General features: G+C 47.0%; 1 protein-coding gene across 1 annotated transcript; it reads left to right on the forward strand.

Annotated features, from left to right (window-relative positions):
- The first annotated feature begins 30,882 nt into the window (after positions 1–30,882).
- NGFR (nerve growth factor receptor) lies at positions 30,883–99,335 on the forward strand. Its single transcript, XM_081838047.1, has 7 exons — positions 30,883–31,102; positions 53,264–53,402; positions 73,703–74,062; positions 77,348–77,425; positions 85,441–85,657; positions 90,042–90,202; positions 93,544–99,335. Exons 1-7 carry the CDS (start codon positions 31,043–31,045, stop codon positions 93,843–93,845), a joined length of 1,317 nt encoding a protein of 438 aa, XP_081694173.1. The 5' UTR covers positions 30,883–31,042; the 3' UTR covers positions 93,846–99,335.
- Positions 99,336–144,179: the final 44,844 nt, after the last annotated feature.

A 144,179-nucleotide genomic window follows, 5' to 3' on the forward strand; every position in this document is an offset into this window, starting at 1 on the left:
GCAAAGGGAGGATAGAACTTTTTTTATGTACGCTACAACAGCAGCAAGAATACTCATCGCAAGGTATTGGAAGACACAAGAATTACCCACCCGAGAAGAATGGCAGACGAAAGTGATGGACTATATGGAATTGGCTGAGATGACTGGCAGAATCCGGGACCAAGGGGAAGAGTCGGTGGAAGAAGATTGGAAAAAATTTAAAGTATATCTTCAAAAATATTGTAAAATTAAAGAATGTTAGAAAGATGTTGGAAAAAGAAAGTTAGGTGGTTTTGGTAGAAATGATATAATGGATTAAGTAAAAATGAGTTGATGAAATTGACGAAAGAGAGGACGTTAAAATTTAACATATTAAATTAAATTATTTAAATGAAAATTAGGTTGGAAGGATGTGCTGAAACAATGATTTGAACTAGAATACAAAATTGGGAGGTGTGAGGAGGTCAAGGAAAGAAGTAAAGGAAAAAAGTTATATAAAGGTTTAATATTGTTTTTTTTTCTTTCTTGTTTCTCTCTTTTTTTTAAGAGAATGTATTTTTATTTTTTCTTCTTTATCTGTTGTTGTTGTTGTATTTTTTTCTTTGTATTTGGTATTGTTCTTGTTTTCTTTTTGTAACTTTTAAAATTTGGAATAAATATTATTTAAAAAAAATTAAACATCAAATGTTTAAAAATTCCCTAAACAGGGCTGCCTTCAGATGTCTTCTAAAAGTCAGATAGTTGTTTATGTTCTTGACATCTGATGGGAGGATGTTCCATAGGGTGGGCGCCACCACTGAGAAGGCCCTCTGCTTGGTTCCCTGTAACCTCACTTCTCGCAGTGAGGGAACAGCCAGAAGGCCCTCGGAGCTGGACCTCAGTATCTGGGCTGAACAATGGGGGTGGAGACGCTCCTTCAGGTATACAGGGCTGAGGACGTTTAGGGCTTGAAAGGTCAGCACCAACACTTTGAATTGTGCTTGAAAACGTACTGGGAGCCAATGTAGGTCTAAAGGATGGTTCGTTCTCCCTAACTGCTTTTCCTCTGCAGTGTGCAGCTGCCTTGGAGCGTTTGTGTGGTGACCCTAGATTCTAACTGTTTTGCCCGTGTGGTCACCATCAGCCTGATGAAGACCGACTTCCTGTCTCAGGACGTCGCCATCAGCAATGGTGACCACATGCTCAAGGTGATAAGCAATTTTGTCTACCTGGTCTTCACCAAAACCAGCATCCTCTCCATTGATGCTGAGCTGGAGAAGCATATTGGTAAGGCAGCTACGGCAATGGCTCACCTCTCCAAAATGTTATGGGAGAAGGTGATTGTAATGGTTCTAAGGGGGTTGCTCATGCGTAAGTTGCTGCCACTCCTGGCTAGGTTGCCTGGTTGAACCCTTTCTCTCTGGACAGCCTTGCACTCGTGGCTGTCTCAGTCGCTGGCAGAATCCGTCAGTGGGTGTTTCTTAAACTTCTTCCAGCAAAGAAGTTCTTTGACGCCAAGTCTCCTCCTACTCTCCCTGCGCGGAAGTCTTCTGCGCAGGGAGGGTGTGGGCAGCGGAGTACCCGTGCTCTCCCCACTGGTCTCCGGTGAAGAGTCCTGGAGCCTTCTCTCCGATTCCCCCATCGGCCCCCCTTCACCCCTGGTGTTACGCTGATTTCCTTACCCAGCAGATGGGCTGCCTCTCTCCCTGCTGGGACCCTCTCTGGCATCGCTCTGGAGCCTTCCCTCCGCCTCTGGCTCCGATGGCAGTTCTCTGACAGTGATGGTAACAACCGATCCCAAGACGAAGGTCTACAAGGCTTGCACGTTGAGCACACTGCTTGATGGGAGTGAGTCGTGGGCAACTTACACCCGCCAGGAGCGATGCCTCAATGCTTTCCATATGCGCTGTGCCAGGAAGGTTTCGGGCATCACATGGCAGGACAGAATCCCCAGCAAAGGTGTGCTCTTCCAAGGCCACATTCTCAGCATATTTGCACTTCTGTCTCAGCAGTGTCTACACTTGCTTCGTCATGTCCATGGAATGGAAGCTGGCAAGATCCTCAAGAAAAGGATGCGCTTTATGGGGAACTGGCTTCAGGCAGCAGGCATGTTGGCAGACCAACTCTGCCTTATAAAGATGTCTGCAAACATGACATGAAGGCTAACAACATTAACCCTGCCATATCGGAATCCCTTGCAGACGACTGCAGTGCCTAGAGACAGATAGACAGGTTATGTATCCACAGCAATGACCAGAGGAGAAGTGATCGCTGAGAAGAGAGCAGAGAGGAGAAAAACCACAGCGCATCTGTAATAGCAAAACCAGACATCTTCACCCACCCCAGCTGCAACAAAACATGTCTCTCCCATATCGGTCTCTACTTTGGCTCCCAGTACGTTTTCAAGCACAATTCAAAGTGTTGGTGCTGACCTTTAAAGCCCTAAATGGCCTTGGTCCTGTATACCTGAAGGAGCGTCTCCACCCCTGTTGTTCTGCCTGGACACTGAGGTCCAGCTCCGAGGGCCTTCTGGCCGTTCCCTCCCTGCGAGAAGTGAGGTTGCCGGGAATCAGTCAGAGGGCCTTCTTGGTTTTGGCACCCGCCCTGTGGAATGCCCTCCCATCAGGTGTCAAGGAAATAAACAAGTATCTTACTTTCAGAAGACATCTGAAGGCAGCCCTGTTTAGGGAATTTTTTTATGTTTGATGCTTTATCGCTTTATGATGATGATGATGTTGGGAGCCACTCATAGTGGCTGGGGAAACCCAACCAGATGGACGGGGTATAAATAATAAATGTTGTTGTTGTTGCTACAGTAGTGGTACCTCTGGTTACGAACTTAATTCATTCCGGAGGTCCGTTCTTAAGCTGAAACCGTTCTTAGCCTGAGGCGCACTTTTGCTAATGGGGCCTCCCACTGCACGCACGCCTCTGGTGCACGATTTCTGTTCACATCCTGGGGCAAAGTTTGCAACCAGGAGCAGCTACTTCCGGGTTAGTGGAGTTCATAACCCGAAGCGTCCGTGACCAGAGGTACCACTGTATTACAGCCACAGCAGCTGCTGTAGCTCTTCAAAGGCTTGACTTGACCCTCAATGGCACAATCTTCCATTGTCTCTCCAGACAGACGGATGCCAAGTTTCTCAGTTCCCATGGGGTAACCCTAGATTGTAACAGGTCTTGCTATACATGCAACTTTAAAGTAACCCAAAGGAGCTCAATTGCCAGAGGAAGGTTTGTTTTGCGGAGCTGAGAATCAAGCAGAAAGTGGGGTGAGATTTAAAGGAACAGGACACCGCAACCTAGGCCCCACACAAACTGAGACTGTGACCTAAAACAAGTGGAGCTCAAACATTCCCATCCTGAAAGACCATTTGAAAATTTCTGGGAGTCTCTTGGCAGACCACTTTAATAAACTTCTCCTTGTCCTACAAATCAAAACACATGCATAACTCATGTTTTAATAACATTTCCCCATCATCATCAAAACCCGTGCCATGTTATGTAAATCATAGCTTAGGTCCTGGTCAGCCTGCTAGATGATTTGGTCCTGTTCAAAATGTCCTCCAACTCCAGGATGAATAAAGTCAAGTGCAAATATTCTCAACTGCTCTGCTATCTCTCCACCGAGTTTGTGGGCTGTGAATTATGGAAATCTGTCCTTAATTTCACAAGTAGATACCTATCTGTTTTATATCGCAACCGAGCGCTGAACTTCCTGCTCTGTGTTCCTCCCCTCTCTTCCCCATCTTCTCATATCCCATATTTTTCTTCTGCACTGCTCCAAAAGACTATGAGTAATTCTGGTCTTCCGCCGAGGCCTTATTTATGCATTGTTATTTATAACTTTCCACTAATGGGTGGCCAGCTTTGACAGGGAAGTAATTACCTCTTGCTTTTTAGTAAAATCAATGGAAAGTTTAGCTAGGTGCAAATGAGTGCAGAGTATTTAACTTGATCTACTGCTGGAAGGTGAAGCATGGTACTTGCTCACAATGCCATACCTTTGGGATGAAGAGATAACGAAATTCCAAGGAACTCCTGGGGCAGGGATGTGTTTTCGTGTGTGTGTGTGAGAGAGCCAACCTGCAGTTAACTCATTTCACAAAGGGGTGCGTCTCCCTGCTAATCCTCAGATGCGTATCTGAGTGTGTGCAGCTTAGATATGCTATCTAAGCTGCTTATCTTCAGTTGGTGGCTTGGAAACCGATACTGGGATAAGACCCAAGCTAATGTGGGTCACGCCAGGCGTGCCACCACTTCTTTCTCCCATGTGTGCGGGTGTTATAAGAATCCCAACGTGTCATAAATAAAATGAATTTTCATAAGTGCAGAAGGTAAACACACACAGACTCGCTAAACCACCGAGCCTCTTGGGCTTGCTGATCAGAAGGTCACTGGTTAAAATCCCCAGTGAGCTCCCGTTGCTCTGTCCCAGCTCCTGCCAACCTATTAGTTCGAAAGCACGCCAGTGCAAGTAGATAAATAGGTACCGCTGTGATGGGAAGGTAAACGGCGTTTCTGTGGGCTCTGGTTTCTGTCACGGTGTCCCCCTTGTGCCAGAAGCTGTTTAGTCATGCTGGCCACATGACCCGGAAAGGTGTCTCTGGACAAACACTGGCACCCTCGGCCTGAAAGCGAGATGAGCGCCACACCCCATACTCGCCTTTGACTGGACTTAATCGTACGGGGGTTCTTTACCTTTTACCTATTTTCCAGGGACAGTCCCGTATTTACAGAAGTGGTCCCGGTTTCTGATTGGATCCTGGAATGTCCTACTTTTCCTTAGGACATCCCTATTTTCATCGGAGAAATGTTGGCGGGTATGGAATTATCTGACCCCTGAGCCATCTGAAGGCAGCCCCCTATAGTGGAGTTTTTGTGGGGTTTTTTTAAAGTTTCATGTTTTATTATGTTTTTATATATGTTAGAAACTGCCCAGAGTGGCTGGGGCAACCCAGTCAGGTGGGTGGGGTATAAATAATAAATAATTGTTATGATGGAATAGGACGCCCCTATTTTTATCAGAGAAATGTTGGTGGGTATGCACACATGCATAAGTATATAAACCACATGACTAAAATAGTACAGGAGGGCAATCTTGAAGCCATCTTGAAGGAGGCCTGCATTTCACCTTGCGTATTGGTTCAGGAAGTGGAAATTGGGTTCGTTCTCCTGAAAATGAAAGCTGAACAAACTTCTCTCTCACCCTTAGGGAAAACTAAGGTTTCAACCAAGACAGAGTTTGTCAGTTTAGCCCCAGAAGCTGTGTCCAATGCTGTAAGAAGGAAGCAGAACAGCTGATTTGCATTCGGAAGAACCCAAGTCTAACCCCAGCCAGCTCTTGCTGAAATGATCAACCGGCAGATTATGGAGGGAAACTATTTGTCTGAGGCCTGCGAAAATATGTATATGAGGAGAAATGTGTGTGTGTGTGAAAATGAATATGAATTTTCATGCCAATGTCAACAGCAAGCTGTCACCGATGACATGATGTGGAAAAGGGCAAATGAAGTTAAGAATGGAAAAATGGAAAACTGAAACTGACAAATTGGTCTCTCCTTAGTTTACTTCTAAATAAAGTCTGTGCTTGCAGGAGAAAATGGTACGGTTATAAGTGTTTTGCTTTCGCTCCCCTCCAAGGTCCTCTCTTGCCTTCCACCTCTCCCCTAACAGGTGAGACATCAATTTGGCCGCCGCCCTTATGGGAGCATCTTGAACCCACGCATTGGCCTGTATCCTTGAGGGTCTGATGCTTTCCAGGTCAGCTGCTTGCTGGAACCTGGTCCAAAATGGATCAAACTGAATTCTTCACTCTTGGCAAAGAAATAATTGGATATCACATACATATGAACCCCGCTAATAATTCTTCTGGGATATCTTAAAAGAACTTGTGACATCAGGAGATCGAAATTCAGCTGGGGCTTTGTTAACCGCTGCCAAACCACTGATCTCAGCCAAATGGCGTCCTCTGATAGTTCCAAGAGAATTAGAATGGTGTAGTAAAATTTGGTGTCTTGCCATGACGGATGGAAGTAAATGGAAATGGTAGGCGTAAGGAAAGGTAGAGAAAGAAATTTACAATTTGAGAGCCCAAGGTTCCCTATTATTAAGTGCAACAACATCAGCTAGAATTATACTTAACGGCTTTTTCACTGCTGTGATAATGAATCATGTATATAATATATACAACCTCTAATATAAACTTTTGGAAAACGTATACAGTCGTACCTTGGTTCTCAAACTTAATCTGTCCTGGAAGTCCGGTAGACTTCCAAAAACGTTCAAAAACCAAGGCACGGCTTCCGATTGGCTGCAGGAGCTTCCTGCACTCAATCGGAAGCTGCGTCGGACGTTCGGGTTCCAAAGAACGTTTGCAAACCAGAACACTCACTTCCGGGTTTGCGGCATTCAGGAGCCAAAACGTTCGAGTCACAAGGTGTTCAAGAACACAAGGTACGACTGTATTTCTACTGCGTGACATTAAAAAGTTACAATTTTAATGTATGATGATTTAGAAGTAAAAGATAAATTTGGAGAAGATGAAGAACACAATATGTCACTTGTGATGATTTCCGGGATAGCTTGGTTGGTAGAGCACAAGACTCTTAATCTCAAGGTCATGGGTTTGAGCCCCATGATGGGCAAAAAAATTAATCTGCATTTCAGGGGGTTGGATTAGATGACCCTTATGGTACCTACATACTCTATTATTCTATTATCTTTGTCGGTTTGCATGTTAACACAAAAAATGGAATTCTTCCCTGTCACCCACAGGAAACAAGCAGCTTATTTGAGATGACGGATGCTTCTCCTTCAGGAAGAGCCTGGAAGGTTCAGGCGACAGCCCATCTGTCTGTTCTAACACATATCTGAACTGTCCATGTTAGGAGACCATCTGCCTCCTGGAAGTAAGATATCAAATAGTCTCACAGCATGACAGAAGGACTTAAATCTCCTGAAGAAGAGAGATATGCAGGGGATGAAGTCTGCTGGAAAAGCAATATTTCTGTCCCAGAAACCCTCCCCGCCCGTGCAGATGTATGCAAGATGGGAAACAGTTGGGGTTACTCAACGGTGAAGGGCAAGACATGCACTCAAGTGCTCATTGTCATTTATAGCAGGGGTCACCAACCTTTCAGGGCTCGTAGACACATTTGACGGTTTCAAGAAGTGCTGTGGGCGCCAGTCAAGAAATGGATGACATGGGGGGGGCTTGGCGTGACTCAGAATGACTCTCTGACCGGGGACAATATGACTTCTATCTTCTCTTTAGTGCGTAGGACAAATACATTTCAAATGAGGGCGATTGAACTATGCTTAGTTTAAGGCAGCGGTTCTCAACCTGTGGGTCCCCAGACGTTGTTCAACTACAACTCCCATCACCCCTAGCTAGCAAGGCCAGAGCTCAGGGATGATGGGAGTTGTAGTCCAACAACATCTGGGGACCCACAGGTTGAGAACTGCTGGTTTAAGGGATAATGCAACATTTCCAGGGCTGAGCATCCACCCTAGGTGTTTACTCTTGGCTCACCAACTTTTTATGGGGCATCTTGAAGATGTTGTCACCAGATTGTGGTCTTCCTGCCTTTGTCCTGTGGTACTTCTGTCTCTTTGGCTCTTCCGGAAGGGGCCTAATATCGCCAACGGGTCCTTCGGGTGTCACAAATGGGTGACGAGAAAGACGTCGTTTGTTTTAAAAAATCTGAACACCTGGTAAGCAGAGGATTCCATCCTGTGTGGCGCTGCTTCAGGGGGAGAGGTGTTGGGTAGGAATAAGAGGCTGAGTGGGAAGGAGAGATTGGGCAGGAAAACCCACACCCCACGCCCAAAGGGATTCACCTTCCCCCAGGAAGAGGTAGCTGGCTAGGTAGGTCCTTCCTGCTCACCTAGCCCTTTATGCAGGTTCTCCTTCTTCCTGTTGGACACCTGCCTCTCTTTTCTGTCTGCTGCCTGACAGCATCTGCTTTATCTCTCTGTATGCTGAGAGGAAATTTAGCACCTCCATCCCAACCAGATTTATCGCTGTTGGGGCCCCTCCTGCAAAGACTTACAAAGAGAGGGGAGCACTGCTGCTTCCGCCTCGCACACAGCTACAACACTTATACAAATTTTATGGGTGCTGCTGCTTTCTGATATTATTTTGAATTGTTTCTAATATATATTGTGTGTGTGTGTGTGTGTGTGTGTTATGTGCTATCTGGGCAATTATTTTGAGGGAAAGTAGCATACAAATAAAGGGATGGTGATGGTATGCAAATGAGTGGCCTTTGCGGCAGACAAGCCCATCACATTTAGGAATTTGACGGTGGTGTTTTTTGTTTTAAATTAGATTGTACTGAGAGCTGGACCACAAAGAAGGCTGATCGCCGAAGAATTGATGCTTTTGAATTCTGGTGCTGGAGGAGACTCTTGAGAGTGCAAGAAGATCAAACCTATCCATTCTGAAGGAAATCAGCCCTGAGTGCTCACTGGAAGGACAGATCCTGAAGCTGAGGCTCCAATACTTTGGCCACCTCATGAGAAGAGAAGACTCCCTGGAAAAGACTCTGATGTTGGGAAAGATGGAGGGCACAAGGAGAAGGGGACGACAGAGGACGAGGTGGTTGGACAGTGTTCTTGAAGCTACTAACATGAGTTTGACCAAACTGCGGGAGGCAGTGAAAGACAGGAGTGCCTGGCATGCTCTGGTCCATGGGGTCACGAAGAGTCAGACACGACAAAATGACTAAACAACAACAACAAATGCCTTTTTGCCTATACAGTGGTACCTTGGGTTACCAACGCTTCGGGCTACAAACACTTCAGGTTACGAACTCCGCTAACCTGGAAGTAGTTGCTCTGGGTTGCAAACTTTGCCCCAGGATGTGAATGGAAATCGCGCGGTGGTGGCGGCGTGGCGGCAGCGGGAGGCCCCATTAGCGTAAGCACGCCTCAGGTTAAGAATGGTTTTGGGTTAAGAACGGACCTCCAGACTGAATTAAGTTCGCAACCCAAGGTACCACTGTATAGGCCAAATGCTATGTAGGCCAAAAAAGCATTTGAGTACAATCTAATATCCGCATGGTTTGAGCACCATGTTGGGCAAAAGATTCCTGCATTGCAGGGGGTTGAACTAGATGACCACTGGGCTACCTTCCAACTCTACAATTCTACAAATGAATGAATCTTTATTTCATAGAATCATAGAATCATAGAGTTGGAAGAGACCACAAGGGCATTTGCGTCAGCCATAGCAATAAAACAGCAATACGATATACAAAGAACAGAAATAAAAAGTCAATTATATAAAATACATTTTAGGGTTTTGAATCAATAGTCAAATAGTGGATCTTATTCTGATTTATATAATTAGAAAAATTCTGATTTTATTTATTTTTAAAAATAAAAACAAACATACACCCTCAAATTCCTATATTCTTAAAATATTTGTGCGAAAGCACTTAATTTTTTCAAAAAAGTCACAATATTAATTTTTGCATGGATATACGGCTGAAATTGTGTGCTAAGATGTCACACACCTAAACCAAGTATACCATTCCCCGCAAATGTTACACTCCCAGAACTGTGGCAGCTCAGTTTCAAATCCGCATGTAGCACCCTTGGTGAGCAACTTTCAGGAGGAATTTCATTGCTGGTTCTGTTTCCTGAGCCCCTCAGGCAACGGATTCCTGTGGATTTGTCTGCCTATTAGTGTGTGGTCAAACTAAGGTTCCTTACCTGGCACAAAACCACAGCTTTTGAAACGAGCTCCAGATGGATCCAGCAGCACTCGCATTGGTTCAATCTGTCTCTGGAATATGGCAGAGCCCATCAGGAATGTGAGCAAATGCTAGTACAATTTTAAGCTTTTGCTCACTGTGTGTTGTATCCAGTATATGTCACATTCAGTGTAGAACCATTGAAATTAACAAGCGTGACTAACTTAGTTCCATTAATTTCAGTTATATATCATTGGCTGGAGAATTCACAGTGCAATCCAACTTCAAGTTCCACCAGGATGCAAGAATTCGGATTCGGTGGCTCTTGGGTCTGCCTAGGCTTGCATAAGTTCCTCACCTGTGCTCAGCCCGGGTTTACTCACAGAACTTTTGTTGTTGTTGTTGTTTAGTCGTTTAGTTGTTTAGTCGTGTCCGACTCTTTGTGACCCCATGGACCAGAGCACGCCAGGCACTCCTGTCTTCCACTGCCTCCTGCAGTTTGGTCAAACTCATGCTGGTAGCTTCCAGAACACTGCCCAACCATCTTGTCTTCTGTCGTCCCCTTCTCCTTGTGCCCTCCATCTTTCCCAACATCAGAGTCTTTTCCAGGGAGTCTACTCTTCTCGTGAGGTGGCCAAAGTCTTGGAGCCTCAGCTTCAGGATCTGTCCTTCCAGTGAGCACTCAGGGCTGATTTCCCTCAGAATGGAGAGGTTTGATCTTCTTGCAGTCCATGGGACTCTCAAGTGTCTCCTCCAGCACCATAATTCAAAAGCATCAATTCTTCGGCGATCAGCCTTCTTTATGGTCCAGCTGTCACTTCCATACATCACTACTGGGAAAACCATAGCTTTAAAATGTTGTTGGTGATGATGTTTAAAATGACATTTGTAAAAAAACCCAGAAGCATTTTTGTTTGGGATTGTAGGACAAGACCTGCCAAGAAAAACAAAGAATTTTTAAATGTATGCTACAACAGCGGCAAGAGTCTTGATAGCACAAGGATGGAAGAATGAGGAAATCACAACGAAAGAACAGTGGCAAGAAAAATTGATGAGCTTTGCAGAGTTGGCTAAATTGACATACAAATTGCATGATAAGGACAACTGTGACTTTAAGGAAGAATGGGAACTTTTTACAAATTATCTAAAAAAACAACAAAATGAACTGGACCCCTTGGCAGGTTTTGAATAAACATTCACAAATTTATTGGTTGATTATATGATAGATAGGGGCGTGAGTGGCGCTGTGGGTTAAACCACAGAGCCTAGGACTTGCCGATCAGAAGGTCGGCGGTTCAAATCCCCGTGATGGGGTGAGCTCCCGTTGCTCAGTAGCTGCTCCTGTCAACCTAGCAGTTTGAAAGCACGTCAAAGTGCAAGTAGATAAATAGGCACCGCTCCAGCAGGAAGGTAAACGGCGTTTCCGTGCGCTCCTCTGGTTCACCAGAAGCGGCTTAGTCATACTGGCCACATGACCCGGAAGCCGTACGCCGGCTCCCTCGGCCAATAAGGCGAGATGAGTGCTGCAACCCCAGAGTCATCCGTCACTGGACCTAATGGTCAGGGGTCCCTTTATATGATACATAAGGCAAGGATATGTATAATTTTATAACATGCAGAGAATAATATGTGCAGAGAAATCAGAGAGAGGAGCTGATGGAAGTCCTTGTGGGGGAGAGGGATTGAAGGGGGATGGGGGAAAAGGGGGGGGGGATAACATATGTTGTTATATGGTCTGATAATTTGTTATGTTTAAATTGCTTAATAAAAATATCTTAGAAAAGATCTTAAGATAGTATAACTTATGCCAGAGTCAGCGGCGGAGCAAGCTGATCGGGAGCCTGAGGTGGCGCACGTGTCCTGCACCCAGGGGTGGGGGTCAGCTGCCTGCAGGGTGGGGCCAGCCAGGGCAGGATGCTCAGTGGGGCCTCCAAGGAGTCTGCCTGCCTCCTCCCACCCTACAGCGTTTGGGGCAACGTGGAGCCTGCAGGAGTCCAAGCCACCACGTCACTCCCAGGAGAGACGCGTAGCTCGGGTGCACTGCAGGCCCCACAGTGATTGCTGCCCAGCATTTTGTCACCCCCAGCAGTGGTGACACCCGCGGCAGCCCGCCCCCACCTTGCACCCCTTCCTTTGCCCCTGGCCAGAGTAAGTTTCCAAATAAGGGGGTCCTGGGGTCCTTCTCGGTAGTGGCACCCGCCCTGTGGAACGCCCTTCCACCAGATGTCAAAGAGAACAACAACTACCAGACTTTTAGAAGACATCTGAAGGCAGCCCTGTTTAGGGATGCTTTTAATGTTTGTTGGATTACTGTATTTTAATATTTTGTTGGAAGCCACCAAGAATGGCTGGGGGAGCCCAGCCAGATGGGCAGGGTATAAATTATTATTATTATTATTATTATTATTATTATTATTATTATTATTACTAGGGGTGTAGCATGCTTTTGAATTATGGTGCTGGAGGAGACTCTTGAGAGTCCCATGGACTGCAAGAAGATCAAACCTATCCATTCTGAAGGAAATCAGCCCTGAGTGCTCACTGGAAGGACAGATCCTGAAGTTGAGGCTCCAATACTTTGGTCACCTCATGAGAAGAGAAGACTCCCTGGAAAAGACCCTGATGCTGGGAAAGAAGGAGAAGGGGACGACAGAGGACGAGATGGTTGGATAGTGTTCTCGAAGTTACCAGCATGAGTTTGACTAAACTGTGGGAGGCAGTGGAAGACAGGAGTGCCTGGCGTGCTCTGGTCCATGGGGTCATGAAGAGTCGGACACGACTAAACGACTAAACAACAACAAAGGGGTGTGGCATGGTGTGGCCAAGATGGGGCCAGGAGAGACTGACACATGTCACAAACCCTTGCAGCTCAGTCACGTGACTTAGCTACCCAGCAGAACTCAGACAGCAAATAAGCTTGTGTAGGTCAGATTCCTCCCAAACAAGAGTTTGGAATAGGGGTGATTTATGCCAGCTTGAATTTATAGCGACGTAACTCATGCCGGCTTCCTATAGTCAGGATTGTTCTGTGATTTGCAAAATTCAGAGGAGTGCAAAGTTCAAAGGATTGGCTGTGTTCTGGTTTTGGAAATTGCAAATTAAGTAGGTTTAAATGCAAAGTGAATTGGATTGCCCCCCGCCATCCCTTGCTATGGAACTAAACATGCTCATCCGAGAGGGTTGTGTAAAGTTCCTACAGGGAGCAGCAGTTTTCATTTACCTTTTGCTGGCTCCCAGCCCACCCTGCAGATGCATCCCATCTGATTGGGTGTCTTGTGTTCCTGCTTTTGTGTTGCCAGTAGTTTAGTTCGTGTGCACAAGCCATACATACACACACACACGCACATGCACACACACTGGGCAGGTGGTCATGCAACACCATTGGCAAAGCACAGCTTGTACCCTTTGGGAACATCTGCCTCCTTAAAAGCCACAGAGGGAGCACCGCTATGCGCAGTAGAAAAGTGAGAAGGACCTCAGGAGCCAAGCTGGAAAAGAGGCTCCTGCTTTTGATCGGGTCAGAAAGAGAAATTCCACGGCAAAGCGGGAATCAGTCACAGCATTCCTGAGGCAGCGGGTGATCGTCCTCCGAGTCTGGAGCTTTTAACCAACTTGGTGCTACTGGAGGAGGGGCTGGGGGAAGCAGAGCCCATCCCCGGACTCGGAATCTCATTGGGAACGAAGGCTTCTCCAGGCTGGTTTTCCATGCCCAACAATAAGTACATTCTATTTTATTTGGCAACTCCTTTGAACTTTTCCCCTCGACTGTCCTTCAGCTCCGAGAGCAGCCCAGCTGGCTTTCAGCTATAACACACTACAGCAATTAAGCCCAAAAGCAATAAAAAGACAATATCTCCCCAATTTACAAAGCAAAACAATATATAAAAGAAACCACAATCTTTCCCAGGGCAGGCTCGCTCCTCAAAACTATGCAACCAAGTTGAAAGACGCCAGTGAGAGTTGAAAGCCGGGCAGAACAGATGTTTCTCCCAGAGAGGCCCAAACTTTGACGGTAAATGCAGATGCTGGGGAGCGCATCATTCCCGGTGGGACCTTTTTTAAAGTGGAAAAGCTGCTTCCAGAGGAGGCCCAATCCAGACAAGAGAAGCAGCAGGAAGGGGGCTTAACCCTTTCGCTGCTTGCCACCTCCCAGCTTCCAATGGCTCCTAAGCACCATCGCTCCACAGGGTATGAGATGCAGGAAAGCACGTATGCATAATCACATGTGTGTGTGGGGGGGGGGAGCTGCTAAGGGGTGATTTAGAGCCAGGAGGGAAGGGGAAGGAAGGTTCGGCATTCCTGTTAAGGGGAACTTTGAGGGAGAAGAAGAGAAGAGTTTGGATTTGATATCCCGCTTTATCACTACCCTAAGGAGTCTCAAAGCGGCTAACATTCTCCTTTCCCTTCCTCCCCCACAACAAACACTCTGTGAGGTGAGTGGGGCTGAGAGACTTCAGAGAAGTGTGACTAGCCCAAGATCACCCAGCAGCTGCATGTGGAGGAGCGGAGACTCGAACTCGGTTCACCAGATTACGAGTCCACCGCTCTTAACCACTACACCACACTGGCTCTCACACTGGCAGGAGAAAGGTACAGTCGTACTTGGATCCTGAATGCCTTGCGAGTCGAATGTTTTGGCTCCCGAATGCCACAAACCCAGAAGTGAGTGTTCCGGTCCTTTGGAACCCGAACATCCGACGTGACTTCCGCAGTTTCAGAAGCTGTGCCTTGGTTTCTGAACGTTTCAGAAGTCGAACGGCAGCCCTACGTATAACGCATTGCAGTAATCTAGCCTTGGCAACTCCACTTGCTGAGTGACAACTGCTGGAAGCAATGACTCTCGCTGTGTTCACGTGCAGTTTGGAGAATGAATGACATCATGCTTTGAGGTATGCAGACAAGACTGTATTTTAGCTAGAATGGCAAATATATCTCGCCACCGTGGGCAAGATGGTGAACAGATGAGCTGTGCGCCTGTTTGATCTGCTGTCCAGGTGCTGACTGTTGATGGGCATCCAAGATCCCTTCACTTCCTTCTCATGGTTCTTCATCTTCAAACCAGCCTTGGACTGGACAGCTCTCCCAAGAGAGGATTCGTGTCTATGTAAAGATTATGTGGCCACCCTAATTCAGGTGTGCATTAAAAATGTGACCCATGTGATGTGTGCGTGGATATTGCCTACTGAAAGTGAAATAGAGGACCGCCCTCTGTAAAGTAGGACACCTGCCCACTTTAGAAAAGAGAGCAGATGCTGGAAACTCCTGACTCCACACCAGAAGATATCCAAGTTCAGCGCCACCTAGTGGCTTAACTATATAGTAGCACTGTCCACCCAACATCACACTGCCATTTCCCCAAGTAACTCAAAGCCTTGAAGCTGCTATTTGGCGCAGGGATGTCAATGTACAGTTATCATAACTGAATGCTTTCTCCTATGGGGTAAATACAAGGTTTTGGGGGAGGCCTTAATGAAGAAACTAGCATAATACCCTAGGTTAGGGAGGCCGGCTGCCTGGAGGACTGTCTTGTGATGACCTGCAAGAACCCAAGCAAGGAAGCTTAGTGACTGAGCATGGGTTCGAGCCAAATCTTAAGCCTGACACTCTAACCACTCCACCACACTGCCTAGCATTGGTCTGCACCTCTGCGGCTACTACCAGTCCTGTTTCTACATGCAAAGCATTTCGTGACAACTCCAGACCTTTCATCCAGGATGTGTTCCTTCCCTGTTTTGTTGTTGTTGTTTTTACAAAAAACAAGCAACGTGGGAACAGTTTTAAATTATTGAACTCCGAAGGGACTTCATTCCATACTAAGCTATGCATAAACATGTAGTTTAAACCTTGCGGGGTGTGTGATCTGTGTTTGCATGTTTGTGTGTGACAGAGAGTGAGAGAAAGAGTAAGAGAGAGAGAGAGAGAGAGAGAGAGAGAGAGAGAGAGAGAGAGAGAGAGAGAGAGAGATGGAGAGAAAGGATTAAGGTGCTTCATAGTCTCTTTGCTCTCAATCGACCCTGCAAGCTGCTTTTTGAAAAATAATAACGGATCTGGGGCTCTAATATGTGCTTTTGTGCATAGCGTGCATTTAGCCCCTAAATCTCCCAGGGGTCAAAACAGACATCCACAGAGGTTTGCTGCACATTCCAGGAAATACAGACGTGCGGCGGGAAAGGGAGGGGGCAGAGGGAGAGGTCTGAGATCAGTTTAGCTTCGCCCCGTTCCCTTTGTTCAGGCACTTCCTTGGCCCAGCTGGGTCCCCTGAGCACCTCAGTTTGGTGGAACCCCACGTCCTGTAAGCTGCAGAACGCCAGAATCTAAGGCATGTCTCTGCTAACTGGAGGCCGGTCTCTGAGCTCCCCCTACCCTTCTCTTTCACACCTAAGAAGGGGCTTGATCTAAGCCAGCCAACTCAATTTCCAAAGAGGCATCACCATGTGGGAAGCACATGTATGTGTAGCTTAGGAGTGGCTACAAGACTTGTGTTTTAGGTGAGTTTTTCATTCTTTCCAGGACCATAACTAGGACCTTGACGTTGATGTGCAGGTGGGAAGATGAAGTGATACCTGCTTTCAGAAATCTCAGGACTAGGAGATGCCCCAAGGTCTTCCGCTGATCCTGGTCTGTGCCATGTGTTAAAGGTGAACTGAATTTGGTCAGTTGGAAGTCCAATCCCCCAGTCCCAGATCTGTGGGAGCCACTTGTGATTATTCTATGTGTAGTGAGGGCAGTTGTGCCAATGCTAGGGGGTCTTCGGCCCCCTCAGTATTTGTTGGAAGGGGGCAGGCGTAGCCCTAGGTATAAACAGAGTTTAGATCAGCAAGTTATAGAACAAACTCATTCATTTAAATACAGTGGTACCTCGGGTTACAAACGCTTCAGGTTACAAACGCTTCAGGTTACAGACTCCGCTAACCCGGAAGTAGTACCTCAGGTTAAGAACTTTACTTCAGGATGAGAACAGAAATCACATGGTGGCGGCACGGCGGCAGCGGGAGGCCCCATTAGCTAAAGTGGTACCTCAGGTTAAGAACAGTTTCAGGTTAAGAACGGACCTCCAGAATGAATTAAGTTCTTAACCAGAGGTACCACTGTATTGGGGTGTTATTTTCAGTGAATCTCTTTCGTGGAAATGGCATACTGAGGCAGTGAAATCTAAGGCACAGAAAACTATTGGGGCATTGATGAAGTTTTATTCTAATAAGGAAAGGCAGCTGATCAAACCCACTGTATTTTCTTTAGAAAATAGAGAATTTTAGAGCTGGTTTAGAGCTAAAGGCATGCTTGTTTCCCCAAGAAATGCTTTTATTGAGCTGCAATTTCAAGTGATGCCAACTGCAATCCAGGACAGCTGCTATAACAAGGTGGCTGATGAAGGCAGATTCTGTGTTTGTGGCCAATATCAGGTGGAAGACATTATTTCCTATCTATTAATCCGCCCTTTATATAGCGATCCAAGAGAGAGATTTCTGGAACCCTTGTTGACATATGGAAGCAGGAATGCCTTGTGAGAAACAGTACAATTTCTTTTGAGTGACACTAATGACTTTGTGACACCTAAAGTGGCTCTCTTTGCGCTGTCCGCAAAAAGAAAGAAAGAGTTTGATAATATTGTGGTGAATTGTTTTGGAGACTCTGAGACTTCAATCTGATGTCGAGTTAACTGATGGTACTTCTAGTTTTTCTTCTGTTATGTTATCGCTATGGTTACAGACCACCCCAAACCCCATGAGTGTTGCGAGATACCAGGGGCTGATGCTGGAAGCAGGCTTGGGTGCTCAGGTACTCTCGCCCCTAGCCTTTGACTTCTTTGCAATTAACTTTATGCAGCCGGAATAATCGGCACCATCGTTGTAGTCTATCAAAGGTTTTTTTAATTTGTTAATATTATAACCAGTTAACTGAGTCAAGCGCTGCAGCCCGAATTGGAAGCCCTCCTAACACTGCGAAGGGGGAAATTGTGGAATCGCCACAAAGCTCTGCGGAATGAGAGGTAGGCAACAACCTTGGTCTCTCGCACCACCATTAAAGGCCCTTTGTCGTTGCTAATCAGAGCGGACAGATCTATGAAAAATATATAATAATGACAGCAGAACAACTGCCCGGTCAGACCAATAACCTCACAAGCCTCAGTGGGTCGATCGTTCCTGCTTTTCAGAGAAAACCCCGTATGAAGCAATCGATAGGACAAAAGCCCTTATTCCAGAGAAAGATGTCAACTCTGGCGAGAAGGCAGGCAAAAGCTGCCACTTCACAACTGCTGTGCAGCAGTGAGAAAAAGAGATACATACAGTGGTACCTCAGGTTACATATGCTTCAGGTTACATACGCTTCAGGTTACAGACTCCGCAAACCCAGAAATAGTGCTTCAGGTTAAGAACTTTGCTTCAGGATGAGAACAGAAATCGTGCTCTGGCGGCGTGGCGGCAGCGGGAGGTCCCACTAGCTAAAGTGGTGCTTCAGGTTAAGAACAGTTTCAGGTTAAGTACGGACCTCCGGAACGAATTAAGTACTTAACCTGAGGTACCACTGTATTGCACATGGATCGTCACCCCGTCTGTGCCCTCTCTGTTTTTTTCTCTTCCTCCTTTTCTTTTCTCCTCAGAAAACGCTGAGAGGCTATATACCATTTGCTGGCAGCAAGGCCCAGACGGTAAGGAGGGTTATAAAAAAGTGTTTTTTTACAATCGGCATCTGAAAAAACACACCAACGCTTCATGCCGCTGCAGTTGGTTTGGGCCACCTCATTACTCGGAAGATATTGGCTAGCTGGAGAGAGTTGAGAGGAAAGATAATCAAAGAAAGGTTGAGGAGGGCACAGGGAGGAGGGCCTGATTTTGTGAAGGCATTGGGGGGAAATAAAAAGGACAAAGAACAGAGCTTCTGGGAAGGAGAAGAAGAGTTCAGCCACATATTGTGAACCGCTCAAGCGGAGATTAGAGGGTTGTTTATCTACACCATTGTCTGGTTTTCGAGTCAACCCTTGGCTCTCCTGTTGCCACCTGACTTTCCACTAACTGATCCCTAGTATTGCTGTCAGGTAATGGAATCACATGCCCCGCATTACAGAGGCGAGTCTTCTATTTGAAGGTGTCCTCTGTTTGAAGGTCTGTGTGGTCTGAGTCTGGTTTAAAGATAGAGGAAGGGCCGGCCCTAACGTTTGGCAGAGTGAGACAGCTGCCTCAGGTGGCAGATGCTTGGGTGTGGTAGTGAAGTGTTGGAAGACAGAGCTGTGTATGCCATGGGGTCTGCTCTGCATCTCCTAGCTAGTGTGCTGCTGTTGAGTGTAATGGAGGATAGTGTCCCATTGCCAGTGTTGATGGATGTGAATTTGGGTTAAGTATTGAAGTTCCATCACTTCTAAGTCCAGATCTGAATATTCTGACAGCCATTCCCAAATCCACTAAACTTCTTCTTACATTACAGGCTTACAGGAGCCAGCACAACATTTTATTGCCTTTATGCAATTGAATTAGATTTTAACCAGGTGCCTTATAGTGCTTTTTAAATAATTTGCATCACTGTTATCTCCTGTTGCTGGTTTTATTTGGTTTGATGCTGTTTTGGTCTGTTTTTAGACTCCATATTTCTAATTTTACTTCTTCCTTGTCATTTTACTTTTTTTTTTTTACAGTATTCATAGCATTAAAGTATGCATATTCAAGAAGATTTCTGTGGAAAGATTCTGTGACCCGTTTAGTAGCTTTTATTATGATATTAAATGGCACAATGTTTCGAAATAAATAAATAAATAATGGTAGTATATAATGAAAATGTAAGGATGCCATCAAGCTGCAGTTCACATGGCTGCCAACAGGTGGCCACACAAACTGCAGGGTGGTGACAGAACAGCAGGCAATCGAGCAGGTAGTGAATGAGCAGGCAGAATGAGCAGTGTGATTTACAAATAAAAGAATGTGATTTGGACTGGAGGAAAACTTGATTTAGCTTGCATTTAAAGACACACCTGCCTAATCTGCACTTTCCTAAACAACATGTGAACCGAAACACAACCACACTTTTATGAATTTCTCAGCACAGTTCTCCAGCCAATGCAACGTGTACAAAAATGCATACACTAGGGTAAAATGCATAAATTGGTAAAACTGTTGGGATGAGGTTATATGCTAGGAGAGAATAATAACAAACTAGAGCACTTAAGCAGGCACTGAAAAGAGCAAAGGCACCTGCCTGATACCAATAGGCAGTGAGTTCTGAAGAGCACAGGACTCTTAATCTCAGGGTCGTGGGTTCGAGCCCCACATTGGGCTAAAGATTCCTGCATGGGACTTCCGGGTTAGCGCCATCGGCAATGGCGGAATTCCTCTGATCCAGAGGAATCCGCTCTGCGAAAATTGGGTCTTGCCGCCGCGGCGAAGGCAGAGACCCCTTTAAAATCCCAGGCGGAGGAAGCCTGGGAACGTGGGATTCAGCTGACACCAGGAGCGCCCCCCCTACATGCAAGGAAACCCCTCTTTGGGGGATCCGAAGCGACGTGGGGGTGAGTGGCGCGGTGTCTTGAATCGACCGCTATTTTTTCGGAGTGAAGCCGCACAGCCGTTGCCGGAGAGCGCTGACTTTTTCCTGTGGACAATTGGACTCTAAAACAAGTACCCGTGAGTAGAACGGAAAATTGGGCTAAGAAACATTTTAATTTGGCACTCAAGCAGGAAGGCTCTAAACAGGAAGTCCGCCTTCCGTTTTTGTAAATAATCCAAAGCAAGAATTGTGCAAGCTAAAGTCTGAAAAGCTGTTCATAAGGATCTAAAATTCCTCCTGTTTTAACCATCCAAACCCCTCTTTGAAGCAGGAGTAAAGAGGGGAAATTTGACTGTTTATACCTGCAGGAGAGAGAGTAAAGAAAGATAAATCTCCACCGTCTCAAACCTGGGAACAGGGTGTCAGAGACAGAGACTTTTGGTGAAGTTCATTGACCGTGAAAGAAACATCTTTTGACAGATAGCTAAAGAAGAGATACGAATTATCTTCAATGTTGCCCTTTGCATTTAAAAGGAATTAAAAATTCAAAAAGTGAAAGTAACTTTCTTTTGTTGGATTTGCTTTTAAGATGGATACAAATAGAAACTGCCTCCTCTAGAGGGAGTTTGTTAAATTGTTGCTGGAGTCAATCTGGGGTTTTTCCAGCTGTGGTGATTAGGATCCTGGGAACAGACTGTGACCTTGAATAAAAATGTGTCTGGAAGAAACTTTGGTGCTTGCTCTTTGCAAGACGAGCACCCTGTTAGAACAGTTGCATGAGAAGATGGATTTGATGACTGTTGCAGTTAAAAATTTTGGACAAACAGTGAATATTTATACAGGAATTACTCAGGAGCCAACTCAAGAACCTGATTTGATGGAGCACGTGCAAATGCAGAAGACAGGGGAGGAAATTCTTGTTGAACTTCAAGCAATACAAATGGAGAAGCCTGAGGCCCCACAGGAGCATAAGTCGTTGTTGTTGAAGGTTGAACCTGGAGTGGGCCAGGGGAGATCTGGAATTGTGGGGGCCCTTAAGTTTGGAGGGTCCTTGAAGCATGTCTTTAAATACCCTCTGGACTACGCTGTTGACTGTGGGGAATGGAACTATGAGGAATGGGCTGATCTCTTGAGGAAAGATGGAGACATTTTCGAGTTGGAACATCCCCGAGATCTACTCTTCAATGAGAAAGGAAAGAAACTAAGAAAGAGATCAACAAAAGAGAAAGTAAAGTGCAAGTATAAACAAGAAGAAGATCTGCAGAAGGGACATGGAAGAGACTTAAGAGCCTAGGACATAAGATTACCAGGTTGATGGACCAGAAGAAAAGGACAATAAGGACTGATATAACCCGAGACCAGGAAAAAGAGATGCTGGATGAAGATCGGAAGAAAATTTTTAAAGTTTTATTTTGGAAATTACTGTAAAATTAATGAATATTAGGAAAAACGTTGGAAGGAAACTATTTGGCTTGAGAAGAAATAATATGGAGTTATGTACAAATAAGTCTTAAGTCTTAAGTTTTAAGGTATTTTATGGTAAGATAAGGTTAAAATAAATTAAGGCAAATTGAATGACAGAATATAGTAGTGAAAGATGGAAGGATTTGTTGACTTAATTGACAGGTTAGGTTTTTTAAGATAAATTATTTAATTGAAAATTGAGTGTTATTAGGTGAAAATGCAAAGTTATAATATATTTAGATGAATTATCAAGATAAAAGAAAAAATGGAAAGGATTTGCTGAAATTACTAATTGAACTAGAATACAAAAAAGGGAGGTGTGAGAAGGTCAGGGAAACAAGTAAAGGAAAGTTAAGATATGGAAAGGATGACGTGTTTTTTAAAAAATTGTTTTTATATTATTTTTACTTCTTTTTGTGTGTATTCTGTATTTTTTGTTCCTTTTTTCTTTTTCTTTTTTTATATTTTTGTAACCTCTTCGAAACATCAATAAATATTATTTTTTTAAAAAAATAATGATTCCTGCATGACAGGGGGTTGGACTAGATCAGTGTTTCCCAACCTTGTGCCTCCAGCTGTTTTTGGACTACAATTCCCATCATCCCTTGCCACTGGTCTTGCTAGTCAGGGATGATGGGAGTTGTAGTTCAAAAACAGCTGGAGGCACAAGGTTGGGAAACACTGGACTAGATGACCCTGGTGGTCCCTTCCAACTCTACAATTCTATGGTCTACGTGTAGGTGCTGTCACACTAAAGGTTTGATTTCATACCACTGTGGAACAGGTAGAGGCATCTCCCTGTACTTACGTGGCTGTTATATTTCCGGGTACCATGTGCATTCATGAAATCGCATATAGTGGGGGACACGATCTAAAAAAACCTTTAAACCTCTGGATGCCCTTTTCAAAACCCTTTAAAAAATGAGTAGCACTTACCAGACTGGCAAGAATGATGGCAATGGTGGCTCTCAGTCTTCCTCATTGCAGGAGACAGATGTGGAAGCAATGACGGGGGGTAGAGGGGTAGGCTATAACCCAGGGCTGGATTTACGTATAAGCTAAACAAGCTATAGCTTAGGGCCCCACTCTCTTGGGGGGCCCCAAAAAAAATTAAAGGGAAGAAAAACCTGAATGTATATTTTCAAAATATAAGATAAAAACAAATAAAATAAAACCTACATACAGCGACAGTGTTGTGTAGGCTCCTGTGATGTAAATCATGGGCCCCGCCTGCTAGCCAGCTCCCTAAAATATCACTGGTTTGCTCCTTTCTATATATAGGGTGCCTACATTCTCCATGGACTGGTTACATGGCAACATGTAGCATGCAGCTGCAGACTGCAGTGCAGCACGGTTGAATGTAGGCCAAGCTGTTGTGCCTGTTATCTACTATTAAAGAGTGCTTGTAGACTGATGATCAGGCAGCATAGCCTAAGGGTATGAGTCTTATGCCTACTGATCGATTTCATACATTCAACACAAACAAAAAACAGTAACAATTTGTTGTGGACAAAGGGCAGCCGGACATATGTTGTTGTTGCTTAGTCGTTTAGTCGTGTCCGACTCTTTGTGACCCCATGGACCAGAGCATGCCAGGCACTCCTGTCCTCCACTGCCTCCCGCAGTTTGGTCAAACTCATGTTGGTAGCTTCGAGAACACTATCCAACCATCTCGTCCTCTGTCTTCTTGTGCCCTCCATCTTTCCCAACATCAGGGTCTTTCCCAGGGAGTCTTCTCTTCTCATGAGGTGGTCAAAGTATTGGAGCCTCAGCTTCAGGATCTGTCCTTCCAATGAGCACTCAGGGCTGATTTCCTTAAGAATGGATAGGTTTGATCTTCTTGCAGTCCATGGGACTCTCAAGAGTCTCCTCCAGCACCATAATTCAAAAGCATCAATTCTTTGACAATCAGCCTTCTTTATGGTCCAGCTCTCACTTCCATACATCACTACTGGGAAAACCATAGCTTTAACTATACTGACCTTTGTTGGCAAGGTGATGTCTCTGCTTTTTAAGATGCTGTCTAGGTTTGTCATTGCTTTTCTCCCAAGAAGCAGGCATCTTTTAATTTCGTGGCTGCTGTCACCTTCTGCAGTGATCATGGAGCCCAAGAAAATAAAATCTCTCACTGCCTCCATTTCTTCCCCTTCTATTTGCCAGGAGGTGATGGGACCAGTGGCCATGATCTTAGTTTTTTTGATGTTGAGCTTCAGACCATATTTTGCACTCTCCTCTTTCACCCTCATTAAAAGGTTCTTTAATTCCTCCTCACTTTTCTGCCATCAAGGTTGTATCATCTGCATATCTGAGGTTGTTGATATTTCTTCCGGCAATCTTAATTCCGGCTATCATATAAAGGGCCCCATTACCTTCAGCAGCCTAAGGCCTCATCAAACCTAAATCCAGCCCTGCGTGTAACCCCCAAGTGCCTGGCTGTGCATCCGAGGTAGATCGGTACTCCCAAGTGCTTAGCTGTGGGTCAGATCCACTCGCTGCTGATGGTGCTATATTGATGGAGGTGCTGATGGTGTCTTGCAGAGAGACATAGTGATGGGCAGCTGGCCATTTTTGCCTCCCCCCCTGACTTTTTTGCGCCTTTTTGCTGTTTAAATCAATTACCGGTAATTTATTTTGCAGTTTAAATCAATTTATTTATTTCCTGGCACCTTGTATTAGTCACCCACGAATTATAACTATGGGGTTGGCAACATTAAGTGCTCACCAGGCCCAGCTATTTGTCCTGGTCTCATATGAGCCAGTGAGAAGGGCTAGAGGGGCCCCTTACATGCAAGATCTTGTAAAAAAAAAGGGGGGGGTCAGCCCGGACCCGGACCAAAGGCCTGGCAGAACAGCTCCATCTTGCAGGCCCTGCGGAAATATGTCAAACCCTGCAGAGCCCTGGTCTTTTGCGACAGAGCATTCCACCAGGTCGAGCGTTCCACAAATTGCTCAATAGTTAACATAATTACATAACATAACATAATTAGAAGTACATCACTTCTAAACTGCCTACTGAAGTATTTCATAAAAAGGTTAAGTATCAGACCTGTGGAATATCTTTAAATGATTTTAAATATTTTTGTATTGAAATTTTGTGGGGAGAACGTTTTTCTCCATTGTTTCCATGGGTTACAATCTTAAAAAACAAAACAAAATAGGATGTATCTGGGGTAAGGTGACCCCACGCGTAAATGTAGACCTGAAATTCCTGACGATACAGTTTAGGTTGGAACTCCAGCCTTGTATCTCTCTCTACAACATTATTCAAACTGTGAGAGGTGCATCCCTGAAGAAGCCATTTTCGGTGGATGTTGTGGAACCTGTCAATTTTTAAAAACGGCTCTCTCATTTCCTCTCTGCCGAAGCCCAGTTTTGAGGGAGTGTTTTCCAAGAAAGCAGAGCGCCTTCTGAGTTAGCGTTCAAACTGGCATTCATTATTAAAGCCGCAAGAAAAGCCATAAAATGCTCTGATGAGCAACCGGAGAGGTTGTTCAAGCCGAGTCATGCTCCAATGTGCTGCTGCTGCTACTACACCCAGGATCCCTCCTCCCCAGAAATGCTTTGTTGAGAGAGATGGAAGGGTTACGGCGGTCTGAAATGTCTGTCTTTAAACAAGTGGGTAATTTAGCCATTCAAGGCTGAGTGATTGGAGCTCAGAAGGCCAAGCCTTTCATGAATGAAAGAGACAAGGCAGAACAGACAAGATCCAGTTCGAGCCTGCGCACAGAAGAGGGGCGATTTTTGTCGAGTCAGACAATTAGATCCTTGTTTCTGTTATTATTGATCTTACAATGGACTCAGAAAGGAGTTGTCTGAGATTGAGAAAGGGAAAACATATTTCAAGATGGGTTTTTTCCCTTAAAAAAACCAACAACCAGGGTTGATCTTGCCATGAACCATCATGAAGCGGTTGCTTCAGGCAACATACTGCAGAAGGAGACCCCTTATTTTGCATTTATGTTCAGGGCGCATCGCTTAAATAAAGGAGCGCCGCTTCTGAGCACGGTGAGGTTGCAGTTCAACGTTTTCTGATCAAATGCAAAACGACAACAACATAAAAACCCCTCTGTTTTCCTGCACGTTTCTTAGATATATTTCACCAGCGTTTATAGCATCTTTCCTGCATGTTGTGGAACATGCTGGAGGCAGAAATCCGAAATGACATTCCCCTTCCACTAATTGACTGGGGTGGGGCACAAAGCATCTCGTTGAAGCGGGTTTAAAGTGCCATTTGAGATGAAAAGGAACTGCGCAGAGCTTGGGCAGGAGAAACGGTGCCTTATGGCTTACAATTCAGGGTTTCCCAAACTTGGGTCAGCAGCTGGGTGGTTTTTTTTTGGGGGGGGGGACGACTACAAATCCCATCATCCCCAGCTAGCAGGACCAGTGGTCAGGGATGATGGGAACTGTAGTCCAAAAACTGCTGGAGACCCAAGTCTGTGAAACCCTGTGCCAAGGACTGGGTAGAGGAGGAATGTTGGAGACCACCTCCCCAGCCTGACCCTTCTGGAGAAGAAGGAGACAGTTCAGAATTACAACAGGGGTTTGAGGGAGATCATAGTTCAGAGGCAGATGAGGGGGAAAGCTGGGAAATGATAGGAGAGGAGGAGGAGGAAGAAGAAGAAGAAGACAACCAGGGGAGAGACAGCTGACAGACTCAGTGTCTTTAGAAAGCATTTCAGACACCCCGAACCCGGTGGACATTGAAAGTAGGAGAGCAGAGAGCTCAGAGGCAGAAGGCACAGCTCAGCCACCGTAGGGATGACGTGTAAAAGGAGAGACGGAGGGGGTGGGGTTTCACTCAGAGCAGCACCATTACTCCAAGAAGCTGCATTACTAAGCCTCTCTCTGTGAATATTGAATAAACAACATTGGTGGTGAGAACTTTCCTTGTCTTATTGTTTCGTGGCAACCTACCGTAGGGGGTTGGATCCTCTGACGCCTGACACCTTGGAGCCTTTGATGATCTGATTGTCTGTCTTCAGTTGCAAAAGGCTTAATGGAACCCCAAATTTGCCACCTGAAGTGGCCACTTTTTTATAATACTTTTTATTGATTTTAACATATAAATTATAATATGTACCACAAAACTTCATCACTTATACAATCTTTTTGGACTTCCATCAGCACCTCTGATGATCCACCGTTTTAACCACTTCTTATGCATTTTTTAAATTTATATTACCTTTAAATTTCTTAACTAATCATCCTCCCCCTTATCCATTTTTTGCAATAATTCCAATAATACTCCTCACAAAACTTCTTGCAAACCTACAAACGTCGTCTGATCTTGACAAATACTTTTCAAATAATCTGTAAAATTATTCCAGTCTTCTGTGAATCTCTGGTCCCGCCGATTTCGATTCCTTCCTGTTAGTTTATCCAGTTCTGCATAGTCCATTAGTTTCGTCCTCCATTCTTCTTTCGGCGGTAATTCTTCATGCTTCCATTTTTGGGCCAATAATATTCTTGCTGCCGTTGTTGCATATAAAAAGAGCTTACATTCCTTTCTATTTATATCACTCCCTACAATGCCCAGTAAAATCTGAAGCGACCCCTTCATGCCATCTCCTGGGAGGGCTGGCTCCGTTATGAGATGCTCCAGGACTAGGGCATGGTTGAAACCGAAAACAATCGCTCATGTGAGCACAGGCAGAATGACCTCCGAGGTCATGCTTCCAACGCTCTGATTTATTGCCTGCTTGGCGAGTGCAATGCTCACCTGGTCAGTTTCTCACCCTGCCTTCCCTCCCGTTCTTCTTTTCTTTAAAACAGGGTTGAGGAACTTTTCATATTGGCTTCTGAGCAACCTTTCGTGGTGGGTGGGGCCAGAGGCAGAAGCGGGCAGGGGACAATATAGGACAGATCCCTATATTAATAAAAAACAGACATTGATTGGGTCTAATGGGCATCCACCCAAGAGTGCATGGAAAGTTGCCAATGCAACACCAATTTTTAAAAAAGGGATCCAGGTGCAACCCTGGAAACCAACCTCTCTCCCAGGAGAACTGGGGGAAAGTATTGTTAAAATAACCAAGCAGAGCCAGGCAGCATGGCTTCTGCAAAGGCAGGCCCTGTCTCACAAACTGATTACTGTATATACTTGAGTATAAGCCAACTTTTTCAGCACATTTTTTATGTGGAAAAAGCCCCCCCCCGGCTTATACTTGAATGAGACGGGTGGCGGCGGCGGAGGGACAAGCGGCCCGAAAGGAGCCCTTTCTTGCCGCTGGTCCATCCGCCGCCACCCGCCTCTCGCAAGGGCAGGCACGGGAGCTGTGGTTGGGAGAGACACTGCGCGTTTAGGATGTTTGTTCTTCCTCCACCGCTGCCACCACCACCAGGTTTCTGGTGTGGTGAACCGGCTTATACTCGAGTCAATAAGTTTTCCCAGTTTTTGTGCTAAAATTAGGTGCCTCAGCTTATATCCGGGTTGGCTTATACTCGAGTATATACGGTAGTTATTTGAGAATGTCAACAAGCATGTAGCTAGAGATGATCCAGTTGACATAGTATACTTGGACTTTGACAAGGTAAATAAGCTTAGCAGTCATAGAAGAAGAGGAGAGATCCTACCATGGATCAAGAGTTGATTGAGTAGCAGAAAGCAGCAATAAAAAGGCATTTCTCCAAATGGAAAGATGTAGAAAATGAGTCCCTCAAGAACTGATATTGGGACCTGCACTATTTAACTAGACCGTAAACGATATAGATGCAAAGGGGATTGGTGGCCAAGTTTGCTGGTGATACTAAATGATTTGGGGTTGATAAAGCAAACAGAGAAGATGAAGAACTCTAAAAAACCCTCACCAAACAAAGTGAACGGGTGGTCACATGGAAAAAGCAATTGAATGTAAGCAAGTAGGAAGTGGTGTATGCTAGCACAAATAATAATAATATTATTTTCACATATATGCTTGGGGTGAACTGGTGGTGGCATACCATGAGATCTCGAGGTCAGAGTGGGCAGTGCAATGAAGATGTCAACCCAGTGTGTGGCTGGTGTGAAAAGGGCAAATTCCATGCTAGGGATTATAAGGGAAGGAACTGAAAATACAACTGCAGATCTCGTGATGCTGTTGTACAAATCTATGTTGTGACTGCATTTGGAATACTGTGTACACTTCTGGCGGGCTCACCTCAAAAAGGATATTGCAGAGCTGGAAAAGGTTCAGGGACCCCTGACCATTAGGTCCAGCCGCGGACGACTCTGGGGTTGCGGCGCTCATCTCGCTTTATTGGCCGAGGGAGCCGGCGTACAGCTTCCAGGTCAGGTGGCCAGCATGACTAAGCCACTTCTGGCAAACCAGAGCAGTGAATGGAAACGGCATTTACCTTCCCGCCGGAGCAGTGCCTATTTATCTACTTGCACTTTGACGTGCTTTCGAACTGCTAGGTTGGCAGGAGCAGGGACTGAGCAACGGGAGCTCACCCCATCACGGGGATTCAAACCGCCGACCTTCTGATCAGCAAGCCCTAGGCTCTGTGGTTTAGACCACAGTGCCACCCATGGCAGTAAATAAGAAGAGATCAAACGAAAGGAACATCTTACCAGTTAGATTCTTTAATAATTACAGTGAGAGACGAAAGAACCCGTCTACCTAGAATGGCGGTGCTCCCAATTAAGGGTCACACCCCTCCGTCCCTGTTAATCTATGTCACTCCCACGTCTTGTAATGTGAGCTTGTACCCTCTACGCTTTCTGTTCTGAGACTTTCTGAGCTCTTCTCGACTTGCGGAGGGTGCTGGAGGAATGCTGTCCAAGGACTGTGAAACTGTAAGCCCTCTCTCTTCCACTGTGTCTTCTCCTAGCTGTTCCCCATCCAGTATTTCCCAGCTTCTGCCTTCTGAACTATGTCCCTCTGCAAACCACTGTTCCAAATCTATACTGTCCTCCTGAGAAGATTCAGGGAAGGGGGAAGGGGGAAGGGGGAAGGGGGAAGGGGGGGGGAGGTTCTCACCATTCCTCCTCAGTCTGGTCCCTGACAGGAGGGGAGAGTGCTCTGGTGCTCAGGTCCTGCTTGCAGGTTCCCACAGGCATTTGGCTGGCCACTGTGAGAACAGGAAGCTCAACTAGGTACACCACTGACCAGATCCAGCAGGCTCTTCTTGTACACAATAAGCCCGTTTCATGCACACTCACGCGCCCCACACTCTATCCTCCATCCAGCAAAGCAGGGGATGCTGGGGCAGAGTTCAAAGACACATCCCCAAAACACTCAAGGAGGGTGCGAAGCAGAACTAGCGAGGGGTGTGACCTGGGGAGAGGGGAAGTTGCTAAGGAGTGATTTCTGATTGAGAAGAATCTAAGGGCCAGATAATAATAATATTTTAAATAATTTTATTATTTATACTCTGCCAATCTGGCAGGGTTGCCCCAGCCACTCGGGGGTCGATTGTGGGGGTTTGCAACACATATAAAAACATAACAAAACATCAAACATTGAAAACTTCCTGATACAGGGCCATCTTCAGATGTCTTTGGAAAGTCAGATAGTTGTTTATTTCATTGACATCAGATGGGAGGGCGTTCCACAGGGTGGGTGCCACCACCGAGAAGGCCCTCTGCCTGGTTCCCTGTAACTTCACTTCTCGCACAGAGGGAACCGCCAGAAGGCCCTCGGAGCTGGGTATCAGGTTCTGGGTTGAACGATGGGGGTGGAGACGTATATTTAGGGCTTTAAAGGTCAGCACCAACACTTTGAATTGTGCTTGGAAACGTACTGGGAGCCAATGTAGGTCTTTCAGGACTGGTGTTATATGGTCTTGGCGGCTGCTCCCAGTCACCAGTCTGGCAGCTGCATTCTGGATTAGTTGTAGTTTTTGAATCACCTTCAAAGGTAGAGCGTATTGCAGTAGCGCGGGGGGGGGCACATTCACCCCCCAAGTCCCCCTTCTCCACTGTACCAGGTGGCTGCCAATGCAACCCTCTGACTTCTACTCTTCCAAAGGAACTTTGGGGAAGCTGCCAGGGCGTGCCCGATGCGAATCTCTCCCCACTTTCGGAAGAAATCAAAGCCAGCTCTATAAAATGAAGGAATGGAATCAGGAATGCAATGAAACCGATTCATGTTCTCCCCTGTCAGTTCAGCTCTTGCTGGGAGCCTGAAAGCGGGCGGCGCCCTGGTGCCACCGTTGTGCGTGCGCCTCCCCCCCCCAAAAAAAAAGCCACCCAGCCAGTGGGCTGAGCGCGCCGCTCTTTTTAATAGTAATGAGGGGAAAGCGGGGCGGAGCTTCCCAGTTACAGAAAGCAGGTGCTGCCCGGGCTGCAGCTCAGTCGCTCGCTTCCTCCAGGGGCCGCCGCCGCGGTAACTGCATCGCGCTCCCCCTCTCGACCTGAGACGCGCGCGCGCCATCCGCCCGAGGAGTACCGGGAAGGGGATGTGGAATAAGCCTCCCGCCTGGCCCCCGCTGCGCTCTGCTTTCCTCCAGCTCTGACGGTCATGGAGAAGAAGGCGAAGAGGCTGGCGCTCCTGCTGGGATCGCTGCTGCTTCTTTCCGGGGTGAGTGGGTTCGCCCTGTGGATCAACCCAGGGGTGGGGTGGGGTGGGGTGGGGTGGGGTGTGGAAGAGGCTCAGCGACTCATTCCCATCTTTAGAGGGCAGGGATGGGGAGAAGATCGCAAGTGACAGTGCGCACGGATCGTGGCGAGGGTTGAGACGGGGGCGTCGATCGGATCTGCCACCCATGGGTGCTGTGTGTGTGTGTGTGTGTCCAGTCTGGGGTGCAGAGATGGGATGGGGCGGGTGGTAGCGGTTCTCCTTCGGGTCCGCTGGACACCAGGGAGCTCTGTCTCCGGCATAGGAGCCAACTCCTTAGGACCAAGGTCCCTTCGCCCCCCCCCCGACAGTTGATGGATATTGCCATTCAAATAGTGTGTGTGCACTGTCATGTGATCAATTATTTACACCCCCCCCCATGTTTAATTAAAGTTGGCACCCCTAGCCACTGGAGTTTAAGTTTATCTTTTTTTGGGGGGTGGACCTGCTGGGAGGCGCCCCCCCCATCGGTTCGGTCCCTAGGGAGGGTTGGTGGGGGGTTGCTAATCAGCTGGGAAGGAACTTTTGCGCGCGCCCAAACCGATGGCGGGCTGCTGTCCTCTGCCCACTTCCTCGCGAGTAATGCTGCGATCCCGGGTGTCTGGCGCCCACGGAGTTCCAGAGGAGGCGCGGCGAGGATCGCGCTGTGAAGTCAGGGAGAGTTGCTTTCTCTGCGTAGACGCGTGCAAAGGATCCGGGTGGATACGCAGGGCAGGGCAGCGCCGGGCTCCCTGACCCCACCCTAACCACACCCCACGTCGGTTTGTTGGAAACCCCCCCAAGCAGAGATTTGCCTGCTGGAGGAGAACATTTGGGGCGACTATGAGAGTCGCGGGAGTGGGGGCAGAAGAAGAGGATTTAAAAAGTCCTATTTTGACGTTTCAAAAGGGGGACGGCGGCGGCGAGGATGCGATCTATCAATTGCAGTGTCCGGAATGATAGATCTTGTTTTCTATTCTCTGCGGAACGTGTGGAATGGTTTTGTGCGCGCAGGGGGCGCGGCAGGGAAACGAAAAAGAGCGGCGCCGAGGATGTGCTGAGGGAAAAGAGAGAGAGAGAGAGAGAGAGAGAGAGAGAGAGAGAGAGAGAGATTGAGGCACGGTTCCGCCTTTTATGAGACGTCTAAGGATCTCTGACTAGATTCCAGTTGGGGTGATAAAACGAGGAAGCACGTCTGCGTGCTCGAAAGTGCTTCCAAGAAATCATAGCGACAAATGTAAGCATCTCGCTGCGCTTTCTCTGCCTCGGGAGACCCTTCTGTAACCTCAAACCTCGGTGATGGTGTGCGATCAAAGATGGGCATCCTTTGTCCGGAAGCACAAAGGTGCCCTGAACCAAAACTGCAAGGGGGATAACAAATCCTTACCCACCCACCCTCCAAAGAGCTGCCAGGGTCATTTCAGTCTCGCAACAACCTTATCAGGTAGGGAAGGCTGAGAGATAAAGCCTTGCGCAAGGATATTCGCCTCTCGTAACACATTAATAATAACCGTAGCCCTGAGGTTGCTTTTACATTGGGACCACCGCCGTCCTGTTTCCCTGAATCGCTCTCCTTCAGTTTGGGGTGTAGTTCTGCACAGGCTGGGTGTCTGTCTATCTGCCAAGCACGATGCCGATCCCTACATTGGGTTGGGCTCGATGACCTCTGAGGTCCCCAACCCATCTCTAAAATACAGTGGTACCTCGGGTTAAGTACTAACTCGTTCCGGAGATCTGTTCTTAACCTGAAGCACCACTTTAGCTAATGGGGACTCCCGCTGCTGCCACGCCGCCGGAGCACGATTTCTCTTCTCATGCTGAAGCAAAGTTCTTAACCCGAGGTACTATTTCTGGGTTAGCAGAGTCTGTAACCTGAAGCGTATGTAACCTGAAGCGTATGTAACCCGAGGTACCACTGTACTATGATCCTCTCACTCACCCTCCAGCTGCTGTTTGCCCCGCGAGGCTCAACACCGTGGGAAATGCAGGATACCTGCTATTCTTTACTCCACGGGGGAAATGACACCTTCCACTCCCAAGCCCATCCACCAACCTTCCCGGTTATTACTTTAAAAAAAAAAACAAAAAAAAAAAAAACCAACTATAGGAAGAGTGATCCTATTCCCGGATCTCCCGTGTCGCACCAGTGTTAGCCTGTAGGCAAGGAAGCTAAGTTACCGAGGTCCCCTCAAAGCCAAATCACATACATTGATTAGAAAACGCACCGGCTTTTAAGCTTCGAGTGGTCATTTCTGCCTGCAGCCCTTCGGTTAGTGTGGATGAAAAACGGCAGGGAGCTGGCGTGAGAGAGAGGAGGGAGAAAGATCACAGAAGGAAGAGGGGCGGTTTTTAAAATTAATATAATTTTGCAGAGGGGAGATTTAGGATGGGTAGCCAGACGGAGGGAGAGGCTCGCTGGTTTAGAGAGTTTGGTTGCAATAGGGACTTAGGGAGCTGCCTGCCTTATCCCCAGTCAGACCCATAGCTTAGTACTGTCGACACTGGCTGGCAGCAGCTCCCCAGGGTTTCTGACAGGGGACATTCCCACCCATATCTGGAGGTGCCAGGGATCCAATCTTCTACTTCCAAGCTTAAAAGCCGGTGCGTTTTCTAATCAATGTATGTGATTTGGCTTTGAGGGGACCTCGGTAACTTAGCTTCCTTGCCTACAGGCTAACACTGGTGCGACACGGGAGATCCGGGAATAGGATCACTCTTCCTATAGTTGGGTCTTTGGTTGTTTTTTTTAAAGTAATAACAGGGAAGGTTGGTGGATGGGCTTGGGAGCTGAAGTTCTACCCCTGAGCTCCAAGCCTCTCAAATCGTATACAGTGGTACCTCGGGTTAAGTACTTAATTCGTTCCGGAGGTCCGTTCTTAACCTGAAACGGTTCTTAACCTGAAGCACCACTTTAGCTAATGGGGCCTCCTGCTGCCGCTGCGCTGCCGGAGCCCGATTTCTGTTCTTATCCTGAAGCAAAGTTCTTAACCTGAAGCACTATTTCTGGGTTAGTGGAGTGTGTAACCTGAAGCGTATGTAACCCGAGGTACCACTGTAGTGTTTAACTTGCAAAATGGGGCGGAGGGAGGCTCAACAGTCGTGGCTTTTGGATCTCAAGGTCCGTGTTTTCCACAAACCTCAAATCCGTGCCCGTAACTCTTTGAGTATGCAAGGTGGAGATCAGGTTCTTCAGTGAAGAAGGAGCCCTGCATACGCTCAGAGGCAAATCGTTGCTTTATTCCCTTGCTCATTTCTGGACAGGAAACAGTTAATAATAATAATGTCTAGGGTTGAATCGCATTAGCCCTTAGCAGAAAAGGAGACAGTGGACGGCTAGTGCAGTAAAAGGCTAATATCTTAGGGGGCGTGGGGTTGGCATGTTGAATTTTGGGGGTGATGGACATTTAAGGTTGGTGGCTGACTGACTGGGAGAGGCAGATGGCAGGACTGTAAGACATAAATTAGGAGGTTCGGCACCACGGCAGAGGCTGAAACAGGGTCCATGGGGGCACCCTAGTATAGCATTTTTCTTGACACTGCACCCACTGGCTTAACTTGAAACAGGAACCAGCTCTGCAACCCATTTTTAATCAGTGCTCCCCCACTTCTTTTGCCCTGGAATAGAAATCCATGTGGGGGACGCAGGTGGCGCTGTGGGTAAAAGCCTCAGTGCCTAGGGCTTGCCGATCGAAAGGTCGGCGGTTCGAATCCCTGCGGCGGGGTGCGCTCCCGTCGTTCGGTCCCAGCGCCTGCCAACCTAGCAGTTCGAAAGCACCCCTGGGTGCAAGTAGATAAATAGGGACCGCTTACTAGCGGGAACGTAAATGGCGTTTCCGTGTGCGGCTCTGGCTCTGGCTCTGGCCAGAGCAGCGATGTCACGCTGGCCACGTGACCCGGAAGTGTCTCCGGACAGCGCTGGCCCCCGGCCTCTTGAGTGAGATGGGCGCACCAACCCCAGAGTCTGGCAAGACTGGCCCGTACGGGCAGGGGTACCTTTACCTTTACCTTAGAAATCCATGTGACCAGCCCCCTGACCTTTGCAGTTTGAGTATAAAACACAAACATATATACAGATGTTTGGAATCCCCAAACTAAACTGAAACGCCAGCAAGGAATATCACCAAAGTAAATCAAAACACCAGCAGTTGCCATTTTTGCACAAAACACAAATGCAAGAAATTATGCCAAAGCAGGTGAAATTAGCAAAATGAATGAGACTTTAAGAATGATGCAGTTGGGGAGATAACACACCCCAGAGTGCCTCTGAGCATGTGAAAAGAAACTGGAGCTTTATACATGCCACTACTTAATCCAAGCATAGGCAAACTCGGCCCTCCAGATGTTTTGGGACTACAACTCCCATCATCCCTAGCTATCAGGACCAGTGGTCAGGGATGATGGGAGTTGTAGTCCCAAAACATCTGGAGGGCTGAGTTTGCCTATGCCTGACTTCATCTCATCCTGACCTAAACAGGAAGAACTTCCGAGGAACATGATTAGAAGGTAGGATGGAAGGAATAAGACACTGCTGAGATGTCAGTGCACAGGCACTGCACAGCGAAAAAGGAAAAAGAAGTAGATTTCTGCCCCAAAGAACTTACAGACCTGTGGAAGGAGATCAGAGGGCGGGGAGGCATGGAAGAGCCAGGAGTAGAATCAGAGAATTGTAGGCTTGGAAGGGACCAATATGCAGCTGCCCCATACGGGGATCGGACCTGCAACTTTAGCAGGCTTGTCTAGGAAGGACCATAGATGCAGAAATGCAGTCGACACACACTTTTGAGCCTTGGGGGTACAGATCTGGTGCATGGGCATTGTGGGAAAGGAGTTTGGGTTTATTATCCCTGGAGGAGGGAACTGAAGGAGGAGAGGGAGAGGGAGGTGGCGCTCTGAAGGTATCATGGGTGAGGTCCCAGGCATGACAGCTACAAAGGCAGAGAGTGTGCGAGTTTCCTGTTTTGCTTCAACCCTGGAATCTCTGGGATGCTTGAAAAAAACGAGTTAAGCATTGTCTACACAGCTTCTCCTCGTCTTTCCCCCAGGCAGTCTCTGGCTGTGGACAGCTGAGTACAATCCGTTTCTTTCAGTGCTGGGTCTCCGAGATGCCGTCCCGTTCCCCTGGAAGGAGGAATAGGCAGGGGGAAGTGCACTGTGTGCGTTTAGAGACACACCTTCTGCAGCTCAAAAGGTTGCAAAAGCCAGGGAGAACGATCCCAGCACTTAAAATAAATGCAATTAAACAAGAAAGGAAGTTGCACAACATGTTTGTTCGCAAGTAAGCTTTGCTTAATTTAGGAGGCGGAGGAAGGGGTGTCGGTGAAGCCTAACATGCCTAGTTTCCAGATCCGCCCTCATGCCAGAGGGGGCTAGGGATGATATGTGCCGAAGAAGGAGAAGAAGAAGGAGGAGGAAGAAGAAGAAGAAGGGAAAAACAGAGGGAAAATGAAAGGATGGCTGTTAGTGGATCATGTGTTTAGTTTAAGGTCCCCCCCCCCAAATGATGGGCAGACTTTTGAGCTACACAGAATGCTTCCCCCCCCCCCCCAAGGCTGCTCATGAAAAAGAAAAGAAGAGTCCTGCAGAGGATGATGTGTTATGAGGTCCTCAAGACTACCCTGTTTCACTGAGAATCTATACTGGGGTGTTTGCACAAGGCTTATGCAGGGATTAGGGATGGCAAGACCTCACCATTTCTTCTCTCTCGGTTTCTTACTTTCCCAATCTCCTAAATTCACTCCTCTGCATTTTGCAGTGATTTGTGACTATTTATTATTATTATTAAAGAAATCCTGATGAAAAAACACCAGCGTTTTATTGTGAATCACTCCTAATAAACACATTTTTAAAAAGCAGGTTTGATGAATATACACATTTTTGCATGCAATTCCTCCTAATAAATGCAATTTCTTTGTATGTCGTTTTCACTATGTCTCCATCCGTATGCACACTTCTACGTCATATATGCATTTTGGGAAAGACTGTTTGGTTGCAGAACTGCACTGCAAAATTCAGATGTGTGCGGATTTTGAAGGATGGCGCTGCCCCCATTCTCGTATTGTTTCAAAAACTTCAGATTTGATGGATCAACTTTAAAGGTGTGCTGCATGGACTTTCTCCTCCCTCCCTCATGGAGGTTAGTCTATGTCTGGTCTTACTGAGCATCCATCCTGATCTGCTTGCAGAGTAAACCTTCCTCTGCATCTTTTGTCCCACCCCCACCCCCACTCTTCCCAGAGCCTTCTGGCTTCCACAAAAAGCCCATTTTTCTTTTTTAAAAAATGGGTTCGTTGTGCTAGGGAGGCAGACGGCTTTTGTCCACTCCATGCAAACCTAAATACCCTGGTGTGCATGGTGGGTTTGCATCGTAGCAGTCTGGAGGTGCCCTGTGACAACTTAGCAAGGATCGTGGGAGGAGAGGGGAAGGGGAAAGGAATTGCACACTAATGACAACCTCTCCCACACACTAATTTGGCAGCTAGGGATGTCCCTGACTCTATGGGAGGGGCCACAGTCCAGTGGCAGGCCACATGCAGTTTCCCATAGACAGTCCCAAGGCTGAGTCCCAGCCTAGGAATCTCCAGTGGAAAAGGGTCATCTAGCAGCTCATGGGAAAGACCCTGGAGTGAGACCCTGGAGAGCAGATGAGGAGGAGAAATAGAAATCATAGAATCACAAAATTGTAGACCTGAGGGTAATCAACTGCTTGCAAGGCAGGAATATGCAGCTGTCCCATCCGGGGATCGAACCTGCAACCTTGGCGTTATCAGCACCACGCTCTAACCGACTGAAATAGACTGAGCCTGCTTCAAGGCACAGGTCCTGTTTGCAACGTTCACCAAATTAAAGGCAAGGCAACTCAAACGACCCTACTTTTTCTAAGAAAGGAACAAGGATTTGGGGGGTGGGGAAGTACTTCAGACCAGGTTCCATGGAGCAGGCATGGAGAGGAGAAGAAGAGGAGGAGGAGGAGCATGGATGTTATTATTATTAATAATAATAGCGTCGTCCGTTAAGAGTTTGGGTGTAATCTTCGACACCTCCCTTTCTATGGAGACGCAGGTTGCAGCCATAACAAAGGCGGCATTTTTTCATCTTCGCCATGCTAAGCAGTTGGCTCCTTACCTCTCTCGCCCTGACCTAGCCACTGTGATCCACGCGACAGTCACTTCCAGGCTTGATTATTGTAACTCACTCTATGTGGGGCTGCCCTTGAGACTGACCCAGAAACTCCAGTGGGTGCAGAATGTTGTGGCGAGACTCCTTACGGGGTCCTCGCTGCAGGATCACATTCCCAGCTGCACTGGCTCCCAGTGGAGTACAGGATCAGGTTTAAGGTGCTGGTTTTAACCTTAAAAGCCCTATACAGCCTAGGACCCTCGTGCCTACAGGACCGCCTCTCCTGGTATGTCCCACGGAGGATCTTACGGTCTTTAAATAAAAGCATCTTGGAGATCCCGGGCTGCAGGGAGGTTAGGCTGGCCTTGACCAGAGCCAGGGCTTTTTCAGCCATGGCCCCGATCTGGTGGAACGCTCTGCCACAAGAGACTAGGGCCCTGCGAGACTTGACATCTTTCCGCAGGGCCTGCAAGACGAAGCTGTTCCACCAGGCCAAGGCACAGTCTGACCCCCTCTCTCCTTCTGTAATCTTCATAGAACTCTAGCCCAATGGTTGCCATTAATTTGATTCTGAATTGATTTTAGAATGGATTTTAATTAATTGACTGTGATTTTATGTACACTGTGCTATTTTTACTTGTTGTTAGCCACTCTGAGCCCAGCTTTGGCTGGGGAGCGCGGGATATGAGTTATTATTATTGTTGTTGTTTTTGTTGTTATTATTATTTTGCTGAACATGGGCACAAGCTGCCTCTGCCCGTGTACCAGTGTTTGTGTGAAAGAGGGTACACTTGTTTATTTGTACAGCTTAGCTATTGTGTACACAGGTAAGCAGGGTGCCCATTTGCTGGGCGTTACATGCAACTAATTTTGCGAGCGTGCAGATCAACCCAGGTATACAGGTGTACAGGGATTGTACACTTGCTGAATCTAATGTGTGAACACCCATATTGTTGGTGTTTTAAGAAATGTTGAATGAGAGGTGTGCTCCAGCACCAGATTGGGGGGGGTGTAAGTTGGGGGGGGAGGGCGGAGAGTATTTATGGTGCAGTGGGCAAGATTGTTATCCAACCTTATCGGTGCGGGCCAACTTTGACTGGTGCATGGTTCTGCCCACCTGTCCATCATCCAATGTCATTATGATGCTGGATGATTGAAAGGCAGGTCATCCCGCCCACCTGTCAAAGTCCCTCTCATTGCCAGCTGTGTGGTAGTCTTGTAATCTGGTGAACTGGGTTTGCGTCTCCGCTCCTCCACATGCAGCTGCTGGGTGACCTTGGGCTAGTCACATTTCTTTGAAGTCTCTCAGCCTCACTCATCTCACAGAGTGTTTGTTGTGGAGGAGGAAGGGAAAGGAGAATGTTAGCTGCTTTGAGACTCCTTGGGGTAGTGATAAAGCGGGATATTAAATCCAAACTCCTCCTCCTTCTCTTCTTCTTCTTCCTCTTCTTCTTCTTCTTCTGACTGGGAGCAGCTGTCAAGATCATGTAACACCAGTCCTGAAAGACCTACATTGGCTCCGAGTAAGTTTCCGAGCACAATTCAAAGTGTTAGTCTGACCTTTAAAGCCCTAAATGGCCTCAGCCCAGTGTACCTGAAGTAGCGTCTCCACCCCGTCATTCAGCCCGGACAGTTCCCTCACTGTGAGAAATGAGGCTACAGGGAACAAGGCAGAGGGCCTTCTCGTTAGTGGTGCCCGCCCTGTGGAACGCGCTCCTGTCTGATGTCAAGGAAATAAACAACTATCTGACTTTCAGAAGACATCTGTTTAGGGAAGTTCTCAATGTCTGATGTTTTATTGCTTTTTATTATTATTATTATCGTTAATTCTGTTGGGAGCCACCCAGAGTGGCTGGGGAAACCCAGCCAAATGGGTGGGGTATAAACAATAAATTGTTGTTGTTGCTTTCTATGAAATTTGATCCCTGAGCAGAAGGCTCCTCAGCCTTGAACTAAAAGGTGCAAATCATAAACATCTGTATTCCGAAATAAATTCCACTGAAATCAACGGGACTAACTTCTGAACAAGCATAATAATAATTAATAATAATAATAATAATTTATTATTCATACCCCACCCATCCGGCTGGGTTTCCCCAGCCACTCTGTGGGGCTTGCAAAACATATAAAAACATGATAAAAGATCAAATATTAAAAGCTTCCTGATACAGGGCTGCCTTCAGATGTCTTTGGAAAGTCAGTTGTTTATTTCCTTGACATCTGATGGGAGGGCGATCCACAGGGCGGGTGCCACCACCAAGAAGGCCTTCTGCCTGGTTCCCTGTAGCTTCACTTCTCGCAGTGAGGGAACTGCCAGAAGGCCCTTGGAGCTGGACCTCAGTGTCCGGGCTGAATGATGGGAGTGGAGATGCTCCTTCAGGTATACTGGGCTGAGGCCGTTTAGGGCTTTAAAGGTCAGCACCAACACTTTGAATTGTGCTCAGAAACATACTGGGAGCCAATGTAGGTCTTTCAGGACCAGTTTATGGTATCAGCAATTTATGCACTGCCTTTTTAAAAAGGAAAAGCAGTTTAAAAACTCTATCCACTGTACGACAGTGTCCCCGATATGCAAGGTGAGTCTGCCTATCTGCTTGCTAGGCTGTGCTCCATCTTCCCTCAGTTTTGGACCACGGAGGACGAGCTTTGTTTGACAACACCGAGGCCGCAACAGACACAGCTCCTGGCGCCCCCTGACACCTCTAGTTTAATTTATGGCACCTCCAAGGCTAATTGATGTATTGTGGCCAGAGCTGTCACAGGCAAAAGCTTCCCTTCATCTGAAGCGCAGGGCTGAGAGGGTGCTGGATGTATAATTCACAGGGCCTGCGGTGCAAGGGAGACGAAGTGATTAGCGGGATGAGACCCAGTGGAGAAAGAGAAGTGCGACTCATTAGCCAGAGTGCTAAAAGCCACAGAAGTATAACTTAAGTATTCTCCTGAGCACGCAAGGACACAGATTTGCATGAAATTAGCATTTTCATTTTATTTCATTAATACCGCATCTTTCCTCAAGTGAGCTCAAGGCAGCATGCATGGCTATCCCCCTTTCTCGTTTTGTGTGTGTTTTAATATTTTGTTGGAAGCTGCCCAGTCAGATGGGCAACATATCCTCTTCATCATCATTGCCCCCTACTAATTTGATCCTCAGAACAACCCTGTGAGGTAGATCAGGCTGAGAGACAGCAACTGGCCCAAGGTCATCCACCCACAAAGTGAGCTGTGTGGTCGAGTGGGGATTTGAACCCTGGTCTACCAGGTCCTTGTCCAACTCTTTAACCGAGGGGTAGGCAACCTAAGGCCCAGGGGCCAGATCCGGCCCAATTGCCTTTTCAATCTGGCCTGTGGATGGTCCGGGAATCAGTGTGTTTTTTCATGAGTATAGGTAAAGGTAAAGGGACCCCTGACCATTAGGTCCAGTCGTGGCCGACTCTGGGGTTGCGGCGCTCATCTTGCTTTATTGGCCGAGGGAGCCGGCGTACAGCTTCCGGGTCATGTGGCCAGCATGACTAAGCCGCTTCTGGCGAACCAGAGCAGCGCACGGAAACACCGTTTACCTTTCCGCCGGAGTGGGACCTGTTTATCTACTTGCACTTTGACGTGCTTTCGAACTGCTAGGTTGGCAGGAGCAGGGACCGAGCAACGGGAGCTCACTAAGGTCGCGGGGATTCGAACCTCAGGCAAGTCCTAGGCTTTAACCCACAGCGCCACCTGCGTCCCCCATGAGTATAATGTGTCCTTTTATTTAAAATGCATCTCTGGGTTATTTGTGGGGCAAAGGAATTTGTTCATTCCCCCCTCCCAATATAGTCCGGCCCACCACATGGTCTGAGGGATGGTGGACCGGCCCCCTGCTGAACAAGGTTGCTGACCCCTGCTCCAACCTCTACACTTCACCAGCTATGCACAGATGGATATTTGGAGCATGGTGCTGATAACGCCAAGGTTGCAGGTTCGATCCCCGCATGGCACAGCTGCATATTCCTGCATTGAAGGGGGTTGGACTAGATGATCCTTGGGTCCCTTCCAATCCTATGATTCTCTGATACAGTGTCTCTAGTATTACCGTCATTTAAATAAATGCATCTCAACATAGTGAAGAAAGCCTGAGACCGGGTGACCTGTCTGCTTGCCTGCTCAGTCTGCTTCAAGACCCCTGTTGTTCTTGACTTTTCTTTTCTTTTTATAAATTTTCAAAATAACCTTTATTATACAGTAGTACCTCAGGTTAAGAACTTAATTTGTTCTGGAGGTCCGTTCTTAACCTGAAACTGTTCTTAACCTGAGGTAATACTTTAGCTAATGGGGCCTCCCGCTGCCGCCGCACAATTTCTGTTCTCATCCTGAAGCAAAGTTCTTAACCCAAGGTATTATTTCTGGGTTAGAGGAGTCTGTAACCTGAAGCGTCTGTAACCCGAGGTACCACTGCACATCAATTAACATTACTTTACATAAAACTTAGACAGTACATACAATACAAACAATACTCATTCCATCAATTACAACTTAAACACATCTTAGACACTAACTTCTTATTCTTCTCATTGTACTGTTTTGTTTTCCTGTACACAGTTCATTATTACTTTTTCGTTTCCCCATTTCTTATCAATAATCTTCTATTGTACACTGTCTTTATGTTTCAAGATTCATTCTAGATCTGCAAGGAGTTACCGTTATCACAATAGTTTTAAAACAAAACAAATTCAACATATACATCTGAAGAAGTGTGCATGCACACGAAAGCTCATACCAAGAACTGACTTAGTTGGTCTTTAAGGTGCTACTGGAAGGAATTTGTTTTCTTTTGACTATGGCAGACCAACACGGCTACCTATCTGTAAATAGTTTTAAAGATATTCTTTAAACATTATCCACTCTTAATTAAATTTCTGTATCGACTTTCCTCTTAATCTCCCTGTCATCTTTGAGAGTGGTAAATATTCTATCATTTTTGCTTGCCAGTCAGTTTTTGTGGGGAAGTTATCACTTTTCCAATTCTTTGCTATCAAAATCCTAGCTGCTATGGTTGTGTACATGAATAGAGGTCTATGGACATTATTCTTAATAGGAAGGCCTCGGGTTTTTGGATGAATGAGAATTTGAATATCTTTTTAAGTTCTTTATATATGGTGTCCCAAAATTCTCTTATTCTCTTACAATCCCCACCACATGTGCATAAATGTACCTACCCCATTTTTACACCTCCAACAAACCTCTGAACTGTTTTTATACATTTTTGCCAATTTGGCTGGGCTTTGGTACCACCTTGTATAGCATCCTCATTACATTGTCTCTGAGATTGTAACAAGCAGTGAATCTAATATCCTCCTTCCACAGCCTTTCCCGCTCATTCATGTATATTCATGTATTCATGTCCAATATCTTGGGCCTACCTTTGTTCTTGACCTTTCAACTGGACTCTTGCAAAGGGAGGAGTGCCCTTTGTAAACACATGGCCACAACACAGAAATGTAGTAGCAGATTTTCCCAAATAGGACAAACACCCTAAATCTTTATCCTGAGCCCGAGAAATGCAGTCAAACTGGGGAATGTGCTCCAGCTCTGTAGGTGTTCTTTTCCAACCGTCCTTGTGAATTTTTGTTGCTCAAGTAGAACGACCCTAAGGTCAGAAATCGCACGTCCAGGAAAAAACAAAACCTAAGTTATGAACACTTGCCCACCCCCTGATTTAGAGATCTTGAAAGGGAGCAGGAAATCAGAGTTGGTTGTCATATCTGACTGAAGTGGCAGGGGAAAGAAAATAAAGAGATGACTCAATTGACAAGGAGTTAGTTATGGCCTCAGAAACACCCTCAACTTCCTATGTAGGGGGGAAAAATCAAAGCCCTTCTCCCCGCCAGCCACCCCACATTGCAGCTCCTACTGGTACTTATTGTTTAGAGAAAACGTTGAATAATTTGCCATACAAATTATTTACTCCCGCTGCTGCCCAGCAATGGAGGCTGCTACATCTGCCCATTTTACAGATGGGAAAAGGGAGGCTGGGAGGTGGTGATTTATCCAAGGCCTCATGGCGACTCCATGGAAGAGATGGGGCTTGATTTCCGTGTTAAATAGTTCACATCACAGGCCAAACAGAGGAAGGGATTTATTGTGCTGAGGTTTATCGGACTGCAAGAAAATATTTGTGGCTTGTGAACAGGCAACTTTGTGCAACTTTTTAAAAAGTCGCTTTGAGTTTCATTTTTTGGGGGTGGAATGAAATAAATAAAAATAATATCTGCATGGTGGCCTCCAAAAAGGTGCAACTGTGATTATGGGAATTTGCAGTGACTGTGTATTATTTAGCCTCCAAGTTGCACATCTCTCTGTGTGTGCACAGTTTGGCTACATACAGTCCTACCAACATTTATGAAAGAAACCTCCTGGGTTCTCTAACTCTGGCTTATTTCTTCCTTGCAGCCTAAAGACTGCAGTTACAACACCTTTTCTGAGCATTCAAAGCCCAACCCCTTGTGCCCCTACAAAGATGGATTCCTTCCCCCAAAACAGCACTTGCCTGGATATTACAATTGCTGGGTGGGATTTATGTAAGGCGTCCCTATGGAACGGCTTCTTGCAGTATGATTAGTCATCATGAGACACAACCTTTTCTCCTCCACTCTCAATTGTTTTGTGATGCCCCTTAATTTATGTTCAAAAATATTTCCAGTTGCCTCAAAGCTGCCAGAGCTGGTGTACCATAGAGCATATTTGTTCAGAAATACAGTCAAACCTCGGCTACTGAATGGTTCCGTTTTCGAACGATTCAGCTCCCGAACCTGGAAGTAAACGCTCTGATTTTCAAATGTTTTTCAGAAGCTGAACATCCGACGCGGCTTCCGCTTGAGTGCAGGAAGCTCTTGCAACCAATCGGAAGCCGTGCCTTGGTTGTCAAACGTTTCGGAAGCCGAACGGGCTTCCAGAATGGATTACGTTCAACAACTGAGGTTTGACTGTAAGTCATGTTAAGAGGGAGTTTAGGCTGCACTTCTACATGCTGTGGCAAGTGGATGGAAACCTGTTTTAACCCAAGGACCACACTCCATACTGAGCAACCTCACAAAGGCCTCCTGTGCCCAGGTGTGGGCGGGGCCAGAGGCAAAAGGTGGGCGGGGCGGCAGATGTGATTCGGAGCCCCGTACAGTAGGCAACAGTTGAGTCAGAGGTGTACACATGCGCGAACACACACGCATGACTCTGTCTTCCATCTTATTGCACTTCCTGCCAGGCAAAAGCAGATGTGGAACAGGGATGAAGAGAGGGGTGCAATGGCAAGAGTCTCAGACAGGGGTCAGCAACCTTTTTCAGCCATGGGCTGGTCCACTGTCCCTCAGACCATGTGGTGGGCTGGACTATATTTTGAAGAAAAAAATGAACGAATTCCTATGCCCTACAAAGAACCCAGAGATGCATTTTAAATAAAAGGACACATTTGACTCATGTAAAAACACGCTGATTCCCAGACTGTCCGCAGGCCAGATTGAGAAGGCGATTGGACCGGCTCCGGCTCCCAGGCCTTAGGTTGCCTACCCCGGTCTCAGGGGTCGGAAAGGGAGGCATTTGCCCCTCACACCCCAGCCTAACCCTGGTTATCCATTCCTCCCCTGGGTGACCTAAGGATCGGGTGGTCTGCTACTTGAGTCTCAGCTCTGTCAAAGATCCACCCAGCAGCCTTCATCAATTCTCTCTCAGTTTCAGCTCCCCATCTGCGATATGGGTGTGTGATCAGGCTGGCCCGCACTACAGGGTTGTCGTACCACTGCAGAAAATTATGTAAGCGAGCATTGAAAGCACATTACATCAGGTAATGTCTGCAAAGTGCTTTTAGCACTCTGTTAAGTATATATACATGCCAAGTATTATTGCCGTGCGCATTAAAACTCTGGGGGAGGAATGCACTCTGCTGTGGATTACTAAAGTGCTTATACAGGGGTGTTTGTGTAGACATTTTTGGTTTAAACTGCAGCCAAGCCTTTCCATTCCCCAACTGCCTTTTATTTTCCATCCAAAGGAGGTGCAGATCCCAGTTCCTTCTACAAATGTTCCTTCCTCTCTTCCTTTCATCTGTCTACCTCTCTGTCCACATAGACAATCTCAGAAAGGCTGAAAGGCACCTGGGCCTGCATCGATCGTCAGGTGGAAAGTGAAATATTTAGAAGCTAACCTGCAACATTCATAGGGGAAATTTGCCTATGTGGTACACAGGCTGAGACCCTATCTGCCTGAGGACTGTCTCGCCAGAGTGGTGCATGCTCTAGTTATCTCCTGCTTGGACTACTGCAATGCACTCTATGTGGGGCTACCTTTGAAGGTGACCCGGAAACTACAACGAATCCAGAATGCGGCAGCTAGACTGGTGACTGGGGGCGGCCACCGAGACCACATAACACCAGTCTTGAAAGACCTACATTGGCTCCCAGTATGTTTCCGAGCACAATTCAAAATGTTGGTGCTGACCTTTAAAGCCTTAAACGGCCTCGGCCCAGCATACCTGAAGGAGCGTCTCCACCCCCATCGTTCTGCCCAGACGCTGAGGTTCAGCACTGAGGGCCTTCTGGCGGTTCCCTCATTGTGAGAAGCAAAGCTACAGGGAACCAGGCAGAGGGCCTTCTCGGTAATGGCGCCCGCCCTGTGGAACGCCCTCCCATCAGATGTCAAAGAGATAAACAACTACCTGACATTCAGAAGACATCTTAAGGCAGCCCTGTTCAGGGAAGTTTTTAATGTGTGACATCTTCGTGTATTTTTGGTCTTTGTGGAAGCTGCCCAGAGTGGCTGGGGAAACCCAGCCAGATGGGCGGGGAACAAATAATAAATTATTGTTGTTGTTGTTGTTGTTGTTGTTGTTGTTGTTGTTGTTGTTGTTATTATTATTATGTTCTCCGACAGATAGATGGCAGTGCAGTCACAGGAGCGGATTTGGGTTTTGACATTTAAATGTAAATTCCGAACAGGGAGGGTGTGGGTTGCAGCTAAATCTTAGCCCTTATCAGAGTAAACCCATTGCAGATAATGGAGGTGATTAACTTAGGTCCATTAATTTCATTGGGTCTCCTCTGAGTATAACTTTGCTAGATACAAACCTGTGCGTGCATAAGACGGTGAGTTAAGTATACAGCTTACTTTATTTTTATTTATATGTTAGATTCTTATACCGCCCCTTCATCACAAGATCTCAGGGTGGTTCACAAGATAAAAAAAACCAGGTAAAAGCACAAATCAATAATTAAAACAAAACAAACAAAATAGCAATTCCCACCCACACCTCCCATAGAGTTACCACATGCTTACTCAGAAGCAAGTCCCACTGAGTTTGTGAGATCTACTCCCACCCAGCAAAGTGTGTTTATCATTGCAACCTTCATTTCTGAAATGAGAAGGACCAAGCTTGAAGTCTAAAACCCACTGACTGCTCCCTCTTCCCCCATTCATGTGTTGGCCCTGGCTGTGGGTACTTAGAGATGAGCTGAGAAGCCCGTTGACATTTACTAGCATTTCACAGCTTTCAAGATGGAGTTCTGGCACTGAAAACAGCCAGACCAAGTTGAAGGTGTGGCCATTAGCATCTAAGGCCCGTAGCAGCTTGGGACCATTTAACCTGCAAGATCGCCTTGCCTCAAAAATGCCCACTCGACCACTTTAATCTATGGAGCTGGCACTGTTACAGCTGCCACCTAATACTCGTCCTGCGTGAGTAAGAAATCAATATTTTAGTGTGGCGGCATCTGCACTTGGGAACTCCCTGACACTTGACACCAGGCAAGTCCCTTCTCTATACCCTTTTAGGTGCCTGCTGAAAACATTTTTGTTTAGGTCAACCAGACATGTAGGGGCTTGACATGTGTTTTAATTGGGTTTTTAGTTTATAGTTATTAATATTTTTAAATCGTTGTTTTAAGGCTGATTTTTTAATTGTTATTATTAAAATCATCATTATTAATTATATATTATTTCTACAACCTCATTATTAAAATCATCATTATTAATTATATATTATTAATATAATTATTAATATAAATTAATATATTATTTATATATTATTAAAATTATTATTTGATTTTCAAAAAGAAAGAAAAGAAAAAAGAAAACAAACATACATCAAAAGATCATACAAAAGCCATATATTGAGATTGCTCTGAATTTCTTGACTCTCCCTCCCTCCAACCCATCTATGCATATCAATACTTCTCCAATTTTATATCTTCCTAAGTTATCTGTACTTTCTGTTACATTACAAGTGTGTTTAGAATCCTGCTAATGTTTTGACCTGATTGAAATAATTTTGTATATACATTAGAAACATTTCCCATTCTTTTTAAAATTTTCTTGTCTTTTTTTATTTAAAACCCCCAATCATTTAATTGCTTTATTCATTTTGTAAAGTGTGTTGAGGGTTGTTGTTGTTTTACAATTGAATTTTACAATTCAGGAAATTAACTAACTAACTAACAAGTTAGGGAGTGAAAAGATCCTACTCTTAAACATGATTACTTTATTGGAAGTCAATAGCACTTTAAATCAACCAGGTTTCTCTTTGAGGAAACAGATTCAGGTTGGGGCTCCTCTGTGTGAGATCACACTTAGATTATTGTATTTTTTACTGCTCGGGTGGGGAAAGCTCCTTTGTGGGGGTTTTCTGCCTCAGGTGGCACAATATCTTGACTGGCCTCGGATACACTTTATACCATGATATAGAGGTAGCAGGATGGCAGGGGCACCACCTGCTTTTCTGCCTCAGGCGGCAAAATATTTTGGGCCAGCCCTGTTGGCCTAAAACCCCCCTCCATATAACCACATTGAAGTGTAGAATGAAAGGTTTCTCTTCACAGTTCATTGTATTTCTTTGCAAAGGAGGAGGAGGAGGAGGAAACCCCACTGGCCCAAACATGAGCACGACTTAGAAAGCAATTAAAAGCTTGGTGAAGGTGTCTCTCTCCTCTCTCTCCTCGTTTTGTTCCACCTGTCAGAATGCTTTATGGGGTTAATACCTACGGCTTTGTCAACAGGAGTCGTGTTAATAGCAAGCACATTTAGATGGGCCTAATGCAGAACATGTGTCCTCCCCCGAGAGTGATAATCTGTGGGGAAGGGAGGTCCTGGACTCTTAGGGAAAACCCAAAGCTGAAGTGTGGGGCAGGATGCAATCCTGCTCCCAAAAAAAGCTGGTGGTGAAATGGATGTTACATTTTTTTACATGTTGAGAAGTGGATTTTGTGTGTGTGTGTGTGTGTGTGTGTGAGAGAGAGAGAGAGAGAGAGAGAGAGAGAGAGAGAGAGACTGAAGAGGCAATGCTTACTCACTTTTTACCTTCCTTGCTTAAGAAGACCTTCCTTTATTTAGACAGCCTGTTGCACTTCCAGGACTTAATTTCTGCCAGCGGGGAGCACTGGAACCTATTTTCAATGTGAGAGTCCAGTTCTGGAAAGCATTGAGGCAATCCTTTAATTTTTAAATTATTTGACAGGTGGAGATCTCTCTCTCTCTCTCTCTCTCTCCACCTGATCTGAGAGAGAGAGAGAGAAACTGGTGCCATCCAGTTGTTGTTGTACTCCAGATCCCATCAGCCCCAGCCATTGTGGCCAAAGGTCAGGGATGATGGGAGTTGTGCTTAGGGATGGGTGAATCCACCAGTTCTGGTTTCTTGCAGTTTCTCATCTTTTCCAGTCACAAATCTAGCTCTCCATATTTCCATATCAGTTTGTGACCCCCCCCTTAAGTCCTTGTGAAAATTCTTTAGCATTTTAAGGCAAATTTCTGATAAAATACAAGCTTGTGTGCAATTTTGCCTGATAGACACATGTTTGCATAGCTGTCTTTCCTTAAAACAGTAACAACGTATGTTATTTTCACTTATATGCCTTTTGACGCCCACTTCCCCTCAATACTTGCACTTTTGTGGCTATTACTCGGTTGGATTGCAAAATTCGGAAAAGTGTGCGTTTTGAAAGATGGATGTGTCTTGGTTTGCCCATTGGTTTGGAGAGTGCAAACCAAGTCGGTTTGCCTTTTAATGTGGACTGAACTGAATTCCTCTCCAGTCCCTAGCTGTAGTCCAACAGGATCTGGAGGACAGTAGCCTCGCCACCCTTGATTTCATTGGCCTTTTCTCATAAAGAGATCCAAGCTGGCAAACAGAATCATTTCATAGAAGTCAAGATAGAATTAACAAAAAAGTATCAAAACAAATAAAGGACAGAGAACAGAGTTGGTGCTGAGCATGTGCAGAGTGTTCACTCCCTCATTGCTGAGCAACAGCAGCCTGGTCCAGTCTCCCCACCCCACACACCTTGGTGCCTGATATTCCTGGTTCAGGAACACCCTGGACACAAAGTGACCCCTTACCTCGCTGGTCCTTAGTTGATCAAGCATGGTCAAGTTGACCATCCATCTGTGTTTTGTAGGCTGTATGTTTTGAAGAGAAGTCATGGGTCAGTGGTAGAGCACACACTTTGCACTCAGAAGTTCTATGGTTCAATCCCCAGTACTTCCTGTTAGAAGGTTCTTTCTTAAGTAACAGTGCTGGAAGAAACCCCCATCTGAAACACTGAGAAAGCGTTTGACAGAGCAGACATGCCTACCCTTGATGTTCCTGGACTACAACTCCCAGCTCCCCTGACCATTAGCTGTGCTGTCTGGGGCTGATGGCTGTTGTAGTCCAAATATTTAGAGGCCACTGACTTGGGGATGGCTGCATTAGACTATACTGTCAGACTCAGGATAAAACGCCTTTCTGTATCAACACACCTGAGCTTAGGAGCAGAACGCCAGGGTCAAAGGATATGACTTCCAAGCAGGCATAAACTTAGAAAGGAAGCACTGGAGAGCTCCAACAGAGGAGCTGAGCCTGGGCAGGGACTGCAGCCCAGTGTCCCTGCCTTTATTGACCAAAAAGGGAACAGGTCTGCCATTACTTCTACTCCATGTTTATCATGCTGGCTGCTCGTTTTTCAGGACTACTACTGAATCAGCTCAATGTGTATAGTGGGGCATACAGTTAGCAAGGAATACTGTAGCTTGAGAAATCAGTTGGCTTTCAGGGCTCGTCCAGACTTCCTTTTGTGCACATTTCCAGATTTTAAAGCTCTGTACCTGAGTGGTTTTGTAAAAGGAGCCTGGTACTTTCCCCAGGAAAACGCACATTCTGCCACTGAATTGGAGCAAATGGCAATCAGATTTCCCGCAGATTGCCATTCACACTGTTTTAGTGATAGAGCGCAGCTTTTCCCAGGGAAAGAGCCGGAACAACAACAACCTCTCAGACACAGAGCTTTAAAGTGCAGATCTGTGCCTACAAAGCCCAGGGTAAAAGGAAGCCTGGGTGAACACTCAGTTTCAACACAAGGCCAATTATTAGCTAATTCCATCCCACCTGAAATTTCTGTTTCCCACCTGCCTAGCTGGATACAGTACTTACTGCAGCCATTCCCCAAATTGTTAGCTTGCAGAGGGACTTTGGTGTGCCGTGAGATTCCTCTTAGCAAGCTTCCAGAAAAATACTTAAGTAACTCTTAGTCCCGTCCTCCCCTCCTCCCCGAGCCCAAAACACCCATCCTGATTTCTGACTGGATCCTGGGATGTCCTGCTTTTTTGGTCCAGCGCTCTGGCACGAGTCAGCTGGTTTGCACCCAAGTACTGAACCCAAGAGGGACGCGGGTGGCGCTGTGGGTTAAACCACAGAACCTAGGGCTTGCCGATCAGAAGGTCGGCGGTTCGAATCCCCGCCACGGGGTGAGCTCTCGTTGCTCAGTCCCTGCTCCTGCCAACCTAGCAGTTCGAAAGGACGTCAAAGTGCAAGTGGATAAATAGGTTCCGCTCCAGCGGGAAGGTAAACGGCGTTTCCGTGTACTGCTCTGGTTCGCCAGAAGTGGCTTAGTCATGCTGGCCACATGACCCGGAAGCTTTACGCCGGCTCCCTCAGCCAATAAAGCGAGATGAGCGCCGCAACCCCATAGTTGGCCATGACTGGACCTAATGGTCAGGGGTCCCTTTACCTTTACCTTTACTGAACCCAAAGAAGCTAGAGGTTTTTTTTTTAAATCTCAAACTTTTACGCCAATCAGCTGCCCCCCACAAGAGTTTGGGACCGGAAAAACGAGCGTCCTGATTTTGATCAATGGCATGTTGGAGGTTATGGAGTTCTAAGAGCGAGACCCTGGCCTGACAAGCCGCTGCGCTCCGAAAAAGGCAGGAAGCCAATATATAACTAAGCTTTAAAGCACCTGCTCTTCTCCCGAAAGAATTAACTCAGCTCTGCTGCAGACTTTACCTCTGCTCCACCCTAGAGGTTGCCTGCCTAACCACACAGCTCCTTGGGCGTATTACTGCCTTGCTTGGAAAAGGGTAATATTTATTCGTAAGCTAACTGCTACTCCCGAGAGGCAGAAGATGCATCTAAATCCTCCCAGCACCAGATTATAAAGCACTTTAAAGTATACATTTTCAATTATTGGGCCTCTGGATTCCTGGGAAGATAATGTCCCTTCTGACGTTATGCGCTTCTCCGGAAGAATTGTGGGGAAGCAGGTCTGCAGTCAGTAAATCTATTAGCAGCATCGTCTGGCTTTATGACGAGACAAATTGCTTGGGAGATGGTGCATAAATCTTTCTCTTAGGCTGCAGTCTCTCCCCCCACTCCTCCACTTACCAATTGAATTCAATAGCACTTACTTCAGAGTAGACAGGGCTGCCTTGTCTGTAGACTTGCAAGGCTTACCTTGGCCTATTCAGTTTCAACCCTTTTGACTTTGTGGACCAGCCCTTGCAAGTCCAGCTAAAATAATTTTGTTAGGCATCAAGTAGGGAGTTGGACCAGCTGATCCTTGGCTTCCCTTCAAACTCTAAGATTCTATGAAGTATTTAAGGCTTGAAAATGTTCACATGCTTTTTTTTTTTTTTTTAAATGTCTAGATACTTACAAAGCTAAACCCTTAAGTATCGCTGACAAATCCAAAGGCAATAAAAGCTTGCTGAATTCTATACTTGTTGGTAAACGAGTAACACACATCTTCTGCTTGCCTCTCGCCACAGGGCTCTGCGTGGGCCAAGGAGACCTGCCCTACCGAGAAGTACACCGTCAGTGGAGAATGCTGCAAAGCCTGTAACGTCGGGGAAGGCGTTGCCCAGCCCTGCGGGATGAACCAAACCGTCTGTGAACCATGCCTGGACAGTAAGTAACACACAAGCATCCTTTGCCTATCTCTGGAAAGTGTGCATGACCTCGTTGCTTAAAATCACCGCCCCAAAAGGGTGATCAAGAGTCAGACACAGGAAATTCCACAAGTTATTATTTTCTTTATTTATTCAATTTATATACCACCCTTTATCAAAAGATCCCAGGGCTGTGTACAACAGAACATCAATAATCAAAACATAATAAAAAGCATACTGACCAACAAATAATAAAATGGTTAATAACAGTCCTCTGCTTTAAACAGTAAATGATGAAATTCAGTATAGTGGTGCCCCGCAAGACGAATGCCTCGCAAGACGGAAAACTCGCTAGACGAAAGAGTTTTCCGTTTTGGAGGTGCTTCGCAAAATGAATTTCCTATGGGCTTGCTTTGCAAGACGAAAATGTCTTGTGAGTTCCTGCGGGGTTTTTTTCCTTCCCCCCCCTTTTCTATGCCGCTAAACCGCTAAGCCGCTAAACTGCTAAAAGCCGCTAATCCGCTAATAGCGCTAATCCGCTAAGCCGTCAATGGGCTTGCTTCGCAAGACGAAAAAACCGCAAGATGAAGAGACTCGCGGAACGGATTCTTTTCGTCTTGCAAGGCACCACTGTACATGGGAGTGCTACCTGTTCCAAGCAAATGTTGCTTATTAAAAATAAATATATTGAGATGACTCAGGTGCACTGGTGAATGCTGATATTCACACACACACCCAAATCATCTGGAGTGGATCTGTGTTCACATATTTGAAGAACATTCAAAATCTCAAAGCATCCCAACTTAAGTATTCCACAGAATTTATCACCTGAGATCAAGTCAGACATGTGCTGTTCTGCACTTATCCTGCTCACAGGTTTCCCACAGGCATCTGGTTGGCCACTGTGAGAACAGGATGTTGGACTAGAAGGGCCATTGGCTGGATCCAGCAGGCTCTACTTGGGCACTTCCTGGTTTCCCACACTGGTATAGTCCACACTGACCAACAGTAACTTCCCAGGCTTTCCCAGATTTACCTGGAAGAGCAGAGGAGTAACTTGGCTCCCATGCACCCTTGGCAAGGAGCTGTATTAGCATCCCCCCACCTTAAAAAAAAAAGGGACGCGGGTGGCGCTGTGGGTTAAACCACAGAGCCTAGGGCTTGCCGATCAGAAGGTTGGCGGTTCGAATCCCCACAATGGGGTGAGCTCCCGTTGCTCGGTCCCTGCTCCTGCCAACCTAGCAATTCGAAAGCATGTCAAAGTGCAAGTAGATAAATAGGTACCGCTCCCGCGGAAAGGTAAACGGCATTTCCGTGCGCTGCTCTGGTTCGCCAGAAGTGGCTTAGTCATGCTGGCCACATGACCCGGAAGCTGTCCGCCGGCTCCCTCGGCCAATAAAGCGAGATGAGCGCCGCAACCCCGGAGTCGTCTGCAACTGGACCTAACGATCTGGGTCCCTTTACCTTTACCTTAAAAAAAGGACCACTTTACCACACTCCTTTGTGCTGTGGTGCAGCATGCGGGGGAGAGGAGGGCTGTAACCCCGGGCACAGAAAATGCCCTCACAACCCAGTGCCCTCACAACAGTTTCCCTCAGCGAGGCCACATGGCTGTCACCTTCCTGAGCTGCGGGGAGGCAAGCCACACCCGGGCTGGGCCTTCAAAACTGCAGCAGTGCTTCCTTCTTGTAATGGCCGGTGAAGGGATGCCTGGTCCTGGGTGGGACTCCCGCCCGGCCAAACTGGGAATTCTCTTGACCTGTGCCGGTCCTTCCCTGGGGCCTATCTCCTGGTGTGTGACCTTGGGCAAGGAGCACAGAGAGGAGAACCACCCCCTCAGCCAGGACCAGCTGGTGCCCACCCACATTGCGCAGCCAAGGAGAGGTGGCCAGAGATGGACTCCAGTTGGAGTCTCGGCCTGCTCTCTGCCGCCCTCCTCCTAGGCCTGCTGCCAAGCCCACCAAGGAGCACCAGGGAGCTTGCCGAGCTGAGAGGGCCAACATGGCAACCTGCAGGTGATCATGAGGAGTGGCTGCCATGGGGCGCAGCGAAGTCTTCCTGTTGCCTCCTGTGCAATGCCCACAAGGAGGCTTGGGGGCACAATCCTTGTCCCGGGCACTGCCAACGCACGCTATGCCACTAATGGGAAGCTTCTCCTGTGCTTGACCTCACTGTGACACATTTCCACACATACACAGTGGTACCTCTGGTTCCACACATACCACAGTGGTACCACAGTGGTACCTCCGGTTAATTTGTTCTGGAGGTCTGTTCTTAACCTGAAACTGTTCTTAACCTGAGGTACCACTTTAGCTAATGGGGCCTCCTGCTGCTGCCACGCCGCTGCCGCATGATTTCTGTTCTCATCCTGAAGCAAAGTTCTTAACCTGAGGTACTATTTCTGGGTTAGCGGAGTTTGTAACCTGAAGCGTCTGTAACCCAAGGTACCACTTTATATGTCATACACTCCATAGTTTGATAGGTGTGTTTTTGAAGGGGGGGTCCCCTTTCTCTAGGCCTGCACCCCGCTGGGGGCTGGTTTCACCAACCCCTAGGTACTCCTCAGTGGCGGAGATGTTGGGAATTGGACATGGACTCGTTTGCATGCAAATCCAATGCTCTGCTATTGAGCTACAGCTGTTTGCCAGTCGACAGCCTTTTGTGGACGGAACAATATCTTTGATTAGAGCCCTGAACTGCTGTACCAATTGCTCAGATTTCCTTTTTTAAGGTTGAGAGTAAAGGGGACTCGGCAGCAAGTGGCAGCTTTAAGATGCAAATATTTCTACATTAACAGCTCAGATGGCATTTCACAGAATGAGATTTTGGTGCTGGCAGTAGCTTCTCTTCGAACACTGCATGCCGATTGCATACTCTCCAACGTTTTTCCAATGAAAATAGGGATGTGCTGTTAATAATAATAATAATAATAATAATAATAATAATAATAATAATAATACCCTGCCCATCTAATTGGGCTGCCCCAGCCACTCTGGGTGGCTTCCAACATATATAAAAACACAATAAAACATTAAATATCACTTTCCTTATATAATGCTGCCTATATAGGTTGTATCTTGTTGGCTCGGGGGTCACATAACTCCAAACCCTCTGACATTTCTCTGATAAAAAAGGGACGCCCTAAGGAAAAGTGGGACATTCCGGGATCAAATCAGAAACTGGGATGGCTTCTGTAAATCTGGGACTGTCCCTGGAAAATAGGGGGACACTTGGAGGATCTGTGATTCCAGGGTGTCTCCGGACAAGAGAGACGGGAGCTCCTAAGCCCTCGAAAGCACCAAGTGCCCCTGGCAGGGGAGCGACACAAAGGTCTGGTTCTGCTCCACACAGCACTGGTTAAAAATAAACTAAAAATAACATTCCCATGCAAAATCAATGGCTGCTACTTAACCTCAGCAGAGAATGGCAGCAGAGAGGCTGGGTATCAAATACCAGGCTGATAATCTGACCTTGGAAGACTTGCTGCATTGGCATTTGGCAGGGCAAGAAGGAAGGAAGGAAGGAAGGAAGGAAGGAAGGAAGGAAGGAAGGAAGGAAAGCTACTGTGCTGCTTTTCAGAGAAAGGAAGCAAGCCTGCAAACTTTCATTACTGCCCAAGGTGCTCTCAAGGCTCTGGGCCTTGTGAGGAGTCTTGGCCCAGGCCTGATTGATTCACCTGCATCTTGCATGCTACCAGATTCATTATCTATATCTATCTATCATCTATCTATCTATCTATCTATCTATCTATCTATCTATCTATCTATCTATCCAGGCATGTGCTGGCAGAATTGGATGCAAAGCCAGGAGGGCAGCAGGTCCCCTGGGGGATTTCAGCTGAAAGCGGACACTGTGGATAGGGCAAATCAATAAAGAAGAATAAGCACACAGCTGTGAGAGACAAAAAAAGCCTTCTTCCAGATGAGTCAGTCCTCCAAGCACCAAACTAGGCCCTCAGTGGCATCTGAGATTTATTTGGGAGTGCTTAGGCATACCTCCAGCCTGTTTTCCTGTGTTGCAACTACCACTAGGAAAGGGGGAGAAATTTGTTCATTCGCACCTCCCGATTCAGTACCACAGGCATGGCAGACCCTCCAAGTGTCCCTATTTTCCAGGGACAGTCCCGGGTTTACAGAATCCGTCCTGGTTTCTGATTTGGAATGTCCCGCTTTTCCTTAGAATGTCCCTATTTCCTCAGAGAAATTTTGGAGGGTATGGTAAAGGTAAAGGGACCCCTGAACATTAGGTCCAGTTGCAGACAGCTCTGGGGTTGCAGCGATCATCTCACTTTACTGGCTGAGGGAACTGGTGTACAGCTTCTGGGTCATGTGGCCAGCATGACTAAGCCACTTCTGGTGAACCAGAGCAGTGCACAGAAACACCGTTTACCTTCCCGCCAGAGAGGTACCTATTTATCTACTTGCACTTTGATGTGCTTTCCAACTGCTAGGTTGGCAGGAGCAGGGACCGAGCAACAGGAGCTCACTCTGTCGTGGGGATTCGAACCGCCAACCTTCTGATCGGCAAGCCCTAGGCTCTGTGGTTTAACCCACAGCGCCACCCACGTCCCTGGAGGGTATGGTAGGACACCCCTATTTTCCAATCTTTAGTAAATGTTGGCAATTATTTTTCTCTGATTAAACATGTCACCTTCACCATCACAGCTAAGGGGGCATGACAGGTAGTAGATCTAATAGGCTTCAAATTACAAGAGGATGGGTTTAGGTGGAACATAAGGAGAAATGCCTTAATGGTAAGAGCAGTTCAAACTTAGAATCAATTATTTGCGGGGTGGCGGGAACCTCTTTGCTGCAGACCTTCCAGCTGAGGCCAGACAGCCATCTCTTGGGCATTCTTTAGCTTTAGCTTTCCTGCCGGGAGTTGGACTTGGTCTCCTGCAAGACCTCCTTCAAGTCAATAGTTTTATACATCATAGTACAGGGTGTCAGCAAAACTAGTAGAGAACTAACGACAAGAAAGTCTGAAGCATAAAAAATCTTCAGGATTCTGGTACAGATAGGGATGTGAAAAGACATTATTTTCTACTCTGCCACAACCAGCGCCGTTTCTGTTCTGCTGCACTTCATCTTTCCCCAAAACAATGCTATTTGGCTCCCTTTTCTCTCTGAACCAGATTTAATAATGTAATTACTTCGGTTATCGTTACTTGCTTCTACACCATCCATTACAAGGGGCATGGGGGTAGGGAATATCGTTAATAACATATTGCTTGCATCCTGAAAAATATACAGTTGTACCTTGGATCCTGAACGCCTTGCAAGTCGAATGTTTTGGCTCCTGAATGCCGCAAACCGGGAAGTGAGTGTTCCGGTTTGCAAATGTTCTTCGGAACTCGAACGTCCGACATGGCTTCCTGCAGCCAATCGGAAGCAGTGTCTTGGTTTCTGAATGTTTTGGAAGTCGAACGGATTTCCGAGGTACCCCTGTAATGACAAAGAAATTGTGGACTGGGGTGAACAACAAAAGGCAGCAGCAGATACCAAACACATTTGCTTGCCTGATTTCTGTTCCTGTTTGCAGACCAACAAGCAAGAAGTGAAGTTACAGGGAACCAGGCCAAAAGCTTTTTCGGCAGCAGCACCCTCCCTGTGGCATGCCCTCCCATCAGATGTCAAGGAGATAAAGAACTACACAACTTTTAGAAGAAGTCTGAAGGCAGCCCTGTATAGGGATGTTTTTAATGTCTGATGTTTCGCTGTGTTCTGTTAGTTTCTGCTGGAAGCTGCCCAGAGAGGCTGGAGCAATCCAGTCAAATAGGTGGGGTAATAAATTATTATTATAAGAGAACTTCTAGTTTATATAAAAACACAAGAAAACGTCAAACATTACAAACTTCCCGATACAGGGCTGCCTTCAGATGTCTTCTGAAAGTTGTGTAGTTCTTTATCTCCTTGACATCTGATGGGAGGGAGTTCCACAGAGAGGGTGCCACTACCGAGAAGGCCCTCTGCCTTGTTCCCTGTAACCTCATTTCTGGTAGTGAGGGAACCACCAGAAGGCCCTCAGAGCTGGATTTCAGTGCCTGGGCTGAACAATGAGGGTGGAGATGATCCTTCAGGTAGCTACAGTTGCCTCCTTATGCCCTAATGCAGCAAATGAAATGCACACTTAGAAACAAACTCCTGCAGGAGGGGGTTTCCTGGAGTGGGTTTGCAGAAGCCTCTTGCCTTGGGGTGGTGGTGAAATGACTGCATGGAGTCACCCACGTGCACAGCTTCAGAGGCATTGCTGGGCCTGTCTGGTTTGCATTCTGGGGGACACATTCCTTCCTATCCACCCCCAACCTCATATTCCAGGACGTTGCAGCAGAGTGGAGACATTTCCTCTCTCATCTGGGATCTCCGTTTGGGGAGATGGGAGGGAAGAAGGCTTACAGCAGGCAGATTTACGGTTTGTCTACCTCATTGAAAACTACCACACTGTGCATATGTGTTTAGCTCCGCTAAGCTGCCTGTGGGTGGTTTGTGGGCATAAACACATGCGCTCCTGTTTTATGTTACCGTGAAGAAGCCTGACCTTGCGACACCCTTGCGCATCTGCGCTGCTCCGCCGGTCTGTTTCCGTTGTTGGGTTGCAAGATCAGAGCCTTTGGCTCGGGTCCCAGTGCTGCAGAGTCCCCATCCCTTAAAAGAAGAAGACAAATAAAAAGGCAATGGTAAACTTCAGTGAAGAAATAATTCTGGGGTTTTCCCTGTGTGAGATCAACATGGTAAAAGAGGGAGCAAAGGGAACTGCGTTGGAGGAGGAGGAGGAGGAGGAGGAGGAGGAGGAGGGGAAGAAGAAGAAGAAGAAGAAGAAGAAGAAGAAGAAGAAGAAGAAGAAGAAGAAGAAGAAGAAATAATAATTCATGGTCAGGCAAAATCTTTGTTAGAAGGTCCAGCTCTGAGGGCCTTCTAGTGTTTCCCTCGCTGCAAGAAGTGAGGCTACAGGGAACTAGGCAGAGGGCCTTCTTGGTAGTGGCACCCACCCTGTGGAACACCCTCCCACCAGATGTCTGAAGGCAGCCCTGTTTAGGGAAGCTTTTAATGTTTAATAGGTTATTGTATTTTAGTGTTTTGTTGGAAGCCGCCCAGAGTGGCTGGGGAAACCCAGCCAGATGGGCGGGGTCTAAATAACAAATTATTATTACCAACCAATAAAATGAAATAAAAATCACAAAATAGTGTTGAAGTTCACCACTACTCTGCGCACGTTGCAACTCGTCAATGTCCCATTGCTGGCAGCGGTTGGATTTATTAATATGTAGCTGTCTCCTCTTGGCATCCATCTGCTTTCTGAATGCTTCCCCTCTCGCTCCAGGCCGCCGCGGAGACAGTGCCCATTTGGCCCAGCCAACCCCCTCCCGCAAACCTGCTGTCTTCTCCCCTCCTCTGCACCAGTCTAATGGTCGCCATCAATAATTCAGCCTGATGGAAGGATCCACCTGGGTTAATGGGAGCTGTTTGCTCCAGCCGCTGAGTTGGCGCTGGATGTAAAACCATGGTTCTCTCAGAGACTGGAGCAGGCAGCTTCAAGTGTTAGCGAGGGGCAGCAGGCAGCGGCCTAAGTGGAGGTTGGCCCATTGGGTCAAATCATAGAATCGTGGAATTGCAGAGTTGGAAAGGTTCCAAAGGATCAACTGGTTCAACCCCTTGCCATGCAGGAATAGGCAGCTGTCCCATAGGGGGATGGAACCTGAAACCTCGGCATTATCGGCACCACGCTCTAACCAACTGAGCTATGAGGCGCTGTCAAGGCTCTGTCAAGGCTTCGGCAAAGCTATTCCTCCCCTGGTTGCAGCAATAGCAGAGAAAACAAGGCAGAGTCCTTTTTAATGAGTTCATTCAGTCCTAATAGTGAGAGACAAAATAACGCAACAAGCCTTAATACAATGGTACCTTGGGTTAAGAACTTACAGTGGTACCTCAGGTTAAGTACTTAATTCGTTCCGGAGGTCCGTTCTTAACCTGAAACTGTTCTTAACTTGAAGCACCATTTTAGCTAATGGGGCCTCCTGCTGCTGCCGCGCTGCCAGAGCACAATTTCTTTTCTCATCCTGATGCAAAGTTCTTAACCTGAAGCACTATTTCTGGGTTAGTGGAGTCTGTAACCTGAAGCGTATGTAACCTGAAGCATATGTAACCCAAGGTATCACTGTAATTCGTTCCGGAGGTCCATTCTTAGCCTGAAACCGTACTTAACCTGAGGTACCACTTTAGCTAATGGGGCCTCCTGCTGCAACCACGTGATTTCTGTTCTCATCCTGAAGCGAAGTTCTTAACCCAAGGTACTATTTCTGGGTTAGCGGAGTCTGTAACATGAAGCGTCTGTAACCTGAGGTACCACTGTAACGGCGTTGCTCCAAACTGGGCTCCTCCTCCCTCCTTCCTAGCAACAGCATCTCCCCTTACGGTGGCCACTCGTGGTCAAATGTCTCTGATAACTTAGTTCTTGCACTGTTCTGGGAGAAGGGGGTGGGTCAGAAAACTCTCCAGTGACAACGTGTCATCTGGCTGCCCTGCCACAGTCCCCCCCTCCCTTCTAACACTTCCCAACTCTTCTGTTCATCTAACTCTCCCTCAAACCCCTCAAAGCCCTGCTGTAAACCAGCGCTGCCTCCCTCTTCTCCTGCACCATTGGGAGAAAGGGGATGGGGTATGATCTCCACCATTCCTCCTCCATCTTGCCCTCTTGAGTCCAAGCCCTGAAAGGTACTGTTCCCTCAAGCACAGTTGGCCCATAGCTGTCAACTTTCAGATTTGAAAAGAAGGGATCAGCAGCCTCACCTGTCCCAGAGACAGTCTACGGGATATCTAACAATCCGGGATAGCAGCGGGAAGCAGCAGGAAACTGCGCTGGAATAAGGGAATTTCCCGCAAAAAAGGGAAGGTTGACAGCTATGAGTCAGCCCTCAGTCAGGTATCACCTGCCTGCCTCCTTAAATACAACTCCTAGGGGCCAATTCCTAGGGGCCGAGGCGTCTTCGGCCCCCCATAAAATATTTGAGCCTCCCCCCAAGTTGATGGACATTGCCATTCAAATGGTGCGTGTGCACTGCGTCATGTGATTGATTATGCAGGGCGGGCTTACCTGGGTCCCCCCAATATTTTATTCAAGTTGGCACCCTTGGCATTGTCTGTCAGCCTCCTTCTTTTCAGCCTCAATGTTGCCTTTGTAGAATTCAGCAGGGAGGAGGAGGAGGACGAAGCTGGAATTAGTTGGCTTGGCCTATTACTGTCTCTGTCTCGGCCTGCCACTGGCTTTTGCTCCTGTGACTGTTAGCCTCCATGCCATCCATCTTCCCACTCCCAGCCTCCACTGGTAATTTTTGTTGGCATCCGTCTGTCTCGGGAGACAATGGCAGAGTGCGTTTTCAGGGCTAAGGTCAAACTGTTGGAAAGTTACAGCACCTGCTGTGCATGTAGAGATGGATGCTGATTTCACAGAAATCAGAGAATCGTAGAGCTTGCCAAGTGCTCCCTCCAACACGATACCACCAGCCATTGACAAACTGACAGCCATTGACAAATCCAACCCTCAGACCTCTGCAACTTGCCTGGGCTACCAACCTGGCTATATCTCCATTCTTCAGTTCCCTCTTTGTCTCCCCTGGACTCTCTGCCTAGGCTGTGTGGGAATGTTGTGGATAGTGGGAGAGGATATATTGATTAAAAATTATCCTTCCTCACTCACGCTAGTGAGTCAGTAGCAGAGTACATTCCCCTGTATATTGCAGAAAGCTAGTTAGTAGATTCATTAGAATCTCTTGAGTTAAGCTATGGGTAGGCAAACTAAGGCCCGGGGGCCGGATCAGGCCCAATCTCCTTCTAAATCCAGCCCGCGGACAGTCCAGGGGATCAGCATGTTTTTTCATGAGTAGAATGTGTCCTTTTATTTAAAATGCATTTCTGGGTTATTTGTGGGGCCTGCCTGGTGTTTTTACATGAGTAGAATGTGTGCTTTTATTTAAAATGCATTTCTGGGTTATTTGTGGGGCATAGGAATTCATTCATTTTTCTTCTTCAAAATATAGTCCGGCCCCGCACAAGGTCTGAGGGACAGTGGACCGGCCCCCTGCTGATGAAGTTTGCTGACCCCTGAGTTAAGCAATCCAGTCTGGCTTGTCCAGATTTGGATTCCTGGTAAACCCCCTTGGTTCCTTCTAAAAAAAGAATAAAGACACAACAGTCTTCTCTTAAATGTAATAAGAGGTTTACTTACATTCAGTTCACGGTATGATTCTGAAAGTAGACTTTAGCCTGTAGTTACAGAAGGGAGTGTGGGTTCATCCTATATGGGGATTAAGCCCATGGGCTGCTGGCTGAGAGCCAGCAGACAGCAAAAGCATCAAGATGGTATAAAGCGAAGAAGGGTCAAGAGAGAAGGGAAGGTGGCTGTGGGACTAGCCCTTTTATGGGGTCTCACAGGGTCTCACCCATCTACCTGGTCACATGCAGGGGAAGGATGCTCCAGACCAGGTGTGACAGGAAGTCCTCCTGGCTGGAGTAACATCCCCCTGTGTGCCCACTCTGGGCAAACAGGAAATGTTGTACTTGACTGCTACAGTGATGTTACATCCCACAGGCTGCTCACCTACCCACATCCCATCCCTCCAGGTTATCACCGCCTGAGGGTGGTCCCAGGGCAGGTTACAACAACTAAAACACAAAAGAGCCTCATAGAGAGGGTCAAGACCTTGGCACCACTAGGCCAGTGTTGCTTCTTCTAGTGGTAGTGGACTCCTAAGAATATCCAGCAGATGCATTTCCCAGATTGTGCTACTTGATCCTTGGAGATATCAGGATTTGAATCTGGGGCCTTCAGCTCCACCACCAAGGAATCAGTCCTTCCCCAAGAAGGCTGAAGTCTCCGCTAACATTTCTTTTTTCAGTGCTCAAGTCTCTTAACGTTTCAAAACATCCCTTCTGCTATTTAACCTTAATACTCCTTCCTGCAATTTAGATCTATTACTTTTGCTTCCTTCCCGCCCCGCCCCCCGAGTTAACAAGGGGGATTTGGGGAGGTGGGAGTTTGCCCGAGAGGCCGGTGACAAAGGCTACTGCTTCATTGATAGTGACAGCAAAGGGCAAGTTTAAATGAGAGCGTGGTGTGTTTTGATGGAGGCATTCAATCTGAAGAGTGGCTTTTTGCGTCCTGCCATTCAGAAGGAAAATGGCTATTTCCCAAGAACGTCCTCAAGAGATCACACAGCTGATGAAAGATTAATAGGGTGCAATGGGAAGGAGAGGGGGTGTGTGGAGGAGCTGGACGGCTGCAAAATCATGGCGGAAGGAATCAATGAAAAAAAACCCTTTTGGTTTGCATTTATCAGCGAACCCACCAATTTTGCACTTTCTGAAACAGTACGCCAGCCGAAATGAGTTTCTGCGAATTTTGCATTGCAGATCGCCAGCCACATAATGGGTAGGAAAAATGCATGTAGCAGGGTAAAGCGGGCATAAAAATGCACATATTTGTGAAAAAAGCATAAGAAAATGGAAATATTGGGCAAAATGGCACACAGAGGTGTGCATATTAGGGGTGTAGGCCTGTGTCTAGATGCTAGGAGAGGATATATTTATTAGCTATTATCCTCCCTCCCTCATGTTTGTGAGTTCAGCAGAGTGCATCTCTTTGCAGCTTAAAAGGGAAGCTTAGATAGGCTAGTTTTAGCCTTTTAGTTTCAGTAATCCAGAATGCTTTAAGGCAGACTGGATTCTCCTGGTTTTGCCCCCCCCCCTTTCTTCCCCTTGAAGCACAAATCACAAAAACAGTCCTGTAAAAGGTAAGAATAACATTTGCTCCCTCAGAGTTCCTGTTGCAGAATAACAGAGACGGCAGGTTTGCTCAGGCAGGCCTAAAATGGCAATTCAGTTGCAAAGGCATGCTTAAGTCTAGCTTAAGATGGAGTCTGAGCTGTAGTTTTGTTTTTCATTCGCAAACTGATGTGGGAATGTGGAGGGCTGGACTTGAGAGTGGGCAAATGGAGAGGAACTGAAATGTGCAGATTTGCCTAGCCCTAGGCTCAATCCCACACCTGAAGGTAAATCAAGAAATGAATTAAGAGCATTTTTGGGAGGGGACGATTTAAGCCTGGCGCTGTGGGTTAAACCACAGAGCCTAGGACTTGCCAATCAGAAGGTCGGCGGTTCGAATCCCCACGACGGGGTGAGCTCCTGTTGCTCGGTCCCTGCTCCTGCCCACCTAGCAGTTTGAAAGCATGTCAAAGTGCAAGTAGATAAATAGGTACCGCTCTGGCGGGAAGGTAAACGGCGTTTCCGTCTGCTGCTCTGGTTCGCCAGAAGCGGCTTAGTCATGCTGGCCACATGACCCAGAAGCTATACGCCGGCTCCCTTGGCTAATAAAGCGAGATGAGTGGCATAACCCCAGAGTCGGTCACGACTGGACCTAATGGTCAGGGGTCCCTTTACCTTTACCTTTTAGAGTCACTGTGCAACCTGGTTACACGAAGGGGCATTTCTTCAGATAGCCAGCACTTGTGTGTTCCTGCATCAATCTGAAACAAGTTCTCCTTCTCTAGACGCCTTTGGCCAATGATGGTGAGGGTGATCCCACAGAGAAAAAAGCAGGCCAGGAAATTTGGGACATGAAGCAGGGCACAGAAAGATTGATTTCCACACACTATTTAATTCCCCACAGAGTGCAGCTGAAACCAGAGAAGCAGGAACGAAGAGCAGGGTCAGTGGAAAGTCAGCAATTTTGGCATCGTTATTCAGTGTTTACATTGGACACCAGAATCCTAATCCTTTCCCATAGCTAATTGACGGGAAAACAGATGCTTGATCAAACATTGCTCCCCGCATCCCCACTATCGAACGGAGATGGCAACAATGTATGGCTGCCAAATCGACATTTATTTACTCGCTTGCGGTATTTATAGGTTGCCCCGTAGCAAAGTTTTTGGGGTGGCTTACAACGGGAAATTAAGTCATGTAAAACTTAATAATAATTGAGACAGTGATAAACATACATTTATGTATGTATTGGCTATATATTTTGGAAAGTGGTTAACCTGTTTGCTATGCATTTGGACACCTTTTAAGACACCATAACCAAATCTTGCATGATGATTTCCTGAGATCAAGGAAGTTGTCTTTGTTGGGATACAATTAGACACCATTTGGAATCAAGATGGCGGGCTGCACTGATTTTAACCACCGGTTTCAAAACTGCACTCATAATTTGGGTTTCTTGGAATTCCCAAGCAATGCTAGGTACACACACACACTTTTATGCATATACAGTGGTACCTCAGGTTACAGACACTTCAGGTTACAAACTCCGCTAACCCAGAAATAGTACCTCAGGTTAAGAACTTTGCTTCAGGATGAGAACAGAAATTGCATGGCAGCGGCAGTGGCAGCGGAAGGCCCCATTAGCTAAAGTGGTACCTCAGGTTAAGAACAGTTTCAGGTTAAGAATGGACCTCTGGAACGAATTAAGTTCTTAACCTGAGGTACCACTGTACTTGCATATCAACAGGGCTGGATTAACCATTAAGCAAAATAAGCGCATGCTTAAGGCATCAAGGGAAGGGGAGCACCACAGAAATTTTCCATTGCTGGATTTACCATGAACTATAAGGTGCAGCTGAACCAGGTTCCACAAAAAAGGCTCCCCTAATATACGTGTGTAATAACAATTTTATTATTTATTCACCACCCATCTGAATAAGTTGCCCCAGCAACTCTGAGCAACTCCAAACAAAATATTAAAAACACAATAAAACCTCAAACATTAAAAGCTTCCCTGCGCAGGGCTGCCTTCATATGCCTTCTAAAAGCCTGATAGTTGTTTGACACCTGACAGGAGGATGTTCCACAGGGCAGGCGCCACTACCAAGAAGGCCCTCTGCCTGGTTCCCTGTAACTTCATGTCTTGCAGTGAGGAAATCGTCAGAACTGTCAGAACTCGGAGCTGGACCTCAGTGTCTGGGCTGAATGATGGGAGTGAAGACTCTCCTTCAGGTATACAGGGCCATGGCTGTTTAGGAATAATAATTTTATTATTTTGTAAGTTCAGTGCAACACCACCACAAAGAGTAAAAACGAGATTCAGTCAGGCTGAACTTTATAAAATAATTGCAGAAGACAATATTTTATGGTTATTGTTTATATTTTGAATTAGGTACAGTACATACGGGGGCACCAAAATCTTTTAAGTGCTGAGGGCTTCTAAAAGTCTTAATCCGGCCCAGCATATAAATACCTGAAAACACAAATCATAGAGAGTAAAAACAGCTTAAAACCAAAATGCATAAAGTAGATGTTAGGTGATTTTTTCCCCCCAGGGGTGGGGGCATTCCACAGCTGGGATGCCCCCCCCCCAAGATAGACCCTCTCCTCCAAGGCCTCCCTTTTATTCAGCACATCTCAGTCAGTAGTGGCAGTTGGAGAAAGGCCTCCGAGGAAAATCTCAGAGTCCAAGCAGGTATATGGGAAAAGAGGTGATCCTTCAGGTATGGAGCAGTTCCCACAACTCCAGCCTCACTGACCAGCTCTTCCCTATTGGCTGAGATTGAGCCAATCCCTTCATTTCTTCCTCCATCGTGTGGAAGAGGAAGATGTCAACAAGGCGTGCCTGAAATTGCTTGGAGATTCCATGCCTAGTGGAGTTTGTTTCCAAGCAAACATCGTGGTTGTGACAGTTGCTCATTACCGAGGATTCCTGCTTCCCTGAAAACATCTGTAATTTGTTTCAGGGAAGCATCGTCCACATGTCGTGAAGAAATTTTGTTTTGGTTTGCATCTTAATGGGAAATTACTCAGTACCAGAAACAATACACAAAAGCAACGGGCATCTAGCATTCGAAAGTTATCCCTCTCTGAATTTTGTAATGCGGTTCTTTAACCAAATAAGGTGTAGCAAATATGTGTACATTAGAGGAAAGTGTGTATAGAAACGACCATTGGTTATGTTGGTTGAGGCTGACGGGAGTTGCAGTTGAGTCCTGGTGAGTCTAACTAAAATGGCTTATCAGCACCGCTGGGATCCAGATTTAAGGAAGCCTTCTCTGGTCTAGTGATACATTCCCCGGATACAGGATGCATCGGGAAGTTTTTAACATTTGACGTTTTACAGTGGTACCATGGGTTAAGTACTTAATTCGTTCCGGAGGTCCGTTCTTAACCTGATACTTTTCTTAACCTGAGGTACCACTTTAGCTAATGGGGCCTCCTGCTGCCGCAGCGCCGCCGGAACCCGATTTCTGTTCTTATCCTGAAGCAAAGTTCTTAACCTGAAGCACTATTTCTGGGTTAGCGGAGTCTGTAACCTGAAGTGTATCTAACCCAGGGTACCACTGTATTGTGTTTTTATATTCCTCTGGAAGCTGCCCAGAGTGGCTGGGGAAACCCTGCCAGATGGGTGGGGTATAAAGATTATGATGATGAGGATGATGATGAACTTACATCTCCAGTTAAAGCAAAAGACCACGCTTCATTCCCAGTGTAGGTCCTAAAATCATCTATCACCTGCTGTGCAAGGAACCTGGGCCTTGTATGGCATAGCAGTTGTGCTAGGGGGAAGACAATAGCACTAGAAAGGAAGAGAGAGAGAGAGAGAGAGAGAGAGAGAGAGAGAGAGAGAGAGTGAGTGTTAGTCTTAAGGAAGGGCAAATCTGTCCATTTCAGTTTCTCTGCTTTTCTCGTTTCCACAGTTCTCATAAACATTAATCCGGATTTTTCTGCGGCTTCATATGCACATTTTCGTATGCAATTTTTGCCTAATGCACACTTTATTGCAAAGGAATTTCCCTTAATACAGTGCACTCCCCCCCCCCACGCTTTACACACATTTTTGTATACATTACGTGGCTGGAGAAGCGTATTGCAAAATTCAGAGAATTTCCGAGATGGCTATGTTTCGGTTTGTGAATTCTTTTCAAAAGAATGAATCAAATCACTCCCCCATTCCTAGTGGATGATTCACAGAACGGAGAATTCTGCCAGGCATGGATTTCCTTGCTACGGCAGGTTTGCGATGGGGAAAGTGCCACCCCTGGAAATGCCATACCTTCTGTACAGGGGCTATTTGAGGGCATGAACTTGGCAATGTTGCCATCTGGGTACTGATCCTTTGCCAGCACCCCTTCCCTGGCTCGCGCGAAACTGGATATCTTCAGTGCTGGCTCCTCAGCTAGGAAGGCCCACTGGAGCCAGAGCTAAATCGAAATAAACTATTTTAACTCGAAGTCAGCGTGCTTGTATAGCTCCTTCTGCTGGTTTAACTCCTCCATTAAATCATAATATATTGCCTCTTTAGGCATCACGGCGCACTTTATAATGCTCACTGGTGTGTGATTCATCCTATGCGATCATTGTAACAGAGTTGGGTCAATTTTATTGTTACGAGCCAATTATAACTACGCAGCAATGAACGGCGAGCGAATGTTGCCTTCAGGCACAGTTATGCAAACTCTAAACAGGCTTCCCCCACCCCACGATCCTCCCATATTGGGATCGCTTAATTTGGAGAGGAAATGAGGGTGGGGAGAAAGGACCATAATTAGGAGGGTTGGTATATTGCTATGCTTGCTTCACCCAAAGGCCCTGCAGCCAGAGTTGGCAGGTGGCTTGAATCTGGGGTTGCGACTGAGCTTGTTTTATCAATCTGCACACCCGCCCACACTGTTAATCCCTATATTCAAGGTCAGGGGTAGGGAACTTGTGGCCCTCTGGATGTGGTGGGACTCCAACTCCCATCAGCGCTGGTCAATAGTCAGGGATGGTGGGAGTCAGGGCCGGCCCACCTATGAGACAAGCTGAGGCAGTTGCCTCAGGTGGCAGATCTGGCTTCAAAGGAATGTGATGCTTGCCACCGCTGCTGCTGCTGCTGCTGTCTCCTCTACCACCTGCCACTGCCTGCTCCTTACTCCCCTGCTGCCTTATTCCTTAATGTATAAGGGTTTATGCACATAGAGGAGAAGAAGAAGAAGAGTTTGGATTTGATATCCCGCTTTATCACTACCCGAAGAAGTCTCAAAGCGGCTAACATTCTCCTTTCCCTTCCTCCCCCACAACAAACACTCTGAGAAGTGAGTGGGGCTGAGAGACTTCAGAGAAGTGTGACTAGCCCAAGGTCACCCAGCAGCTGCATGTGGAGGAGCATAGATGCGAACCCGGTTCCCCAGATTACGAATCTACTGCTCTTAACCACACCACACTGGCTGGGGACCTGCATTTGGCCTCTAGGCCTATGAGCCCTGGGACTCTTCCCAGGTCACATTGGCCCTCATGGGACGCAGGTGGTGCTGTGGTCTAAACCACCGAGCCTCTTGGGCTTGCCGTTCAGAAGGTCGGCGGTTCAAATCCCCGCGACGGAGTGAGCTCCGATTGCTCTGTCCCAGCTCCTGCCAACCTAGCAGTTCAAAAGCACACCAGTGCAAGTAGATGAATAGGTACCACTGCAGGGGGAGGTAAACAGTGTTTCCGTGCGTTCTGGTTTCCGTCACAGTGTCCCATTGCACCAGAAACGGTTTAGTCATGCTGGCCACACGACCCAGAAAGCTGTCTGTGGACAAACGCTGTCTCCCTCGGCCTGAAAGCGAGATGAGCGCCACACCTCATAGTCACCTTTGACTGGACTTAACCATCCAGGGGTCCAGGGAGAGCCAGTGTGGTGTAGTGGTTAAGAGTGGTAGTCTCATAATCTGGTGAACCGGGTTCGCTTTCCCGCTCCTCCACATGCAGCTGCTGGGTGACCTTGGGCCACTCACACTTCTTTGAAGTCTCTCAGCCCCACTCACCCCACAGAGTGTTTGTTGTGGGGGAGGAAGGGAAAGGAGAATGTTAGCTGCTTTGAGACTCCTTAGGGTAGTGATAAAGCGGGATATCAAATCCAAACTCTTCTTATGTTGGCTTTGATCCATACTCTCCCAATTATTTTGGCTGTTAAAATGTATCTCTGATTGCCTGGATGGAGAGATGTACATGAAGAAAACTTTGACTTCTATGTGACCGGGCTGTAGCTTTCTGTATAAAGGCAAGAGTAACACCTGTGGCCCCGCTCACCTCTGGCATGTGGTCATCAGAAGGCTGCATACTAGGGGATGCGGCCCTTGGGCTGCAGAGATTTGCCTGCCCTGGTTGGAGAACACCTAAAAGGCCCGGGAGAATAGAATGTTTTTGCCTAGTGCCTTAAGGATAGAGGAGAAGGTGTCCGGCGAGCCTTTCTGGGAGGGGTGATGCACCCACATGAATTGAACAAAATCACAGTGGGGAGTGTCAACACGATTTTTTAAAAGTCTAACAGTCATGAGGCAAGCAAAACACAAAGTACAAGGACTGAGCTATTTCCAAAAGTAACTGTATAAAATTTCTGCAAAGCATCTGGACTTATTCAAATCAGTATTGCAGCCCTGTTTATGAAAATTAATAAAAGGCAATCGGCCTAATCCAAAATTCTGCTTTGTTTTTCTTCCTTCCTTTTATCGCACACGTTTGGTAAATTAATTTTGACATCTCAATTTTCCCCCCGTACTCGACACACCCATTCTTCAGTTGAAAGAACTGTAGGCATCCAGCATTTAAGTGTTTCAAAAACAAAGCCCCAGTTCTCAGTTGTTATCCTGGAAGTGACCTGGAAGGAACCTTGCTTCCAGCCACCAGGGAGGTCAAGAGACTTTTAAAGACTGGCAATTCAGAGGTATATGACCTCTGAACATGTAGGTTCTATTCATTTTCATGGCTAATAGCCACTGATCGACCTGTTCTCTAAAACCCTCTTGAAACCATTTGAGCAAGTAGCTACCGCTACATCCTGAGGCAGTGAGTTCCATAGGTTAATTTTAGTCAATGGAACTAGCGAAGGCCACCAACTTGGAAGGTTTTCAAAGAAGATGGGGCAAATTCATGGAGGCTGAGGCTATCAGTGGCTACTAGCCATGCCGGATATGTCCTCCAAATACCAGTTGTTGGGAAACGCAGATGGGTAGAGTGTGGTTACTCTCAGGTTCTGCTTGCAAGTGTTCCATCAGCATCTCATTGGCCAGGATGCTAGGCTAGATGGGCCATCTGAAGTCGCTCCCCAGTCCCTTTTAACACACAAGTCAATGGGCTCTTTATTCGTTGAGAAACTGTTGGGTTTTTAAAAATCTTGGTTATTAATTTTTCACAAGGAAAAAAAACCTTACAAATTTTAACATAAACCATAAATTACATTATCAGTTGACTTCCTGTCCTCCATATTTACCCTTAAATGCTGCATATTTCACCTATACTATTCAATACATTCAATTTCACCTATTTATTTTAATAATTCACATTGTTGCTCATATTTCAAGTCCTGCTCATATTTTCATCTCCCTATAATATTTCTTTAAAAAACTCAATAAAAAAGTTTCCAGTCCTCAGTGAATTTACCGTCGTTTTGGTGTCTAATCTTTGGTGTTAATCTTGACAGTTCTACGTACTCCATCATTTTCAAAAGCCAATCTTCCTTTGTTGTGAACTCTCCTTTCTATTTTTGGACAACCAATATTCATGCTGCTGTCATCGTGTACCTAAATAAGCTAACCAGCTCTTTTGGAACATCATTATCTATAATTCCTAAAAGAAAAGCTTCGGGTTTCTTGGGAATTATCAACTAAAACATATTTTTAATTTCATTATATATCATTTCCCAATAGCCCTTAGCTTTTTTTGCAACTCCACCACATAGGGAAGAATGTTCTTTCTGTCATTTTGCACTTCCAACACATACTTGACTTAGCTTTACACATTTTGGCTAGCTTACTTGGTGTTAAATACAATCCATAATTCATCTTCATAAATTTTTATTTTAAAGTATAAAGGGAAAGGGACCCCTGACCATTAGGTCCAGTTGTGGACGACTCTGGGGTTGTGGCGCACATCTCGCTTTACTGGCCGAGGAAGCTGGTGTACAGCTTCCGGGTCATGTGGCCAGCATGACTAAGCCACTTCTGGCGAACCAGAGCAGCGCACGGAAATGCCGTTTACCCACTGGAGCAGTACCTATTTATCTACTTGCACTTTGATGTGCTTTCGAACTGCTAGGTTGGCAGGAGCAGGGACCGAGCAACGGGAGCTCACCCCATCGCGGGGATTTGAACTGCCGACCTTCTGATCGGCAAGCCCTAGGCTCTGTGGTTTAACCCACAGCGCCACCCGCGTCTTACTTGGTGTTAAATACAATCCATAAATCATCTTCATATACTTTTATTTTAAAGTATAGCAATCATTAAATCTTAGATTACTCTGCCACAACTTCTCCCATGAAGACAGTTCTCTCACATCTCTTGCCCAATGGATGACTGTTGCTTCCTCTCGTTCTTTCCAGGCGTCACCTATTCTGACGCAGTGAGCGCCACAGAGCCCTGCAAGCCTTGCAAGGAATGCGTGGGCCTGGAAGGCATGTTAGCACCCTGTGTGGAGTCGGACAACACCGTCTGCAAATGCATCTATGGCTACTACCGGGACGAGAGGAGCGACACTTGCAGGAAGTGCCGGATCTGCGAAGTGGGCTATGGCCTCGTGTACCCCTGTGGGGAAAATCAGAACACGTGGTGTGAGAAGTGCCCCTTGGGGACATACTCTGATGAAGCGAACCACGTGGACCCCTGCTTTCCTTGCACCGTGTGTGAAGAGGACGAGATCACTGTCAAGGAGTGCACCGCCACGTCAGATGCGAGGTGCAGAGGTAAGGGTCATTGGGACAGGCTGAAAATGTGCATTGAACAGGAAGTGTAGAGCACACTAACAATGCGCAAACATTCCTTTCCAGACCTTCACTGCTGTTTGTGGAGGTAACGAAGTGGGGTGAGTGGGATGCAATGGCATTGGGGTCAGGGTCAGTGGGATGATGTCAGGCTTCGGGGAATCAGATCCCTTCCCCAGTGGCAGTAAATAAGCAGATCAAACAAAAGGAGCGTTCTTACCAGACAAGTTCTTTAATGATCACAGCGAGAGACAAGGAATGCATATCTCTAAAAGAAATGGCGTTGGTCATCCCCCATGTCCATTAATCTATGTCACTCCCACATCGGGTAATCTGAGCTTGTTGCCGTTGCGCTTCCTTTTTCTAACGCTTTCCAAGCCCTTCTAGTCTTGGGCGAAGGGGGAGGGCCAGGAATGCTGTCCAAGGACACTGAATCTGCCAGCTGTCCCTCTCTTGGCGTTTCCTCTTCTAGCTGCTCCTCACCCAGTACTTCCCAGCTTTTCCCCTCCGGAATATGCCCTTCTGCAAACCACCGTTCTAAATTAATACTGTCCTCCTGTCCTTGGGAAGGTTCAGAAAAAGGGGGTAGCAGCTCCCACCATTCCTCCCCAGTCCAGCCCCTGACATCTGACCTCACTTCTCTCTGGACATTCGCTCTACATGTGGTCTGAAAACTTGGGCTTATGCATTTCCGCAGAGCTCTGAACTCCCCTTAGGTAAAGGTAAAGGGGCCCCTGACCATTAGGTCTAGTCGTGGCTGACTCTGGGGTTGCAGCGCTCATCTCGCTTTATTGGCCAAGGGAGCCGGCGTACAGCTTCCGGGTCATGTGGCCAGCATGACTAAGCCGCTTCTGGCGAACCAGAGCACCGCAGGGAAACACCGTTTACCTTCCCGCCGGAGCGGTACCTATTTATCTACTTGCACTTTGACGTGCTTTTGAACTGCTAGGTTGGCAGGAGCAGGAACCGAGCAATGGGAGCTCACCCTGTTGCAGGGATTTGAACCACAACCTTCTGATCGGCAAGTCCTAGGCTCTGTGGTTTAATCCACAGCGCCACCCGCTTACAACCCAGCTACTACATATTCAGCCTTTGAATGGATAAACAGATCAGGGGAAGAAGCAAATTGTGAAGTTGTATAACTGTTCTCTGAGGTGTGTGGCCCATACCATGCCCAGTCCAACACCCTACAGCTAGTGGGTGGCAGGAGGCTATGATTACAGACTTTCCGTCTACAGATGTTCCTTCTTCAACTTGCACGTGGAGACAGAGCAGCAGAGAACCGCCCACACTGCAATGCACTCCATTCCCCAGTGGTCTCATCTTCCCCTTCTTTCAACCACCAAAGATGAGAAAACAGAAACTCTGAGTGTGTGCCTATTTCTCTTCCTGGCACCTTCCATTCTCTTGTCCATCCCTAACCTGAACTAGGCCAGGTAACATACACGATACCCTCCATTTAGCTCAGAAAAAGGTGCTACATAAACACACCTTTTATTAATTAACTTAAAAAATAACTGATAAAAGGTGTATGAGGAAGAGTGGGAACTGTAGATCTGAGAAATGCAGGATTCTTGTTCTATTCAGTATTTAGTAAAGGTAAAGGGACTCCTGACCATTAGGTCCAGTCGTGACCGACTCTGGGGTTGGGGCGCTCATCTCGCTTTATTGGCCGAGGGAGCCGGCATACAGCTTCCGGGTCATGTGTCCAGCATGACTAAGCCACTTCTGGCGAACCAGAGCAGCCCACGGAAATGCCGTTTACCTTCCCGCCAGAGCGGTACCTATTTATCTACTTGCACTTTTACTTGCTTTTGAACTGCTAGGTTGGCAGGAGCTGGGACCGAGCAACGGGAGCTCACCCCGTAGCGGGGATTCGAACCGCCAGCCTTCTGATTGGCAAGTCCTAGGCTCTGTGGTTTAACCCACAGCACCACCCGCGTCCCTCATCCAAGATCTAGGGAGCAGTGAAACATCTGGTTCAAAGAGAGCCAGATGATGTACTTTTGTAACCCAATAAAATCTTAATAAAAACAATTAACTATAAAAGAGGCTTCCCAGCAAAGGCAACACCAAATTTAGCACTCAGAGCCCCTGGAAACAGGACACAAATCAAGCCACGGCAAGCAGCTGTTCCTTTTCACTGTGTATATTTGAAGATGGGAAATGGTTGGGATTGAAACCGATGTGTGGACACTCCATGAACCTTTGCCAGGAATTCCCTTGACAACGGGGTGGAGTTAATGTGATCAACAAATTGGCATTCCCCTGACGATGAGTAAGCAAGTGTTGTGATGTAACAGGGCTTCAGGGGTGGGGGGTGGGGAGTCAAGGCTGCAGAGCAGAAAGAACAGCTGTTCCCTTAGGCACTGCCAAATTCCGTAAAGCTAAGCAGGGATGAGTCAGGTCCAAGGCTGGATGGGAAGCCCTAAATGAGTGGGAAGAGGTGTAGGGGAAAGAGGATCGCCTGCTTAAATGGGCTAGCTTGACTCAACATCTTGAACTAATGCAAATCCAAAGGGCTGGAGTGCCGAGGTTGTCAATAATGCTATGTGGGCAAAATGTGCCAGAACTCAGATGACAGTAAATATTCATTATTATATTTTGGGGGGGGGGGACCACGGGTGGTGGTGGTTGTTTTTGCAGACCTGTGAATGACCTGCACCATGCACTGATATTTGATATCAGTGACATCATTTGATAGATAACCTGAAATGGTACCTGTGAGCTTGACGGATCAACAGGTTTCTTTCTCCAGGCCTGCCAAAAAAATCAAAGTAACCAAGAGATGTAAACAAGCCGAAATGATTTAAATGTTGAAGAGGAAAACCCGTTCGAAATGCAAATCCCAACTTCACATTTGAAATGTCCCAAATTGACAGTTCCCGTTGACTTCATTTCAGCTTTAAAAAATGGAACGTCAGCAGCTCAGATCCCTGATCTCCCGGCACGAGTGTCATTTTGGTCCTGGGAGACAATGACTTGTCGAAGGCCACAAAGTAATCTTTGTGGCAGGGCAGTGGTTTCAATCCTGCACCCAGACTAAACCCTTCAGTGGTCCGGTCACTACTTCTGTCTCTCCTGTGAAATGGCTCCACAGGCCTTGCTACCCCCAAAACCTCCTCACAGGTCTTCTTTTGTTGGAATCAGTGAGCTTAAGCAAATGGAAAAAAACAAAAACAAAAAAATTTAGAATTTTGATGATGGTCACACCTTCTTGAAGATTTCTTTACTCCCCTGATAAGTTCTTCTCTGTTTTATTGGCAGCGATTAACCCACGGTTTACCACAGCTGCACCAACACCGGAGTCCAACACCACGGGTGCAACCACAGCTCCTCAACACGGTACCTTTGATGTTTGTTTGTGACATTTTGTTTATTTATTCAGATTAGATTTATATACCGTCCTAGATCATAAGATCTCAGGGCAGTTCACAAAATAAAATACAGGATAAAAACAAGTAAATAAGTAAAACAAAACAGCACCCCCCCCCCAATTCCCACAGACACATTTAAAAGGCTGTAGAATATGAATCAGCCAAAAGCCTGGTTGAAGAGGAATGTTTTTGCCTGGAGCTTAAAAATATATAATGAAGGCACCAGGTGAACTTCCCTGGGGAGAGCATTCCACAAATGGGGAGCCACTACAGAAAAGGCCCTGTTCTTGTGTTGCCACCCTCCGGACCTCACATGCAGGTGGCACACAAGGAAGGACCTCAGATGACGAATGCAGAGTCCAGGATGGTTTATATGGGCAGGGGTGGTCCTTGAGGTACAGTGGTACCTCGGGTTAAGAACTTAATTCCTTCTGGAGGTCTGTTCTTAACCTGAAACTGTTCTTAACCTGAGGTACCACTTTAGCTAATGGGGCCTCCCGCTGCCACGCGATTTCTGCTCTCATCCTGAAGCAAAGTTCTTAACCTGAGGTACTATTTCTGGGTTAGCAGAGTCTGTAACTTGAAGCGTCTGTAACCTGAAGCATCCGTAACCCGAGGTACCACTGTATTTATATACCACCTTTCTTCTAATGAGCCTTCCATGGTTCCCTTCTCATTTCACGATTGCAACAATCCTGTAAGGTAGGCTAGGCTGAGAGAGAGTGACTGGCCCAACATCATCCACGGAACTTCACAGCCAAATGGGGATTTGAACCTTGGTCTCCCAGGGCATAGTCTAAGTTTCTGACCATCACACCACAATGGCTGTTTGCACCTTTCTTTTGACCTGGTTGAACCAGTTCCTCATTTACTTGGTTGGTATAACTCCAAACATGGAAGGACTCCATTGGAAATATGAACTGTGTGAAATAATTCAGGTCACTAAAGCAGAATTTTTGACACACTCTGAAAGCTACAATTCCTGAAGTTTTCTGAGGGGAGGTAGAACACCATAGAGGTCAAAGAAGCTAAAAGTCAAGACTATGAGTTCATGTTTGTATACTTTCAGTAGAATGTGCCAACAGAACCACTTATGCCAGTAGCAGCCAGCAAGATAACTCTTTCCTTGATCCCACTCGCAATCTCCACTCTCTGTTAGCAAAGTCAATTAAATAACACAGATGGAGTCCAGAGAGAAAAGAAACCCTGACAACACTTACTGAGGAATCTGAACAAAACCGTGTATGATTTGAGGAGAAATCTGCTTGTAACAGATACATTTCAGAAAGCGTGGCTGGTGTGCTTTGACTTCCAAAGCCTTCTTCAGTGGTGTCAGGGTTTTAGGGAGAGAGGAGACAGAGAGCGAGGGCGAGGAGGAAGAGGACGACAACGAGCCGAGGTTGTCCCAAAGTCCGTCTAGCGAATCAGAGGATTCCCAGAAGGGAGCCCCCCTGGTCAGGCCAAGGGGCAATAGAGAGGGAATCAGTCAGAGAGAGGGGAATGAAGAGGGAATCCCCAGTGGGAGTGGCAAAGCGGGACCAGCTCCCCCGTCGGAACGGAGTAGAGGGGGGGGAGTTGCCAGTGTGTCAGAAAGAGCAGGACAGGAAAGAGGAAGGGGGAGGAGTTCGGAGCAAGACGTCCTGCCTGAAAGGGAGGAGTGTAGTACCGAGAGCAGCGTAACTGTAGAAAGGAAGGTCAGAGGCAACGTACGCGCGCCAAGTTCAAATATAGAGGCGCGCGGAAATGAGGAGAGCTCTGAGGAGGAGCCTGGTGCCAAAGCACGAAGGAGGGGGGAGCAGGCGGGAGAAGACTCAGCCTCTGGGGAGTCCCGGAAAGAGGGAAGACAGGGGGGCAGGAAGACCCTGCGGAAAAGGAAAGAGAGGAAAAGGTGGAGCAGTACAAGCCTCTTAAATTGGTGCAGGGGAGGGACGGACTCAGAGGGGACTTCTAACATCTAAGGGTAACAGATGCGGAGCCACGGAGTTTGGATGTAATGACGACAATGATCTTCAATAAAACCTTTTGTATATAGCTTGGACTGGACTTTGGTCTCTTGTGAGCTGGGACCCAGGGTGGCTCTGACAGAAAGTCCCCTCCAAAGAACGCAAAATTTTTTTTTTGCAAAGCTCACGAACGGTGACAGCCATGACTGCGGAGGAGCAGTTGACAGCGCTGCGAACTACAGTTTCCGAACTCACTGCTGCAGTCCTTGCGTCTCAGAAGAAGCATGACGAAATGGAGAAGCGCTGCCAGGACCTGCAAACAAGGTGGGAACGTGCAAGCAGGGAAGGGTTCCCAGGGTCCAGATCAGAGGGGATTGGACTTGGACGGAGGGGGGGCAGCCTAGTCACCCACTTCGATGGGAACCTGAAGCACTACCCCAGTTTCAGAGCAGACGTTTTGTATGCATTGCACTTGCTTCGTCATGACTTTAAAGATGAGGAGGAGAAAGTGGGGTTTATTGTTTCTCACTTGCATGGGCCGGCCAGAGACTGGTTGCGCAATTTGTGGCGTGAAGATGGCCCTGCCCGCCGCGATGCAGATGAATTCATTAAAGCGATGGATGCCTGCTTCCAGTCTACTGTAGATGTGGATCTTGCACGCAGGGAAATTTTTGGATTGCGGCAAGGCAAAGCCACTGTGCGTCAGTACCATTCTAGATTTTTTGCTTTACTGACTGCGCTAAGCTGGGAGAAGGATTGTGCACCTGTGAGGGATTTGTTCTGGGAGGGGCTCAGCGGTCCCATTAAGGATGAACTTGCCAGGGGAGACAGACCCCAGACCCTGGAGGAGCTTGTGCAGAGGGCTTTGGCGATTGGGATACGGCACGAGGGACGTCCTTGGCACACTGAGGAAGAACGTCAGGTGCGTCCACCAGCGAGGACGTCTTCTTTCATCCCCAGGGAGTTCAGTCAGTCGCATCCTTCGCCACTGGGAAGGCAGGGGGAGGAGCCCATGGAACTTGGTGGTGCTAAGGCTCAAGCAACAGCCAGAGCCCCAGCTTCCGGTGCAGTGAAGGCAAAGCCTCCTAGAGGGACCAGGAAGTGTTACATTTGCGACAGTGCACAGCACATGGCGAAAGAGTGTCCCCAGAGGCTGCAGAAACACACTGCAGCTTTAGCAACTGTTGCAGCAGAAATGATGCAAGCAGAGCAACCTCAGGGAAACGACAGTGCCTGGCTGGAAGCAGAGCTGCTGGGGCTCAGCCAGGCGAATCTGTAGAGCAGTCCCCAGCGCTTTTGCAACGCACAGACCCTTTACCACCCAAGCCAGCGGTGCAGCTCACTGCAACACTTCAGTTGCCGAATGGAACCACCCTGGAAGTCCCCATCACGATTGATTCTGGGAGCAACGCAGATTTTGTGGGGACGCACTTTGTCAAGCAGCATCGCATAGCGCTTCTGCCAGCGACAACACCTCTGAACGTAGTCACGGTGGATGGCAGGAAATTGCTAGGAGGACAAGTTGTGCAACAGACGCCTCCCATGGTGATGAGGATTGGAAATCATCGAGAAGTCATCAGCTTCAATGTCACCCGCCTTTCAGACACGCCTATAGTATTAGGCATGAGTTGGCTGGAGAGACACAGTCCTGCTGTAGCGTGGTACCAACGGCAGATCACCTTTTGCTCATCGTACTGTGCTCAACATTGCATCCAGTCCAGCCAGGAGGAGGGAGCTGAGCAGCAGTTGCAACTTGGCATGGTGCAGGCAGTACCCCGCAAGTACGAGGGGTTCCTGGAGGTTTTCTGCGAGAAGGAAGCTGACCAGTTGCCGCCCCACAGGCCTTATGATTGTGCCATCGACCTGGTGCCAGGGGCGCAGTTGCCGACTGCAAAGCTGTATTCCATGTCTGAGGACGAGATGCAAGAACTCAGGGAGTTCATAGAGCACAATTTGAAGCGCGGATTCATCCGAGAATCGAAAGCGGTGGGGGGCAGTCCTGTTTTCTTTGTAAAGAAGAAAGACACGCCCCGGAAAAGACTCATTGTGGACTATCGATTCATAAACAGTAAGACCAAACCCAAGGCCTTCCCCATGCCCAAGATAGATGATCTCCTGGCAACCGTAAGGAAGGGGAAGATCTTCACCAAATTGGATCTGCGTGGAGCGTATAACCTCATACGCATCCGGGAGGGCGATGAGTGGAAGACGGCCATGTTCACGCCTCTGGGCACGTACGAATACAGAGTTATGCCATTTGGTCTCCAAAATGGATCTCACGTCTTCCAAGCATTTATGCATCACGTGCTAGCGGGACTTCTCTACAAGAAATGCGTGTGTTTCCTCGACGACATCCTGATCTTTTCGGAAACGGAGGAGGCCCATGAGAAGGACGTAAAGGAAGTCCTGCAGAGACTACGGGAGAACAAGCTCTACGCCAAGTTAGAGAAGTGCCAGTTTGATGTGACGGACGTGGATTTCCTAGGCTACAAGCTGTCCGACAAGGGGCTGGCCATGGACAGCGCCAAGGTCCGCGCGGTGTTGGACTGGAAGAGCCCTCGCAATCGGAAGGAAGTCCAAAGATTCATCGGCTTCGCCAACTTCTACCGCAAATTCATCAGAGGTTTTGCAAAGGAGACGGCAGCGATCACGGACACTCTCAGTTCCAAGAAAAAGAGGTTCGTGTGGACGGAACAGGCGGAGCGCTCTTTTCAGAAGCTTAAAAGCCTTTTCGCCTCCGAGGAGCAGCTGCTGCACGTGAATCCAGGCAAGCCCATACGACTAGAGACCGACGCGTCAGACAGAGCGGTTGGAGCCGTACTCCTGCAAGAAGATCCACATGGAAACTGGAGACCCGGTGCCTTTTACTCCAGAAAGCTCAGCAAAGCGGAGCAAAACTACACCATATGGGACAGGGAGCTCTTAGCCATTCACGCAGCTTTCAAAGCGTGGCGACACTTCCTCATAGGAGCCAAGCACACAGTACAGGTCCGCACGGATCACAAGAACCTAGAGTATTGGCGCACGGCGAAGCTCCAAAGCCAGAGGCACATGCGCTGGGCGGAATTCTTCGCGGATTTCGACTTTCGGATAGAGTACGTCCCAGGAGATTCCAACGTTATAGCCGATGCGCTATCCAGGAAACCGCAATATCTCGATGAAGCGGCGCCTGTAGCAGCCAAGCACATTTTCGCACCGCAGGCGTGGTCGTGCGCTGCCGCCACAGTAGATCTGGACGCGGTGCGACGCGCGTTGCAAGTGGATCAGTTCGCACAGTCCAAGATGGAGGAATTGCGCAGAGGTGTGCAGAGTGGCGAAGAGTTCCAACTACGAGACGGGCTGCTAACTCGCAAAGGTGCCCTCTACGTGCCAAGCGACGAGCTTCGCGCAAAGGTTCTGCAGCAGTTGCACGACGCCCCCAGTGCGGGCCACTTCGGTAAGGAGAAGACAATAGAACTGGTGGCAAGAGACTTTTGGTGGCCCCGGATGCGTGGAGAGGTAGCGGATTACGTCGCCAGGTGTGACACTTGTCAGAGGTTCAAGCCAGTACACCAGAAGCCAGCGGGGCTGTTGGAACCGCTGGAAACGCCACAGCAACCGTGGGAGAGGGTAGCTCTGGACTTCGTTACTGACCTGCCCAGCTCCAGGGGGAAGACGGCGGTACTGGTGGTTGTGGACCTGTTCACCAAGATGGCGCACTTCATTCCATGCGCAAAGGTGGCGACGGCGGAACAGACTGCCAAACTCTTCATCGATCACGTGTTCAAGGTGCATGGGCTGCCGCAGTCCATCCTGTCCGACAGGGGGCGCCAGTTTGTTTCCAATTTTTGGCAGAAGCTTTTAGGTATCCTGAACGTCAAGATCAACCTCACGTCGGCGAGACACCCACAAACCAACGGCCAAGCTGAGAGGGTCAACGCGATCATGCAGCAGTACCTGAGATGTTACGCCAACCAGCGACCAGCAGTTTGGGTGGACTACCTGCCGATGGCAGAGTTTGCCTATAACAACACGAAGCACGCGTCCACGGGGGTGACGCCGTTTTTCGCGAACAATGGTCGTCACCCCAGAACCTTCCCGGGGTTCGTGGCACCGGGAGAGGGGGTGCCGCAAGGAGCCGACCAGTTTGCAGCGGAGCTGCAGGAGGTGCACGAAGAGTTGCGGAGACATTTAGAGCTGGCCAAGCAAGCATATAAGGTGCAGGCTGACAAAAACAGGAGAGAGGGAGAGGAGATCCAGGTGGGGGACTGGGTGTGGTTAGCGGCCCAAGCGATGCCAGCCAAGTCGTTGGCCAAGAAGAAGCTGGGGCACAGGCAGTTAGGGCCGTACCAGGTGGAGGCTAAAATCAACCCTGTAGCCTTTCGACTAGCCCTCCCCGAAGGTTCCAGAGTGCACCCGGTCTTTCATAGATCGGTGCTCACTCCCTACAAGGCACCGCACAGGTTTCAGGAGTCTGACACAGTCACGCAACAACACACTAAGTCACAGGAGAGGGAGAGGGCGCCTAGGGCCGAACCACTCAACGAGGTCACAGAGATCCTGGACTCGAGATGGGGGCAAGAGGGAGTAGAATATTTTCTAGTCAGAGAGGGTGCCCCAGTCAGTGCCAATGGTTGGGTGCCGGGCTACGCCTTAGACGAACCTCTTTTAAAAGACGAGTTCCATGCCCTTTTCCCTCATAGACCCATGCCAGCCGAGTACTTTGATGACTGGCTCTTTACGCCCACATGTTCAGGCAGCACTTTCCACGGCTTTTCTTCAGCTGAAGAAAGGTCGCCGGACTCCAACTCGCCCAGGGGATCGTGTTCGGGGGTGGACACAGAACCCTCTTATTGGTGGGACGAGCAACCAGAGGAGGACTGGCGCAGGAAATGGCTGACGGGACCTTGGCAGGCAGCACCGGACCAGGTACCAATGGAGGAGGGAGAAGAGAACACCTTGGGTCAAGAACCCGAATTCGAACACTCGTACAACGAACTGCAAACAGAGGAGATGGAGGTGCAGAATCTGTATCCTGCGTCCGCCTCCGAAGAGCGGCAGCTTCCACAACCTGCACCCGATGAGCGGAAGGGGGGAAGGGGGGGCTTCGAGGGGGGGATGGATGTCAGGGTTTTAGGGAGAGAGGAGACAGAGAGCGAGGGCGAGGAGGAAGAGGACGACAACGAGCCGAGGTTGTCCCAAAGTCCGTCTAGCGAATCAGAGGATTCCCAGAAGGGAGCCCCCCTGGTCAGGCCAAGGGGCAATAGAGAGGGAATCAGTCAGAGAGAGGGGAACGAAGAGGGAATCCCCAGTGGGAGTGGCAAAGCGGGACCAGCTCCCCCGTCGGAACGGAGTAGAGGGGGGGGAGTTGCCAGTGTGTCAGAAAGAGCAGGACAGGAAAGAGGAAGGGGGAGGAGTTCGGAGCAAGACGTCCTGCCTGAAAGGGAGGAGTGTAGTACCGAGAGCAGCGTAACTGTAGAAAGGAAGGTCAGAGGCAACGTACGCGCGCCAAGTTCAAATATAGAGGCGCGCGGAAATGAGGAGAGCTCTGAGGAGGAGCCTGGTGCCAAAGCACGAAGGAGGGGGGAGCAGGCGGGAGAAGACTCAGCCTCTGGGGAGTCCCGGAAAGAGGGAAGACAGGGGGGCAGGAAGACCCTGCGGAAAAGGAAAGAGAGGAAAAGGTGGAGCAGTACAAGCCTCTTAAATTGGTGCAGGGGAGGGACGGACTCAGAGGGGACTTCTAACATCTAAGGGTAACAGATGCGGAGCCACGGAGTTTGGATGTAATGACGACAATGATCTTCAATAAAACCTTTTGTATATAGCTTGGACTGGACTTTGGTCTCTTGTGAGCTGGGACCCAGGGTGGCTCTGACAAGTGGCATATAGTTAAAAGGGGGCATTGCCTTGTGCAAGGGCTCATAGAGCAAATTTATATAGTACATTATGCTATGGAAAAAGGAGTCCCTTCCAGTGACACACATTTTGAAAGCTGTGATTCTGAAATGCAGCCTCCCATTTCCCACACTAGTGACTCGTTTGCTATTTTGCTTGCTTGCAGATTTTCCGCCTGGGAGTCCTGAAGGCCCCTTTCAGGTCACAGATGGCCCAGATACCATGGATGTTTCTGGTAGCACCGTGGCTGGTACAGCAACCACAGTCATGGGTAGCTCCCAGCCTGTGGTCCGAAGCGGCACAGCGGACAACCTCATTCCTGTGTACTGCTCCATTTTGGCAGCCGTGGTGGTGGGGCTGGTGGCGTACATTGCTTTCAAGAGGTAAGCATGCTCCCAAAGTTCAGATGATGAGAAGGACATCATCAACGTTCATTAGGGTCACTCACAAAGGCCAATCTTACTCACACCCTAAGCCCACCCCATTCTTACAAGCTGCTCCCATCATTGCCATTTCATCCTTCCTCTGCCGCATGACTATCCTCCTTTCGTGAAATTTACTTTGGGTCAAGGGAAGCGTCAACGCAAATTTGTTTGCTCTCCGGTCTTGGCAGAGCTGTTTGAAACTGGGATGCAGTTGCAACCCAATAAGATGAGGCTCTGTGTTAGATTCCCATTTTCCCAGCCAGAAATGTGTGCAGAGTAGGGATGGTCAAATCTGTCAATTTCAATCCATTCCATTTCTCATTTTTCCCCAGTGTTAAATTCAGTTCTCCACTTTACCGTAGAAATTTGCAGATTTTAGTGAAAATAACCCCGTGAAAATTCACCAGCATTTCTGTACGAATTCCCCCCCCCCCCAATGTACACATTTTAAATGAGTTTTTGACTAACACAATGCATTTTTGTATTTTATTCTTGGAATGTATGCATTTATATGTGCAGTTTACACTAGCATGTGCATTTTTGTACATGTTTCTTGGCTGGAGAACTGAGCTGTGAAATTCAGAAAAGGGCGGATTTTGACGGATAGCTGTGTTTCAGTTTGCAGATTGTTTCAGAAAGTGTGAATTAGGTAAGTTTGCCTTTAAATGCGACCTGGATCACACTTCTCCCCCATCCCTAGTGCAGAGAGTGTCACTTTCCCACTGGGCACCATCAGTCCCACTCCTGTCCTCTGCAGGGAAAGGTGCTCCATCACATACTAAGTCACCTCTGGATTTTCCATGCCCCAAACTAGGTTTTGTGGTGGGGATGGGGGTAACTTAGGGCAGGGAGGAGGCGGAGGCAGCAGCAGCAGCAGCAGAGGCAAGGCATTTTGATGAGCATCTGCTTGGAGTTTTCGCAATGCCTTGATCCCTTTGGGGGCAAGCAAGGTGGTCTTTGAGCATCCTTGATGCTCACCAGCAGAATACACACCCATTTTCTCCTTCCTCTTCAAGCTGCTTGTGTGGGTTGGTGTAGGTTTTGGCACCCTCCTCCATTTGCCCCATATGGCAGGGAAACAGTCTCTGAACCTGCCAACATACCATTATTGTCAAGCCTATGTCTTTTCCAGACAGCTGCTATTGCCTAGATCTGGGAGTCTTCTTCTGTGTTGTTGGGTTCCCAGAAACCAGCCCTTGAAGGCTGGTTCATGATTCCTCATCGGAATGTGCAAGGAATGTGCCTCCAAACATGGAAATTTTGGCAATCGTTGCCAATCTGCTTTATGCCGCAGGTGGAATAGCAGCGCTTGCTGTAGGCTGTTGCCTGTAGGGATTGGTTGGGCGGCAGGAAGGGAGGCCAACAGTAGGGGGAGCCAGAGGAAGTAACTGGCAGACTTTTGCTGAGTTCTACACTGAGACTAAGGAGGAAGAGTCAGAGATCCAGTACCATCCACATCTGGGGAAGGGCTGTAGCTCAATGGCAGAGGATCTACTTTGCCTGTAAAAGGTCTCAGGTATCTCCAGGTAGGATTGGGAGTGCTCCCCATTTGAAAATCCCGAAAAGCCACTGCCAGTCAGTGTAGACAATGCTGAAGTTGATAGCCTCAACACCTTATGCTCCTGTATTTCTATCGCCTTTACTCTAGTTGTAAGTAAGGAGACAGGCAGTTGGGAGCTGGATGAGGGCAGGCTGAGGCGGGTGGGGCTGTGCCCCACTTGCCCTAATGGGATGGTCTCCACTGGCAACTCTGCTTCTGGAATCCAAATAACAGTTTACGGTTTGGCTGGCAATCCCCCCTTTCCTCAGCTCTAAATGTTGGGTGTGTTGGTGGGAAGGGGGGTGATTTTCATTTGAACCATGGTGTGGAGGGAAACTGTTAATTATTAACTCTGCCCTCATTACACTCTTGCTCATGATTATTCCCCCAAACATACTGCAATTTGGGGAATTGGGGATGAATTGATACAAAGGCAGTGACATACCTGCCAACATTTCTCTGATGAAAACAGAGACGTCCTATTCAACAACAACAACTTTATTATTTATACCCTGCCCATCTGACTGGGTTGCCCCAGCCACTCTGGGCAACTTCCAACATATATAAAAACATAATTAAACATTAAACATTAAACAACTTCCCTGGACAGGGCTGTCTTCAGAGGTGTTCTAGAGGTTATATAGTAACTTTCTCCTTGGCTTGGGGGTCGCATAACTCCATAGCTTCCAACATTTCTCTGATAAAATAAGGACATCCTACCATACCCTCCAACCTTTCTCTGATGAAAATAAAGATGTCCTAAGGAAAAGTGGGGCATTCTAGGATCAAATCAGAAACCAGGATAGCTTCTGTAAATCCGGGACTGTCCCTGAAAAATGGGTACACTTGGAGGGTCTGCAATGAGATTTGAAAAGGCAAGGGTTAAAGCAATAGAGTTGAATGGTAGACAGGAGAGACCGACCATAGAGAAGGAAATGTCTTGAGTAATCTATACAGGCCATAACCAGCCAATCTATGTACTGAACAGCTGCACAACGTATCACCTACATCTGGGGATACTACACAGCTGTTCCATTGTGTGTGTTTAAAACAACAACAACAAAAGCTTGGCTTTTCTATGCTCCGAGGGTTGGGGAGGGGAAGAAATGCTGAACAGGGAACCATTGGAGCAGGATGTTTTGTTGAAAATGCTGTTGAAATGTCTTGTTAAAAAGTGAGTAAACAAGGCTTGGCTATTCCGTAGTAAGTGCATAGTTAAGATAACGGAATTCGCTATTGCAAGATGTAGGGAATGCAGCCGAGTCGGACAGCTTCAGAAGGGAGTTAGCTACACGTCTGGGGGATAACGCCAGCCATGATGGGTTTATTATGTCCAGTATCAGAGGAGGCATGCCTCTTAATGCCGGTTGTTTGGGATTATGTGTGGGAAAGAACTGTGGCACTCAGGTCTTGCTTCGCTGGTTTCCCACAGGCAACTGTTGGGCTGCTGTGAGAACAGGATGTTGGACTAGATTGGCTTATGCGCGCTGCTCTGAGATGCACACAGGGGTCAGGAGCGTAACCTCTGCGCAAACCGGCCGTTGCCTGTGTATATAGTATCCACCAGCGTATTTATGGGCTTCACTTCCATTTGCTTGCTGTTTCAGGAAATGCACGTTAGGTAGAGTCAGGTTTAAACACACACTTTCTCCCCCCATCCTTTAAGCCCACCAAAATCTAGAGCTGGCTAGTGATGAGCTACATCAGCACTAAAGTTCAGATTTGTAGGCAGCCCTGGAATAATGATAATAATAATTTATTATTTATACCCTGCCCATCTGGCTGGGTTTCCCCAGCCACTCTGGGCGGCTCCCAACAGAATATTAAAAACACGATCAAACATCAAATATTAAGAACTTCCCTAAACAGGGCTGCCTTCAGATGTCTTTGGAAAGTCAGATAGTTGTTTATTTCCTTGAAAACTGATGGGAGGGCGTTCCACAGGGTGGGCACCACTACTGAGAAGGCCCTCTGCTTGGTCCCCTGTAACTTCACTTCTTGCTAGGAAGGAACCACCAGAAGGTTCTCGGAGTTCGACCTCAGTGTCTGGGCTGAGCGATGAGGGTGGAGATGCTCCTTCAGGTATACTGGGCCAAGGCTGTTTAGGGCTTTAAAGGTCAGCACCAACACTTTGAATTGTGCTCGGAAACGTACTGGGAGCCAATGTAGGTCTTTCAGGACCAGTGTTATGTGGTCTTGGTGGCCATTCCCAGTCACCAGTGTAGCTGCCGAATGGCTGGGGTGGGGTTGCAACCAGCCTGCTGGGCTACTTGATGGTTGAACCCCATCCTTAGAAGGTTCACCCCCAGCAGGTGTAGAAGACCTTTGGCCCTGCAGATGTTGCTGAACTCTAACCTCCCAGCATGCATGGCCAATGACCAGCGATGGTGGGAGTTGTAGTTCAGGGACAAGTGGAGGGCCAAAGGTGTGTGCCCCCACCCGATCCAGAGGGCGGCTTCATGGTCTTCTGGTTCAGCACGGGAAGTGTCCTAGGGAGATAAATGCACGCTCTGTTCCTTCCATATGAGCCTTTGTGGACTTCCATGAAAACTTTGGTTGGCGAGAATCAAGGAGCCAGTGCAGATGAATGCAACCTCATGCCTGGACTGGAGAAACAGTCCCTGCCGCGAGGTTTGCCTGAGCAAGCCCCGAGAAGATTGGGCTCACCACACCCAAAGCATTGTGATCCGCAGGGAGCAATCTACTGTGTTGGCAACGGCGCCAAGTTTGTGGTGTACCTTGATCTGGGAAAGGAGGCGTGAGCATCTGAGGCTCAGCTGTTCCCTGCTTTTTCACCTCTAGGTGGAACAGCTGCAAGCAGAACAAGCAAGGCGCCAACAACCGCCCTGTCAACCAGACGCCTTCGCCGGAAGGGGAGAAGCTCCACAGCGATAGCGGCATCTCGGTCGACAGCCAAAGCCTCCACGACCAACAGCCGCAAACACAGACGGCGTCCATGCAAGGCAAGGCAGATGGCCTGCTGGGTGAACAGGGTGGAAGGCCTAGGGGACACCAGCCAGCTTCAGGGACAAGGGGGCAGCAGCTGCCAAGCGTGTTCAGGCTGTCACCTGCAAATATCAGAACTGTAGAATTGGAAGATCATCCAGTCTAACCTCCTGCAATGCAGGAACCTTTCGCCCAACGTGGGGCTCAAACTCACAACCCTGAGATTAAGAGCTTCATGCTCTACCAACTGAATTGTAGGAGCCAACTCCTAGGGGCTGAGTTCCCTTTGGCCCCCCAATAAGATATTTAAGGGGGCATTGCCATCAAATGGGGGGTGTGCACCAGGTCTGGTGATCAATTACCTGCCCCCCCCCATATTTTATTCAACTTGGCACTCTTGGACTGAGCTTCTCTAGTTGCAACTGGCAGAAGCTGGTGAACCAAGCAAAACACAAAGGGAGAAAAAGCAAGGGGAGAAGGTCAGTCCTCTTTTTCCATCGCCCCACAGACTCCATAGTGGCCCATTCAAATGATGGGGAATTCCATCTTGATTTCCAAACTGAAAGGGAGCGTTGTAGGACAGGGCTGTTTGAGCAATCAGACTTCCGATGCAGAAAGCAAAATGCATAACAAATACAGTGGTACCTTGGAACTCGAATGGCTTGGCTCCCAAACAAATCAATTCCCGAACTCCGTGAATCTGGAAGGAAGTGTTCCGATTTGCAAACGTTTTTTGGAAGCTGAATGTCCGACACAGCTTTTGTGGCTTCTACGGCTTCCGCTTGAGTGCAGGAAGCTCCTGCAGCCAATCAGAAGCCGGGCCTTGGTTTTTGAACGGTTCTGGGAGTCGGACGGAATCCCGGAACAGATAAGTTCGAGAACCAAGGTACCACTGTATTCCCCAAGCAAATATGCATCTATTCATCTATCTATCTATCCATCCATCCATCTCTCTCTGTGTGTATTGCACAGAGCCCCAAAATATTCAATGTAGGGTTGTTTTTTAAAACCAAGGTATTTTGGGTTACAGAACTGAAATGATAGGCCCCCTAAATCTATTCCCCACCCCCAATGTTCTTTATTTAGAACTGGTGGTTTTAAATGCCTTTTTCGTTTGCAAAGCTTTAAATTGCAGGGGTTGGACCAGAAGACCCTCGGGGTTCCTTCTGACTCACCAATTCTATGAAAACAAATAAGCAAAAGGATGTATCTTTCTCACTTCTTCCTTTGGAAATTGAGATCACCTTTCACTCCAGATCGATGGAGTAATTCAGGGATGGACAGCAGGACCTGTTTACCATTAGGCAAATATGTATCATCACTGGAATGATGCTGGCGGGAGGCAGAGACTTTTATTCAAATATCAAGAAGAGTTGAAACAAAACCGTGCAATGATTTCTTTACCAAATTCGTTAGGTCCACTAGAACATTTCTCTCTTTTTTGGTTAAAAAAATAGTATGGAACAGAACTAATCCTGTATACTTGCCTCTCGCACAGCCACTTCGTTATAAATAGATTGTGTTGCATACAAATTAATACAATAATTCAATATAATCCATGTATGGTGCTGGACACATTGCAGCTTAGTGTTCTTTAGTATATGAGTAAATCTGATTATGATTATTGTTGAAAATTAGTGAGCGTAGCAGATTTATTTTAAAAATAGATGCTTGCCTCCATCCATCCCTCCACCCACCATCTTTCTACCTATATTTGGAAGAGAAATACCCGCCCCCGGGTTAAGACTGATTTTCACTTTGACTGGGGCACTTGTATTCGACATACGTTGCCTTCCATTGTAATTCTCCCACCATTAAGTATGGCCCACTCTCCATTCTACTCCTTACTCCCACATTTCATACCCCAACAGACTCTTTTCTGGCGCCACCACCTCTCTGTTGAGAGCCAGTGTGGTGTAGTGGTTAAGAGCGGCAGTCTCGTAATCTGGGGAACCGGGTTCGCGTCTCCGCTCCTCCACATGCAGCTGCTGAGTGACCTTGGGCTAGTCACACTTCTCTGAAGTCTCTCAACCCCACTCACCCCACAGAATGTTTGTTGTGGGGGAGGAAGGGAAAGGAGAATGTTAGCCGCTTTGAGACTCCTCAGGGTAGTGATAAAGTGGGATATCAAATCCAAACTCTTCTTCTTCTTCTCTGTTGGCATTTTGTTTGCCCAAATGGGAGGCTGTCAAAGCAGTTTGCTAAACTGGTCTCTGAAACAGCCCCCTCTCAAAGTTTACACATGGGGGGGACCGCACTTCAGAGAGCAGCTTGGCTTAGGGCCTTTCTACACCATTACTGCCACTGTGGCCAGAGAAACAGAGAGAGAGAGAGAGAGAGAGAGAGAGAGAGAGAGAGAAAGCCTGTGCTTCAAAATGCAGAAAGCCTTCAAACTCCCTCCATGTTTCTCCTTCAAAACTCCGAGGAAGCTTAAAGAGAAATGAGGGGGGTGGGAACATAGACATCTCACCCCCATCGGCTGTTGGGCACTAGGAGCACCCCCTGCTCAAGGTTCCCCTCTGTGTTTCTGCTTCAACCCTCCATGGAAGTTTAAAGGAGAAGTGTGGGGGGTGTGGGGGGTGTTGAAAAGCCATTTGTAAACATCCCCATGTGAAGATGCTTACAAAGGGCTGTTTGGAAAACCCTGCAGTTTGCTTTGAAGTCCTGACAATCAGAGCAGCACCAGATTTAGGGTGGCACAGATGGTGCCCCTGGGTGCCGAGCTGAGAGGATGAATAATAATAATAATAATAATAATAATAATAATAATAATAATAATAATAATATCTGACTGGGTTGCCCCAGCCACTATGGGCAGCTTCCAACATATATAAAAACATAATAAAATATTAGACATTAAAAAGGCTTCCCTATACAGGGCTGCCTTCAGATATCTTCTAAAGTTAATAATAATAATAATAATAATAATAATAATAATACCTACTCAAAGTCAGGGGCCACCAATTCTTGTCCTTGGTCAGGGTGCCATATTACCAAAATCCATCTCTGACTGGAGAAGCAAAACCTGATGATACTCTGACATCAGGTGATTGACAAGTGACTGACTCCAACCACCAGGCAGCTTTGGCCTGCAATGGGTTGGGGAGATAAATATCTGGTCTTCTGGCTTGAAAAGGTTCTCTGCCCTTGGTGTAGACAACTCTGAGCTCGGCGGGACAATGGCATGACTCGGGTTAAGGCACCTTCCTCAGTTCCTAGTGGGGCACTGATGGTCAGATGCAGGCCTGCTATCCCATGGACAGATCCAGGCCTTCTTGGCTTCTGAGGTGGGCTGGATGTTGACTTCATACCTACGTAACCCCTTTTGTGCTCCCCACCCCTGTTCCCCCCACTCCAGGCCTTAAAGGAGACGGGAACCTTTACACCAACCTGCCTGTCAACAAGCGGGAGGAGGTTGAGAAGCTGCTGAACGGTTCTACCGAGGAGACTTGGCGCCACTTGGCTGGGGAGCTGGGCTACAAGGAGGACCACATAGACTCCTTCACTCAGGAGGAGTACCCCGTCCGCGCCCTCCTCTCCGACTGGTCCAGCAAAGACAGCGCCACGATGGACGCCCTTTATACCGCCTTGCGCAAAATCCAACGGGGGGACATTGTGGAAAGCCTCTACAGCGAGTCCACTGCCAGTTCACCAGTCTGAAGCAGGGGAGGCGGGGCAGAGGTCCTACGGGCCAGCCCCTCTGTGATTCCCCACCCTGCTTTTTCCCTCACCGATGCCTCTCGGGGTGAAGACACATGAAGGAAAACAAAATGGAGCTTAGTCTCCCCATGGCCACCATCGTTTCTGGGGAGCACCGGAGCAACCCTGTAATGCACTGCGTCGGTTGTGGGTTGTTTTCTTCCTCCTTCCCAGTATTTTCACCCAATACCTCTTACCTGTAGCAGACAGTAAGATGCTAAACAAAGGAGAAAGAAACAGAGGAAGGTAACTGGAACGAATGTTATTGCTTGTGTGTGTGTGTTTCAAGAAAAAATGGATTGACAGCATTTTGCTGGTCCTGCAGAACTTGCACCCAGTCGATGCTGCTAGTTTGGTCTCACTCTTCCAGGTGCCTCTGAACGGCCATCTTACGTGCCTCTCCATCCTTGTCTCTGTGGATCTTCTTTCCTCACTTGTACTTGTCAATCTTCAGCCACTGACTCTTCCTTTTTAGGCACTGTGCTCCCCTAAGCCAAGAAATACAAAAGGCAGCCTGGCTTGAATGTGTTGCGTGGCCGACGGACTTGAAGGAGGCTGACAGAGGATGAATATATGGATCTGGAACATGAGGATGTTAAGAGGACACGATGGAGACTTTATCTTCAGTGAGCGTCTCTGTGAGGGGAGGAAGGATGTGATTTCTGGCTTGTCAAAACTGACACTGTGAAGATCAAACCTCAAAGTATATGGACGGAGGCTTAGGAGGAGACCCCCATCCATGTTTCTATCCATGCGTTGATGGCAACATCAAGAATGTCTTTGGTCCCTGATCTCTCTTTTTCTTGCTCAAGATGCATTCCTCGTAGTTCAGTGAAGCTGCGTTGAACCTCGCCCCGTAGCTCCCTTGCTGGGTTTGATCAAAGCTAGCCAGTCCCCAAATGGGACAGCGCTAGTTTAAAAAGGGGTTATAAGCCATACTTGAGAGAGCAGAGCTGGCCAAGGCAAACAAACTAACAGTGCAAACATTGTCGTTAATGAGTGGGAATTGTATTAATCACTGTGATCCTATAAACCTGGCCTCCGACGTTATCCCAGATGTTGTGTTTGTGAGACATAATTAAAAGCGATGCTCTGCATTCTTCCTCAGACTAGTGAACCTATCACTGTGGGTTATTAAAGCCATTACCTCTGTTGCATTAAAAAAGGGGTGAGCAAAAGTCCCCCTGGGTGGCCTTAATACATAAGGTGGAGAGAGGAGGGCTGTTGGTTCTACGCTAAAGACTCAGAACTAGATTTGGGTCGGGTGTTAAACCTCTATGGTTTGCCGGTGTTCCCCTATCCCCACCCATTTTCATAAATATTAGAGGGTCCCGAAAAGTAACATAAAGGGTTGGGGGGGGGACTGGGACGGTCTCCATAAGTTAAGAGGATCCACCTGAAGTCATTGGGCCAACTAAAGTGAACTGGGATCATCGCTTCCCCCTTGATATATATTACAAGATATGTGTAGACCTGGTGGAGAACTTGTGATGTTTGAAAGTTTGCAGCATTTTGAACCACTGCGGAGCCTGCCAAAGGAGATCATCGCACTGCTCCTGTTGTCTCTCTGGACTGGAATTATGCAGAAAAGGGATCCTCTTCACCCACCCACAGAAGTACATATAAGGGCTTTAGGAAGAGATGGAAACCAATACATAAGAAAGCTGGGATGGAATGCAAGAGAATTTTCCAGCCCCACACTTGGGTGTGATGAGGAGTATATGGCAGCCCTCCGAGAAAGGTTGCTTTTCTGGTTAAAACACATTTTGCTTCCGTCAATAATTTCTCCAGTGTTTTGCCTAAACCGGAACATCTCAATTTGCCTTGAAAATTTGCTCTAGGCAAAACTGAGTGGCAGTTCTATCTAGGGTTTATTATTAATTTTTATTTTTTAAAACCTCTCTCTTGTCAGACAACTGGGACTACCACTTCCTTTACAAGCTGTTGGCATCAGATGGCCAGAATCTCTAAGTAAGAGGTGGACAAAAATCCAGAAGATGTGGCGAACCAGTATGCAAGTCCTGAGTGGTAGAATGTATTGGGAAATCAACACCACGGATGGTGTGTTACTCCCTTCGAAGTGCCACTCGGGTGATTAATCTTCCTCCCAAGCCACTGGTGCGACAGGTATCTGTAAACACCTGCACACAGTATCAGCAGATATCAGCAGACAGTGAAAGTGAGGCTTGAGGCGTAGATAAGAAGCACTATGATTATTATTTACAGGACAAAGGAAAACATGGCTCCTCTTACTTTCTTCATCGGCAAGAGAAGAGAAGAGCAAAAGCAATATCACGGAAACAGCGTATCTGAACATCCCATCCCATGACATCCAACACTGTGGAATGTAAACGCAGACGCGTGACAACAACAATCACACATCTGCAGCACGGAGGAATGGAATTCCCAACAGAATGGACTACACAAGAAAAGCATGAAACTGCCATATCCTTAGACAACCCATTGGCCTATCCATCTCAGTATTGTCCACTCTGGCAGGTTGCAGCCCCCCAATGGTTCAGATAGAGGCCTACCAGATTTTTTTTTTTATGGGTAGAGACATTAGGAATTGGGGTGTTCTACATACAAGGCTCTACCACTGAGCTATAGCCCACCCCCATCTTAACCTTGGTCAGAAGGTCTCTAGGGTGGTCCTTCAACCATCAACCACCATGATCCTCCCTCTCACACCGTTTCTTCTCCTTCTGTTGGAGAAATGCGCCCTATATTTCAGGGGCTACCCAAGAGAAGCAAGAAGATAATGCAAAACAATCTGACTCTTCTTGACCATCCATGACTGTTGAGCCATTCTGTCCCCTTGAGGCACACTGCAGCCAAGCATGCCCCTTATTTTTTTATTTTTTTGTGGGGGCACCATCCTATCTTCATGCTTAGAGTAGAGAGGCAAGATAAAAGCACTGGTGAAATTTGGATCATTGCGGACAATCATGTGTAGAATTACCCCCTCCCCCATTTTGGTGGGTCTATTTCTGCATGCAAAAAATAATAATAAAAATAATAATTTCAATGTCATTTCCTCCCCCCCCTACTTTGATCGTAGTTCTAACACTGGTGGGACAAAACTGGTGGTGGTAACTCCTAGCCAGAGTGTATGCATAGCTCTGTAGTAGCTACTATCTATGAACAGAACAACAGAGAAGGTTTGACCACTGTTGGTGAGAGCATAGTGCCATATATTCAAACTAAACTAACAGCTTTGATGTCAAACTCTTTAAAATAGAGATGGCGGAACCATGGGCTGCCAATTCCAGAAAGCTTCATTGGAAATATTTTGTCCCTTGAAAGGTAGTGGACTCTTCTTCCTCGGAGGTTTTTAAGCAGAGGCTGGGTGGCCATCTGTCATGGATGCTTTAAGCTGAGATTTTTGCATTGCAGGGGGTTGGATGAGATAACCCTTGGGGGGTATTTTCCAACTCTACTGGCCTGTGAGTCTATGGTTCTGTCCCTTCTGTTCCACATTCTAGAATGCAATCATGGAATTCCAGACCGGTGGAATGACCTCCATGTGCGTGTGCAAAACTCCACATGCATGCCTGATGAAATCAGTGATTGTGTAGCACACCGAAGACCTCTGCAGATGAGCATAGAGGCCTGGAGGATGTTTCTGGGCCACATTAGGCCTCCCTGCACATTCACAGAATCCCTGACATTGCCATATTGCCAGTGAGATAGTGAACTATGCACAGGAGCCTGGAAAGGTTTCAAGGACTCGCCAGAACTTAACAGAAGCTGCTGCATTAGCTGAGAGATTCTAGGAAGTCCTGTTTTCCTTCTGGGACCCATCCCACCCTGGCCGGAAGAACAGTACACTCCACCGTAGGCTGTGCTTGTAGCAAAATCAGGCAGTGTTCTTATCTGATAGGACAGAGGCCACGGATATCATCTCTAATTAATAAATGAGCATGGAACAGGTCCAGCTGTAACACCCCAGTTTACTACCTCTGGAAGATCACAGAGTTGCGGAACTGAAAGAGGAATCTCACGGTTATCAAGGCTGCCTCCAGACCGTCACTATTTTGAGCGAGGGAGGGATTCCACCTCATACTGGAACTTTAGTTTTGCATGGCTAAGCTAGATGAGCAGATAAGTGCTATGTCAACATGGCACAGCAAATCCACCTTTAAAAACACACACCTTGTGCTGTTAGGAAAGCGATGGGAATAAATGGAATAAAACACATAGGGTAAATGACCGGTGGATGGGGAGCAGCATAACCTCTCAGCAAATAAATCGGAACGATTGCCTCATGAAGAGCAGGCATCGTTTAGAAGTTCCGTGAAACCTTTGTGCGAGCAGCTCGGGATGACTGCTCAGCTGAACGTGGCAGAAAGATACTGAGCATCCTTTTTGTTGTTGTTGATAGAAATCACAAGAGGCAGTGATGGCCACCAGTTTGGATGGCTTTAAAAGAGGATTAGACCAATGCCTGCTGGTTAAGGCTATTGATGGCTACTCGCCCAGCCATGTTCCATCTCCAGCATCAGAGGCAGTATACCAGGAATTCTGTATATTGCTGGAAACCACAGAAGAGAAGAGTGCTGTTTTCATGCTTGGAGGATTCCCATGGGAATTTGTTTGGCCACTGTGAGAACAGGAGCCTGGACTAGATGGGTCCGTGGCCTCTTCTTATGAATATGCAGGCCCTCCTCAATCTTAAATTCATGAGAACATGTGTGCCTTTGGAGAAGAAAGCCAAATGTGTGTGTTTTGCCCCCCACCCGATAAGTCAACAGATGGTAAATTCTTAAGCTGAGAACCAACTATGAGACAGGGGAAGATGGGGAGTGGCGGGTTATACAGAACGTGGTTGCAAAATGGACACTGATGTTGAATAAGCTGATTTCACATGGAGAAGAGTCTTCTATATCAGATCCATGCTTAAGTTTCTAAAGGTATTTTGCATGAAAGAAAGAGGGGGGAAAACATTGGAAAGCTACATTTCCCCACAAAACTTGGTTGGCATATTTCTAAATCTGACTCAGAATTTCACAGCTAGAAAGAAAGCGCGTGCGCGAGAGAGAAAAGTATTATAAAAGAAAAAGGAAATAGCCAAAGTTAGTACCTTAAAAAAAATAAAAATCGCTGCCTATATTTTACATTTCTTTGTTGCGATGCGTGGGGTTTCTATTTTGTTAATACTCTTGTCTCCCTGTCCCGTGGTTTGCTTGTAATACAAATGCCAGTTTATTAAAACAGTCTTTACCAATAATAAACATTTCTGTAATAGAAGCAATTGGATTGGTCAGTAGGTTTCACGGTGATTGTCCGAAAGGCCCCTTTCCCCCTAGCTTTTCAGTTTGCATGGGTGGATGACTCCAAGGGGACAGCGGGGGAGGGGGCGAAAGATGACTTTAGATGATGTTGTAGTGGCTGCGTGGACAACTGTAACTGTGTACTGTTCAGATGTGAATAAATATGTGTACCTGTGTCCGTTTGTGTCTCACGTGTCTTCCAGCAATCCAGCAGAGGAAGAGGCAGGTTTTATTTTCAGCTCGGACAAGTCTCAGCCTGTTGTTCTCCTTTTCCCTGCCTGATTCTGCTGCTCTCCAAACAGCTTACGATTTCACATTCCTCCCCCTCGTTGTACAAAACTGACAACCCACCTACCCCCTACCCCCCCAAAAAATGCCTTCTAAATTCTGCAGCCCCCTCCAAGTTTACTTTGCAATCAAAATAAACAAACTGAGCAGATTTAGGTAAACATAGTCAATGTGCATAAATCTCTTCTAGATGGTCCAGTTCAGACACAGATGTTTGCTCTTAGGGATAGATGATCTGGACCCCCTTTTGCTTGCATTGACTAATAGACATGTTCAAGCACATTTGCCATAATTGATGAACCGGTGTTATGAATTTCCCCGGGACTGGCGTATGGCTGGCTGGAGGTCAGTCTCTCCAAGGGCAAGCCCCTTTGCAGTTTCATAAAGGTAAAGGGACCCCTGACTGTTAGGCCCAGTCGTGGCCGACTCTGGGGTTGCGGCGCTCATCTCGCTTTATTGGCCAAGGGAGCCGGCGTACAGCTTCTGGGTCATGTGGCCAGCATGACCAAGCCACTTCTGGCGAACCAGAGCAGTGCACGGGAACGCTGTTTACCTTCCCACTGGAGTGGTACCTATTTATCTACTTGCACTTTGATGTGCTTTCGAACTGCTAGGTTGGCAGGAGCAGGGACTGAGCAACAGGAGCTCAACCCGTCGCGGGGATTCGAACCGCCGACCTTCTGATCGGCAAGTCCTAGGCTCTGTGGTTTAACCCACAGCGCCACCCACATCCCTGCAGTTTCACACAATAACACAATAGTCATTTTATTCTTTGCATCTGCCACCTTCTCTTTGTCCAAAGAGCTCAGCATCATGTGGACAGAGCATGCACTCCTTGGCTGGTCTGGTCTTGTATCAGGTCCAAATTTGTTCGGCAGCAGGTGCTTTTGATACTTTTATCCAGGCCCAGTGCTGAAAATAGTTCCTCCCTGAACAAGGAGCATGCAACAGGGCATGGCATAAACTCCCCTTGTGTGTAGGCATGTCTGCGTCACCTGTGTGCTTGCCTGTTGTGTTACTGGGGACGCCATGGGGCTGGCTGGAGGGTGGGCATCACAGAGGCCACCTGTAAATTCCCTGAGCAATGCTCAAAGCCAACCTCTGAGTAGAGTCCCATCCACACCAAACATTTAAAGCACATTGCTTACCCCCAAGGAATCCTGGGAATTGTAGTTAAAAGGTGATGGGAATAATTGTGATCTTTGTGACTCCCTTCTAGGCCTAAAGGCGAGGGGCACTGGCTATGGAAACTTGCTAACCGTAATGAAGAAGAAGCGCTCTGTACATGTTCAGAGGGGTTCTTGTCCATTGCAAGGCCCTGAAGTCTGAGCCCCTGATTTTAAAACAAGCTCCAGGGCTGAGTGTGTGTGCGTATATACATTTGGGGCACTCTTCTCCTGCTACCCAGAAACCCCCAAAAAATAATGTTTGAAGTAACTTACACGAAGAGCTGGTGGAGAAGGCAACCAAACCACTGGCCTCAGCCTGAATTGTAACTGATGTTAGGCAAGTACTTATTTTCACCTACTTCCTCTTAAACCCCAAGCATAAATGGCAAGAGCTGGTAGTGGCAGCAGGAGGGGGTGGAGAAGCAGCTCACCAGATGTTCTGTGTTTGAAAGGAGAGTTTCGTTTTACGTCTTGTTTACACGTCGAGAGATAGCCAAGGTTGTTTAATTCGGTGTCACGATCCCGACTCAACAATTTACAAGCTCAGGTCTGAAACCGGGAGTCTTTCATTCTCCCAGATGTGGGGGAGGGCTTGTTGTGCTTTTGCTTGGGGCGCCCTCTGCACAGGCTCAGAGGTGCTTTCAGCCTCAGTTATTTCCAAGGTTGCTGGTTTTTTCCCTGCCGGAACTTGCCAGAACTCAGTTCCGGCCCTTCTGGGGTGGATGCCATTGCCATTCTAAGAGAACAAGGGAGGCGTTCAGGGTGAGTTCTAGCACCTCTTTTTCTAGAAAAATAGCACTGTTTCTTGAACTCAGCTTGTGACAGGTGAAAATGCCCACCATTACTTTTGGCAGTTAGCGTGGAGCGGTGGTCAGAGCAGTGGTGTAGCGTGGGGGCCCCCAAATTGTTAGAGGGCGCAAAATTTCAACACCTGGTGCTGCCTCAGTACAGCTGTGCTCTTCCGTCGCTGGACTCTGTTGAAAACAGCTTCTCCATGCGAACCAGGAAGTGACCTCTACAGACGACTCTACAGACACTTCTTTTCTCATCTCTGCAGCTGCGATCTCCTGGGGGACGCAGATGCCGCTAGGCAGTTGAAAGCGCATGCATACCCCATCCGTTTTCTTCCCTCTGCACGGCCCCGGGCGCCAGCAACCCACGCTATGTCACTGGGTCAGAGTGCCAGGTTGGCCCAGGCTCCAATCCCCATTCAGCCGTGAAGCTCTTATGGCGGGGTCTTGGCCTGGGCAGGTCCCTAGCTCTCAGCCTGACCTACCTCACAGGGTTGCTGTGAGTTTTAAATGGGGAAGGGCAGAGACATCCATGTACATTGCTTTGAGTACCTTGGAGTGGGTGAAAAGCAGGATATAAACAGAGATATAAATAAATGTAATAAAACTTTCTGCAGGCAGAGACTTATCCATGCAACATCTGACACACTGGTGACAATGCCAAAATCTGGTGTTTACACACCCTCAGAAATTCCAAAAGTGCTCATGGGGAAGCATGTGTTCTCTCTCTCTCTCTCTCTCTCTCTCTCTCTCTCTCTCTCTCTCTGTGTGTGTGTGTGTGTCTGTCTCTCTCTTGCCCCCTCTCTCGTATCTCAAACTACATGCCATGACAGAGAAGTTGTCCTCCCTATGACCCTACAGATTTCATTTGACTACAAACTCCATCATCCCTGACCAGGGCTGATGGGAGTTGTAGTCCAACAACATCTGGAGCACAACTGCTTCCCCATCCCTCTGTTAAGATAAATGCCCCTCTTTTTAAAAGCATAACCTGACTACTTTTATTCCAAAGAAAACAAACAGCTCTGGTTTTATAATGTCCCGGATCAGCACCCCACACTGATCTCCTGCCAGATATCTATGTCACCACCTCCACCCTGGTTCCTCTTTTCTCCTGAAGGTGACACTCTCCCTTTCCTCAGTGAATCCCCACAACAACCCTGTGGTGTAGGTTGGGCTCAGAGGCAGCGACTGGCCCTAGGTCTCCGATCGGGCATCAAACCTGCAACTTTGGCGTTATCAGCACCCTGCTCTAACCAACTGAGCTATCCAGGTAGACAAAGAAACACCTTTCAGCTGTCCTGGAACATATATTATTATTATTATTATTTATACCCCGCCCACCTGGCTCCCAACAGAATATTAAAAACACAATAAAACATCAAATATTAAAAACTTCCCTAAACAGGGCTGCCTTCAGATGTCTTCTGAAAATCAGATAGTTGTTTATTTCCTTGACATCTGATGGGAGGGCATTCCACAGGGCAGGTGCCACCACTGAGAAGGCCCTCTGCCTTTTCACAGGGAGGGATCCGCCAGAAGGCCCTCAGCGCTGGACCTCGGTGTCTGGGCTGAACGATGGCGGTGGAGACGCTCCTTCAGGTATACTGGGCCAAGGCCATTTAGGGCTTTAAAGGTCAGCACCAAGCCTTTGAATTGTGCTCAGAAACGTGCTGGAAGCCAATGTAGCTCTTTCAGGACCGGTTTTATGTGGTCTTGGTGGCCATTCCCAGTCACCAGTCTAGCTGCCACATCACATCCTCCCATGGGGAAATGCAAAGGGAGAAACAAAGGTTTGGAGAAAGCGACAACAGCAGAAAGCCATGGGCTGCTGTGTCCAGAGTAAGCTCCTGTTATCTGAGAAAAGTTCCTGGCAATTGAAGAACAAAGATTCACCTCCTGATGCCCCCCTCCCACTCGGAGTGGGGAGGGGGAGGAAAAGGCGGGGAGGGAAGGGATGCAAGCTCCACGCATCAGAAGCTGGAGCAGAGCAGCCTGCTCACCACCCCATGCCCCCAGGCGCAATCTGTCCGCCACATGTGGAAGGCAGCATACATTCCCCAATAATGCAAAGCAGGACATTTGCACATTCCGGCTGGGTGCCAGACCGGAGTCAAACTCTGCTCCCCAAAGGCCTGTCTTGGTGTCTTTATAAACATGGGGGCAAGTGAAGCTTGATGTGGTGGGGAAATGTCGGCGCAGGGTACGGTGGTCCCTTGTCGCTCTTGGCCTAAGCTGCGGTGAAGACCCAGGTCAGATTAAGCAATAGAGACTGGCGCTTGAAGTTTGGTCTGAAACTGCTTTTAATACCAGGGTTTTGCCCTCAGATGCAGGAAGGAAAGAGGGCCTCTGAGCAGATGCAGAGTAGGGGCGAAAAACAGAGGAGGGCAACCAAGACGATCAAGGGGCTGGATACCAAGCCTTATGAGGAACGGTTGAATGACCTGGGTATATTTAACCTGGAAAAGGAGATGAGAGAAAATATAGCCGTCTTCAAATATCTGAAGGGCTGCCACATGGAAGTTGGAGCAAGCTTGCTTTCTCCTGCTCTGAGCTGGACCTCAGTGTTCGGGTAGAAGGGTGCATGTCTGAGCTCTGCAGCTTAGAAACCATTTTGAACTTAGATTTTGTACTTTTGTAACTTAGATAGTAGTTATAAACCTGCCTTCATTTTGCTACAGTGACTACTGTTCCAAGACCTAGGTTATGTAAGTAAATACTACATTAGGGTTGCCATATTTCAAAAAGTGAGCTTTGGGGAGGGGGGGGAGTTGTTGAGCTTGTTTTGTTTGTTTTGGCCAAAGTTGTTGAGCTTTTATTGCAAAATATTTTGGAGCTATTTTTAAAGGAAATTCGCCAAAAAAATTCAACACTTCCGATATGGACTGCCCTATGCCCAGATTTCCCCATACATTTTAACTGAATACTGAAAATTCTGCCTGGACGCTATTTTCAGTGGACAAATCCTGGATATGTCTGGGAAATTCCAGACGTATCACACCTCTATATTAAGAGGATGAGACTACTATATTACTTTTGCTCCTTCACAAAATGTGTGTGTATGCGTGATTGTTATTTTTAAGAGGGAGATGATATGTTATACCATTGTATATATGTTATACCATTGTAAATCAACCTTCTCCTAGTTTCCAAGTTTAAAGCTGCATAGAATGGTGCTCTGTTCATCTCACTCACACGACAAGGAAGGCTATATAACTACAGTGGTGCCCTGCAAGACGAATGCCTCGCAAGACGAAAAACTCTCTAGACAAAAGGGTTTTCCGTTTTTCAAGGTGCTTCGCAAGACGAATTTCCCTATGGGCTTGCTTCGCAAGACGAAAATGTCTTGCTGGTTTGCTTCCTTTTTCGTAAAACTGTTAATACCCGGGGAATCCGCACTCCGCAAGACGAAAAAATCGCAAGACGAAGCAACTCGTGGAACGAATTAATTTCGTCTTACGAGGCACCAGTGTAAATAACAGCTCCTACAGCCTAAATCCATTCCTACACAGGAGAGTGTTGTTGCTCACATGCACTGCTTGAGAGCTCCCTGGACACCAAACAGTAGTTATGGGTGTAAGTGTATGGCTGGACTGAGGAGGAATGGTGGGAACTGCCCCCCCTTCCTGCACCTTCCTGAGAACAGGAGGACAGTATAGATTTAGAACAGTGGTTTGCAGAAGGGCATAGTTCAGAGGCTGCAGAGGGGAGAAGCTGGGAAATATTGGAAGAGGAACAGCAGGAAGAAGAAGCAGCACCAGGGGAGAGACAGCTGACAGACTCAGTGTCCTTGGAGAGCATTCCTGACCCCCCCCCCAAGTGTTGGCATGCAACCAAGGAAACAGGGGCAATTGGCAGGCCCCCAGCTGGCTCCAGACCACTGGCCGGTGTGCCAGGCAAACTCCAGTCCTTGGTGCAGCATGAATCTGCGACCCGAGCTTCAGCAGCTGGGGCATGCTACTCAGCAGAGTAAACACTGCACAAACAGAAGTGGCAGGAGAGGCTGTGTGAGCATATTTACAAGCAGTTTATTCAGCGTACAGCAGGACAAAAGGAAACATGTCTGATCTGCTTCGTGTCCAAAGCAAAACGGCTAAAGCTAAAGCTATACACAAAAGGAAGTTCCCAGCAAGCTGTGCTGGAGTGTAAACAGACATGTGACACACAACAACCATGCCTGTTCCTTAAGGTGGAACGGAATATCCCAACACCAAGGACCAGGTGGGCATTGAACAGAGAGCTCAGAGGCAGAAAGTTCAGATTGGCTGGCAGAGAGCTCAGAGGCAGAAAGTTCAGATTGGCCGGCACAGGGATGACATAGACTAGGGACGACGTAGGGGGGTGGGACTTTACTTGGAGCATTGCCATCATGGCATCAAGACTACATTCCTTTCTCTCTCTCTGTGAATCTTAATAAATTTCATGGTAAGGACTCTTTGTGTTATCTGCCTTTTTGGCTGCCACAGGGGGAGAGATAGGGTTCCCTGAGCCCTGACAGTAGGGGCACAAAATGACCTTCATGTGGGCTTCCTATCTGGTTGGCTACAATGGAAAGTGGAGCATTGGAATCAATGGGCCTTTAACCCCTTCCACCCCAGGCATGCCCTTTCACGCTCTATGCTTTCAGTACAGGAATCCTATGCAACTGGAAAATGTATTATTATGGCCGTATGTGGGCATGCAGCCTTAGTTAGGCGGGGTCCAAGCTCGATAGAGTAACGCTAAGTATTGGGGTTACTTTTGGGTGGAGAGGTGCGGCTGTCCCTGTGTGATTTGCTGTTTTGCACATACATGCAAAGGAAATTAAACCTGAAGGAGTAGGTGGTGTTCTTCAGAAAAACAGCACATGGGTGTGACACCTCCTGCGTCTTTGCTGCTTGCATGATTAGCATAGCATATTGTCAGCTCTTTTTCTTACCTGCAGGGTATGTAATTTAAGCTCCGTTGGAAGAGTTTAAATTTCAATGACTCACGCAAGGCGGGGCTCTTGGGAAGCATACCGGTGCGTTGCCCTTGATGTGTTGTGATGCGACGGACTGCGCTGTTTTGACATTTAACCGGGGTAGACAGATGCGGAGGAAGACACCATAGAATTGGGAAGGGAGGGACATCGAGGGTCATCTCTAGCCCAACCCCCTGCAATGCAGGAATCTTGTGCCCAGCGTGGGGCTCGAACCCACAACCCACAACCCACAACCCAAATTAAGAGTCTCGTGCTCTACAGACTGAGCCATCATCCCAAATGTGTGATTCCTTCTGTAAGCCACCCTTTCTGGCTTTTATACATTGCCCTGTAATGGAAATGAAATGGTTAGGAGTGAGGTGGGGAATCTGGTTAAAATTGATTTATACACAGCCTTTTGGCAGTTCCAACTCAGCTGTGCTTTACTCATATCACACCACTACTTTCGTCAGATGCCTGCTTAGGTCTGGGCTGCTTGTGCATATTTTTTTTTTAAAGCCTAATTATATGCTAAATGATATGCAAAAAAAGTACCTGCCATTTTTGTGTGTATTATATGTCTAATGCAACTTTAATTTCATTGTTGCTTTACATTGTATTACTTGGTGCAGGTTTTTATTATTGTTTTTAATGCCGTAGCCCACCCTGGTTTCCTTAGGGTAAATGGTGGGCAATCAATCAATCAATCAATCAACAATTGAGTCCCCGTGCTGCACTATGTAAGTTTTGCTTAAATTTAAAAATTGCTGCAGAACTTAACTTCAACACACAAAGCGGAACAGAAACACCCTTCGAAATTCACTGTTTCCTGAAATTTGCAGTGTGGCTCAGCAGCCAATTATGTGTACAGAACTGCATATGCTGGGTAAAGCATGCATAGACATGCGTATATTATTCAAAGCAGCTTACAAAAGAGCAACAGGTTAGGGAACATTGCTTGGCAAAAAAAAAAAAGGGGGGGGCTATCTGACAAAATAGTACTCCCACAATATCAGGAGGACTGCAGGTTCTTCATCCCTGCATTAGGGCCTGGGAATTACGGGATTGAACCAAGAGCTTCATAGAAAACACTGGATTTGTGGAGGGATTTTACATCAATGTTACAACATAAGGGAAGCATCAGCATGAAGTAGGGAGTCTTTATCCCTTGTCTGCATTCCAAACCACACAATACATTTCAAGAGCATTCAATACACATTTAAGGCACTTTGTTTCCCCTCAAAGAACCCTGGGAACTATAATTTGTTTAAGGGTGCTGAGAATTGTGGCTCTGTGTTGGGTAAACTACAGCTCCCAAGATTCTTTGGGGAAAGTCATGTGCTTGGAATATGTCTTGAATGTGCCTTAAATGTACGGCATTGAGTCCCTTCCAACTATACAATTCTATGATTCTAACAGGCTTCAATATGTGGGGTACAACAAACCCATACGAAAGCACTGGTCTTCCGATGGTAAATTGCATTTTGGGCACAAGGGACGGTAGGGGCCAGTAACGTTTGGATTTCATGGAAACTTTGCTTCAGAGTGAGCTCTTTCTCTCTCCACAAGGAGCCAGAGTTGAAAAGGAACAGCTATGGGCAACAGGAACCAAGCATCGGATATGTTCTCACCTCCTTCTCAGTCCACTTTTTAAAATTTGGGCTGGGAATAAAACTCCCACACTGCACCAGCGTAAGGCACTTTCTCATTGTAAAAAAGCCAGAAATAAAATCCTCCGTTTCCGGGTTTTCACCTCCTGCCAAGCCGACGGGATTCTGTAGGTCCCTGATGCCATTTGGAAAGAAACCAAGTTGGACTCCATATATATATATAATACACACACACACACACACACACACACTTATGCACACAGACATATATCCTCTGGACTAAATAAATAATCCCTTTCCTTTTTCCCACAACTGAAGCAGAGGAAAGAATTAAAGGTCATGGAAGACAGGATTGATTGCCAATTTCACTTGCTGGACAATATCGCTCCACATTAAAGCTTTTCCTCCGAGCTGTGGAGAATGGCAGAAAGGGGACTCCTGTTTCTGCCGCAGAGGATGGCAGTGGGTAGAGCAAAAAGGGAGACACATCTGAAAGTCCCCCGTTAGATTTGCAATGGATGCTCTTCGATCTGTTTGATTTCCAAGCCAGCATCGTGTTCTCAAATTAACGGCTGGCATTCTTAAGCTGCTTCCTTTCTTATTGAATGTGACGCTTAAATCGGTTTTTATTCCTGCCTGTCCCCAGCACCTGTCATTCATATGTAAAGCTTCCATTTGGCCAGATTTTGACTCGAAAACGGGTTTCTATCTTGCCTTTGCCACATTTGCAGATGACGCGTCCCAGGGATGGAAGCGTGCAGCTATATCGAGGCAGATCAGGGTGTCGGAATGTTGCATCCCTAACAATTTTGCACCCGGGGCAACCGCCCCCCCCCCGTGCCCCCCCTGCTACACCACTGTATCGAGCCAGCCACCACCACTCAGCCTAACCTACCTCTCAGGGCTGTGAAATGAGGAGAGAGGAACCATGTATGCTGACTTGAACTCCTTAGACAAAATGGTGGCATATAAATTAGGGTTGCCATATGTCCGGAATTTCCCTGCATTGCTGGGAAAACAGTGTCTGGGTGGAAATTGCTGAAATGTCTGGGAAAATCCGGACTGATGGCAACCCATGTCGGAAGTGTAGATATTGGCGAGTACCCTTAAAAAGGGCTCAGCGACTTTGGGCAAAACTAAAAAAAAGCCCAACAACTTTGGCCAGAAAGGTCTGGATGTTCACTTTTTGAAATATGGCAACCCTAATATAAATGCAATACTGTAAACAAATAAATAGAGACATTTTAACTGACAAGCACCATTGCCCAGTCTCAACCCACTTCTGCTATGTGCCACAACAGACTAGGAAGCCAGCCAAAAACGAAAAGGCAGATAATTTAGCGAATATAAAATTTAAGGAGAAAACCTTCCTCCCCCCGCCCTTATGCTCTCTGCCCACCCCTGAAGACTGCGGAGGCCGAGCGAAAAAGGGAGCGTGGAAAGAATGCCTTCCCGAAAGGGGAAGCGCTCTGCCTTTTTCCAGAGAAAGCAAAGCCTTGCCTGGCATCCCTCGTAAATGCCAGTGTGCAAAACCACTCCTTGCAGAGTCTGTGCCAGATGCCTGGAGGGGCTTGGCAGAAGCAGAGCATGACTCAGTAAGACATGATGGGTGAAAGTAATTGGTGGGGAGCAGGGATGTGAACAGGGAGAGATAAGAACAAGGGGAGAGCTGTGGGGGGGTATATGAAGGCTACTTGGAATCACCTCGTGGAGTGGAGGGAAGGAGAGAGGGAGGGAGATCTGGCTAGAAAACATGTACACCTACGCTTGTTGGCGCTGGGTGTGACCTCTCTGTGTTGGAGAAAGCTGCCTTTCAGGCTGCTTGTGTCCTGAAGCAATGTATGCAGAATCTAAGACTAGAGACGGTTGGGGCTTCGGGGACGTGGGTGGCGCTGTGGGTTAAACCACAGAGCCTAGGACTTGACAATCAGAAGGTCGGCGGTTCGAATCCCTGCGACGGGGTGGGCTCCCATTGCTCGGTCCCTGCTCCTGCCAACCTAGCAGTTCAAAAGCACCTCAAAGTGCAAGTAGATAAATAGGTACCGCTCTGGCGGGAAGGTAAGCAGCGTTTCCATGCGCTGCTCTGGTTCGCCAGAAGTGGCTTAGTCATGCTGGCCACATGACCTGGAAGCTGTATGCCAGCTCCCTCAGCCAATAAAGCGAGATGAGCGCAGCAACCCCAGAGTTGGACAAGACTGGACCTGATGGTCAGGGGTCCCTTTACCTTTACCTTATGCAGAGTCTAAGACTAGAGAGGTTTAGGGCTTCGGAGGGTGGGAGCTGGACTGCCAGTCCTGGAGCTTTGGATATTTCACTGGACGTGTGTCAAAATGGCCAACCGCACAAACATGTACTTGGGACTGCTGGGGGATACTTTTCATGACCCGAGGTCATGTTTCTTCAAGAGCAACCTTCCGGAGGCCACAGGTTGGTGAGGTCAGAGGCAAAAGTGGATGATGGACATTTACCTTGGTGCCTTAGGGCAGGGGTCCCCGAACTTGATGCTGGTGGTGTGAGGCATGTCTGTAAACATGTCTGAAAACATATCTGAGACCTGGAGCGTCTCCACCCCCATCGTTCTGCCCAGACACTGAGGTCCAGTGCCAAGGGCCTTCTGGCAGTTCCCTCACTGCGAGAAGCCAAGTTACAGGGAACCAGGCAGAGGGCCTTCTCGGTAGTGGCGCCCGCCCTGTGGAACGCCCTCCCACCAGATGTCAAAGAGAACAACAACTACCAGACTTTTAGAAGACATCTGAAGGCAACCCTGTTTAGGGAAGCGTTTGATGCATTACTGTGTTTTAATATATTTTTTTAAAAAATTCTTTTTATTCATTTTCTATAACCAAACAACGGAAAAAAATAAAATAAACAAACAAACACCAAAGAAAAAAGAAAACATCAACCAAAACAAAAAACATGAACAGACCAGAAGACAAACATTAGTTAACAACAAATAATGGTTGACTTCCCTCCATCTCGGTTTTGGGTTATGTAAATAATAATTCCATTCTGCAGTTTTCATTTTATATCATCTACACATCGCAAGGATTATATTACACCTACTGTGATTTTTATATCTCTAGAATTTGTTTCCATGTATGTTATAAATTTAGTCCAATCGTCAATAAACTTTGTACCTTTTTGGTGTCTGATATTCTGCGTCATTTTTGCCAAATCCATATATTCAAATAATTTATTTTGCCAATCTTTAACAGTCGGGTTATTTGGGGTTTTCCAATTTTGTGCTAACAGGATTCTGGCAGCTACAGTTGCATATTGAAACATTATATGACCTTCTTTCTTAATCTCGTCTCCGATCATTCCCAGAAGGAAGGCTTTGGGCTTTTTAACAAAAGTGTATTTAAGTATTTTTTTCAATTCGTTGTATATGGATTCCCATTTTTTTTTTAATTTCTTCACACTTCCACCACATGTGGTAGAAACTTCCTTCTTTGGTTTTACACTTCCAACACCTTTTATCTCCAGTCTTATACATTTTTTGCAATTTCACAGGAGTGATGTACCAACGGTACATCATCTTTTCCATATTTTCTCTAAGGGTAGTGCAGGCTGTAAATTTCATTCCTTTAGTCCACAACCTCGTCCATTTGTCAAAATCCAAATTATATCCGATGTCTATTGCCCATTTTACCATAACATCCTTGACCTCTTCGTCCTTGGTGTCCCATTCTAATAGCTGATTATACATTTTAGATAGCAGTTTGGTTTTACTTTCTATTATCTCTACCTGGAACTTAGATTTTTTTCTCATTCATCCCGATCTTTTTATCTTCCTTCCATAAGGCATTAATTTGATGATACTGCAACCAGCCTGTTAATTTGATTTTTAACTCTTCGTATGGTCTAATTTTCCATCCTCTTTTTGATCTTTCCAGGAGATCTTCATAGGTCCATCTCTCACCTTCTATGTTTATTTTTTTAATAGTTAAAATATTAATAGGCGATAGCAACCAGGGGGTATTTTTTTCCAACAGTTTTCTATTCTTTTCCCATGCTTCTAACAATGTTCCTCTGATAATATGATTTGAGAAGCCTTTATGCACCTTTTCCTTATTCTGCCAGAGATAAGCATGCCAACTGAATCTTAAATCGAAGCCTTCTAAGTCTAGCAGATCTGTATTTTTTAAGGTAATCCATTCTCTAAGCCAGCAAAGGCACGAGGCTTCATAGTACAGTCTCAAATTTGGGACCGAGAAGTATTTTAATATTTTGTTGAAAGCCACCCAGAGTGGCTGGGGAAGCCCAGCCAGATGGGTAGGGTATAAATAATAAATTGTTGTTGTTGTTCTTGTTGTTGTCAGTTTGGAAGCATGAAGAAAGAGAGAGGTGGCCCAGCAGGAAAGAAGTAAGTAGTGTGACAGCTTCCTGCCAAGGTAGAAAAAGAAAGTGATCGTACGGAGCGTTCTCTAGCAAATTTTTCAGGAAAGCTGTGAGCCTCGACCCTTTCATGTGCCTGTTTGGCAAAGCATGGATTTCAGAGGCGCCAACTTCTGGAAAAGGTTGTAGGGGCACAACGTGATGTCCTGATGTCACACGAACAATGTCGTGAGGAGCCAGGGGGTGGATCCGAACATGGTGGCAGCACGGCCCCAGTGGACGGCAGCCCCTGTCCTCTCCTCCCCCTGCTTCGCAAGGGGAAGATGGGGAAGCTGTCCCCAGCCAGGAGGAGGAACCATGCCGCACCTGGCTCCGCATTCGCCCTCCTCCACGCTCTGAACAATGGGGCCCCCGTCCCCCTTTAAAAAAGACATTGGGGGGATCCAAAGTGCCTCAGTCCTTAGGAGTTGGCATCTATGGTTGGTTTGACTACAGCAATGTCTCACACCCCGCTCTTGTTTCCCAGTGCCTGGAAACAGGGTAGCGCTTCTGAGCTATCGAAGTGAAGCACCTATTGATTGACTTGCCCACCATAAATACATTTAGAAGGGAAAGCCATCTTTGATATTTTATTTTCCATGCCCTGTCATGGCAACCCATCAGAGGCAAAATTGCATCTACAAGTCAACATCTGTACCCTTAAGTCTCAGACTCACTGATTAAAATTGCCCCCCGTAGCTTAGCCAATTAAAGCTTCAGTTGATTAATCTACCAATTAAACTAATTAAAGTTTGCAGGCCTTAGGTGTTTGTTGTTGTTGTTTTAAAACTCACATTCGCCGCCTGATTGATTACAGTATCTTGAAGTCAGAAATGAATTTCCTCCCTAGGGCAGATTGGCTAATGACGATGGGAATGGCATAAGCAAGGGACTTAGAAAGAAATGGTTGCAGATGTGTATCGAGAGCAGTAGAGGTGGGCATGTTTACTTTTAGAGAGCCAGTGTAGTGGCTTAGAGACATGAACTAGTGAAACCTAAGATGAAATCCTCACTATGCCAAAACAACACCGGATCAATGAACTGTTGCATTGGAAGGGGACCTTTTCATTCAACCTTCTGCAATGGAAGATGTTAATTACACAAATCCTGATTAAGGATGGGGGGGGGGAGGAGACAGACGGACCCGATTCAGTTCTCATTTACAGTTTAGTTTATCCAATTCACACTGTCCAAACCAATATGAGAACCAAAACACACCCATTTTTCCAAAATTCAGATTTAGCTGAGATTAGCTGTGCAGTTCTCCAACCAACCAACATTTACAAAAATGCATACAGCAGGAGAAATAATAATAATAATAATAATAATAATAATAATAATAATAATTCCTTATTTATACCCCGCCCATCTGTATAAAACATCAGACATTAAAAACTCCCCTAAACAGGGTTGCCTTCAGATGTCTTATAAAAGTCTGGTAGTTGTTTATTTCCTTGACATCTGATGGGAGGGCGTTCCACAGGGTGGGGACCACTAAGAAGGCCCTCTGCCTGCTTCCCTGTAACCTCACTTCTCACTAGGAGGGAACCGTCAGAAGGCCCTCGGAGCTGGGCTTCGGTGTCTGGACTAGATGATGGGGGTGGAGATGCTCCTTCAGGCGTTTAGGGCTTTAAAGGTCAGCACCAACACTTTGAATTGTGCTTGGAAACACACTGGGAGCCAATGTAGGTCTTTCAGGACTGGTGTTGTGTGGTCTCAGCGGCCGCTCCCAGTCACCAGTCTAGTTGCCGCATTCAGGTACAGGACTACAGCCGTATAGATGATGATAACAACCGTGCCTGGTGGCAGAGCAAAGATGGGAAGTCACTTTGGAGTGTTGTCTGCTGTGCCCAAATCCACTGATACCTAAACCCCACAGGCAAGCCCAAAAAGTGTGAGACGGTCTTTGCCTGTGAACAAACAGACACGCCTGGGAATGCAAATTCACCCGCATGCATTTTCCCTCTGTCCTCTCATGAAACAGTCCGCCTTGACAAGAAGCTCAAGGCTTTTTGAATGCAGGCTTTATGCTGGCTTTCCTCAAAAAGAAGCCTTAATCCGAAAAAGAAAGAGCGGAAAGCAGCGAGCAAGTTGACTGGGATTAAATTCATTGTTCCCATCAGGTTGATAAAAGCTCCCTGCTCCACCCACCTCAACTAAGAGTTACGTTCACACACACATGGCTGCTTTTAAGCCACTGGAAACACAAATGTGTAACTGCCTCTCTGTCAGCTCCCCATCACTACCACAAAGGCAACACCTTTGCATGGAGACATTGTTTTTCTTTCTGTGGTTTCCTCCCCGTCTCTGAGTGGCTTCAGAACTTGCTTTCAGATGAGGAAGCCGTAAGATATTTGTGGAACATGGAAAGCTGCCTTATGCCATTGGTCCACCCATCTCCATATTGTCTACACAGGATAGCAGTGTCTCTCCAAGGTTTCAGGCAGGAGACATTCCCAGCCCTGACCTAGGGAAGCCGGGATTCAAACTCAGCACCTTCTGCATGCAGAGCTCACCGGTCAGGAAGCTCACTGGGTGACCTTGGGCCAGTTATGGCCTCTTCATTTCACAGACCCTCAAAGTGTCCCCCTATTTTCCAGGGACAATCCCAGATTTACAGAAGCCATCCTGGTTTCTGATCTGATCCCAGAATGTCCCACTTTTCCTTAAAGGTAAAGGTACCCCTGACTGTTAGATCCACTTGCGGATGACTCTGGGGTTGCAGTGCTCATCTCACTCTATAGGCCGAGGGAGCCGGCATTTGTCTGCAGTCAGCTTCCGGGTCATGTGGCCAGCATGACTAAGTTGCTTCTGGTGAACTAGAGCAGTGCATGGAAACACCGTTTACCTTCCCGCCAGAGCGGTACCTATTTATCTACTTGCACTTTGACATGCTTTTGAACTGCTAGGTTGGCAGGAGCTGGGACTGAACAACGGAAGTTCACCCCATCGCGGGGCTTCGAACTGCCAACCTTCTGATCGGCAGGCCCAAGGCTCAGTGGTTTAGACCACAGTGCCACCTGCGTCCCTCGTTTTTCCTTAGGAAGTCCCTATTTGGAGGGTATCTTGGAGGGTATGGAATAAGATGTCACAATTTTCATTGGAGAAATGTTGGACACTATGGCTTCGCCTACCTCACAGGGTTGTTGTGAGGAGGATAAAATGGGCAGGAGGGGGGGAACGTGTAACTCATTGATGGCTAGAAAAGTAATAAACGTGCTCAGAGATACCAGTTACCACTTCACACTTTCTGAATTGCTGGGAGCAGCTCAGGAAACAGCACCGACCTTCCAAACAGAAGGTCCCCCCCCCCCCCGGAACTACAACCACCCTCATGAATTGCTTTCTGAAGAGAAAGCCGAGAAAAGGCTTGAAAAAAGAGTAAGGAGACATCGTTCGAAGGCTGTGTGGTTTCATGGAGCCTCAGGCGTGTGGTACTGCAGCAAGGAGGTAAACATGCTGGTTGACAACAAACAAGACCGGGTGGGTATTTGATTTGCGGTCTGCGCACCTTGCATGCGAAATAAAGAAAAGAATTGGATTGATTTTATTTATTTTTCAAAGCAGAATAAGTGTAGACACAGCAGGAGCAAAGCCAACATGTGGACCATTAAAGGATGTTCCTAGAGCTCAGCCAAAATTTATGGGCTGAGAAGATTTTTGAGATTTCCCTTTTTCTTGCCAAACACCCCACCCACCATTTCATCTCTCTCTCTCTCTCTCTCTCTCTCTCTCTCTCTCTCTCTCTCTCACACACACACACACACACACACACAATGCCACAGCATGATGGTGGTGGCTTCAGGGGCACCATGGACAATGCAAAATGGTGGTCAGGCTGCTAACCTAGTTGCTCACTGCTGTCAAAATAATAATTAAAAGCTTGGGGGGGGAGAGAGAGAGAAAGAACCTGCTACTGCCACTGGTAATAGATTTGGTGGCTGAAATCCAACTGCCATACTCAGAGCTAGGGAACCTTAGGTAATTTACGCTTTCTTAAACAACACACAAACCAAAACACCGGCCATTTTTCGAAATTCCCACTTCTCTGAATGTTGCGATGCAGTTCTCCAGCCAAGCGATGTGTATAAAAAATTCTGCATATAAAAATATAAAGTCTGCATATAAATCCATTTATGACTGAAAATAGCATACAAAAGAATGTTAAAGTAAAATTACTTTGGAAAAATGTGTATATTAGGCAAAATTGCACAGAAGAACAGTATCGTCTCATAATTTTGCACTAAAATGCTGATGAACTTCCATGTTGATTTAAAAAAATATATGTTGATCTATTGATCTATTGATCTATTGATCTATCATCTACCTGTTCCCTGTGAAGAGAGATTGATTATTAAGCCACTCGGGCAGCTCTCAGAGGGTCAAAGGTGCCAGCTCTATGGGGCTGAGGACAGCTCAGCCGCCACAAAGTATTCAGGGATGAGGCTGAGCCCCTGAAATCTTGAGTGGTCAGGCGTGGCCTCCCCACAGTAGCAGCCTCCTCCCAATACGTGTGATGTCACATGTGTGATGTCACACGCATGCAACGAGCCCTTCTGATGTCACGTGGAACTTGGCACCTATCTGGAGGGGAATAGGGATCTCCTAACAACTGTAGATGGTGACAGCAGCCACGAAATTAAAAGACGCCTGCTTCTTGGGAGAAAAGCGACAAACCTAGACAGCATCTTAAAAAGCAGATACATCACCTTGCCAACAAAGGTCCGTATAGTTAAAGCTATGGTTTTCCCAGTAGTGATGTATGAAAGTGAGAGCTGGACCATAAAGAAGGCTGATCACCGAAGAATTGATGCTTTTGAATTATGGTGCTGGAGGAGACTCTTGAGAGTCCCATGGACTGCAAGAAGATCAAACCTAACCATTCTTAAGGAAATCAGCCCTGCGTGCTCGCTGGAAGGACAGATCCTGAAGCTGAGACTCCAATACTTTGGCCTCCTCATGAGAAGAGAAGACTCCCTGGAAAAGACCCTGATGTTGGGAAAGATGGAGGGCACAAGGAGAAGGGGATGACAGAGGACAAGATGGTTGGATAGTGTTTTCGAAGCTACCAGCATGAGTTTAACCAAACTGCGGGAGGCAGTGGAAGACAGGAGTGCCTGGTGTGCTCTGGTCCATGGGGTCATGAAGAGTCAGACAAGACTAAACAACAACAACAACATACAACAACTCTCAGCACCCTTAACAGACTACAGCTCCCAGGATTCCTTGGGGGGAAGCCACAACTTTTTGAAGCAGCACCACAGTGCTTTAAATGTATATTCTGAATGTTTCCCATGGATAACATGCCAACTGGGCCATTGCTGTTCAAACTTGTCAAACGGTTTGGTTAAGAAGGCTCTCTTGGAAATCACAACCGTTCACAGGGAAGAATTTGTGGCTTCTTAATTCCCAAGACCTCTATACGATCCTTCTGTTAATGGAGGGAGGGAGGAGGTATAACTGTGCTTCGAAAATGTGCTAGTACTTTAACCTTGAACTTCGCTCCTGAGAAGTTTACACAAATCACTTGCTCCGGTTTCACAAACACTCCCGCTGGAGACCATAATCTGGGAAAGGACCCCACTTGTCCTGTACTTCAGATCTGGGGCATATGAAAGCACAAGCAAAGTTAGGAGGTTATGGTGTAACTCAAAACCTATTAATGCTTGCCAGAACTCATTTCTCGCCTTCTGTGCTCCAGACCTCCACCACCACTCCGCCCTGCTAATGCACCCATCAACCTCACCTTCCCTTTCATTTCTCGTTCTCTGAAGGAGGGCAGGGGCACGAGGGATGCAGGGCTGGGGAGACAAGCCAGGCTCTTTCGGCCAGCAGGTGCGGTTGGTGTAGAGGAGAAAGGGGCAAACATCTGGAGAGGTCCATTAGCCAAGTCTCCACAGATTTGCTGCATGGGGACAGGGAGAGGATGGCAAAGCTGCTCATTCTTTCCATCCAAGGAAAAGGAGCACAGTTCTCTCAAAATTAAATGAGAGCTTTTAATTTGAGACAGAGCTGAGGCCCAGGGTTTTGTTTCCACCTCCTCTGCAATGTCCCAACCCAGTCCGGGATCTTATGAAGCAGAATAGAGTTGCCTTTAGCCACGCACAGAATGACTTTCGGGCACCATGGGGGGTGGAATACCAACTTTGTTCTGCGCGTTTATTTTATACTTTTATTTGTCTCTCTATGGCAGGTGTGGAGAGGGGTTGTAGCTCAAGTCTCACCTGTAGAGGAAGTTCCTTTACATCACCAGCTTGATTTCATCCCAAATTTCTCTCCCATAGGTTAGAGAATTTGACTGAAGCCACACACCCATACCACATATTCAAAGCACTCTTACAGGATTATGAGGGTGAGACCAATAGTTGTGTGTCCAAAAGCCAAGAACCTCTGCACAACTTGTAGGAGGAAGTGAGGGGCAGATAGAGCTCATCAACCTAGGAAGGTAGTCATCACGGAGAAGGAAAACTATGGTTCTAAACCTCAGCTGCCTTGCGGGGTATCTTCGGGAAAAGAAAAGGCTAAGGAATAAACCTGCCACAAATCTAGAGTAAAGTCTCTGAGACAGTTGGATGGCACCTTGTATGCCTCCTTCCAGCAACCCTTGCAACCAAGCCTGTGCCAAACGTATTGCTCTGCTTTCGTTTAGACAATCTCTCCTGGTATGCCCCGCAGAGGAACTTAAGGTCCATGAATAATCATAGTTTAGAGGTCCCGGGCCCTAAGGAAGTCAGATTATCCTCCACCAGGCCAGGGCCTTTTCGGTGATGGCTCCAACCTGGTGGAATGCTCTGTCCCATGAGACAAGGGCCCTGCAGGATTTAACTTCCTTCCACAGGCCTGTAAGACAGAGCTATTCCGCCTGGATTTCATTTTGAACTTAGCCTGATCTTTTATTCCCCTTCCTTCCCTCCCCCTCCCCTTTTTATGAAGATTACCTGCTCTGTGATCCCACAGCTAATTCTCCCCTGGTCTCCTCACTGGCCCAAATAGGACTAATTCGGCCAGCTAGCCCTGGTGATCATCTAATGTTTATTGGATGGATTTCCCCCCTAAATTGATTTTGAATTCTGAATTTATTGTTATTCACGTTTTGTACTGCATTTTATGCTGTTTTTTGTTGCATCAATTAAGTGTTTTAAATTTATTGTTAGCCGCCCTGACCCTGATTTTCTGAACCGGGAAGGTTTATTATTATCATTATCAGCGAGGCCAAGAGGGAGGTCTTGTCATCTGGGCAGCCTTGGACCGCCCTACAAACAGCCCAGGCTTGCGCCCCAGAGAGGTCACTCCAGTGCTGTTTATGCAGCAGTTTGACCCCCTCTGGAGTCACACTCCCTTGTCGGACAGATGCCAGCAACAATGATAACACTTTAACAACCATGAATTCTCCCAAAGAATCCTGAAAAATGTAATTTGTTAGGGGTGCTGAGAGTTGTTGCCCTCCCAGAGCTACAGTTCCCAAAATTCCCCAGGAAGAAGGGTTGGCTGTTCAAACCACTTTGGAAATTGTAGCTCGGGGGGGGGGGAGAATAGGGGTCTTCGAACAACCTCTGACTATCATGGCTGGATTGAAGCTCGCAGTAGGAAGGTAAGGATTGCATCACTTGCTCCACCCATTTCTCTCTCTCTGACCCCGCCCCCTTTTGCCTCTGTCACCTGGCCATGCTGGCATGTGCCCCCACAAAAAAGGTTGCCACCTAGAGGGTACAACCCTTGGGCTGAGAAAGACTGCACCCCCCTTGACTGGAAGGGAAAAGGATTTTTGGAAACAGGCAAGGGATTTGAATGAAGAGAAGTGAGTTGTGATCAGACAACTGAAATTCCTCAGGAAGGGGTGTTGGTGGTTTGGCCATCTGCTATCAACAAGCGTAGCCGGATATTATGACTGCCACATATGGAAGCTGTGGAAGCCACTTTCAGTCGCTCTCAATGAGATGGCGGTTCATGTGCAAATGCTTTTTGCCCAAATCAATCACCTCTCTCCCTCTTTCTCTCTCGCTGCAGATGGAAGAAGGGAGAGGGAATGAAATGCAATTCGCTCACATTTTAAAGCAAACCTTCCTAATTTTCAGTTCTTGCTATGAAATCTTTCCACAGAAATTTGGAGTGTGCAAAACAACTTGAAATCTCTGAAAAGGAAGAGAAGATGCTACGTGACTTGGTACCCAAGTTGGGCACCAGCCATGGCTGACCAGAGGCTTGAAGGACTTATCATTCCCATATCTGGATGACGCCCACAGGACCAGCCAGCACCACTGAGAAATAGGGAGACATTCAATTCACTTTGCATTTGAAAGTGAATTTCCCTCATTTGCACTTTCTACAGCCCTTCCCCGCTAATTATCTGAAAACATTGAAGACTATTGATTTGGACCACTCAAGAGAGTTTCCTGCTAGACATCTGAACATAGCTCTCCCATGCCCTCCAGGACCCAAGTGCCCTTGTCAGGGCAACACCAGCTCAGCTTCCATGCCCAGGCACCCATCACCCTTCTGCTTTGATGCAAACCCCATGCTGCAGCCATTGAACCCATCCAAAGCCCTCTCCCCTCAAAAAATCTGGCCCTCCCCCTCCCCTCCACCGCTATCATGCAAGTTTGTAGTAGAAGCGTGCTGATGACTGCAAGCATCTGGGACGACATGCTTCTCTGCTTGCCAGTTTTATAAACCTGATGGACCTGTGCCAGGACATAATCAAAACGCAGGAACTCACTCCGCAGAACAAAGTACCCGGCTGCCTTTTGATCAGCCCAGCACCTGGCTTCCACGGGTCAGGCACAAAACCTGCCGTTTATATGTTTCCCTTTTTGCAGGAAAAAGAAAGAAAAGGATGAGGATTGTTCCATTTAGTATCTCACAGCAGCCCACAAGAAAGGTTGAACCCGAGAACAGGCAGGCTTTGAAAAGACCTGGCTAGGTACGCAGCCTGCCAAAAGAGGTAGGATGTTGTCCTTTGTGTTTGTAGGACCGAAGGAGCTTTTAAGCGATTGATGGGCATGATTATGGAAACCTTGTATGGTTAAAGGGTTTGAAGGCACTTCGTCAAATCCGTTCGAATAGGAAGGAAGGGACGAAGAGGGTTTTGGCGTAGAGAGGTACACAGAGATTTCGGCTCTACCACGAGGTCAAGACATTAGAGAGCCCGATCTGGGAGTCCTGAGTTCAAATCCCCATGTGCCACAAAGTTCACTGGGCGGCTTGGGGCCAGTTGTGATCTCTCAGCCCTACCTCACAGGGTTGTTGTGAGGATAAAATGGAGGGGGAGACCTGTGAGTGCCACCTTGAGCTTTTTGGAGGAAACATGAGATATACATGTTGGGTGGTAAGAGGCGCCCCCCACCCAGGTTGCCCAGTCCCAGGTGTGCAGGAGGGCGGAGCCAGCCAGCTGCCTCAGCATCTCACTGGCTGAGTCACCCCCGAACTCGCAACGCAGAGCCACCTGCAGCAGAAGAGCCCGCCACGGTGCTCCGACCGACTGACGGGCTCTTCCCCGGACTCAACTCTCAGCCTGGCGCCCCTGAGAGCCCACACCTGGGTACCCCACACCCCTAACACCTATGAGTAAGGTGGCACTGGGTGGTAAATAAATGAATAGGCTCAGGCAATGACCTCTGGACAGATAAGACCCCAAAGAGAGAAATTCACTGGTAAGTTCTTTCCCATAAGCACCATTGAAATCAACAACCACCAAGGCCAAATGAAGACAATTTTGTTGCCTGAGAGACAGCAGCACACACACATACCCGTCAATTGTCCTGGAAAAACCAGGACAACCCATTTTTCCTGAGAGAGCACAGCGGCCATTTTTCCTATGAGAGCATGTGCTCTCATGTGATTTCGGACTGAGATCCCACGCCCCTAAAAACGCCTTTTCTGTTGATATTTTCACCCCTCCCATTGACAGAATCTCCTGATCTGATGTTTTGAGACAGGAGAGGGCGGAAACTGCTCTTCTGCTCCCGACTGACTGCCTGACTCTGTGTGTGGAGAGAGTCTTATCTATTGTATGTAGTGACCAGATGGCTGAGTGGGAGATGTAACACACATGCAAGCCATTATCAAAACAAAATAAAAAAATTCCTTCCAGTAGCACCTTAAAGACCAACTGAGTTAGTTCTAGGTATGAGCTTTCGTGTGCATGCACACTTCTTCAGATACACAGGTATCTGAAGATATCAGATATACTGTGAAGATATCAGTAGTACCTTTAAGGTGCTACTGGAAGGAATTTTTTTATTTTGTTTTGACCATGGCAGACCAACACGGCTACCTATCTGTAAATGCAAGCCAGTAGTTTGTTAGTTTGTAGTAGCTATTAGAAATAAAAGGAGTTATGCTTCACAGCTAGCTTCTGTGTTATTTATACTCTGCATGAGTCTGGTGCTCACAATGCACAGTTGTGGGTCCTGTGCACTGGGACCTGTTTTCCAGGATTGGAAGGTCTCTGAAAGTGCTCCAGTCACCTAGGCCACAAGACAGAGTGACTTGGCTGCTTCAAGCAGCTGAATGGGGTGGGGAGGGTCATGAAAGGACAGTTATGGATTGCATTTTTACAACCCTCATGGGGTTGTTGCAAGAGGATAAGGTGTGGAGGAGGTAAGAAGCACATCCATGACTGTGAGCTCCTTGGAGGGAAGGTGGGGGGGGGTGTAAGTGTAACGATACACCCCCTGCCCCAATATTCCCACATTGACATTACACAGCAAACATCGATTTGGGATGATGCCAGGCCCTGCATCCTTCTGCCCTGCAGAAAAACAGGCCAGACTTTTTGCAGCTGGCGGCAAGGAGCAGCTCGAACAGCATGCTGTGACTTTCATGGGAAATCTGCTTTAAAGCAATTTAGAGGACTTTGAAGATCAGCCTGCCTGCTTCCCTTGGCTGAGTGCGTCTATTTCGGTAAATAAACATATATTTCAAAAAAGAGAGGGACAAAAGAGCCCCACCATATGTCTTTGGTGGTCTACAAACTTCTACATAAACCATGCCTTAGTCTGGGGCTTTCTTGCTCGTGGGGAGCAGGAAGAGAACATTCAGCAAGGCAGTATTTTGTGTCTGTCTAGATTTTGTCTGATCTGACCAGCAGCCGCTCTCAGAGAAAGTTCTTTCCTGCCACCCACTAACTGGAGATGTTGGGGGCTAAATACGGGATCTGGGGCTTACAAAGCAGACGCTTTGCCAGCGAGCAATGGCCCCTCATTTAATCACACCTGAAGACCTCTTCTCTCATACTCCATCACACAACTGGATACTGGTCACAGTGCAAGACAACTAAGAACTTCCTTTCTCATTGTCCAAACTAGGCACTACATTTCAACGGCTAGGCTACTGGTTGCCCAGGGAAGTATAAAGACAAGGGAAAGTTTTTTTACCATCCTTTTTTATTTCAGTCTTTACAGAGAGAGGCTATAGAACCCAGCCTCTTAGATAATGGCATTGTCCTAAGTGAATCTCCACCTCCCATCTCTCCCACTTCCTCAATCGTCATCCTCATCATCTCCTCAATGGGTGCAGCTATGTGCCCTCTGTCTTTGAGCTCTTTGGTCTCCTACTTTTAAGAATCTCCACCCCCACCCCCGTCTCTCCCACTTCCTCATTCGTCCCCTCTACGGGTGCTGCAACATGCTCTCTGTCTTTGAGCTCTTTGCTCTCCTACTTTTAAGGCTCGCCGGGTTCTGAGAGATGTAGGGTCTGGAAGGCTTTCTCATGACAACATGTCAGCTGGGTATTGTTCCGGCTCTCCCATGATTTCCCTGCTTTCCCCTTCATCTGCCTCTGAGGTTCTACCTCCCTCAAACCCCTGTTGCAAATCTATACTGTCTTCCTCTTCCTCCTCCCTGGAAGGGTCAGGATGGGGAGGGGGTCCCCACCATTCCTCCTCTGCCCAGTCCTTGACAGCTACATAGTAAGTAATCCTTTGTGGCTACTTTGGGGGCCTAGTCAGCTGCCTGATCCCAAGGCAGGCCATGAGTCCATCTAGGGCAGTATTGGCCACACTGGTTGCCAGAGGCTCTCCAAGGTTTCAAGATGGGAATATTTCCCATTCCTGTGTGGAGACAGTGGCGTGGCATGGGGCAGGCACAGGGGCGGTTGCCCCAGGTGCAAAATTGTTAGGTAAAGGTAAAGGGACCCCTGAGCATTAGGTCCAGTCATGGCCGACTCTGGGCTTGCGGCGCTCATCTCGCTTTATTGGCTGAGGGAGCCAGAGTACAGCTTCCGGGTCATGTGGCCAACATGACTAAGCCGCTTCTGGCGAAACCAGAGCAGTGCACGGAAACGCCATTTACCTTCCCACCGGACCGGTACCTATTTATCTACTTGCACTTTGACGTGCTTTCGAACTGCTAGGTTGGCAGGAGCAGGGACTGAGCAATAGGAGCTCACCCCATCGCGGGGATTCGAACCGCTCACCTTCTGATTGGCAAGTTCTATGCTCTGTGGTTTAACCCACAGCGCCCCCAGCGCCCCCAGCAAAAATTCCATCCCCAGCAAAATTGTTAGGGGCACAAAATTTCAACACCCGGTGGTGCCTCAATACAGCTGCGCTCTTCTGTCGCTGGGCTCCATTGACAACAACTTCTCCATGCGAACCAGGAAGTGACCTCTGCAGACAACGGAATGACTCTTCTTTTCTTTTCTCTGCAGCTGCAGTCTCCTGGGTGACGCAGACACTGTTAGGCAGTTGAATGTGCATTCGTACTCTGCCCATTTCCCTCCCTCCATCCCATGCTATGCCACTGTGTGGAGATGCCAGGAACTGAACCTGGGATCCTCTGCAAGCAAATGAGATGCTCTACCACTGAGTTACTGCCCTTCCCCTGAGTCTTCTCTGGAGGTTCTCCGAGACTGAATACTCTCAGGATTGCTGTAAGGTCTTGTCTTCTAGGTAAAGGTAAAGGGACCCTGACGGTTAGGTCCAGTTGCAGACGGCTCTGGGGTTGCGGCACTCATCTCACTTTATTGGCTGAGGGAGCCAGTGTACAGCTTCCGAGTCATGTGACCAGCATGACTAAGCCACTTCTGGCGAACCAGAGCAGCGCACTGAAACACAGTTTACCTTCCTGCCGCAGTGCTACCCATTTATCTACTTGCACTGGTGTGCTTTTGAACTCCTAGGTTGGCAGGAGCAGGGACCGAGCAACAGGTGCTCACCCCATCATGGGGATTCGAACCACTGACCTTCTGATCAGCAAGTCCTAGGCTCTGTGGTTTAGATGCCACCCGAGTCTCTTCTAGGCTGGTCTCTAATAGCATGAGGTCAGCCAGAGCTTTTTTTCTGGGAGGACGCAGGGATTACACATACCCCTAAACATTTTGTGATTTTTTTGTACTTTTGTCCATTTACTGTATTTATTTTTCCTGATTTGAACTATAAAATGGTGGTTTTCTTTTTTTAAAATAGTTTTTATTGATTTTTACATTTTTACCTTTATCCCAATAACATCATCTCATATATAAACCCAAACCCAAATACCCCCCTGCAACTTCCCTCAGCTTCCTGTTTTGGTTAGTTTCATAATAATTTCCCTCCTTTTTGGTTATACAGTGGTACCTCGGGTTATGAACTTAATCCGTTCCAGAGGTCTGTTCTTAACCTGAAACTGTTCTTAACCTGAAGCACCACTTTAGCTAATGGGGCCTCCTGCTGCTGCTGCGCTGCCGCCGCACAATTTCTGTTCTCATCCTGAAGCAAAGTTCTTAACCCGAGGTACTACTTCCGGGTTAGCAGAGTTTGTAACCCGAAGTGTTTATAACCCGAGGTGTTTGTAACCTGAGGTACCACTGTACCTTAATACTGTATTCTCTAAATTAGGTCCTTTCTTTATTCTGTTTGGTAATTGTAAGTGTTTAGTCAAATCCTGCTAGTGAGTTCATTTCTTTACAATATTTCTGCAAGTACATCATAAATGGTTCCCACTCCTCTTTAAAATCTCTACTGTCTATCTCTTAATCTCTCAGTCAGTTTGGCCATTTCGGCATACTCCATAAGTTTGTCTTGCCATTCTTCTTTCATTGGTATCTTGTCGCTTTTCCACTTTTGGGCTAGGAGTATCCTCTCTGCCGTTGTAGCGTATATGAAGATTTTCTTCTTAAAATGGTGATTTTCATGAGTCAAAATGAGAGGACCCCTAAACATTTTTTAAGGGGGGAAAAGCACTGGGTCAAACCATTATGGAATAAGGGCTCCTCCAGCCCAGACAGCCTGTTTTATTGAGGATTTGCTTGTGACATGGCTTACATGAAGGTTAATGTCAAATCCTCACCAGACATTTGAAGAACGCATCGTTATACCATTATGCCTAACCACAAAAGCCCATCTTTTTTAACAAGTGGATTTGTTGCACTAGGGCAATAGAGCACTTTAATCCACCTCAATTGTTCAAACCTCAAGTTCCTTCATGCGCCTGAACTCCAAAAGGTGTGGTAACCTAATTTTATGTTCCTATGTAGCGTATTTGTGGGGTAATTTATTTTGCTGGTCTTACCAGGTGATTTTAAGCCCTGTTCATCACCTTGAGCCCCTGAGGAAGGTCAGGTTCGAGTTCTAATATAATCACTCACCGTGTTTCTTGGGAATATCATTTTTTTAAAATTAAAAACAACTGTTTTCTCACATTTCAGGCCACATCAAGACACATTCTTGTTTGGAAAAGAATGTGACACGTGAGAAGACCAAATAGCAGGGATCCAGAGAATTACATTTGGCCCACATTTGCAAGTGAACCGATCCAATTCAAAATTATTCATGGACTGGAAGATCATTGTCGTTCTGGATTTCACACTTCTTGAGGTTTTGCAAAGACCACCCGCCTGCTTTTAAAAAAGCACCGTGGTGCATTTTAAAAACGTGTATGTCTATGCAGAGATGCAGACATTGAGATAAAACCAGCATTTACATCATGTGGACTCTCGTATGGATTTTAAAAGGGAAATAATTCACAACTGAATGCGGAAATGGGGCAGAAAGGATTTTTGAATGAGCACGTGCAAAAATAATATAGTCCATGCTTAATTGAGAGAGCTACGCTAGGGCCACAGTCTGTGTCCATTGACTGAACATAGCAGGCTCAACATATATATATATATATATATATATATATATATATATATCTACGAAAGCATATATATATATCTATATATATATAAATCTACGAAATATATATATAAATCTAAATATATATATAAATCTATATATATAAATCTATATATATATGCTTTCGTAGATTTATATATATATAAAGCATATATATATAAATCTACGAAAGCATATATATATATATATATATATATATATATGCATGCACTTGATGTGAAAAGGTTGAGACATTTATGATTGAGCCAGGGCTAAAGTTCCTGGGAAATGCTGTTCCAAACCATATGGACTTTGCTTTGGGGGCAGAAGAGAAGGCTCTAATTGCTTCATGGGCAGCAGGGATCGGAGTGCTGAGAAGCAGGAGAGGGGGAGAAGAAAGACGCTGTGTGTGTGTGTGTGTGTGTGTGTGTGTGTGTGTGTGTGTGTGTGTCTGCTCCATTTGTGTGGAGCTGGCGAGCTTCTGGTTCCAATTATCTCCGTGATTAACTTTCTTCATTTTTTATGGGGCAGTTCCTGATCTTTTCTTCTCTCCTGTTTTATATTGGAATCGGCAACGGCATTGCGATATGGGAGGAAGGGAGGGGTTAGAGAGAGAGGTGTGGGAGAGGGGCACACGGAGCAGCGAGGGAGATAGGAAAGTCAAATGCAGTGGTACCTCGGGTTACAGGCGCTTCAGGTTACAGGCGCTTCAGGTTACAGACTCCGCTAACCCAGAAATAGTACCTCAGGTTAAGAACTTTGCTTCAGGATGAGAACAGAAATCTCATCCTGTGGCGCAGCAGCAGCAGGAGGCCCCATTAAGCTAAAGTGGTGCTTCAGGTTAAGAACAGTTTCAGGTTAAGAACGGACCTCCGGAACAGATTAAGTTCTTAACCGGGGGTACCACTGTATGTCTTCAGATATCTTCTAAAGGTTGTATAAGTTACTTATCTCTTTGGCTCAGGGGTCGCATAACTCCATGCCCTCCAACTTCTCCAATGAAAATAGGGACATCCTAAGGAAAAGCAGGACATTCCAGCATCAAATCAGAAACAGGGACAACTTCTGTAATTCTGGGACTCTCCCTGGAAAATGGGAACACTTGGAGGGTCTGCTACTGTGGCTTCAGGATGACAACCGAAATTGTGTGGTGCAGCAGTAGTGGGAGGCCCCATTAGCTAAAGTAGTGCCTCAGGTTAAGAACAGTTTCAGGTTAAGAATGGACCTCTGGAACGAATTAAGTTCTTAACCTGAGGTACCACTGTAAAGCAGCTGAGGGAGGCCGATGGATTTGCTCGCCCCCAGCGGTGGAGGAAGCCGATCGGGCGCCTGGGACGATGCATCCAGGGGCAGGGCAAGCCACCCATAGGCGCGAGGTGCACCACTGGGCCTCCGAGGAGTCTGCCTGCCTCCTTCTACTCAGCTGCCTTACAGCTGAGGGGGAGGCAGCTGGCGGACCATTTGGGCAGCACAGAGCCTGCGTGTGCCCAAGCCACTGCGGCACTCCCAGGAGAGACGCGTGGCTTGGGCACACTGCAGGCCCCACGGTGAGTGCCACCTGGCATTTTGTCACCCCCCTCAATGGTGACACCTGGGGCTGGTGTGTAGCAATCTTTGCAACTGCAGCTAGGAAAATTAGAGCAAATTATACAACCAAGATAGCCACCAACTGTAAAGGAGATGAATTTATTTGACCCTATCTACATCAAGCTGGGACACGGTTGGCGCTGTGGGTTAAACCAAAGAGCCTAGGACTTGCTGATCAGAAGGTCGGCAGTTCGAATCCCCGCGACGGGGTGAGCTCCCATTGCTCAGTCCCTGCTCCTACCAACCTAGCAGTTCGAAAGCATGAAGTGCAAGTAGATAAATAGGTACCACTCCGGAGGGAAGGTAAACGGCGTTTCTGTGTGCTGCTCTGGTTCGCCAGAAGTGGCTTAGTCATGCTGGCCACATGACCCGGAAACTGTACACCGGCTCCCTCGGACAATAAAGCGAGATGAGCGCCGCAACCCCAGAGTCAGTCACGACTGGACCTAATGGTCAGGGGTCCCTTTACCTTTACATCAAGCTATATTCTATCTTTATCACCAAATTCTGAATATAATTGCACATTGTATTAATTAACATTATTTTTTTATATATTAGTGGCCATGTGATGATTTTAGCTTATAAATTTTATTGTTTAATGTCTTAACCTGTATATTAAGGTACTTTTATAGCTCTGTTTAGAGTAGGTAATGTCTTGATAATATAAATGTTTTAAGTTTTTGTATTAATCCAGCATGTTTTCTTTCAATTGTTGAATGATTCTGTGTACATTGCGGCAGTCTTTGGCTATGTGCAATAAAACTGACTGACTGACTGACACCTGGGGCGGCCCACACCCACCGCACCCCCCTTCCTCCACCCCTGCTCGCCTCACTTCTTCAAGTGGAGAGGCACTCCAGAGACACAGCGTCCTCCCGGATTTGGTTTCCTGTGGAAGGGGAGGTCACTCGACGCTTGGTTTGTGTTCCATAATATTTGCATTTAACTGCAAATGCCCAGGTTGAGCAGCTTAGGAGCTCCAATAGGGAGCCAAAGTCCACCCTTCTCACATCAGCATTTCAAGGAGACAACTAGCACCCAAAGATGCTTACGGAGCCTAAACTCAACTTTCTGTGTCTTTCTCTGCCTCGGTCTATAGTTTTTTTTCCCTTACACACACTTTTCAGCCATATCATCCTTTTTTAAAAAAATTATTTATACTTTTCAGATTTATACATTTCACTGATTTTACAATCGTCTTGAAATTTCAAAACTTGACTTCCTTCCCCCTCTTTCTGTGGGACCTTAAGTTTATTTTTAATATCTTCTGCATATCCTAATTAACTTATTTTTTTAAAATGATTTTTTATTCATAACAAACTGAATCATGCAAACACATTGGCATTTGGCGATAAGCAAAAGGTCCTTTAGAAACACAATTTACAAAGACTCATAATCTAGTCTCTAAAAACTTGCTATAACATGAAATAATGCTAGGTGTAAATAATGGGTAGGCAAACTAAGGCCCAGGGGCCTAATTAACTTAATTTGCTCATTTATTCATCTTCTTTAAGTATATACTCTTACGAAACTGCAGATTACAATAATCCTGCCAATGTTTTTATCTGTTTACAATTTATCTGTAAATATTCAAGCCACCATTTCCATTCTTTTATAAAATGTTTCTCATCTTGATTTCTTATTCTTCTGGTGACTTTCACCATTTCTGCATATTCCTGAAGTTTTTGTATCCATTCTTCCTTTGCCTGGAATTCTTCTTTCCATTTTCGGGTAAGTAACATTCTTGCCGCTGTAGTCACATACTTGAATAAGTTTCTATACGGTTTAGGTAGTTCTGTCCCTATAATTCCCAAGAGAAAAGCTTCGGGGGGGGGGTTACGAATGTTAATTTAAACATCCTTTTCATTTCATTATATATAATTTCCCCGTAAGATATATCATCCTTATCTGAGGTGCGGCAGAGAGATTGCCCTCTCTCCAGAATTTCTTATTGAGAGCAACCAGCCATGCTCCCTAACAAAGAGAAAGCATTTGTCAATAATTAAGGCACCAGGTAAGCAATACTCCTGGCTCCATTAATCCTCTCCTGTCCAATATTCCAGTGTTACATTGAAAGCATTGCTCTAGAAGTTGCCTTCACTGGTGTTCCTTGGTTCATTTCCGCAGCCAATCAGGAAGCCAGGCAGAGAGTTAATCAGGGTCTGGGAAAACCTGTTGTCATTAAGGCATATAGTAAGGTTACCAGATTTTTTTCAATCCGGGGGCACTTTAATCCATTAATAAATTAATTACTACACATTCGGGACGTTGATGCTGCAGCGATGGCGGTGGCAGAGGGGCGGCTGCCACCTTGACCTCAACCGCCACGTTTCCCCTTCCTTCGAGGCTTCTATCTCCTTTCTCCATGAGCCTGGCCAGCCCCTGAGTTGTTGGTTCTTCAGTGGTGGTGGTGGGGGAGCGGTGCACGGTGGGTCAGGCATGGAAGGCGGAGAAGGAAGGCTGAGAGCTGCAGCGGCGGCGAGCAGCCCCAATCCCATTCCTACTTGCATGGAAGCAGGAGGGGAGAGGATCTCTCAGCTGGCAAGGGAGGCTTCCCGTTGCCTAACTGAGAGATCCCTGCCCCCTCATGCTTGCACGCAAGCTCTGCTTGGCAGCGTGAAGCCTCCCTTCACAGCTGAGAGATCCCCACGCTACTCCTGCTTGCACACAAGTCGGAGTTGGGAGGCTGCTCTGATAGGCAGTATGAAGCCTCCCTTCACAGCTTAGTTGCTGGGGTCAGGGAAGGTGGAGGCAGCCCAGAAGCTGCATCTTAGAGCTCCCGCACCACCATCACATGGGGACTTCCGAGCAGCTCCTGAAGCCAGCCAGAGACTGTTGCTGCTGTGTTTTCTGGGGACATTAGATAAAATCTGGGGACATTCCAGGGATGGAATTTGTCCGGGGACTTATTCGCAAATCCGGGGACTGTTCCCGGGAAACAGGGACGTCTGGTAATCCTAGCATATAGTAAAGTTCTCACTCTTTCTGGGTTTTCTCTATTGCAAAGATGGGGAACCTGTGGCCCTCCAGATGTTTGGGAGTTAGAATGCAACATCTGGCAGGCCCCAGGTTCCCACCCCACTTGCTACGCTTGCTGAGAAGTCATGTTCTCTGCTGCCAGATCTAAAACGGAAAAGGGAAGATTTTGCATGCTAGCGGTCGGTTGTTTCATATATGTGTTCACACTTATCTTGCCAAACATCAGGGAGAGTCTGGTTTGCATTGGATGATTTAATGGTCTTGCCTTCGGGCTTAGGGACTGCACTTTTTGTGATCCTTCCAACAATAGGAACAATAAAGCTGAATCAAAAAGCGAGATAAACTGAAAGGGGAAACAGTTCGTACCTCATCATTCTGGTAACAAATTGTCTGTCTGCTGATAGGGTCAGCAGTGCGACCGCCGAAGAAAGCCAGGCACGGCCCTACCATTAGGCATGGGGCTGTGTTCAAAGTATTGAGAATCTCCTTTTCCACCATTTACTGGGTGGGCGTGAAACAAAATCATGGGGAGGGGGAATTATATGCAATTTTCAGATAGTTCAGTTGCATACCCTCCAATTGCCCCTATTTGCCTGGGACATTCCCAGAATTACAGAAGCCATCCTGGCTTCTGATTTGATCCCAGAATGTCTCAGGGATAAACCAGCACTGTGCTTTCAGTGGCGCCATGCTCTCATGCAAGCTGGCTGACTGACACGAGAGTGTAGCACCAAAAGACCAATGAGTCCAACTCTTCATGTTGTCTCATCATATATATTGTAAATGGTTCCCATTCTCTTTTGAAGTCTTCGTTGTCCCTTTCATGTAATTTATCTGTTAATTTTGCTAATTCTGCATATTCCATAAGTTTTTCTTGTAGCTTCTGGTTTCTTAACAAAAGTTATTTTAAGCACCCCCCCCCCCATTTCATTGTATATCCTCTTCCAGAAAGCTTGCAGAACTTGGGAGAAATTCAGCCCAGTTTGCATTGAACGGTGAACTTACCTGATTTTCCACTTTTCGAAACAAGATGCAAACCGGCACACAGCATCCTTCAAAATACTCACTTCTCGGAATTTTGCAGTGCACTTCTCCATGAATAATGCATGCAAAAATGCATATAACCACACATAATAGTGAAAATAGCAATCAATTACATTACTGGAACGCTCTGTCACAAGAGACTAGGGCCCTGCAGGACTTGACATCTTTCCGCCGGGCCTGCAAGACAGAGTTGTTCCGCCTGGCCTTTGGCTTGGACTCAGTCTGACCCTTATGTTTCCCTCCCCTTGTGGTTTTGATCTATGGGCTACTATTAAAATGAGGCTGCATTTTAAACTGTATTTTTAACTTGTATTTTAAACTGGTTCCCCATCCCCCATTATGTTTTTATTGTAATTTTACTGGTGTTAGCCGCCCTGAGCCCGGCTCTGGCTGGCGAGGGCGGGGTATAAATAAAAAATTGTTGTTGTTGTTGTTGTTGTTGTTGTTGTTGTTGTTGTTGTTTTAGGGGAAACTGCTTTGCAAAGAAAACATGTATATTAGGAGGAGGATGTTGCCTACAAGCATGTGTTCATCAGGAGAAATTTGCTGGTGCGTTTTCATGGGAACTCTTTAAAAAATGTAAAGTTGTGTGGAGAACTGAGCGGGGAAGATGAGAAATTGAAGTGGACAGATTCACTCATCCCTAGCAGTAACCCCCCCCCCCACTTCTCAAAAAATTGAGAGGAATTCCCACCTACAAGAAAGCAGCAGGAAATCGGTTTTTGCGAGGGGAGAATATTTTTTAGGAGACTGGGATGGAGAGTTTCAGTCCAGTCTTTCAGCTCCATGGCCTCAGGCAGTGGATGAGGAGAAGAGGGTTAAGATGAGGGACAGCCCTCCAGAGCCCTCCTCGCAGCTACTTCCTTCTCCATTACTAGAGTTCTGGCTCTTCCCATCTTTCTAACAGAGCATAAATAACAAACAAAAAAACCCAACAAAAAACCCCTCCAAATATGAACAAGCTGCAATATATGTCAGAAGATGGAACCCTGGTTGAAAGTCCATTTCGACTCATCCGTCTTTTTCAATCCCATCCGATTAACCTGGCATCCTTGCAGAGAGCGATAGTACAACACTTCTGAGGAAACATATCCAGACTCTTCACATGTGTTTTTTGGAGCATTGCCTGCTATTAAGACAGCCAGGCCGAAGGACGGGCCAATGCACTCCCTGGAAGATGGATTTGACAGTAAGTGCTTCATCATATGTACTTAGGGTAACACACTACCACTTTTGTATTTGTGGGTCTTTTTTGCTGTGTGTGCAGTGTTGTCTAGGGACCCTCATGGTTGTGCATTCGTCGTCCTTCCCAGACAAAGGTGCAATGGCAGGACTGCTTCCTAGTTTCTGGCCTGGGTTGGTTGGTTGTGTTATGTATTCAGTAGGGTCTGTGTTTGCCTGAGCTTGAGTCTGGACTAAGGATTCTGAGCCCCTGTGCTCTGATTTGATACATGACATTCAATCACAGAACATTTCCGGATTTGGGCCTCTGCCATTGGCTCTTAAACTCTGAGTTGTGATTCGCAGCTTGGATGTTTAGACAGCCAATCACGTTGGAAGTGGGAGAGGCTCAGGCCTTCAGAAATGTATATAAGCAGTTGCTTTGTCCCTGTTGTCCAGTTCTGTTAATTCAATAAAGGTTCTTGCTGTTAACACTGTGTCTTGCCTCGTGTGAACCCACCTACACTTCAGGTTGTCTCCTCTAGCTGCCTTCTTCCACCATTTGTGGAAGGCCCCTGGCCACGTGAGCGTGTGGTGAGGGTGCCAGCTCAAACCACACACGCTACGAGTACTGCATTTGCTCTGTCTCCTTTATGCAACCTGGCACCACTGTTCCATTGTGGCAGTACGTTTCCGAGCACAATTCAAAGTGTTGGTGCTGACCATTAAAGCCCTAAATGGCCTCGGTCCAGTATACTTGAAGGAGCGTCTCCACCCCCATTATTCTGCCCGGACACTGAGGTCCAGCGTCGAGGGCCTTCTGGTGGTTCCCTCCCTGCGAGAAGTGAGGTTACAGGGAACCAGGCAGAGGGCCTTCTCGGTAGTGGCGCCTGCCCTGTGGAATGCCCTCCCACCAGATGTCAAAGAGAAAAATAACTACCAAACTTTTAGAAGACATCTAAAGGCAGCCCTGTTTAGGGAAGCTTTTAATGTTTAATTTGACAGATCCCTGCCTCCCATTCTGGGTTTTAATAAATAGAGCCGTCAGCAGGGATGTAAGAAGGCATCATCTTCCATTACACCCTTTGTTGGTTACATGCATCGCTGTTTCCATTCAGCTTCAGTCCGTCTTCCAGCAAAAATGCCGTTATTCGTCTCTCTGTGCACAGCTACAAAAATCACATAACTTATGTAATTGATTGCATACATTATATTGCCATTATGTTCTTCCACCCCAGTTGCTTCAATCCAAAGGAAATGCAGTGCAGATGAGAGGGGAGAAACGTAAACAACTACAAAATCAGCTACATTTATGGACTGAAAGCAACGCGACAGCAAACACTGATTGTGTTCACTGGACTGAGTTCCATTCTAGGCAGGGGATGAACAAGGAAACACAGTCTATTTCTGCATCCATTTCCATTTTTGTTGGAATTCTCCAATATCCATAGCCATTGGTACTCTGCTTCGACAATATGCAGCTATCCACAGTTCTGATCCAACCTTCAGCCAGAGAACGCAGCATAGATGATAAGGAGGATCTTCCATTACACCCGCCCTGCAAATAAATGCTGGGATTGGTAACTAGGGTTTTGGGGTGCACAGCATCCCTCCAGCATCCATTGGGTGCCTGGCAATAAGCTTTTCCAAAAAGTGAATACACTAATTATCAGAAAAAGTGGTGTCCCTGACTTTGAACTGAGAAGGAGGTCCGAGCCTACCTCAAAGCTGACCCAGATCCGTGTGTGGGCCAGCTGTGCTCATTAAGGCACTCTGCACATGTTCATATTAAACTTTCTTGTGTCATGACTGCATGCATTGTTCCAGGACTGAGAAAGGACCTTGCAAATAGATTTGGCATTTGTGTGGCTTTAGCCCCGGCTTGGATTAAGCCCCGGCTTCAGCAAGCCATAAATTTGCCTCTTGATTTTCAATTAAAGCTTAAACTTGATTCGATTCTAATTTCCTTCTCTCAGCTCTGGCTTGAGCCTTTAATCCTACCCAATAAAAACCTCCCCCCAAATTTATATGGCCTTCATGTTTAGACTCACAGCCTCCGCCACGTTCAACTTCCTTTAAGACAGCTCTTTTTTCATTCACGGGCTGCACTCTCTCCCAACAGATCAATCTTCCTATACCCCTTTTTTCACCCTGAGTTTCATAGCTAGACTAAGCATCCTGATAAGCTCTGTTTACCATTTTTGGCACTGGATGAGACAGCCAGTCTACCCTTTCTATAAATGGAAACGTGTCTACAAGCCAGGCAGTCTTCAGAGCACCAAGGCAATGCCGAACATCTTCAGATCCTAAGATAAGTGGGGGCAGAATCCTGCCTCTTCCTTGCCAGATGGGCAGCTGCATGCATGCGCGATCGGTTGATAGTTAATTTAGCAAAGCAGGGCCGGCCCACCTATAAGGCAATGTGAAGCAACTGCCTCAGGCAGCAGAATCCACAAGGGCAGCAGATCCCAGTGTAGTGATTTACTTCCCCCTCACCTTGCCCCTGATGTCAATCTTCACTTCCTCTTTCTTCCCTGGTGGTGAAGGGGGCGTCATTTTGTGGTTCACCTCAGGTGCCAAAATGTTTTGGGCTGGCCCTGGAGCAGAGTAGCCCTAAGGCCTGTCACTCTTTCCTCTGGCTTGCTGCCTTCACTCTCCTGCTAGTAAAAGGTAAAATATAAAGAACCCCTGGATGGTTAAGTCTAGTCAAAGGTGACTATGGGGTTGTGGCGTTCATCTCGCTTTCAGGCTGAGGGAGCCAGCGTTTGTCCACAGACAGCTTTCCAGATCAAGTGGCCAGCATGACTAAACCGCTTCTGGCACAACGGAACACCGTGATGGAAACCAGAGCGCACGGAAACGCCGTTTACCTTCCCGCCGCAGCGGTACCTATTTATCTACTTGTATTTTATGTGCACAGGGACGCGGGTGGTGCTGTGGGTAAAACCTCAGCGCCTAGGACTTGCTGATCGCATGGTCGGCGGTTCGAATCCCCGCGGCGGGGTGCGCTCCCGTTGTTCGGTCCCAGCACCTGCCAACCTAGCAGTTCGAAAGCACCCCTGGGTGCAAGTAGATAAATAGGGACCGCTTACCAGCGGGAAGGTAAACAGCGTTCCGTGTGGTGCGCTGGCTCGCCAGATGCAGCTTGTCACACTGGCCACGTGACCCGGAAGTGTCTGCGGACAGCGCTGGCTCCCGGCCTATAGAGTGAGATGAGCGCACAACCCTAGAGTCTGGCAAGACTGGCCCATACGGGCAGGGGTACCTTTACCTTACTTTATGTGCTTTTGAACTGCTAGGTTGGCAGGAGCTGGGACAGAGCAACAGGAGCTCACTACGTCATGGGGATTTGAACCGCTGACCTTCCGATCAGCAAGCCCAAGAGGCTCAGTGGTTTAGACCACAATGCCACCCACATCTCACCCATGTCTCCTGCTAGTACTGAACCTCTTAAGCAGGAACAGTGAGCGCCTGGAAACTTCTTCAAAGTAAGAACCAGTATGAGCATCTGTGCCAGCCTATGCCCTTTTAAAATGTGTTGGGTTGGGGAGGGTTATTGGAGTGTTGTTGTTGTTTTTATTTTGATTATGTATTTTGTGGTTTTATATTCTGATTTTATTCTGTGAACCACCCTGAGACATGCAGGTATAGGGTGGTATATAAATTCACTGAATGAATGAATGAATGAATGAATGAATGGATAGATGATAGATAGATAGATAGATAGATAGATAGATAGATAGATAGATAGATGACAGATAAAATAATAATTAGTGTTTTCTTGACCCAGCTAATGGCAAGACCCTGCAAACAAATCAGATTGAATGTTCAATAAAGAGCAAGTACTTAAGCTGTGTTGATTGTTCTGTGAACTGCTTTGAACACAGATATGTTTGTGGGAAACTATAAATAAACTAGGACTCAATTCAGAGTGCTGGTTGGTTCTGACCTATAAAACCTTAAACGGCTCAGGACCGCAATACCTCAAGGACTGCCTCTTTCCATATGAACCTACCTGGACCCTGAGATCATCTTCTGCGGCCCTCCTTCGTGTGCCTCTTCCACCAGAGGTCTGGAGGGTGGCAACACGAGGATGGGGCCTTCTCCGCAGTAGCTCCCCGTCTATAGAATGCTCTCCCCAGGGAAGTTTGCCTGGCACTTTCATTATACACCTTCCTTATACAGTGGTACCTCGGGTTAAGGACTTAATTCGTTCCGGATTTCCGTTCTTAACCTGAAACTGTTCTTAACCTCAGGTACCACTTTAGCTAATGGGGCCTCCCTCTGCTGTCGCGCAATTTCTGTTCTCACCCTGAGGTAAAGTTCTTAACCTGAGGTACTATTTCTGGGTTAGCGGAGTCTGTAACCTGAAGTGTCTGTAACCCGAGGTACCACTGTACAACGTTCCTTTTTAACCAGGCCCTTGGTTGATCTTATTGTCATCCAATACCCTAATTTTAGAATGTGGCTCTTTTTGGTATGTGTTTTGATTGGGTTATTGTTTTTTGTGTGATTTTATATGTTGTGGTCTTGTTTGTGAACCGCCCTGAGACCTCCCGGTATAGGTAAAGGTAAAGGGACCACTGACCATTAGGTCCAGTTGTGACCGACTCTGGGGTTGCGGCGCTCATCTCACTTTATTGGCCGAGGGAGCCGGCGTACAGAGGTCATGTTACCAGCATGACTAAGCCGCTTCTGGCGAACCATAATAGCGCACGGAAATGCAGTTTACCTTCCCACCGGAGCGGTACCTATTTATCTACTTGCACTTTGATGTGCTTTCGAACTGCTAGGTTGGCAGGAGCAGGGACCGAGCAACGGGAGCTCAACCCATCGCGGGGATTCAAACCGCCGACCTTCTGATCGGCAAGCCCTAGGCTCTGTGGTTTAACCCACAGAGCCACCCACATTCCACCTCCCGGTATAGGGTGGTGCATAAATTGAATATAAAATAATAATAAATAATAGGACTCTGGCTTCAGGCGCACGGACCAGAGGCCCAAGTAGTCAGGAGCTCTTAAGCTTCTTTGCCCTTCCTCCAGCTGCATTGTCCCCCTTGCCGTGTTCACAGCAACAGCAAGGTGATATCAAATCTCCCCACCACAGCAGCCACATGGGGAGGGAGAAGGGCGTTCCCAAACCATCAGGAACAGATGAAGGAACATCGCTGCAACATCTCCTTTCGACAAGCGGTACAGGATTCCAATGGCTTCCCTCCCCTCCATCGGCGAGGACGCCTTTCCTCACCTCGACAATGCCATCGTGGTAATCTCCAATCTTTCTCTCTGCCTTTTTGTTTTCGGTGAAAGGTGGGGCGGCCAGGTTGTGGGGAGGGAAGGAAGGGTCAGGTTACAAAATTGTGCCCATCTCGTCCCAGAGTCCCTCTTCTCTCTGCGGCTATCTGGACATCTTTCTCCGCCAGCTAAGATTTCCCCCGCAGACAATGGAGCATCAGCTTGCCGCGGAAAGTTCAGGTTCCCTCGAACAAGGGGATGTCAGTGGCCTTCTCTCTTTGATCCATTCTGCAGGAGCCGCAGGGAAGGGGCAGGGAGAGGAGTGAGATCTGGAAGATACTACTGTCTGAGAACAGACTGGGCTGGAAAGAGGTCATATAGGTAGAAAGAAGAGACTATTCATTATCAACCTAGGATGCCACGACTATCACCAGCATTCTTATTTATTATAGTTGCGGCTTTTAAAAAAAACCAAAAACAAATTACAGTGGTACCTTGAGTTACATACACTTCAGGTTACAGACTCCTCTAACCCAGAAATAGTATCTTGGGTTAAGAACTTTGCTTCAGGATGAGAACAGAAATCGGGCTCCGGCGGTGCGGCGGCAGCAGGAGGCCCCATTAGCTAAAGTGGTGCTTCAGGTTAAGAACAGTTTCAGGTTAAGAACGGACCTCCAGAACAAATTAAGTACGTAACCTGAGGTACCACTGTATTTATTCTTTTCAAATCTATACATTTCACCAATTTTACAATCATCTTAACATTTCAAATCTTGATTTCCTTCCCCCTCTTTCCGCAGTTCCTTAAATTTATTTTTTAATATCTTCTGCATACCAAAATCAACTTAGTTTGCTCATATATTCATCTACTTTAAATATATACTCTTGTAATACAGCCAGTTATCACAATAATCCTGCCAAAGTTCTTATCTGTTTACAGTTTACCTGTAAATATTCAACAAACTATTTCCATTCATATATATATATATATATATATATGCAGGTTTTGGTGTCCTCGGGTGTCTTCCCGTGTAAAAGTTGGGGTGTCTAGGCGACGTTTCGACGAGGTCTCACTCGTCATCTTCAGGCTGGTGCTTTCGGCTTCTTGTTACTGGAACAGAGCAGGATCTCAGTGTTTGAGTTCCTATAAATACTGTAGAGGGGGTGTGGTGTATAGCCTCCAATGTTCTGGGCAGAGAGGAAGTTCCCAGGCTAGTGTGCCTTTTCTTCTTTTGTTCCTTAATTACTTGAGAGATATCTTGAGTGATTTCTTGAGTGATATCCTGAGTACCACTTAGGTGGGTCATTAGGTGTGGATTAGTTGTTAAAGTCTTTGTGTCTTGACCTCTTGAACTTTGTGAAGAGTTTTCCTGAGAAGATGGCTGTACTGTACTTAGTTGTGCTCTGGCTTGGCTTCGTGTATAGGGGCGAGCTGTGGTTTTGTGGCTTGTGTCAGCCAGATCTGTGTAGGGATTGCAGGGGGGTGCAGCATCCGGAGGTGCCACCATGGATTGGCTACTGGATGGTGTCTGTAATTCATCTGTGGAGAGGGTCTGGGTTTGGGTCTGGTGTGGTTGATTGGTGTTGGCGTTCTGTGTGCCTCTGGATCTGGTGTCAGTTTTTGTGGGGAGGGCTAATTTTCCAAATTGCTCTTTAACACGGAACATCACCACAAGAGAATAATCATGGAAGCCATCGAGATAGAGAAACACCCTCACAACATGAACAAGCGTGACGACACATCCCGCTTGCCAGACATCTGGAAATTAGCCCTCCCCACAAAAACTGACACCAGATCCAGAGGCACACAGAACGCCAACACCAATCAACCACACCAGACCCAAACCCAGACCCTCTCCACAGATGAATTACAGACACCATCCAGTAGCCAATCCATGGTGGCACCTCCGGATGCTGCACCCCCCTGCAATCCCTACACAGATCTGGCTGACACAAGCCACAAAACCACAGCTCGTCCCTATACACGAAGCCAAGCCAGAGCACAACTAAGTACAGTACAGCCATCTTCTCAGGAAAACTCTTCACAAAGTTCAAGAGGTCAAGACACAAAGACTTTAACAACTAATCCACACCTAATGACCCACCTAAGTGGTACTCAGGATATCACTCAAGAAATCACTCAAGATATCTCTCAAGTAATTAAGGAACAAAAGAAGAAAAGGCACACTAGCCTGGGAACTTCCTCTCTGCCCAGAACATTGGAGGCTATACACCACACCCCCTCTACAGTATTTATAGGAACTCAAACACTGAGATCCTGCTCTGTTCCAGTAACAAGAAGCCGAAAGCACCAGCCTGAAGATGACGAGTGAGACCTCGTCGAAACGTCGCCTAGACACCCCAACTTTTACACGGGAAGACACCCGAGGACACCAAAACCTGCATTCCTGTACCCGTGAAAATCTACGAAAGCATATATATATATATATATATATATATATATATATATATATATATTGGTTTATATATATATATATATATATATATATATATATATATATATATTGGTTTCGTAGATTTTCACGGGTATAGGAATGCAGGTTTTGGTGTCCTCGGGTGTCTTCCCGTGTAAAAGTTGGGGTGTCTAGGCGACGTTTCGACGAGGTCTCACTCGTCATCTTCAGGCTGGTGCTTTCGGCTTCTTGTTACTGGAACAGAGCAGGATCTCAGTGTTTGAGTTCCTATAAATACTGTAGAGGGGGTGTGGTGTATAGCCTCCAATGTTCTGGGCAGAGAGGAAGTTCCCAGGCTAGTGTGCCTTTTCTTCTTTTGTTCCTTAATTACTTGAGAGATATCTTGAGTGATTTCTTGAGTGATATCCTGAGTACCACTTAGGTGGGTCATTAGGTGTGGATCAGTTGTTAAAGTCTTTGTGTCTTGACCTCTTGAACTTTGTGAAGAGTTTTCCTGAGAAGATGGCTGTACTGTACTTAGTTGTGCTCTGGCTTGGCTTCGTGTATAGGGGCGAGCTGTGGTTTTGTGGCTTGTGTCAGCCAGATCTGTGTAGGGATTGCAGGGGGGTGCAGCATCCGGAGGTGCCACCATGGATTGGCTACTGGATGGTGTCTGTAATTCATCTGTGGAGAGGGTCTGGGTTTGGGTCTGGTGTGGTTGATTGGTGTTGGCGTTCTGTGTGCCTCTGGATCTGGTGTCAGTTTTTGTGGGGAGGGCTAATTTCCAGATGTCTGGCAAGCGGGATGTGTCGTCACGCTTGTTCATGTTGTGAGGGTGTTTCTCTATCTCGATGGCTTCCATGATTATTCTCTTGTGGTGATGTTCCGTGTTAAAGAGCAATTTGGAATCTGCAAAATTAATTTCGTGTCCTGTTTCTTTCATGTGTTGGAAAAGAGAGGAAGTTTTTTCTTCTTTTTTGACGGCATTCTTGTGTTCTGCGATACGTGCATTTATTCGTCTGTTTGTTTGTCCAATGTACGTGGCTGGGCAGACTTTGCATGGTATTTCATAGATCCCTTGGTTTTCCAACTGGATTTTATCCTTGGGGTTTCTGAGGATATTGGCTATTTTTTGGTTGGTGCAAAAGGCTGTTTTGATATTGTGTTTATGGAGGATTTTGCTAATTTTATCTGTAGTGCCCTTGATATAAGGAAGGAGGGCCATGCCATTGTTTTCTTCTGTGTCTTGGTTTTTGGGGGGTGTTTCCTTTTGGATTAGCTTCGTAATCCTGTTTTGCTGGTATCCATTGGCAATTAACACGTTTGAGAGATTCTGTAACTCAGTTGTCAAGTGGTCTTTGTCAGCCAGGCGTTTGGTTCTGGAGATGAGAGTCTTGGCTACGGAGTTTATTTGTGCAGGGTGGTGGTGTGATTGTGCATGTAAGTAGCGGTTGGTGTGTGTTTTTTCCGGTAGATAGTGTGTCCTAGGGAGCCATCAGGTTTTTTGTAGATTAGGACGTCAAGGAAGGGAAGTTGGTTGTTGGCTTCTATTTCCATAGTGAATTGTATTTTGGGGTGTAAGTTGTTGAGATGTGTGAGGAAGCTATCCAGTTTTTCCTTCCCGTGTGGCCAAATTACAAAGATACAAACAGATAGAAGGAGCACCTATGGGATCACCCCTCTCACCGGTCATCGCAAACCTGTACATGGAACACTTTGAAACCAATGCTTTAGACAAGTCAGAACACAAACCCAAACTTTGGCTCAGATATGTTGACGACACCTTTGTAATTTGGCCACACGGGAAGGAAAAACTGGATAGCTTCCTCACACATCTCAACAACTTACACCCCAAAATACAATTCACTATGGAAATAGAAGCCAACAACCAACTTCCCTTCCTTGACGTCCTAATCTACAAAAAACCTGATGGCTCCCTAGGACACACTATCTACCGGAAAAAAACACACACCAACCGCTACTTACATGCACAATCACACCACCACCCTGCACAAATAAACTCCGTAGCCAAGACTCTCATCTCCAGAACCAAACGCCTGGCTGACAAAGACCACTTGACAACTGAGTTACAGAATCTCTCAAACGTGTTAATTGCCAATGGATACCAGCAAAACAGGATTACGAAGCTAATCCAAAAGGAAACACCCCCCAAAAACCAAGACACAGAAGAAAACAATGGCATGGCCCTCCTTCCTTATATCAAGGGCACTACAGATAAAATTAGCAAAATCCTCCATAAACACAATATCAAAACAGCCTTTTGCACCAACCAAAAAATAGCCAATATCCTCAGAAACCCCAAGGATAAAATCCAGTTGGAAAACCAAGG

Source organism: Podarcis erhardii (assembly GCF_964252035.2).
Source record: "Podarcis erhardii genome assembly, chromosome: 13".
In the NCBI taxonomy this organism is placed as follows: Eukaryota; Metazoa; Chordata; class Lepidosauria; order Squamata; family Lacertidae; genus Podarcis; species Podarcis erhardii.

Bases quoted from the DNA above. Each gene is read 5' to 3' on its own strand.
- NGFR (XM_081838047.1), top strand. From the start codon at position 31,043: ATGGAGAAGAAGGCGAAGAGGCTGGCGCTCCTGCTGGGATCGCTGCTG. The intron at 31,103-53,263 runs GTGAGTGGGTTC...CTCTCGCCACAG, and splicing joins CGCTGCTGCTTCTTTCCGGG to GGCTCTGCGTGGGCCAAGGA. The intron at 53,403-73,702 runs GTAAGTAACACA...CGTTCTTTCCAG, and splicing joins CTGTGAACCATGCCTGGACA to GCGTCACCTATTCTGACGCA.